The 141101-nt window shown below is 49.4% G+C and overlaps 4 protein-coding genes across 17 annotated transcripts in view; 3 read left to right on the forward strand and 1 right to left on the reverse strand.

The window, feature by feature from the left end:
- AHDC1 (AT-hook DNA binding motif containing 1) overlaps nucleotides 1–2402 on the forward strand; it is a 68664-nt gene extending 66262 nt beyond the window's left edge. For all 10 annotated transcript variants that reach the window (XM_084787901.1, XM_084787902.1, XM_084787899.1 and 7 more), the window contains one exon: nucleotides 1969–2402. The gene's annotated coding sequence lies outside the window, so the exon portion shown is untranslated. The remainder of the gene's footprint in view (nucleotides 1–1968) is intronic.
- A 50123-nt stretch (nucleotides 2403–52525) lies between these two features.
- Nucleotides 52526–112416, forward strand: WASF2 (WASP family member 2). Of its 3 annotated transcripts, none has more exons than XM_084787500.1 (9): nucleotides 52526–52729; nucleotides 89984–90156; nucleotides 99263–99397; nucleotides 99909–100062; nucleotides 102628–102745; nucleotides 103784–103914; nucleotides 105706–105864; nucleotides 106556–107064; nucleotides 108399–112416. In XM_084787500.1, exons 2-9 carry the CDS (start codon nucleotides 90027–90029, stop codon nucleotides 108554–108556), a joined length of 1494 nt encoding a protein of 497 aa, XP_084643626.1. In that variant the 5' UTR covers nucleotides 52526–52729; nucleotides 89984–90026; the 3' UTR covers nucleotides 108557–112416. The 3 variants fall into 3 exon arrangements, with proteins under 3 accessions (XP_084643626.1, XP_084643628.1, XP_084643627.1); XM_084787502.1 differs by having other exon boundaries at nucleotides 52527–52729; nucleotides 105709–105864; XM_084787501.1 differs by lacking the exon at nucleotides 52526–52729 and adding an exon at nucleotides 88078–88300.
- Nucleotides 112417–121861: 9445 nt separating this feature from the next.
- Nucleotides 121862–127018, reverse strand: GPR3 (G protein-coupled receptor 3). Of its 2 annotated transcripts, none has more exons than XM_084787537.1 (2): nucleotides 126971–127018; nucleotides 121862–123914 (listed from the first exon to the last, which is right to left on the reverse strand). In XM_084787537.1, exon 2 carries the CDS (start codon nucleotides 123904–123906, stop codon nucleotides 122917–122919), a length of 990 nt encoding a protein of 329 aa, XP_084643663.1. In that variant the 5' UTR covers nucleotides 123907–123914; nucleotides 126971–127018; the 3' UTR covers nucleotides 121862–122916. The 2 variants fall into 2 exon arrangements, with proteins under 2 accessions (XP_084643663.1, XP_084643662.1); XM_084787536.1 differs by lacking the exon at nucleotides 126971–127018 and adding an exon at nucleotides 125003–125124.
- On the forward strand, nucleotides 125660–137492 carry CD164L2 (CD164 molecule like 2; the record flags this gene model as incomplete). 2 transcript variants are annotated; one of them, XM_084787549.1, is made up of 7 exons in its annotated part: nucleotides 125660–125948; nucleotides 133370–133794; nucleotides 134149–134310; nucleotides 134413–134484; nucleotides 134890–134934; nucleotides 136548–136692; nucleotides 137162–137492. In XM_084787549.1, the coding sequence occupies exons 2-7, from the start codon at nucleotides 133707–133709 to the stop codon at nucleotides 137166–137168; spliced, it is 519 nt and encodes a 172-aa protein (XP_084643675.1). In that variant the 5' UTR covers nucleotides 125660–125948; nucleotides 133370–133706. The 2 variants fall into 2 exon arrangements, with proteins under 2 accessions (XP_084643675.1, XP_084643676.1); XM_084787550.1 differs by lacking the exon at nucleotides 137162–137492 and having other exon boundaries at nucleotides 136548–136696.
- Between the last annotated feature and the right edge of the window lie 3609 nt (nucleotides 137493–141101).

Raw genomic sequence — 141101 nt, forward strand, 5'->3', positions numbered from 1 at the left:
CAGGCAGTCTAATGGCCCGGGGTTCTTGGGATGACCTAAGCCCTGCCGTGGCTGTCTCATCCCTCACAGCAACAGAGCTGTAGGTCTTGGGGGTTGGGCCAGACTGGTGGTCTGGACAGAGAAGATAAGTGCCACACGTGAGGTCGGAGCTGTCTTTGGAAAGGAGTGCTTACCTTTGTGATTGTAGGGACTGGGGAGTTTTCCAAGCTTAAGAAAGGCAGTGTCGCCGGGCGTGGTGGCGCATGCCTTTAATCCCAGCACTCGAGAGGCAGAGGCAGGCGGATCGCTGTGAGTTCGAGGCCAGCCTGGTCTACAAAGTGAGTCCAGGATGGCCAAGGCTACACAGAGAAACCCTGTCTCGAAAAACCAAAAAAAAAGAAAGAAAAAAGAAAGAAAGAAAGGCAGTGTCTCCACCAACCCAGATGGCATTGTGTTGGATGGTTTCTTTATTCCTTTATTTCCCTCCTCCCTCCTGGGAGAGGAGTGGCTGAGAGGGCCCGGGAAGAGGGGTGGATTTGGTAGCGGGAACTTCCCCACCTGAGTGGTGCTGTGCCGAGGGAGGCTCTGGCCTCGGTACTCCTCTTTCCAACCATGGAGGTTATAAAAGCATTCCCAAACAAGCTCATTATTAACAACATTTGGAAACTGAGGTTTGCGGACCCCAATCTAGCCCCAGGAAAATAATAAAAGTGATAGTTAATTTTAATGTATTACATAATCTCTGTTCAGTCTTTCTCTGTTTTAAACCACTAGACCCAGCAGCAAAACCTTACTGCCCCCTCCTTTGACTTGATTTGATTTGTTTTTAAAACAGGATCTCCTGCCTCCTGCCTCTGCCGCATGAGTGGCAGGGTGGCAGGCTACAAGCACACCTGGCTTATTTCAGGCTGGAACTCAAACCCAGGCCTCCATACATGTTAGTCAAGCACTCTGCTAAATGAGAGACATCCCCAGCCCTGTTTGGTGCTTTGAGGTAGTCTGACTGCAGCCCAGGCTGTCCTCGAACTCCAGATCTTCCTGTTTTAGTCTCTTAAGCATTGGTATTACAGGCATGGGCTGCCACGCCTGGCTTTCCAGTAAAGTAAGCTCAGCAGTGGTGGTGGTCCCTCTATTTGGTTTTGGGTTTTTTGTTTGTTTGTTTTTGTTTTTCGAGACAGGGTCTCTCTGTGTTAGCCTTGGCTATCCTTGACTCCCTTTGTATAGATCAGGCTGGCCTCGAACTCACAGCGATCCACCTGCCTCTGCCTTCCCGCATGTTGGGATTAAAGGCATGCACTACCATACCTGGTTGGTGGTGTGGTCCCTTTAAATCAGTACCTGGGAGGCAAAAGCAAGTGGCTCTCCAAGCTCAAGGCCAGCCAGAGCTTTGTGGTGAGGCCCTGTCTCACAGAAACAACAAGCAACCTCCAGTGAGTAAACTAGCTTCAGCTCCCACCCCGTGTCACAGGACTTTTCAATGTTCATAGCAGCATGGCAGCCTGGCGACCTCTAACTCCAGAGTCTAGACTCTGGGTAAAACCTACCTTGGGACCCTAACACCTCACCCAGCCTGGCATTCTTTTTTTCTTTTAAGTGGCTTTTGGTTTCCAGACACGGTTTCTCTGTGTAGCTCAGGCTGGCCTGGAACCAGCTCTGTAGACCAGGCTAGCCTGGAACTCCAGAGATACACCTGCTTTTCCATAGAGTCTTTCACCTCCTGCTATGATCTTGGGCATTTACAGATGGAGAGACTGCACCTGTAATTGCAGTTCTCTGGAGACTGAGGAGCTCAAAACTTTGGTATACAGCAAGTTTAAGGCTAACCTGGGCTACCTGGAAACTGAGCTTAGGGTCATGCGGGCCTTTTTGGAGAAGGAATAGCGTTAGCTTCTCCAGAATTCTGGTAGGGGCGAGCCCCTCTTCCTGCCTCTTGGAGTCCAGTGTCCGCCGACTGCTGACCTCTGCCTCTTCTCTTGTGTTTCTTTGCAGCTTTCAGAAAACCATTGCCAAGACCCGTCCCAGCGTCCACATCGTCCTCCTCCGGCAGGAGCGCCTGCCCCTCCACCTCCCACCTGTCCCTTGTAACCCTGCAGGCCCATACCCCACCCCCCACCCCCGTCCACCTCCTCCACGCAGAAGCCGAAGGTGAGCCCTTTCTGCACAAAACCAGCAATTGTAAATACTTTTTAAAATGTACAAAACTTAAAAACAAAACACAGTTTTAGAAAAAGACAAAAAAAAGAGAGAGAGCGAGAGCGCGTGTGCAAGAGGTTGCGAGCGGGGGGGCTTCAAGGTGTCCAGAGCCCCTGCAAGTGTGCACTGAGAAATTTATCTACAGGTTGTTTGACAAAAATGAACAATATCCTATTTATTGTATATACTGTTTTATTATAAATTGTGGATTGTATATTGCATTCTGTAAACCTGCTGTGGTCCCGTGGTGTGCAAATTCGCATGGTGGGGGGGAGGGATAACCTCTTTTGGGAGTTTTTTTGTTTTTGTTTTTTTGTTTTTTTGTTTTTTCCTTTCCTTTTTCTTCTTTTTCACTCTTGGGTTTTTCTCTTCTGTTGTTGTTGTTGTTTTCTGTTGGCAGGACACACCCAAAGATCCAAGTTTGTATTAAAAAGAAATGAAAAAAAAGCAAAAAAAAAAAAAAAAAAAAAAAAAGAACACCTTGTGTCTTGTAAAAATAAAAGCAGGGTATGTGAGGGGGGATGGAAAGGGACAGCAGCTACTGGGCCTTTAATAAGGTTGAAATACCTAGTGTTCCTCTGTTCCCCACCTCTGAGTTCTCCCAACTGCCTGATGTCTGGGTGGCCTCCCTGCCCCCAGGCTATGCTCCTTCTACCTCTGAGTACCTCCATTCTGCTCCCAAGAGCTCTAAAGACCTGCTCGTTTTATTTATGTGTATGAGCATTTTGCCTGCATGTCCGTCTGTACACAGCATGTGTGCTTACTGCCCTTGCAGGTCAGAAAAGGGCATGGGACCACCTGCGACTGTAGTTAGGGAGAGCTATAAACTGCCATTTGGATGCTGGGATTCAGTCCATGTTTGTCCTCTGCGAGGACAGCCAGTGTCTCTTAACTGCTGAGACATTGCTTGGCATTCCCCCCAATCCTGTCCTAAATCCTGTGGCTTCCTCTCCCTGAAGAGCCCCAAGGTCAGCTCGGCTTCCACCCTTTCTTCTAGATTCCCTCATCCCGCCTCAGCTCCCAGAGCACCCCGTCTCCCAGAGCACCCCGTCAGCTCCCAGAGCACCCCGTCTCCCTGGCCATCAGGCCCCGGGGTCAAGCATGATTTCAAGATGCCAGTCTTTATTCTGCGTTCACTGAGGCAGAATGTCTCTATGTAGCCCCGGCTGTCCTAGGGCTTGCTAGACCAGGCTGGCCTTGAACTCAGAGATCTGCCTGCCTTCACCTTCTGAGAGCTGGGGTCACAAGTATGGGACACCATAGTAAGTCCACAAACCTTTCTGTGACTTCCCCGCACCACGGAGTAGCCCCTTCTGTGCCTCTTCTGTTCATCCCAGGTATAAGTCTCCCCTGTCTCCAGCCCCCCACCCCTTACCCTCATTTACTGTGACCAGACACTGCAGCATCCCTCGTGCTCCCCGGAATTCTAAAAGCTACTTCCTTTTTCTCCCATCTTTGGTTAACAGAAGAACTAACCCTATGCCTCCTGGCTGGAAAGGCTGGAAGCTTCTTCCTCGCCGCGGCAGGCCTGGCTCCATTTCCTTCACTCCAGTGTTGCTTGGGCCAGGTCTTTAAGGGTTTTCAAGGTAGATGTTTTCCCATGACCCACATGACGTCAAAACTCTGCTGAGTGTGCCTTCCCTATTCCTCTTCCTCAGTGACAATCAGAGTAACTGCCAGGCTATGTTCCAGGAGCTTAGCCTCCCTGCAGGAAAACCCGCTGAGAGGCAAACATGCCCCCACCTTCTGGATTACCCTGCCTGGAAGAGGCAGAGGGATTCAGAGGTCACAGGCCCTGAAAACTGCATCCTCTGCTGGATGTGAAAACCATCTGCTGCACAGCCCCCCTCCACACATCCTCAAGATGCAAACCTTGGCCTACCCTTCCTGCCTGCTGGGGGCGGGGGGGGGGGGGGGGGAAGACACCACTCTCAAGCTGACAGTCCCCTGCTGAGCTGGAAGGGGGGGGCAGGAAGCAGTGAGAGGTCAGGTCAGGGGAGGGGCTTTCCAGAGGAGAAAGGTTTTTTACAAGCCACACCTAGGGTGGAAACAGAAAAATGAGTGATTTCTGAAGCAGGAAGGACATGAGCACAGGCCAGAGATGGGAGAGGACGGCGAGAGAAGCCCCAGGTAGGGCCAGCCTCGGTAACCGCGACCTGTGCTGGGGACAGCGCAGTGCAAGTGTCTGGCAAGGTTACTCTGGAGTGAAGAGGGAAATGCACGGGGGCAGTAGGATAGGTAGGGGAGCTGGGGGTAAGTACTTCAGTGACAAAATTGCTGGCCTAGGTTCAGCTGCTCACACCAAAACAAAACCACCCCAGGACAGCTGGAGTAAACCAACCCAAAAGAAGCGCGCGCGCGGTAGTGGCACACTCTAATCCCAGCACTCGGGAGGCAGAGGCAGGAGAAACGATGCGAGTTCAAGGTCAGCCTGGTCTACGAAGCGAGTCTAGGACGGACAGCCAAGGCTACACAGGGAAACCCATGGGGGCGGGGAGCAGGGGAACGTTTGCAGCCTGAAGAGAAAAAAATGCACCTGCTCAGTGGCTGCTGAGGGACAAGAAAGGGAATCTGGCCAGGTGGAGCGGGCAGGTGATGGGGCTGGGCTGGCAGGCAGGGTTCAGTTAGAGGGTAAGCCGGGGGGGGGGGGGGGGTCTCTGAGGGCTCAGGGGAGGCAGAGTGCTGGGTTATGCAACAGAAGGTGGTCCAGCTCAGCACAAGATGGATCTTGAGGGGAGGGAGAATAGTAAAGGAGCTGGGGTGGAGAAACCCATAAAGGAAATGGGGTCTTTTTTTTTTTTTTTTTTTTTTTTTTTTTTTTTTGGTTTTGTGAGACAGGGTTTCTCTGTGGAGCCTTGGCTGTCCTGGACTCCCTTTGTAGACCAGGCTGGCCTCGAACTCACAGCGATCCCCCTGCCTCTGCCTTCCGAGTGCTGGGATTAAAGGCGTGTGCCACCACGCCCGGCAGGAAATGGGGTCTTTAGAGAGTTACCAGCAGAGAAGCTAGAAGGAAGGAGGAAGGCACTAGGGAGGGGCTTGCTGAGAACCTAGGCTAGCTGAGACATGAGGGGACGAGGGGGAAAGAGGTATTGGGTTGAGGGTGCAGCTCAGTGCATGAGCTCTTGCCTAGCTTGTGCAAGCCCTGATCCTCAGTGTGAAAAAGAGAAGTGTCTGAGTGGAAGGAGAAGGGGGGGGCGGTTCCAAGTCCTGTTTCTGAGACCAGGTTTTGTCCCATTGGGGATGGAATCCCTGAGGAAAGGACCAGAGACCCTGCCCAGGTAAGTGGTCACCCTGTTTTCCATTTTCAGAGGTTGGGGCTTCGCTACAGCCAGGGTTATCACACCTGACTGCAGAAGGCGTTAAACCGTGCGGTTCCTAGCTGGGCCTGCTGCGGTGAGAGTTTGATTGCAGCTACTTGGGAGGCTGAGGCAAGAGGGTCTCAGACTTCAGGCCTAGGCTGTAAAGTAAATCCAAAGCCTGCTGGGCAGTTTAGCAGTACTGTCTTTAAATATCAAAAAGGTAGACAGTGTTGGGGCGCCCCCTTTAATCCCAGCACTCAGGAGGCAGAGGCAGGCAGATCCAGGCCAGCCTGGTCTTCAGAGCGAGTTCCAGGGCTACACAGAAAAATTCTCAAAAAACAAAAACTGAACAAAAATGGAGATGGTCCCACAAACACTATGGGATGGATGGATGGATGGATGGACAGATTGATTGATAGGGGCTGGGGTAATAATTCTAAGATGAGGCAGCACATTGTAATTCTGCCACTGAGGAGATGGGGACACCGTGGGGCTTGCTGGCCAGCCAGTCAGTCCAACTCGGTGAGTTACAGGCCAGTGAGAGATGCTGGCTCAAAAAACAAGATTGAATAAGAGGCAGAGGTAGGCATATCGCTGTGAGTTTGAGGCCAGCCTGCTCTGTAAAGCGGGTCCAAGACAGCCACAGCTACACAGAGAAACCCTGTCTCTGGGTGGGATGAATAGATGGCATCTGAGAGGAGACAGTGGATGGTGCTGTCTGTCTGGCCTCTAGAAGCAGGAGCGCAGGTGGATGCCCACAGGAACATAAGTAAAAAGATGTGTTGGGGGTGTAATACAGCTCAGTGGCACTCTCGAGGCAGAGGCAGGGGAATTGATGTGAGTTTGAGGCCAGCCTGGTCTACAAAGCCAAGGCTACACAGAGAAACCCTGTGTCTCAAAAAAGCAGAAGAAAAAGGGGGAGGAGGGCTGGAGAGATGGCTCAGAGGTTAAGGGCACTCACTGGCTGCTCTTCCAGAGGTCCTGAGTTCAATTCCCAGCAACCGCATGGTGGCTCACAACCATCTGTAATAGGATCTGATGTCCTCTTCTGTCATGTAAGCATACATGCAGATAGAGTACTCATATGCATAATTGCATAAATAAATAAACCTTGAAAAGAAAAAGATGGCCTATGCTCATTCAAATAAAACAATAGAGATGCTGCCTGGATGATCTGGATCTGGCTGGCCATTGCAAACACTTCTCTGGGCTGTTCATTCTTCAAGGGAATCTGAACCATCCTCCCGTTCTCTATAGAGGACAGATAGGTTCTCAGTGACCTTGGAGTGACTTGTCCAAGGTCACATGGAAAATGGCAGAAGTAGACAAGCCTGAAGACTGACACCTAAACTGTTGCTATTTTGTACAGACTTAATGGGAAAACAAACCAAACCAAAAGATCTGGCCAGGCCTGGTGACACAAGCCTTTAACCCCAATACTAGGGAGGCAGAGGCAGGTGAATCTCTGAGTTGGAGGCCAGCCTGTTCTGTAGAGTGAGTTCCAGAACAGCCAAGGCTACACAGAGAAACCCTGTCTTGGGGGACGAAGCCAAATCTGTTTAGCACTAGGGGACTTAGAAGAGCACATCACTTTGCGGGGGGGGTGGGGGGGGGTGGTCAGCGTGCATGCAGTGGGGCCAGAGTCTTGATTCACAGCATGGGCAAGGGTACTGCTCACTAAAGCTACAAATTCTATCCTGTAAGAAAAGGATTTAGGGGCTGGAGAGATGGCTCAGTGGTTAAGAGCACTGTCTGCTCTTCCAAAGGTCCCGGGTTCAATTCCCAGCACCCACATGGCAGCTCACAACTGTCTGAAACTCCAAGATCTGACACCCTCACACCAATGCACATAAATTAAAACTAAATAAAAATATTTAAAAAAAAAAAAAAGAAAGAAAGAAAAGGATTTAGGCCAAGATACAGCTCAGTGATGAGAGAGCATGCCTGACAGGCTTGAGGCGCTGGGTTCCTTCTCCAGCACCACAACATGATGGTAAGATTTGAGTGTGTGTGTGTGTGTGTGTGTGTGAGCTTTGCTGAGCATATTACATACATGCACAGGGATTCCACAACAGTACCGTGAGGTGTCACTGAAAAGTAAAACAATGTCCCATTTTTCATACAGGAAACTCAAGTACAGGGTGAGGTATACCTCAGCAGTAGAGCGCTTGCCCCGTAGCATGCACAAGGCCCCAGATAAAATAAATACCATTTGAAAACCGGAGCATGCTGGCACACGCCTTTAATCCCAGCACTCGGGAGGCAGAGCTTAGCAGATCACTGTGAGTTCAAGCCCAGCCTGGTTTAGCTTGGCTACACAGAGAAACCCTGTCTTGAAAAACCAGTAATAATTTTTTTTTGGTTTTTTTTTTTTTGAGACAGGGTTTCTCTGTGTAGCCTTGGCTGTCCTGGACTCGCTCTGTAGACCAGGCTGGCCTCGAACTCACAGCGATCCGCCTGCCTCTGCCTCCCGAGTGCTGGAATTAAAGGCGTGCGCCACCACGCCCGGCCCAATAATAATTTTTGAAAAACAGTTTTGGGGTTGGAAATTTGCAGGTGTGGTGAGGCACACCTTTAGTCCCAGCACTTGGGGGGCAGGGGCAGGTGGACCTCTGTGAGTTCGAGGCCAGCCTGGTCTACAAAGCGAGTCCAGGCAGGATAGCAAAGGCTACACAGACAAACCCTGTCTCCAAAAGAAAAAAAAATTAATTCAGCACAGTGCTCGTATAGCATGCACGAAGCCATAGCTTCCCCGACGCCACCTAAACAAGATGCGGTGGTGCTTGCCTGAAATCTCAGTAGGCACTAGGATAGGAAGTGGATGGTGATCCTCGGCTCCAAAGGGAGTTCAAGGTCAGCCGGGGCAATGTGGTCCTGAGAAAGAAATCCCTGGAGAAGATTAGAGGAACTTGGGCCAGGGAGGTGACTCCGTGGGTAAAGGCTTGGGCCACCAAGCCTGCCAGCCTACACTTGATCGGCAGGATGCACAGCGTGGAAGGGAAACCAATTCCTGCAAGTTGTCCTCCACAGGGGTAGGTGAGCCATTTGTGAGGACGAGCCAGTACATGGTGATGCCAGAGTTGAGCAGCCTGGTCTGGTTCAGGAGTCTACAATTCACAAGTCGTGTCATGAGTGAAAAACCCAGAAGCCGGGGGCTTACTCATTATTAGAGTGCTTACCTGGCATAAGCGAGGCCCTGAGTTCAATCTCCAGCACAAAAGGGCCCCCAGGCTGCTGTAACTCTTCCTCTTAGACTATCTCAGGTCTCCAGTCTATTGGCTCAGATGAGTGGTTCTTGACCACCTCTGAGAGAAGCCACCCTGACGCCTGTGCTCCATGACGTAGGAGCTAGCCTGGCATACTAGTGCTCAGTGCTCAGGAGGTCAGAGGCAGGATAATAACAAGTTCTTTGTTGTTTGTTTGTTTGTTTGTTTGTTTCAGAGCGGAGGAGTGAACCCAGGGCCTTGCACTTGCTAGGCAAGCCCTCTACCGCTGAGCTAAATCAAGGCCAGCCTGGGCTGTGTGTATGAGACCCTGGTTTGGGGCAGGGGTTGTTTGCTTTGTGTTTTTTGTTTTGTCTGTCTTGTTGCTTTGAGTCTTTTGTTTTGTTGAGACGGGGTTTTCTCTGTGTAGCCTTGGCTGTCCTGGAACTCACTTTGTAGGCCAGGCTGGCCTAGAACTCAAAGAGATCCGCCTGCCTCTGCCTCCCTGAGTGCCTAGGCACTTGAGGACCTTTAAGTGCTCAAGAGCATCTTCATTCTTGGGTTTCCAGACACCAGCCCAAGCTGTAAGGACTGCTTGCCTGGCAGGGTTCTGCACAGGAGAGACTAGCTCTTGCAGCTGTCTTCTGACCCACTGGTACAGATGTGAAGAAAAGGATGTTACGGTGTAGAGACAGGTGGGTCTGTCTCTGAGTCTGAGGCCAGCCAACAATTGGAACAAAGAGAGGGACTCTCACAGTGTGTGCTTGGGTTTGAGTGATAGGCTATGGTGTGTGGGTGTATATTCTGGACCCTTTAAAATAGGAAAGGAGTGATACAAAAGGACTGTGTCCATGATAGAGACCAGCCCAGAACACCACAGATCTCCCCCCCCCTCTCTCTCTCTCTCTCACACACACACACACACACACACACACAGCCAGCTGTGAGGAGGCTGGGTTCCAGCAAGAGCCAGGATAGCTATGCTTTGGGTATATGTGGGGGAGGCACAGCTGGGGCTGGAAACTGGAGAGTGGGAGGGAGGGAGGCTGGGGAGCCACATCCTTGATCTCTGTTCTGTTTCAGTAGTTCCGGGACTTGGTGCTCTGGGTCTCTGTGTGGCTTTGGGTGTCCCTCTCTGTAATGTCAGGATCTTGGCATCTGTTTCTCTTCTGGGTTTTAGGCTGGGAGGCTGATCATGTGACTCTGGGTCTCCACCTCTCCAACCTACTTGGCTCTGTGTCCCCCCTACATCTCTGTCTCTGCCTCCATGTCTGCCTCTGTCCTTCCTTGTCCTTGCCAGGTGGGGGGAGGGGCCCAGCACTCGGAGAGCAGGTGTGGGCTCACTCAGGCAGCAGGGAGTGAAGCCGAGGAGGGCCAAGAGCCAGCAGCCCCTGGACATGAGCACACTCCAGGATACACGGTCCAAGTGCTCACAGGAACACACAACATCGGACTCTTGTACAAGGATGGATCCTGAGGACTTTCACAGGAACACACTCAGGTACAAAACTAAACGTACAGTCACTCCCAGAAGCACACAAGGATGCCAGACACAGTTGGTCACGTGGCAGATATCAACAGCTCACACAAGACAGACTTCATGAAAAACCCTCAGACAAATCCTCATCCAGACACAGAAAACCCCAGAGCCACAGATATGCACAGGGACACAAACGCACACAAAGATAGCAGCGAATCCAGGCACACTGGGCCACATGGCACACACTCAAAATCACAGGATTATGGAAGGAAAAGCACACCGAAGCATAAACCCTCAAAGGCAATCAGAGACAGAGGGACCCACGAGGGACCTAGACAGAACAGCCGCAGGTACGCACTCCTCCTCCCTCAGGGCTCTCTTGGAGCACTTAGGGACACGCCCATAGGTGGCAGCGGGTGACAGGGGCTCTAGCGCACCTGGAGCCCTGGGCGCGCCCCCAGGCACTAGGAGGCCAGAGCGTGCGTGCCCGCGCGTGCGTGCATACGTGCTCGCTCCTGCGCGCCACCACCTGTGGGAGGAGAGGTGCGCACTGCGCCCGGGGCTGCGGGCTGCGCGGGGGGGGGGGGGGGGGGGGGTGGAGGGGGAAGCGGTTGCCAAGGCGCGCCGAGCGCGGCCGCATACTAATGGGCACTGCCCCCACAGCTGCCCCCCACTGGCCGCTCTCTCCTCCCACTCCTTCCTCCGGCTTCCGCCGTCACTGGGGCGCGCGCCTGGGCCCACGCGCTCCACTCAGATTCTGAGTCCTTGGTCCCAGGACACTATTGCCTCATCTGTCCCTCGCTTAGGTCCAACCATGCCCAATGGCGACGGCCTGGCCCTGCGGGACTACAAACAGCAACAGGAAGCACAAATCAACCTTGGAAATAAAGCAACCACCCTTAGGGAAGGCAAGGACAGAGCAAAAGAAAGGGACACCCAACCCCTGCAGTCCTGTCTCCCCCATACAACTTGGTCAAAAGCCAACGTAGTGGCCCCTTTCTCCAGCTTCCAGTTGTGTGACTTTGGGGTTGGGGTATTTCGTTACCACCACAGCCCTAATAGGGTGAGGTGGGAACTGAAGAGTGCTGAGCCCTGGGTAAAGAGCACACTGGAAGGATTCACACCTCCCGCTGGATTCCAGTCCCAAAGCTGCTCTGACTCTCTACCCCACTGTATTAACTGCCGTGGGGGTGACCTGAGGCTCGGTGGGGTGGGGTGGGGGGTGCGAGCCGGTTTGCAGGTAAAGGCAGTGAGAGGGGACCTGATTGGGGGGGGGGTGAGTAGAAGGGGGAGCCAGGCGGTTGCTTAGCAACCCCACAGCTGTCTGTTGACCTAGAAGAAGCTGCGCTGTCTTGACACAGCTGGTGTTTACATGTAACCGAGGCTCTGGCTTAGCGCTCTTGGAGCAAAGCTGAGGCAGGGCCTTCGTGGCAGCCTGGCCCCAGTCTTGCCTATTGTGAGCTCCGTGCCTGCCTGGCCTCTTTGCTTCTCCCCCATCTCAAGTCTCAAGTGCAGCAGAGAAATAGCAGACGCCTCGGACCTGGAGGCTTGGGAAGGGCAAAGGTACGCGCCAGTGCACCGCTTCCCTCCCCGCCCACAGCCCCCCTTCCCCCCACAACCCTAAGGCCTTCAGTACAGAATTGGGAGAGACTACGAAAAGCAAACTGGGGCTTGAGGTATGGCTCAGCAGTGCAGAACCGACGACGCTGTGGGTTCTCTGTGGACACAGGAGGTATGGGTTCTCAGCACCCCAGAGCACCTCACAACTGCCTGTAACTTCATTTCCAGGATATCTGCCGCCCTCCTCTGGCCTTTGTGAGCATGCCTACATATGACAGAGCTAAGAAATGCATGTGTATACACACACACAGATGCACACAGACACACACGCGCACACACACAGACACACATGGTACAGATATGCACGTGGTGGACATACGCACAGGCAGGCAAAACGCATACAAATTTCAAAATATATATCGTTAGAAAAGAAAAACAGAAGGATACCACGTGCCACAGAGAACGACAACATACACAGGGACACCTGGCCACAAATCAAAATGATATAGGCCCATGTCAAGAGACAGAGCATGCCTGTAAGTCCTGGCATTTAGAAAGTGGAGGCTGTAAGATCAGGAAGAGTCCATGGTCAGCCTGTGCTTTATGGAAGATTTTCGGCCAGCCTGGCCTACATGAGACCCTGTCACAAAACAAAATGCAAAAAGGTGAAATAGGAATACAAGCCATCACAGCATTGCCTATAAGCATAATCACACACACACACACACACACACACACACACACACACACACACACACACACACACTCTACAGGAACATAGTCATCAAATGATTGAGACATAAATGCAGATATATTGACACCAAAAACAAACAGGCTCAGACCATCTAACAGACACATTCAAGCCCAGAGACACACAAACTGAGGCTACCCATGGCTAACACCAGCAACTCTCATGTGTACACTGCAGGTCTGTGTAATGAAAAGCAAAAGCTCACAGGGCATGGTGGTGCACACCTTCAATTCCAGTACTCGGGAGGCAGAGGCAGGCAGATCACTGTAAGTTTGAGGCCAACCTGGTCTACAAAGCGAGTCCAGGACAATCAAGACTACACAGAGAAACCCTGTCTTGAAAATGGGGGGAAAGGGCTGGAGAGATGGCTCAAAGGTTAAGAGCACTGACTGCTCTTCCAAAGGTCCTGAGTTCAATTCCCAGCAACCACATGGTGGCTCACAACCATCTATAATGTAATCTGATGCCCTACTCTGGCCTGAAGGTGTACATGCAGGCAGAGCACTGTATACTTAATAATAGATAAATAAATAAATAAATAAATAAGTGGGGGAAAAAAAAGAAAATGGGGGGGAAAAAGGCAAAAGCCCACATATATAGTCACTCTCTCTCACACACACACACACACACACACACACACACACACACACACTAGCACACAGGGAAACACTCCCCCTGCCAGACTTTTACTGACTGCCCACAATGCCCAAGTCAGACAGTAGCAGACAGACAGAACACCACTAGCACAGGAAGACACACCTGACACACCCAGGAGCCCAACATAGGAAAAGACGTGGTGCCCAAAGGACCACAGGCCGTGACATGTCCCACCTGCCCCCACACAAGTACTCAGGGCACAAACATGTACCAGCATAGGGTGTGGTGCAGACCGAGCGGAGGCTCCTCCCTGCCCACAAGCTCTCCGTAGCGGCACATCTGCCTTGAAGTCAGAAGGTCCTAGTCCTAGGAGCAGGGCTGGATGAAGTCATGGATCGCCTGCAGTACCTCCTAATCCTCAGCCCTAGGGAGCACCGTGTCATCAAGCCCCTTGAGGCCCCCCCTATCTAGATGAGGAGGTGCAGCCCTACCCTCTGAAGTCCCTGAACTGACAAAGGCAAGATCCTGCCCCAGAAACCAGGAAGTCTAATGGAGTCATATCCCCCTCCAGGATAGCTATGGATACCTCAGGCACATAATAAAGAGACACATATGCACGTGTGGCGGTACTGGGGGGGGGGTGCTGGAGGGCTTCCTGAAAGAGGTGAACCTGGGCTCTCTGGCTTTGGAGCCTAGAGAGAAGGGGGGAAGGGCAAGTACGGTATTGAAAAGGACCTCCTTTCCTTCCCTGCCCCAACCCCTCATCCAGCACTTCCTCCTCCCCCCCAGGGCCCAAGGGGCCGGCTGGGGCCCCACAGTCCCATCAGCCCCAGCCGTAAGCAGAAGGAGGAGAGGATATTTTTAGCTTCTCTGCCACTGACATTTCGCAGCAGGCGACCTGGGGTGAAGCTGAGTGAGTGCTGAAGGCTGGGAGAAGCCGACAGTGCCTTCCCGCCCCCACACACATGCACACAGAACTGTGCACACTCAGCCATGTCCCCAACACTAGCAGTGCTGACAGGATGGTGCGACTTCAGGTAAACAGTTCCACAGCGAGAACGCACCCAGGCACCGGAACACAGATTTGGGGTCACGTGTCGCGCGTGTGACAAGAAACCTCACATGTCAGGGCCCACGCAACAGGGTGTCCATTCACACACCCGGAACACACAATGCATATATATTTCTCACACTTAGCCAAGACACAACTCAGTCCTCATCCGTTCAGGTGAGGCTGAAAACAACAACAAAACAAACAAATAAATAAAATAAGGCTTTTGGTTTTGGTTTTTGGGGGGGGGGGTTCGAGACAGGGTGTAGCCTTGGCTGTCCTGGACTCGCTTTGTAGACCAGGCTGGCCTCGAACTCACAGAGATCCACCTGCGTCTGCCTCCGGAGTGCTGGGATTAAAAGTGTGTGCCACCACACCTGGCTAACTTTTTATTTCATATATATTGGTGCGATCCTCTGGAATTGGAGTTATAGACAGTTATAAGCTGCCATGTGGGTGCTGGGAATTGAACTCAGGTCCTCTGGGAGAACAGCCAGTGTTCTTGAACTACTGAGCCATCTCTCCAGCCCTAAAATACAGCTTTAAAAATCATACATTGCAGCCGGGCGTGGTGGCGCACACCTTTAGTCCCAGCACTCGGGAGGCAGAGGCAGGTGGATCACTGTGAGTACGAGGCCAGCCTGGTCTACAAAGTGAGTTCAGGACAGCCAAGGCTACACAGAGAGACCCTGTCTTGAAACCCCCCCCCCCCAAAAAAAATCATACATTGCTCAGAACTCAGGGGGCAGAGACAGAAGGATGTCTGTGAGTTCAAGGCCACCCAGTCTACAGGGTGAGTTCCAAGGCTACACAAAGAAGCCCTGTCTCTTTTGGGTGTTTTTGTTTTGTTAGTTTTGTTTTCTCCAGACAGGGTTTCTCTGTGTAGCCTTAGCTGTCCTGGACTCCCCCACTTTGCAGACCCACAGACCAGGCTAGCTTTGAATTCACAGAGATCCTCCTGCCTCTGCCTCCCTGAGTGCTGGGATTAAAGGTGTGCGTCTTGAAAAGCAAAACAAACATACATATGCTGGGATCTCTGTGAGTTCTAGGCCAGCCTGATTGAGTTCTAGAACAACCAAGGCTACACAGGGAAATCCTGTCTTGAAAACCAAAAACCAAACCAAACCAAACCAAACCAACCAACCAAACAACAACAAAGCATGCCCATGTCTGCCCTGGCACTGCAGACCTAGAAACCCAGCTCCTTGGGCAGCTGAGGCAGGAGAACTGCAAGAAGGTGAAGGCCTGACCGGGGTACAGAACTAGCCTAGGCAATTTAGGGCGACCTTGCCTCAAAATAAAAAGTTTAAAAGTGCTGGGGAGCTAATGAGATGACGCAGCAGGTAAAGGCATTTACCACCAGGTCGGAGGACTTGAGTTGGATCCCCAGAACCCACATAGTAAAGGAGAGAACTGACTCCCCAAAATTGTCCTCTGACCTCCCCTGATGCTGACATCTGAACTCACACATGCTAAACAAAATGTAATTGTCCTTGTTTTTGTTTGTTTGTTTGTTTGTTTTTCGAGACAAGGTTTTTCTGTGATGTCCTGGACTCACTTTGTAGACCAGGCTGGCCTCGAACACACAGAGATCCGCCTGCCTCTGCCTCCTGAGTGCTGGGATTAAAGGCATGGTGGCACACCCTTGTCTGTTTTTGAGACAGGATCTTTCTATGTAGTCCTGGTTGTCCCAGAACTTGCTATGTACACCAGGCTGGCCCACATTATGACGCCAACCTCCCAGATACACAGCCATGTGTGCGAACGACTCCTTGATATTCAGCACCCCACAAAAATATGCATGAACTACATTCAGAACCCATGGTCAGGAATTCTCAAGGGGCCGGTGAGATGGCTAATGGCTAAAAGTATGTCTGAGTGCTTGAGGGAAAGAGGAAAGAACCAACTCCCAAAGTGATCCCCTGACCTCCATATGGTATGCAGTGGCATGGGCACGCACCCAACACACACAGCAATAAATAGCATGCTTGGAAAAAAAATGTAGTGAGTCACACAGACAACACATGTGTACCTCCACCCGTGTACACCACTATACACATACGCAATTGCACACTTGACACGTACTCGCGCAGTTCAAGGGACACGCAGACCCAGCCGTGCATACATTTTTGTAGATGGCTTTCCAAACTATCTGTCTATATACACATTATACACCATGCAGATAGATGCATAACCCCCACCCGCCTCACACGCACAGACACGCAGCCGTTCCCTGCCTGTCACAAACACTCCCAAAGTCTTCTTTCCTCCTATACAGTCTCAGCCTGTTTGTCACATGCTCACATCGGTACACAGAGTCCTTGTAAACTCCCAACCTCATGTACACCTACCCACAACCAGGTTCCGAGAAGCCGCACACTCTAATTCCCACCTGGGCTGCCCACCACAGCTCACACACACACACACACACACACCCTTTCTCATAGCAAGCGTGGTGGTCAGCACACAGCACAGGTGTGTCTACCTGAACTGGTGCCCTGAGATTCCATCCCTTCTGGCCCTAGGACTTAGGAACTGGGCCCAGGGAGAAGACACACACACACACACACACACACACACACACACACACACACACACACACACACAAACAGGATGCTCTGGAAACACAGCGTGGCCTGGCTGATGGTAGACTGGGACAGCCTGCTGCTCAGGTCTCTCTCTCTCTCTCTCTCTCTCTCTCTCTCTCTCTCTCTCTCTCACACACACACACACACACACACACACACACACACGGTTCCTTCTCTTTCCCACCTCCTCTTCCCTCTTCTCTTGAGCTCTTCCATCTCCCCTAACGTAGCCTTTGGGACAGAACAAAGCTCTCGGTTAGAAAGTATCACAGCCCTCGGCTAGGCAGTGGTGGCGCACCACACACCTTGCCTTTAATCCCAGCACTTGGGAGGCAGAGGCAGGTGGATCTCCAGGAGTTCGAGGCCAGCCTGGACTACAGAGAGAGTTCCAGGACAGGCAGAGCTGTTACACAGAGAAATCCTGTCTCAAAAAACAAAAACAAAACCAGGAAAGTATTACAGCCCCTACAATCAGCAGATGGACTAGCAGCACACTTGCCACAACACTAACAACAAAGCCATTGTCCTAATCTGAAGACCAACCGGCCCATGGACCCTGCTCGCAGTTCGTTTGTAGAAGGAGCCCCAGGTTCCAGTCGTGGTCCTGTCCTATGACCCTGGCGACCCTTGCTGACCTTGCCAAGACCTCTTCTGCTTCAGCAATGCACAGTGCCAGATACTGAGTGATCCCTGAGGCGATGCTGTTCTCAGACACTGCAGCAGTTGTATAAGCAGGGAACAGGGCAAGGAGCCTGGCTTGAGCCATAAAAGCCCCCTTCCCAGAGGCTTTCCCTAGCAGTCCCCCCCCCTCCCGCTTACCACCCCCCCCTTCACCCCCCTCCCCAGGCCTGCTGGTTTAGGTAGAAGCACCAGAGGCCAACAGCAACCCCTGTTCCCCAGTGCGCATAAACACATTCCCTCTTCCAAGATTTATCCACTTCCTCTGCCCTCTCTGGACCTCCGTATCCAGCCTTGTGTATTTAGGGGCTCTCGGGTTTGGGCTCTGTGCCACGGAGCCAGTCTATGTGTGCACTGTCTGTCTGTCTGTCCGTCTGCCAACAGCCTTCAGGCGCCAGGAGGGGAGGCAGCAGCAAGGAGGTGGGGGCAGGGAAGGAGGTAGCGTTGACAAGTTCCAATGTCTGGCTTTCCCTCTGGAAACCCCACGCTGGGCTGCGCCCCCCCCCCTTCCCTTCCTGTCTCTCTCGCTCAAGCACGTCCCTTCTAAGCCCCTCTCTGCAGACACCCCCAGTGGAACCAAGCCCAGATTCGCTGCCAAGAAGGGCCGACATTTCTTAGACTTGCCACGTTAAAGGGGCCCACACAGGCGTGCACTCAAGTCCTTCCTTCTCCTGCGCACATTCAGGCAACCTGAAACACACAAAGACGTGGCTGGACACAGCGGCCACCTGTGCACTCAGGAGGCAGGAGCGCATCTGACCTCGTGGGCGCACAGACAAATACAAACCCAGGCATGGACTCTCCCCACCCCCCCACCCTTCCAAGCTCGGCTCACCACAGACCCACGTGGTTTCCATCACACCACACATACAGACTCTCACACACAGGCCCTGCCATACAGAGAAACAAGTGCAAACCCTGAGCAGTGTCACCTTGCACAGCACCGCCAACCACCACCCTTCCACTGCCATTCACTACAGTCCTGCCTCCTGGTCTTTCATCTGCACAGCCAAATAGATACAGACACACGCTGTTCCCCTGTGCCACCATCGGTAGCCACATAGATGCTGCGTGCCTGCCTCTGGACAGTTGGTCCAGCCCACACAGCTACAGTATTTTCCCAGACACAGATTATCAAACCACAGCCTCACACAGCATCTCCTAATGCAGACATCCCCGCTCTGCCTTGTTCACAATTACCTCATTATTCTCTTGTTGGCTCTAACAAGTTCATAGGTGCGCCTGACACACCCTGACACGGCATACACAAAGTCAGGCACATGTACTGACCCTTTGTATATACCTGGTTCCTTGTCAGTGATGTAGTACACACTGGTTTGAGGGCACACACACACAGAGCATTTCTATGTACATAGCCTGGATTCAAACTCAGGAAACACACAACTTTCTCTTGTGCTTATACAAACATACAGTGGCTCTCTGAGCAGCACAAAAATACACACAGCAGAACTTGCACAGTTAAGCCAGGCAGCAGTGGTGCACGCCTTTAATCACAGCACTCAAGAGGCTGGGTGGATCTCTGAGTTCAAGGCTAGCCTGGTCTACAGAGTGAGCTTCAAGGGCAGCCAGGGCTACACAGAGAAAAACTGTTTTGAAAAAACAAAGAGGAGGAGGAAGAGGAGGAAGAAGAAGAGGAAGAGGAAGAAGAAGAAGCAGCAGCAGCTGCTGTTGTTGACATGAAGCAAATAGGTTCACCTCCAACAAGCTTTTTCCTGGCTTGAGTGTGTGGTGTGTATGTGTGTGGTGTGTGTGTCTGTGTGTGTGTGGTCTCTGTGTCAGTGTGTGTGTGGTGTTTGTGTGTGTGTGTGTGTGTGTGGTGTTTGTGTGTCTGTGTGTGTGTGTGGTGTTTGTGGGTGTGTTTGTGTGTGTGTGGTGTTTGTGTGTCTGTGTGTCTGTGTGTGTGCTGTGTGTACATGCTCCAGAAGGGGACAGACCCAGATGTCTGAACCTCATGGTCAGATGCTGCAGCCTTCTACCTCCCTCCCTTGGCTAGCAAGACTAGAGGACTGAGCTCTTGTCTCTCCCCGCGCCGCCCCCCTACCCCCTCCCACCCCCCCACTGGCTGCCTCTCTCCCTCCCATCTGGCAGAATCAGCCAGCCCTGCCCCAGCTCAGGCTCAGGCAGCCCTGGCTGCTCTGGGCAAACTCGCGGCTGGTTGGTCTCGGCTGATGCCGCATCAGCAGCAGCGGCAGTAGCAGCAGCAGGGGCGAGAAGGCTTCAGGCGGCTGCCAACGTGGCAGACGGCGGGCAGGGCGGCAGGAAGGAAGCTGGGCCCATTCTGCGCCCACTCGCTGGGGGAGACAAAGCCAAAGGGGCCTGAAAGAGCAAGCAGGGCAGCTGGGCAGAGGACCTTGTATGCAGCTTGGGCCCTGGGCCCACACTGCTCCCACAATGGCTGTGTGACCTTGAGCAACTTGTTCCCCATCTCTGGTCTCGTTTCCTCCTTTAGCAAGTGAGCAGTCCGGACTGGAGGAACCTTTGTCTCCAGTTCAGCAAAGGCAACTGGAGGGAGATACAGGCTCCCCCTATGGACTCCAGCTCTTTCAGCCCCCAAATAAAAAGTCCTCATCTTTGTAGAGCTGCCTCCATTGGCAAATCCTTTTCATTCTGCACTGGTAATGTCATCTCATTAACAAGAAAACAGAGCCCAGGGTGGTGGCCGCATGGGGGAGGCAGCCCACACACCTGTTATCCCAGCACTCTGGGAGGGAGAGGCAGGCGAATCTCTGTGAGTTCGAGGCCAGCCTGGTTTACAAAGTGAGTCCAGGACAGCCAGGGCTACACAGAGAAACCCTTTCTCAAAAAACAAACAAACACAAAACAAAAAACCCAAACAAAAGAAGAAGAAAAGAGGTTCAAGCCATATGGTGACTCATGCTTGTAATCCCAGGATTTAGAAGGTTGAGGCAGGAGGATTCCCAGGAGTTTAAGAGCCATCTATGTTAAATAAGATGGAAAAGGGGGTGCTGGAGAGATGTCTCAGAGGTTAAGAGTACTTTCTGGCCGGGCATGATGGCGCATGCCTTTAATCCCAGCACTTGGGAGGCAGAGGCAGGTGGATCGCTGTGAGTTCGAGGCCAGCCTGGTTTACAAAGTGAGTCCAGGACAGCCAAGGCTACACAGAGAAACCCTGTCTCAAAAAACCAAAACAAAACAAAAAAAAAAAAAAAGAGTACTTTCTGTTCTCATAGAGGATTGGGATCAGTTCCTAGCACTCACAATTGTGGCTCACAATCATCTGTAACTCCAGTTCCCGGGCTCTCTCCTAACCAGACATGCATGTGGTGGACAGACATACCTGCAAGAAAGGACTCATATACATCTAAAAAAGGAAGTTTATTTTATTTTATCTATTTACTTTTGGGGGGGTTCTTTGTTTCTTAACTAAACTTCATTTTTTTAAAAAAATATTTATTTATTATTATATATACAGTGCTCTGCCTGCATTTACACCTGCAGGCCAGAAGAAGGCATCAGATCACATTATAGATGGTTGTGAGCCACCATGCGGGTTGCTGGGAATTGAACTCATGACCTCTGGAGGAGCATTCAGTGCCCTCCTTAACCTCTGAGCCATCTCTCCAGCCCTTTTGTTTTGTTTTGTTTTTCTTTTCTTTTTTTCTTTCATTCATTTTTTTGTTTTGTTTTGTTTTGTTTTTGAGACAGGGTTCCTCTGTGTAGCCTTGGCTGTCCTGGAATTCACTCTCTAGACCAGGCTGACCTCCAACTCACAGACTGCCTCCGTGGTGTCCCGAGCACTGGGATTAAGAAAAAAAAAAAAAAAGGAAGAAAAGCCAGGTTCACTCAGCCAGTGCATGGCAAAGCTGAGACAGGATCAGAGCTCCAGAGTCGAGTCAACCTTAGAATCAACACTGCCTCCCTTATCTTCTGGCTATCCCGTGCCCTCTTCAGCCTGCTTCAGCCTGCTTCTGCCCTGGGGAGTGAGGGCACAAAGGCCAGACAGGCCTCCCACGCACATTCCTGCTGCCACGGAGAACACAGCTGTCAGCAGGGTCCAGAGAGCCAAAAGCCATCTCCCAAGCAGCCCACATCGTCAGCTTCCAAACAGAGCTGCCGTGGGATCCTGGGCCACCCTGAGCCTCAGTTTTTGTCGTCCTGATAGCTGCTAGAGAACGGATGAGATGAGTTCCTGGGACCATTTGAGCCTGTGGCATTGCCCAGGGCGTGAGCGAGGCAAAACACACACAAGGGCATTGAGAGATGGCTGGACCCCAAGCCAAACGTGGGGTGCCTGATATCTGGGAACCTGGCTCCTGCCTTATCTGCAGGCTAAGGTGGTTTATCTGCACCTCCAAGGACTCCGTTCTTGTTTGTGGGAGCGATGGATAGGCAGACAGACAACAGTGTGAAGGGGAGAGGGAAAAGAGGCCTCATCTCCATGGAGTGCTGCTTAGCAGGGAAAAGGAAAGGGGTGGGGGGTGGGGGGGTGGGGATGGGGGGGGCACAAGGCAGAGAGAACCCTCCCCCTCCTCCCCCTTGTTTACTTCCTCAGCTTTGTCCTGATGCTCACTCCCCAGCCCAGTCTACGGGGACCACAAATGTGGGACAGTTACAGGGGGGTGGAGCCTCTGTGGGATCATCCTAGGAAGTGTGGAAGAGGACCCAGATGGCCTGTGGTGGCGAAGAAAGACCTGCAGTTGCCAGATGCAGCGGCACATGCCTACGGTCCCAGCATTTGGGAAGTGAAGGCGCCAAGAGGATAAAGAATTCAAGGTCACTCTTGGCTACAAACTAGTTCAAGATCAGCTCGGGTAACACAGCCCGGCTCAAAGACATTTTTTTTGTTTGTTCGTTTGTTTTTGTTTTTCCGAGACAAGGGTTTGTTTCACTGTGTAGCCCTGGTTGTGCTCTGTAGACCAAGCGGGGCCCTCTGCCTTCCTGAGTGCTGGGATTACAGGTGTGTGCCGCCACACCCAGCTTCATAAGCGTTTTGTTTTGTTTCTGTTTTTGAATTTGCATTGGTGTTTTGCATGCATGTATGTCTGTGTGAGAGGGTGTTAGATCCTCCAGAACGGGAGTTACAGACAGTTGTGAATTGCCATGTGGTTGCTGGGAATTGAACTCAGGACCTCTGGAAGAGCAGACAGGCCTCTTAACCGCTGAGCCATCTCTCCAGCCCCATAAACATTTTGTTTTGTTTTGTTATTTGAGACAGGGTTTCTTTGTGTAGCCCTGGCTGTCTTGGACTCGAACTCACAGCGATCTGCCTGACTCTGCAGCCAGAGTGCTGGGATTAAAGGCCTGCACCACCACGCCGGGCCTTTTTTTTTTTTTTTAAGAAAAAAAAAAAAAAGAAATGGCTTTTAGAGTTGAAGGCACAGTTACTAAGATTGAGCTTCAGGAAACATCAGTAGCAGTATTTCCTCCTGTGCGCATAAACACATGCGCAATGATCGTCCCCATCCTACAGATGGAGAAATCAACGCTCAATGGTAGGGACAGAGCCAGGCTTTTATGCTTAGGCTGGCCAGACTGCAAAGCCAGTGTTTTTGTGCTAAGCCATGCTGCCTCCTGATGGAACGAATTGCTAATGGTGGCATTTCCGATGCAGCGACAGTGCTCTGGGAAGAGGTTCTGGACAGATGGTTCCCAATTGGGCCCCTGCCTCAGGCTAGCAGAGCAGAGGGTTGTTGGTGCAGGAGAAACTCACCCCCACCCCCGCCGCCCCTCCGTTCGGCTGTGTGTGGGATGCAGGCAGGTCGCCTCCGGACTTCTCACCATCCCCCGCCAGCCCTTTGGCCTTGCCTGGGTGACCTGCATGAGCTCAGCTTCCCAGCAGCCCTGCGGAGGAGTCAGCCAGGGCAGAGACTGCCTCTGCCCTCGCTGCTTGGCAGTGCCAGGGGAGGCGGGGCTGCAGAGGGGTGCAGTCAGCCACCAGCCTTCCTTTCTGTGCCCCAACTCCGGCACCCCTGGGGTCTTCCGCAGAGTCCCAAGCTGGGATGAATGGTGCAGAGCTGGGCTCACCGGTCAGGCCCATCCCCATTGCAGCAGCCTTGTTGAGTTGCCATTAACAAGTGGCCGGAGGTTGCCGTGTCTCCATGGAGACCAGACAGTCAGTGCGGCTCTGGGGTGAGGGCCGCGATTAGTGAGTGTCAGTTTTGCCAGCCCTGTCCTTCCCACCGCTGCTCAAGACAACAGGCCTGGAGGGTGGAGGGGAGGATTGGGAGGGGGTTCAGAGCCTCACAGGCAGGGGGCATTCAGGCCCAGCTTCAGGTGCTGTGTCTTTGTCTCCCCCAGTGGCTCCTCTGTTCCCCCCCCCCTCTCCTCCTGTCGCCTGCCTTCCCACCCGCAATCCATAATCCATCTTACACACAGCCACCAGGGTGAGTTTTCTAAAACACTAGCTGAATCCTGACACTGGCTTCCTTAAGAGCATTCCATGGCTCCTGACACCCTGGAGGCTGGGTTCAGTGCCTTTCTTCCTTCCTTCCTTTTTTTTTTCCTTTCTTTCTTTCTTTTCAAAAACAAAACTCCAAAAAAAAAAAAAAAAAAAAAAAAACCCAGAGTCTCTTGTGTTCCAGAGTATCCCACACTGCCCTTGAACTGGATACCTACATAGCTGGGGATGATCTTGAACTGATCCTGTTGCCTCCCAACTCCCAAGTGCCCAGAGTCTAGGCACTTTAGACTAAAGACTTCCCCCCCCCTCCACTCCCCCCACCAAATGAAGGCGAACAGGAGTATGTGAAGAGTATACCCCGTTTACGTGGTGCCAGGGGACTGAACTGCTTATGGGCTTTGTATGCGGCAGGCGAGCTAGCACACTGAGCCACAAGTCTTCCGCAAACGGCTTTCCGAGCATCCTATTGGGGGAGGGGGTGGGGGTCAAGGAGCCTACCAAAGGTGTGTAAAATCGAGGCGGCAAGCAAGTTGTCTGCCTTTGGGGAGGAAGACAGCCTGCCAGCCTTACGGGGGCTACATTAAATAATTATAAGTGGAGAGCTTTTGGCAAGGTGGCTCAGGCCTATAATCTCCTCAGCACTTGGGAAGCTGGGGGCGGGAGGATTACGAATTCAAGACCAGTCTGAGTTATATAGCGAGATCGTCCCCGAAACAGAACAAAATAACAGGGAGACTGCCTATCTTGAGAGATCCATGCTAAGGGGGCAATTTTGTATGCAGGTGTATGTATACCTGTGTGCACATATACATCTACACGTATGGAGGCCAGAGGCCAATCTTCAACTGTCTTTCTCAATCACTCTCCATATATATATATATATATATTTTTTTTTTTTTCCTTCCTCCTTTTTGGAATGCTTCAAGAGAATTTGAGTGTCATCCCTGGCCAGGGGCCGTGCTAATCTCCTTATCATTCCAGCTTTAGCTCGCTTGCTGCTGAAGCTAGCGCCACCTTAGTTTTTGACACAGGCTTCTCGCTGAGCCTGGAGTTCACCAGTTCAGCCAACACGCCTCGGGGTGCCTCCTGTCTTCATCGCCCCCCCCCCCATTAGAGACTCATTCCGGTCCTCCTCGTGTGGCAAGCGTTTTATCAACCGAGCCATCTCTCCACGTCCCGCTTGTAAATTATTTATCTACATGTATGTGTGTGCCTGTGTGAGTGGGGTTTTTTTTTTTGTTGTTGGTTTTTGGTTTTTCAAGACAGGGTTTCTCTGTGTAGCCTTGGCTGTCCTGGACTCACTTTGTAGACCAGGCTGGCCTTGAACTCACAGCGGTCCACCTGCCTCTGCCTCCCGAGTGCTGGGATTAAAGGCGTGCGCCACCTACGTCCGGCTGCCTGTGTGAGTTTATGTGTACCACATACACAGAGATGCCCACAGAGGCCAGAGGAGGGCATCAGATCTCTTATTGGTGTTGCTAGAGGAAGTTGGGAGCAGCCCAGAATGTGTGCTGGGAACTGAACTGGGTCCTTTGCAAGATCGATAAGTGTTCCTAATGGCCAGGCTGCCTCTCCCGCTCCTATTTATTCAGATGTGTTCTCACTATGTAGCCCTGGCTGCCCGGGTACTGCCTATGTACACCAGGCTTGCCTACAAATTACTTTTTTTTTTTTTTTTTAAGATTTATTTATTTAAAGCCGGCTGGTGGTGGTGCACACCTTTAATCCCAGCACTCAGGAGGTAGACGCAGGTGGGTCGCTGTGAGTTCGAGGCCAGCCTGGTCTACAAAGCGAGTTCAGGACAGCCAAGGCTACACAGAGAAACCCTGTCTTGAAAAAGAAATTTTAAAAAAGATTTATTTATTATGTATACAGTGGTCTGTCTGCTTGTACCTCTGCAGGCCAGAAGAGGGCATCAGATCTCATTATAGATGGTTGTGAGCCACCATGTGGTTTCTGGGAATTGAACTCAGGACCTCTGGAAGACCAGTCAGTGCTCTTAACAGCTGAGCCATCTCTCCAGCCAAACTTATAAACATCTGCCTTGCCTCTCCCTCCCAGATACTGGAAATTAAGAGTATGTACTATGAAAAAATAATAATGAAAGAGTGTGTACTATGGATTTTTTGTTTTGTTTTGTTTTGTTGGTTTTTTGAGACAACGTCTCTCTGTGTTAGCCTTGGCTGTCCTGGAGTCATTTTGTAGACCAGGCTGGCCTCGAACTCACAATGATCCGCCTGCCTCTGCCTCCCGAGTGCTGGGATTACAGGCATGCACCACCATGCCTGGCTTTTTTTTTTTTTAAACTCAGAGATCCACCAGTCTCTGCTTCCTCAGTGCTGGGAATAAAGGCATGCACCACCATGTCTGCCTTGGCAAGTTTGTTGTTGTTGTTATTTTTAGATGCATGTTTATTTTATTTGTGTATGTGTGTCAGTGTATATCACATATATGTGTGGGTACCCAAGGAGACCAGAAAAGGGTGTCAGATCCCCTGGAGCTGAAGCTATATTCTGTTTCGAGATGCCTGATATGGGTGCTGGGAACGGAACTCAAGTCCTCTGGAAGAGCACAGGCTGGCCCTCAGCGCTGGTGCTATGCATCCCATGGTGACTTCTGCCTGTATATGTAGCTGAGACTGACCTTGAATTGCTGATCCTCCTGCCTCCGTATACTGAGTGCTGGCCCTATAGGTTGTACCCCACCACACTCAACTTGCCCGGATGCAGGGGAGCGAATCGAACCCAGGACTTCTTGAGTGCTAAGGAAGCATGCTACCAACTGACCACACCCACAATGACAAAGACATTTTGACAGACTCTGATACCGTTCCACCAGCAGGCAGACAGGGAGCATTCTAGAGCGAGCGTGCCAAGGCCCCAGCCTTCCGCCCTTCTGGCCTCCTCAGCTTCCTCTCCCTGTTGCCAACCCCTCCCTCAAGGTTCCTATCTTGGTTAAAGGCGGGGCTTATCCAAATGAGGGGGCGAACACAACCCCAACTTCTGAGTCATCGTCCACCCTTCCTTCTGTGCGCGCCTCTCCTCAGCCCCTGTTCCTGTCCACTCCATCCCCATCTCCTTCCACAGCCGCTGCTGACCTCCTCATGTGCGCTCCCACCGTCACACCTGTCCCCAACAGGTTCAACCACTCATTTCTTGAATCGTAGGTCGGGTACCCTGGGTGCCAGGCACTGAGCCACAGCCGGCCTTGTGGACACTACAAGGGCAGGTGCATAGTCCCTGCCCTAGGCCAGAGTCCAATCAGGAAGGCAACAGATCTGTAAGATCAGAGGAGGAGCGGGGCAGGGCATAAACTAGAGATGGGGGTGTCTAGTAGCATTCCAGAAGGACAAGCTGCTCAGTGGGGACCTGAAAGACAAGGAGTTAGTCAGGCAAAGGGAGGGGGAAGATGTTCCAGGCAGAGGAACAAGTACACACTTGGGAAGACAGGAAGTAGGAGAGGTCAGAGCTGAACCAGAGGGTTTGGTGGGGGAAGGGGGGGACCTCCCATCAGGAGGATGCACAGATCTCCTCCCCAGCATGACCTGTACTCTCTGCCTTCTGGTTTACTCTCTACACCACAGTCAGCATTAGGACTCTAAAACAGGCCAAGTGCTGCTTTGCACCCACAGTCCTTCAAAGCCCAAGCTCTTAAAGCACTCCAAAGGCCCTTCCAGCCAGCCGCCTCGCTTGCTATTTGCTCCTCCCAGCCAAGCTCCCTTCAGCCACACCCAAACAGGTCATTTCCTTTGTCTCTAGGCCTTAGTGTAGATTGTACATTCCTCCTGGATTCCCTGCCCCCCCCCCCCACTTACCCTTAAAGGCCCAACATGAATGCGCCCTTCCCCAGGAAACCTTCCTGACCCTAGTTCTCCAAATCCAGGAAGTTTCCCCTCTCTGCCCTCAGACAACAAATAGCAATTAAGGGCACTGAATAGTAGACAGCTGACGAACGGCCGCCGCGTTGTGGGAGACTTTATACATGTATCTCCGCAGCCATGCTTTTTTGTTTGTTTGTTTGTTTTTTGAGTCAGGGTTTCTCTGTGTAGCCCTGGCTGACCTAGACTCCCTTTGTAGACCAGGCTGGTCTCGAACTCATAGAGATCTGCCTGCCTCCGCCTCCCAAGTGCCACCACGCCCAGCTCATGATCTTTTTTTTTTTTTTTAAGTATTCTTTGGGGCTGGAGAGATGGCTCAGAGGTTAAGAGCACTGTCTGTTCTTCCAAAGGTCCTGAGTTCAATTCCCAGCAACCCCATGGTGGCTCACAACCATCTGTAATAAGATCTGGTGCCCTCTTCTGGCCTGCAGGCACACATGGGGCCAGAATGCTGTATAAATAATAAATAAGTAAAATATTTTTTAAAAAAGTATTCTTTCATTTGTTTTAGTTTGTGTTTATTGGTTTGTTGTTGTTGTTGTTGTTGTTTGCGTGTGTGTCTGTATAAAAGCCTTGGGTTCCCTGGAACTGGAGTTACACACAGATGAGAGCCACCATGTGGGTGCTGGGAATTGAATCCGAGTCCTCTGAAGAAGCAGCCAGTGCTCATAACCACTGAGCCATCTCTCCGCTTTACTCCCCACCGCAACTCCAGGGTCATGGTCTTTTTGTTTTGTTTTGTTTGTTTTTTTATAGATAGAGTTTCTCTATGTAGCCTTGGCTGTCCTGGACTTACTTTGTAGACCAGCCTGGCCTCGAACTCACAGCGATATGCTTGCCTCTGCCTCCCAAGTGGTGGGATTAAAGGCGTGCGTGCACCGCCACCACCGCCAGGCTGGTCATGACCTTATTGAACTCTTCCAGTTTGTAAGGCTGGAGAGATGGCTCAGCAGTTAAGAACACTGACTGCTCTTCCAGAGGACACAGGTTCAATTCCCAGCACCCACGTGGTAGTCATCAATGGTCTCAGACTTCAGTTCCAGGGGATCTGACATCCTCTTCTGTCCTCTGTGGGCATACATGCAGAAGAAATACCCATACACATAAAGTAATAAAGCTCTCCCAGCTCGTGAGCATCTTAGCATCACCCTACTTCACTCGGGTGAGACCAAGACTCAGAAAGGTGACGGTGACTGGGCTGGCTCCTGAGGGTAATAAGTGGCAGAGCTGGGACTTGAATCCAGGTCATCGGCTGTTGCCACTGAGACCTATGGCAACGTTTTCTCTCATCTTCCACCAAACCAGCAGCACAGTCCAAGTCGCACGTATTCCGACTCTGAGAGCCTAAGACACGGCTACACCCGCAGGTTGGGGTGCCCATGTACGCAGAATGAATAAACAACTTCAAGTGGCATGCTGCCAGAGGGTTTGGAGAGAGGTTCATGGGAAGGCTCCTGAGGGTAAGCGAACACCCTCTCCAGCTGAGTGGATCCAGTCGTCATACTGGGTCTGGCTCCTCAGTCAGCCCTCCCGACAAAAGACCTTCTAGTCTAATGGCTCCTTTGGGATCAGACAGGCTCATTTTGAACTTTAGCTCTGCCCTTAGGTAGAGCTGTGTGACTCTGAGTAACTGGCTTCATCTCTCTGAGTATCTGCTGCTGTAGAGATAAAGAGGTAAATAATGTAGCTGCTCTTTTTTGTTGTTGTTGTTGTTTTCTGTGTAATAGCCCTGGCTGTCCTGGACTCACTTTGTAGATGAGGCTGGCCTCGAACTCACAGCAATCATGAGTATACACTGCTGTGTGCCTGGTACCACAAGTTCAGAAGAGGGAATCTGATCCATCCAGATGCTTGTGAGCCAAAGTGGGTGCTGGGAATTGAACCCCGGTCCTCTGAGAAAAGAGTCAGGGCTCTTAACCACTGAGCCATCTCTCCAGCCCTAATTTAATCTTAATGAATGCCACCCTTAAACCCAGGCAGCCAGGGAGGGACATGGGACCCCAATATTTAGAAAACTCACTCCAGCGTTCCTCCACCGATCCTCCCCCCCCCCACACACACACACACAGAATATGGAATCAGAGAGCCTAGGAGGACACACCCAGCAAGAGTCCTCCTCCCTGACTCCCTCCTCAGACAGCTCTGGGCACCAAGGACCCTAGAATCCCTGAGCCGCCTGACAGGGCATGGGCGCGCCCTTCCACAGTTGAAACCACACTGCCAGCGTAGATTCCTGGGCCTGATAGGGTAGCCAAAGGCAGCTGTTCACCAGGAGGAGAAGCGGAGGGCAGCACCGCACGGGGGCAGGGCGAGGCGGGTGTAGGAGAAGAAGAGCCTCAGTGTGCTCTTGTAAGGAACAGTTTGTCCTTCTGAGTAACAAGTGCCTCAGAAGGCAGGAACTGCCGGCTCCGTTTTAGAGATAAAGGAACCTATGCTCAGAGTTGACAGTGCGGTTCAAGTCTGTTTCCAGACAGGCGTGGTGGCGCACGCCTTTAATCCAAGCACTCTGGAGGCAGAGGCAGATGGATCGCTGTGAGTTCGAGGCCAGCCTGGTCTACAAAGTGAGTCCAGGACAGTCAAGGCTACACACAGAGAAACTGTGTCTCAGAAAAAAAAAAAAAAGTCTGTGTCCTAGGCTGCCTCTGAGCTGTTATAAACCTAGTTCCTAATTTTGTTTGTTTGTTTTTGAGACAGGGTTTCTCTGTGTAGCCTAGACTGTCCTGGACTGGCTTTGTCGACCAGGCTGGCCTGGAACTCACAGTGATCCACCTGCCTCTGCCTCCTGAGTGCTGGGATTAAAGGCGTGCGCCCACCAGGCCTAGTTTCTAATTTAACTCTCACCACAACCCCCTGAAAGTCATATTATTCTCCCACTTCTCAGCTGAGGAAACATAGGCACAGCAAGGTTCAGATACTTGCCTGAAGTTGCACAGCTTATAAATAACAAAGCCAAAGCCTGGCAGTCAAGCTTTGAACCCTAGCTCTGGTGTCCAGTTTAACCATTTTATCTTAGTTAAACTTTCCCCTAATCTGGCTAGCGGCCACTGGCCTCGGTGAGAAATGAGACGAGACGCAGACATGCTCTCTGTGGCCTCTGTTTGGAATACCAGAAAGAGTCTGTCATCCAAACTGACGGTATCTTGAGTTAAGACGAGGCTCGGGGCTGGAGCTTAACCTGGCTCCTCACCTCTGTCCTGCAGTCTTAGGACAGCAAGGCAGGGTCCTGGGGCTGTGCAGAGAGAGGCCCCTCCAGTTTGTAACTGTATCTGTGGCCTGAGAAGATGGCGCTTCTGCAGAGCTGAGGAGGCCAGGCCCGCCTCCTTTCCCTCTGTGGCTCAGCTGCGGGCTGCTGTCCAAGCTCCCACAGCCTAGCTAGCCCCACCTCTCCTACACCAGGCCAAGCTGCTGCTCTGTGGTCACCTGGACCCAATTTCCTTCTTCCTGCCTCCTCCCATCTCTGGGAAGCACCACTGGACTCACTGCCCTGCCAATTTTCAAAAATCTGCTCTCCCCTAGGCAGCCATTTCTGTGTCGTCCCCCCCCCCCACCTATAACCTCCCCTGGGGTCTCCTACACCCCCACTCAGAGTTCCCCGGTGCATCTCCCTTCACCGCCCCCCTCCCCCATTGAGAATCACTTGGACCATCAGTCCATTTTCCATTTGGTTCCTGGCTGAACACTAGGTCCCTGGCCAGACTTCGAGTTCCCTTCCCCTGGGCGGTATCACACCATGTGTTACTCTCCCTCCCCACCTCCTGGTGCCTGGCAGAGTTGAACCCAGAGCCAGAAAGCTGCCCTCCTCCCTCCCCTCCCCAAACCAAACCTTAGATCTTAGAGGCTTGGAGCCAGCTCAGCCCACTCTCCCACAAACCCTTTCTGTGCCAGGTGAAGTCTCCCCTCCTTCCCCACCCACCCCGGGGGGCGGGGGGCGGGGAAGAGGCCCAGGAAAGGAAGAGACTGAGCCAAGATCACCCAGATGTTGACCCAGGGCTCTCAGGCCCAGGTTCTAACCCTGTACAGAGATCAAGTTTCCAAACCCCTCAGGGCCTCATTTTCGAGCAGGAAACCAGAATAACTCCCCGTAGTGTAGCGCCCCGAAACCCCAGGGGTTAATCTCGTTCCAGACAGCCACATCTGGAAAAGCCCGAAGGAGATCATTAGTCCCATTTCCCTTCTTCTACCCAGAAGCAGAAGAGATCTCCTTGGGGGGGGCGGGGCGGTGTCACAGGAAGCCGGGACTACAACTGACGAACCCTGGATTCCATGTGGCCTTCGTTGATGAACTAAGCTTTGAGGGACCGGGAGGTAGATGGAGAGTCTGATAGCAGACAGACCGGGAGTGGAGAATTTCCAAGATGGCTGCCTTCACCGTCTTGAGGAAGAAGCTTTTTCTCTGCCCAGTAGGGCTCCTCTGGCTGGCAGTCTGACAAGTTCAGGGCCTGTCAGGCCTATTATCCTCCCTTTTTGAAACTGGCCAACTCTAAATTGGGAGAAGTAAGGCTGCTAGGAGTCGGCTTCAGTCTGTCTGTCGGTCTACCTGTGATGCCATTGCCTACCTGCCACGGGGAGTGTGGGGTGTGGCCCTGCCACGGCTATATAAAAGGACCCTACTTCGCCACTCTCTCTTCCTCTTCCTCCCTCTCCCCTCTCTTCCTCTGTCTCTGTCTCTCTCTGGGGTACCCCTCTCCCCTTTCCTTCTCTCCCCATGCTCATTTAATAAACCTCATATAGTCTAATATCTGGTATCTTATTATCTTATTGCCTTGTATCTTATATTAAACATAAAAGAGGCCCCCCCCCTTAAAGCCCCCAGCCCTCGACAGGTGTGGTGGAGCACGCTTTTTAATCCCAGCACCCCAGAGGCAGAGGCAGGCCGACTCTGAGTTGCAGGCCAGCCTGGTCTACAGAGCAAGTTCCAGGACAGTCAGGACTACACAGAGAAACCCTGTCTCAGCAAAAACAAAACAACAACAACAACAACAAAGGAGAGACCAGGCTTTGGTCTCCGCAGGCTTCTGTAGTACCAACCTTCATTTGGCAGATTTTCCTGCCTTTTAATTCTTTAAATGGTGGAGAAAAATAACTGATCAAGACCCACAAACAGTAACAGTATCACCAACCCCTTCATTCATTCATTCATTCATTCATTCATTCATTAATAAACCCTTGGAAGCCTACTAATTCTTGGCTCCTTGCTGGTACTGAGAACACAAAAGCCTGGGCTATGGGCTGGGAATGCAGCTCTCTGATAGGGAGCTTATCCAGTACAAACGAATGCCCGGGGTTCAATTGGGGAGCATTGCATAAAGACAGTCAAAGCTGAAGGGACAGGAAGGAGCTTCTGGATACAGGAAATGAGGAAAGGTATCTTAGTCTGGCTTCTGCTACGTGGGTGACAACTCATCAAGATGTGTGTTTCATGTGTGCGTTCTTCTGTGCATATCTTTCCCTAAAAAGTGTTTCTGAGGCCTGGAGACTTGGCTTGGTGGTTAAGAGCACTTCCTGCTCTTCCAGAAGACCCAAATTTGGCCCCCAAGCACCAAATTGGGTGGCACACAAATGCCTGTAGCTCCATCTGACACCCTCTTCTGGCTTCCACAGGCACCTACACACCTAGCATACACTTACACAAATGCACATACATAAATAAAAATTAAAAATAAAACCAGCCCGGGGCTGGAGAGATGGCTCAGAGGTTAAGAGCACTGGCTGCTTTTCCAGAGGTCCTGAGTTCAATTCCCAGCAACCGCATGGTGGCTCACAACCATCTGTAATGAGATCTGGTGCCCTCTTCTGGCCTGCAGGCATACATGTACACTGTATACATAATAAATAAATTCATCTTTAAAAAAAATAAAATAAAATAAAACCAGCCAGCCGGGCAGTAGTGGCGCAGGCCTTTAATCCCAGCACTTGGGAGGCAGAGGCAGGTGGATCGCTGTGAGTTCAAGGCCAGCCTAGTCTACAAAGCAAGTCTAGGACAGCGAAGACTACACAGAGAAACCCTGTCTCGAAAAACCAAAAATAAATAAATAAATAAATAAATAAAACCAGTGTGTGTGCTGGTATACAACTTGAATTCCAGCACTACGGGAATTGGAGCCAGGCAGAACTCTGTGAGTTCAAGGCCAGCCTGGTCTACAGAGCTAGTTCCGGGAGAGCCAGGACTACACAGAGAAAACTTGTCTTGAAAAAAAAAAAATATCATTTAAAAAAAGTATTTTTGCAAAACAGTTATAGAAGCTGGGCAGTGGTGGCACACATCTTTAATGCCAGCACTTGAGAGACAGAGGCAGGCGGATCGCTGTGGGTTCAAGGACAGCCTGGTCTACAGAACGAGGAGGTCCGGGATAGCCAGGTTTACACAAAGAAACCTGTCTCAATAAATAAATAAATAAATAAAAAATAACAATAAAGAAAAAGCAAAACAGTTACAGGGTGCAGGGTATCCAACTCTGCTGTAAAGAGGGATGGCTAGTTCACACAAGGCCCTGGGTTCCACCTTCAGCAAGGGGGAGGGAGGCTAGAGCAGGGAAGACAACCGTAGAAATTGACCAATTGAGCCCCCAGAGGTTTAGTGGGGTTTAGATGAGACACTGAAAAACTGTCCAGTTCCAACAGTGAGAAGGACAACTCTAAGATAAAGGTGTGTGGATGGTGGGGGACAGAGGAGCTGGTCTAGCATGGGAGTGGGGAGGGAGAATGGGAGGGTCGTTCTAGGAGGTGAGGTCTAGTCAGAACCGGCCTGAAATGAACACAGGTGAGAAGAGCAGGCGTGATTTTCAGCCCCTGCCTCACACTGCACCAATGGCAAAGTCACGCATGACTCACGGCGTAAACGTGATGCAGCTGCTGCAGGGTAGCATATGGACTCAGGCAAGGTGGTACAGGCCTGCAATCCCCGCTCTTAGGAGGGGAAGCCAGGAGGATGACAACTTTGAGGCCAGCCCGGGTTAGATAATAAGATTCTCTCGCAAAAGGCTTGGTGATAGGGTCTGTGCCTAGCATGCGCAAAGGCTTAGATTTGACGCCCAGCACCAGAAAAGTAAAGGGGGGGGGGAGAGGAGGAAGGGAGAGAGGAGAAGCTGGAGGGAGGAGAGCAGGAGGGAAAGAAAGAAAAAGGTGGTGCACCCTTTTAATCCCAGCACTCGGGAGGCAGAGGCAGGTGGATCGCTCTGAGTTCGAAGCCAGCCTGGTCTACGAAGTGAGTTCAGGACAGCCAAGGCTACACAGAGAAACCCGGTCTTGAAAAAAAAAAAATATATATATATATATATATATAATAAAATATATTTAAAAATATATAAAGAATAAAAGAAATAAACTGGGTGGTGATGGCAGCATCAGACACTTTTGATCCCAGCACTCAGGAGGCAGAGGCAGGAGGATCTCTGTGAGTTACAGACCAGCCTGGTCTACATACAGATCGAGTTCCAGGACAATCAGGGTTACACATAGAAACCCTATCTTGAAGGAGGAGGAGGAGGAAGGAGAAGAGGAGGAGAAAGAGAAAGGAGAAAGAGAAGGAGAAAGGCTGGAGAGATGGCTCAGAGGTTAAAAGCACTGGCTGTTCTTCCAAAGGCCCTGAGTTCAACTCCCAGCAACTACTTGGTGGCTCACAACCATCTATAATGAAATCTGTTGCCCTCTTCTGGCCTGTAGGCACACATGCAGGCAGAGCACAGTATACATAATAAATAAATAAATAAATAAATATTAAAAAAAAAAAAAGCTGGGCACAGTTGCCCACACCTGTAATCCCAGCACGCAGGGAGGAAGAGGTAGATGGATCTCTGTGAGTTCGAGGCCAGCCTGGACTACAAAGAGAGTCCAGGACAGGCAGAGCTGTTACACAGAGAAATCCTATCTTGAAAAACAAAAACAAAAACAAAAAGATCAAATATCTGGATGAAGTGGTGCACACTTTTAATCACAGTCCTTGAGCGCAAGTTCCAAGCCAGGCCGGCCAGCCAGGACCATATAGTAAAACCCTGTTCTCCTATTTATTTATTTAACTTATTTATTTATTTATTTTCTGAGACAGGGTTTCTCTCTGTAGCAGCCCTGGCTGTCCTGGACTCCCTTTGTAGACCAGGCTGGCCTCAAACTCACAGAGATCCGCCTGCCTCTGCCTCCCAAGTGCTGGGATTACAGGGATGCACCACCTCGCCTGACATTTTTTTTTTTTAAGATGTATTGGCTGGGGAGATGGCTCAGCCGTTATGAATGTTGCTTGTTCTAGCAGAGAACCAGAGAGCCCGAGTTCGACTCCCAGTGCCCGCATGGCTCCTCACAAGGATCTATAACCCTGGTTTCAGTGCATGCAGTCTCTCAGAAATCCAGACTAAAAAAATACCAATGTAAGCCGGGCATGGTGGCGCACGCCTTTAATCCCAGCACTCGGGAGGCAGAGGCAGGCGGATTGCTGTGAGTTCGAGGCCAACCTGGTCTACAAAGTGAGTCCAGGACAGCCAAGGCTACACAGAGAGACCCTGTCTTGAAAAACCAAAAAAAAACAAAAAACAAAAAAACAAAAAACAAAAAAAACCAATGTACAGAAAAGGAACAAAAACAAACAAACAAACAAAAAAGATTTATTTATTTTTTTATTTATACAGTATCCTGCCTGCATGTGTGTCTGCATGGCAGAAGAGGGCATCAGGTCTCATTATAAGATGGTTGTGAGCCTCCGGAGTGCTGAGATTAAAGGCGTGTGCCACCATGGCCTGACTAAATAACTTATTTATTTTATTTGCATTAGTGTTTTGCCTGCATGTATGCATGTCTGTAAAGAGGTGTTGGATCCTTTGGAACTGGAGTTACAGACAGCTGTGAGCTGCCATGTGGGTGCTGGGAATTGAACTCGGGTCCTCTGGAAGAGCAGCCAGTGCTCCTAACTGTTGAGCCATCTCTCCAGCCCCTAAAACCCTGTTCTCAAAACAAACAAAAACCAACCAACCAAACAAACAAACGAACAAACAAACTCAAACAGATGAAGCAAGGAGCAGACCACCCTGGGCTCTGTGGGCTGTATATGAGTTGATACTTCATCCTGAGGATCCTGGGTCATCAGAAAAGGGTTTAAGATGGGAGGGGGGGGGGCGGGGAGGGGGAGTGACAGGAATTGCAACTGAAGCAAAGGTTGGGGGGATAATGTGACCTCACACAGGTTTTATGAGCTCTAGTTACTTTCTCAGCTGTGCATGCCACAGCGCGGTGTTGCCTAACAGGAGACACCTAACACAACACAAAAGGAATACAAGGAAATCTCCTTCCCCCCCCCCATCCCCCCCAATGTCCTTCCTCAGCAGAGACAGGGCCAGGCTTGGATTCTACCCGCTTTGCAATCAAGATGCAGTTTTACAACTTGAAAAGTCACTTAATCCAGGTGCCAGGATGAGGCGGGGCCCTGCAGGTGGGGACTAGCTGTGAGGCCCGGTCCTGCAGGGCCCAGCCCTGGTTTTAGAGGAGCTTCAGCCTGGCAGCTCCTACCCACGCCCCACTCCAGTTCCAACCCCACTTGCTGCTGTGCTCAGCACCAGGACGGTCCCCCACCCCACCCCCCTGCCACACACACACACACACACACACACACACACACACACACACACACACACACCCTCCTTCCCAATCGTTCTCTTAGGGGAAGAGAGGACTTGGCAGTGATAGAGCCAGGAGTTTGCTCCACCCACTCCCACACAGCAGAACCTGCCTCAGATCCAGAGGCAGCAGGCAACAGGCTCCTGCAGACTCCAGTCCCCTGCCAGGCACTTAGGAAAGGCACCGGCAGAATTGGGTTAAGTGGTGCACCCTTGTGACCCCACCACTCAGGAGGCAGAAGCAGGTAGACCTCCGTGAGTTCAAGGCCAGCCTGATCTACAGAGTTCCAGGACAGCCAGAGCTTTACAGAGAAACCCTGTTTTAAACAAACAAACAAACACAGGACAAAAAGAACGACAGTGACTGCTCAGGACCAAAATGGCCACTGACTTCTCACTCCGACTCCGTGAGATGCTATGATTCTGTCCACACTCCAGAAAAGTGGAGAAGCTGAAAGAGAGGAATGAACCCATTTCAAACTCCCACAGCTTGGCAGGTGCTGGGACTGGAATTCGGCTTTGTCCACTTCCTTGTTTGTTCCTTAGAGGAGTTTGGGCCAAGGACATGTGGAGGCAGGAGGAGAGGGCAGAAGATAAGGCTGGGTCATGGGCACTAGGGTTATGAATGTGGCATCTTTGGCAAGAAGTTGTGGGTTTTACCCCAAGAGCACTGGAGAAGCACTCAAGAGGAGGGGGCAAAGAGGTAACGTAATTAGCTGTATATTTTCAGAGGTGCACGGCACTTCGTATTTTATTTTGGGGGCATGGGTCTCAAGATAGGGTTTCACGGTGTATCCCTGGCTGTCCTGGAACTCATTCACTATGTAGACCATGCAGGTCTCAAACTCACAGCTATCCTCCTGCCTCTGCCTCCCGAGTGAGTGCTGGGATAAAAGGTGTGCGCCCCTCTGCCCATTTTAGAGGTGCATTTTAGAGAAAGAGACAATCTGTGAGGAACTTGGTACAAAAAAATCCAACAGAAAAAGCTGTGCCTGGGGCCGACGAGGTGTTTTATCAGGTAAATGTGCTCACGCCTAAGTGGTTCGATGCCTGGAACCTGCAGTGAAAAGACTGAACTGAGCCCACTGTGGCACACACACCTTTAATCCCCCAGCACTAGGGAGGCAAAGGCAGGTAGATCGCTGTGAGTTTGAGGCCAGCCTGGTCTACAAAGTGAGTTCAACTAGGGCTGTTACACAGAGAAACCCTGTCTCGGAGGAAAAAAAAAAAAAAGACAGAACCGAAAGATATCCTATGACCCCCACCACACACACACTTGTGCTGTGGCATGTATGTATGGACCCCTATGGACCCAAAATACCATGCCCCTCCCCCTAAAAAAAAAATAGAAAATGCCTGTAGGGAGAAGAAAAAAAAAAGAGCTGGGCCTGATGAAATGTAATTGCAGTACTTTGGAGGTGGAGGTAAGAGGAAGAGAAGTTCAAGGTCACCCTCTCTCTGCTACATGAGCCCCGCCTGAGCTTGGTTAAGAGGTGGGAAGGAAAGGCTCCCCTGGGGAGACAGACACCAAGCAGACATTGGGGTTCAAGTGGGGGGACTGGTTGGCTCTGGCAGATACAATAGCGGGGAGGGGGGGGTCAAAGGTGATGTCCCAGGTGGCTTCCGACTGCAGAAAGAATCTAGCCACTGTTCTTTCCAATATTCCGGAGTGAGTGGGGACCCTCCTCACTCGCCGCCACCTGCCTGGCTCACCCAGGAAGGATGCTTTATTCTCCAGACATCCCCGCACATTCCTCAGCCATTTGTGTATTGCGTTCAGCCAACTTAATGGATCACTGAGTGGCTGCTGGCTGCTGGGCTGGGAGCTGGGAAGGCATCATTAGTGGTCCACAGCTCCAGCCTCGGGGATGGATTGGAAGTCTGGGTTAGCAGCTGACTTGAGGTGTGGGTCCTGGCTTGACCTTCAGTTTACTATGACTTGAGGCGATAGTGACGGGGCCTTTTATGTTTTTTTTTTTTTTCGTCATCTGTAAGATGGGAACATTAATGGCACTCCCTATGCCTGGAATGGAGTACGGACTAGGTGCTGGCTTTCACTGTTTTCCTCTTTGTGAGGAGACAGATGCAATGACACACTTTAACTGTGTCATTGCAGCCGTGCTCAATATCCTGATAAAGCCAGTAGGGACTGGAGGTAAGGGCCGGCTTCCTAGAGTGATCGCCAGCTGACCTGGGCTGGGCAACCAGGGAAAACAGCAGGCTAAAGGGACAGAGAGGAGGCAGGGGGTGGTGTGGAGGGACTGCAAGGTCAGGGTTTCTGTTGCTTTGCCTCTTTGAATCTCAAAGCCGGCAGGGCTGAGAAGTGGGTCAGGGGGACACGCTGCCCCATGTGATAGAAAGGACACTAAGGCCCAGAGAGGACAGTGGCTTAGCAGCTCTGCTGATGAGAAGGTGACTTAGGGGGCTGGGGGTGGGGGTGGGGGTGGGGGTGGGGGATAGGCCTGAGAAGAGGCCTTTGTCCCTGTGCCTGCTGGGAGGAGAACAGCAAGAGCTGAGGCTGCAGATGGTCACCAGCAGCTGTAGTGGCCAGAACATTCCTTCTTCTGCCAGTGGGACAAGTCCAGGCTGAAGCAGGGGCCTGGAATTTTCTTCTGGTCTTTTTAAAAAACAAAAAAACCAAAACAACAAAAAAAAACAAACCCAAACCTACTTTAGTCAACATTAAGTTGTGCTGTGACTTCAAACAGATAGGGCTCTGAACTGCCCTTCCTGGCCCTAGATTTATTTCCACCCAACCCCCCCCAGCCCCCCCCCCAAGTCCCCAGGATAAGCCTACAGAGAAGCTAGTTTCTGGGAAAGACAAGGAAGTCTGGGGTTGGAGTCCAGACTTTGTGGCGAGTCTTGGCTCAGCTCCTCTAACTTGCTGTGTGACCTCACCCAGGTCACCAGGCCTCTCTGGGTCCACCAACCGGAAGGGAGGGTGGGATGACATAAGGGGACGGCCTCCAGCCAGTGGCAGCTGCTTTGTCGCTCTCCAAGTTAGAGGCACTTGGACCTGTTGGGGGTTGTGTGTGTGTGTGGGAACCTGGGGGTGGGGGGGGGGAGGGAGAGGTTGTTGATGGTGGTAGTGTCTGGAAGCTGGAGACAGGCAGCTTTTCATCCTTGCTGGCCCAGGGTCCAGGCAGGTTGGCAGGCTACATAGCCCGAGATCACGTTTCAGGCTAGTAGGGGCCTTCCTGTGACCTCAGCCTGCAGCCTCTGTCTCTGCCTTCCTTCTCCATCCACACCAGAGGGAAACAAGCAACATCCCACCCAAGGTCACTGGCCAGCAAGTGGCTGTCCTTCGGCCTGCCCTTCCCTCCCCTCCTACTGGAGCCAGCCCCCACCCCCGCAGCAGCAGCAGCTCTCCCTGCAAAGCCTTGGTCTCCTGGGCCATTAGGAATCTGCCAGGCGAGGCGTGGTCTTTTTCCTCCCTCTTGCTTCTTGGCTTGTTTTCCCAGCTCTCCAAAAGCTGCCTCCTGCAAAAGCCTCCGGGTGCGTGTACAGGAACATTTTTCTTTAAAAAAAAAAAAAAAAGAAGAAGAAGGGGGGCAGGCTGGGGGAGACCAGAGAGAGAGAGAGAGAGGGAGAGAGAGAGAGAGAGGGAGAGAGAGAGAGAGAGCGTGCTAGCTGTGGTTTGGGTAGAAAATTAACCAGCTCCTTAATCCTAGCCTGCAACCTCTGCCTCCCCAGGCAGCCTGTTGGCTCTAGGCCCTGGAAAGAAAGCTCTGCTCCAGCAAGAGGCCTAGACCTGTCTCCGCCCACCCCCCCCTCCTCCCCAATCCTGCTTCCATGTGTGTCACCTCCTTTTCTTTCTGGGTTTGGTGTGTCTTTTGGAACCTGGAGACAAGCTGCAGAGCGCTCAGCGGGGCTGAGAAAACGCAGGAGCTGCAGAGGGGGCTGGTAGGAGACCTCACTGCCCTGCCCACTTGGCCATTTCTCTAGACCAGAGGTTACAGGATCTGGATTGTTCAACCCTAGCCCATCCCTCCTCTTCCTGCTGTCACTCCTTTCCTATGAATCACTAGTCTCTGCAGTGCAAGTTCCCCCCCAAGGGCCATCGCCACCCGGTAGCTTGCAATCTTCTTCTTCTTCTTCTTCTTCTTCTTCTTCTTCTTCTTCTTCTTCTTCTTCTTCTTTGCCATTTACTTTCACATTCTAATTCTGTGCTCATTGGAACCCTCTACAGCAGTGGCAGCCAATGTCCCCACCCTTTGCTCTTGCTGAAGAATCTTTATTTATTTTTATTTATTTATTTATTTTTGGTTTTTCGAGACAGGGTTTCTCTGTGTTGCCTTGGCTGTCCTGGACTCGTTTTGTAGACCAGGCTGGCCTCGAACTCACAGCGATCCGCCTGCCTCTGCCTCCTGAGTGCTGGGATTAAAGGCGTGCACCACCACGCCCGGCCTAGAATCTTTATTTAAATGTGGTTCCCATGGCTGTTTCAGTGCCTGATGTGTGTCTTGAATGAATGAATGAATGAATGAGTGAACGAAAGCCATAAACAGAACCCCCTAAATCATGTGAAGGGCCATTTGGCAATGGCACATCCCTGTTAAAAGGCCAGTGAGTGAGCCAGGCATAGTGGCACCTGCCTGTAATCCTATCACTCAGGAGGCAGAGGCAGGTAGATCACTGTGAGCTCGAGGCCAGCCTGGTCTACAAAGTGAGGCCAGGGCTACACAGAGAAACCCTGTCTCAAAACAACAAACAAACAAACAAGGCCAGTGAGTGAGGCCGTGCAGCAGCTAATCTCAGCATTCAGGAAGCCGCCCAAGTGGGATTGTGCGGAGTTCAAGGTCAGCCTGCACTCCATAGCAAGTACCAGGTCAGCCAGGGCTACACAGTAGTAATACTCATTTCTCAAAAAAAAACAAATCAGGCCAGTGATCTGGCACAGTGGGTAAGGCTGCTTGCTGCCAGGCCTGATGACCTGAGTTCAATTCCCACATGGCTGAAGGCTACAGTCAGTCCACTCCCATTTATGATAAATACATGTAAAACAAAACAAAAACAAAAACAAAGCCGGGGGTGGCGCATGCCTTTAATCCCAGCACTCAGCACCCGGGAGGCAGAGGCAGGTGTGAGTTCAAGGCCTGCCTGGTCTACAAAGCGAGTCCAGGACAGCCAAGGCTACACAGAGAAACCCTGTCTCAAAAAACAAAACACAAAAACAACAAAACAAAACCACCAACAACAAAAGAAACCTTTTACACATGCCCAGTATCCTTATCGATGATGCAAACCTCTGTCTCTATCAGCCCCTACAGAGGCTTTTTTTCCTTCAGTAAATTATTTTCCCACTTGCATCTAGACCTTTGCCGATGAAATTCCCTTTGCCTGCCATGCTTTTTTCTTTTTTCTTTTTTCCAGACTGGGTTTCTCTGTGTTAGCCTTGGTTGTCCTGGAACTTGCTCTGTAGACCAGGCTGGCCTCGAACTTAACAGAGATCCACCTGCCTCTGCCTCCCAAGGAGTGCCTGCTGTGCTCGCTCTTTAACTTGCTTTTGGCTCACCCATTACCCAATGAGTGCATACAGAGCACCATCAAGACAAGGGTGCTAGTGGTGGCGCACGCCGGTAGTCCCAGTACTCAGGGGGCAGAGGCTGGCGGTCCATAGAGGGAGTGCCAGGACAGCCAGGGCTACACAGAGAAACCCTGCCCCGTCCCCATGTGTGAGGGGACTCATGTATGCTAGCAAACTCTATCACAAAGTGACAGCCCTTTTTACATTTTATTTTGAGATAGTTTATTTGTTTGTTTGTTTTTTTAAAGACTTATTTATGTAGACAGTGCTCTACCTGCATGTAACACCTGCAGGCCAGAAGAGGGCATCAGATCACATTATAGATGGTTGTGAGCCACCATGTGGTTGCTGGGAATTGAACTCAGGACTTCTCGAAGAGCAGCCAGTGCTCTTAACCTCTGAGCCATCTCTCCAGCCCCTTGAGATAAAGTTTTATTAAATTGTCTAGGTTAGTGTGAACTCACTCTGAAGCATGGCCTTGAATTTGAAATCCTCCTGCCTCAGCCTTATCTGCTGCTTAGTGTGTGTGTGTGTGTGTGTGTGTGTGTGTGTGTGTGTGTGTGTGCGCGCGCATGGTTGGAGGTTAGAAGATAGCTGCAGGAATTGTCGGTTCTTTCTTTCCACCATGCAGACCCTAGGGATCGAACTCAGGTCCTCAGACTTGCCGGCAGGCACCTTTAACCACTGAGCCATCTATCTCATTCTGCTTTTGGTAAGGCAGCTTGGGATGGTCTCAAACTTACTATGCAATCAAGGAGGATGACCTTGAACTCTTGATCTTCCTGCCTCCGCCTCCCAAGTGTAGGGATTACAGTGTGAGCTACTGTGCCCACTCTGCTTCACGTGAATTTTTCTGTATGGCTTCTTTCTCATTAAGAGGCACTTTCAGACACAGGCTGGGTGGATTGATCCTAGGTCACCGGTGCCCCGCTTTAGCCTGACAGGAACAGACAGCAATCTATGCTTATTAAATGAACAGACTGGTAAAGGAGGTCAAGTTCAGGCAGGATTTGGGCTTTTTGTGTGTGTGTGTGTGTTGGGGGGGGGGATGGGTGCCGGGGAGTGAACTCAGGTCTTGCTGGGAGTAAGTGCTTTGTCTATGCTATAGCACTAGGCTACACCTCAGCTGCATGCAGGATTTTGAAGAGGAAAAAAACATAACGTGTTTTTGCTAAGGGAATGGACTCAGGACAGACAGACAGACAAGACACAAACCCTCTTCCTCAAGGCACTGAGTGGTGCCAGGCACACGTGGGCACCGTGTTAACTGGTGTTATTATTATCTCTGTCCTGAGCCTTTGGATCATGGTCATGTCAGGCATCCCCCTGCCCTGTCCCCCCCCCCCCTGCTTTTTTTATCTGCTCTCTCATCTAGTCCTTACTATAGCCCAAAGAGCCAGGGGTTGGATGTTGTCCCTTTTTATAAAGAAATGAGTGAGTGGAAGCAGGTGGAACAGTTTGCTTATTATAAGCGCTTGCTGGGTAAGTGGCAGGAATGGGATTTGAACCCAGGTCTCTCCAACCCTGCCGCCCACCCATGCTCCCTGGCTGCAGCACCTGCCTGCAGGGCGAGGCAGAGAAGAAGGTGGCACAGAGGCAATGGTGGGAAGGCAGGGAGGCTCCACTGAGCTGGGGGCCTCAAAAGCAGAGCAGCAGGCAGTTTCTTTCCAGAGCTTTCATTCCAAGCAGGTGAAAAACCCCACAGAGGGCCCTTCTCTCATCCACAACCCCCCCCCTTCCCACCTCCTCCCAGCTGCCTCTTCCCCCACGCTGGGAGGGGGAGGTCAGGTATGCCGCTGGGGATGCAGTGGGGGAGCGGAAAGAGGAGGTGGGGGAACATCATTCCAGATCCTTCCCCTCTAGCACCCCCCTTCTCCATCAAAGGCTCTTGGGGAGGAGAGCGCATTCCAGGTGGAAGGGACTGCAAACACAAAGGCGGCGGATTAAGGATGTGGAGGCGGGGAGAGCCTGTGAGCCAGGCTGGAACCGAGGTCTGGGGCCCCCTGGGACTGTTCAGTGAAGAAGAACTTGTTGAGAGAGAGAGAGAGAGAGAGAGAGAGAGAGAGAGAGAGAGAGGCACTGTGTACTCAGCAAGAGCTGAGGATGGCAGGGGAAGGGGAGTGGCAGGGACCAGGGACTTTCTGGGCTCTGAGCACAGTGCTCTCCACCCACTCCCCTGCAGACAGGGGTGGGGGGATGCAGGATGCAGGGAAGAGATTCTCTTTGATGCCTCGGTTTTGTACCTGGCTCTGCTAGTTCTATACCAAGACGCTGGCTTGAAGCTCTTTAGGCATTTTTCTCACATTGCACGTTCTCGCCCTCTCTACAAGATCCATATAATCCGCTCCATTTTATGAACAAGAAAACTGAGGTTCTGCCGGGTTATGTACCGTGACCGAAATCAGGCAGCATGTTTGGATTATCTGGCTGGTTAGTTTTGTGGTTTTGTTTTATTATTGTTGTTGTTGTTGTTACTAGTTTTGAGACAGGGTTTCTCTGTGTAATAAGCCCTGGCTGTCCTGGACAGGCTTTGTAGACCAGGCTGGCCTTGAACTTGCAGAGATCCACCTGGCTCAGCCTCCCAAGTGCTGGGATTAAAGGTGTGTACCACCACTGCCCCCGGCCTGTGGTTTTATTTTTTGAGACAATTTAACTAAGTAGCCCTGGCCCCAAACATGCTATCCTCTTACCTTGGCCTCGGGGTGCTGGGGTTATAGTGTTCCCCACACCCAGCTCCAGACTGTGTTAGAGACAGAGCTAGGAACTGATGGTCTGTCTCTCCGGGTCCGTTTCTACAGGTGGCGATTTTGCCTGACAGACCAATGGGCTGTTCTCGCAAAGGGTTCCTGTCCCCATAGCAACGACGACAGGAACTCCCCGGTGGACTGCACTTTAGAGTTTGTGCAGGCCTTATTGCTGGGATGCCTGGAAGCTTTATCAGCCCTATTTCAGAGATAAGGAAACTGAGGCTCGGACAGTGGGTGTGGCCCAGCTGAGGTCGCAGAGCCATTAAGTTAAGCCGCAAAGCTGTTCTGCAAATGGATCACAGCGACTAGAGTTTTCTGACTCCCCTGTGGAGGAAGAAGGTCTATTTCAGGCTCTTCTCAGGGGGGGACAGTTCGATTTCGATGTAGTTTTTTGAGACAGGGTCTATTCAGGTATCTGAGGCTGTGCCACCACTCCCAGTCAGCTTGACCTTTCAGAGCTCAGGGAGAGACACAAGATGTGGGCTTTAGGACCTGGGGGTGCTGCTTCCGGGACTGGGTACAGTGGGTTCAGTTCTTTTTTATTTATTTATTTATTTATTTTGTTTTTTGAGACAGGGTTTCTCTGTGTAGCCTTGGCTGTCCTGGACTTGCTTTGTAGACCAGGCTAGCCTCGAACTCACAGTGATCTGCCTGCCTCTGCCTCTCCAGTGCTCGGCTTAAAGGCCTGCATCACCATACCTGGCTAGTGGATTCAATTCTAGCTAGTGCTTCCTGACTGGGTGTCCTGGAGCCAGGCACTTAGCTCCTCTCTTCTTCCTTGACCTCATGGGGGAACAAAGAACCCATAGGCTCACTGTAAGAATTGCATTAATAGAGCCGGGTTTGGTGGTGCATGCCTTTAATCCCAGTACTTGGGAGGCAGAAGCAGGTGGATCTTTGTGAGTTTGAGGCCAGCCTGGTCTACAAGTGAGTCCAGGACAGCCAAGGCTACACAGAGAAACCCTGTCTCAAAAAACAAAAAACAAACAAACAAAAAAAGAATTGCATTAATAAACACATGTACAGCATTAGCACAAACCCAGCATACAGTAAATGCTGATTAATGTTGATGATTATTAATATTTTTACCATATGTAACATTACCTTCTTAGAAAGCAAATTGTGTAGCTACATCATCTATACAGGAAATACCAAGGTTCTTATTGGATAACTTGCAAGCAAAGCCCCCAAACCTTAATCTCTATCGCAGGCATCACTGCTGACACCAACACGTTAAGGATTTTTACTGATGTTTGAGGCAGCGTCTCACTATGTAGCTCCAACTGTCCTGGAACTCTCTAGGTAGACCAGGCGGACCTTGAACTCACAGACATCAGGCTAACAACCTGCCTCTGAGTTCTGGGATCGAAGGTGTGCCATACTAGGCTTGATTTGTAGTTTTGAAACAAAGTTTTGCCCAGGTTGTCCCGGAATGCAGCCCAGGTGATGCTCCTGCCTCAGCTCCCTGAGCACAAGCACCGCAATCATGAACCACCACCCTGGGCTTCATAACCACAATCACTGTCGGATCTGTTACGCCACCCGATAGCTGCTGATACATGCCAACCGCTCAGTCACTGCCCTAGGTGCTTCGTGTCTACTGTCTCCTTAAAAAGATTTTGAGACAGGGTCCCGTGTAGTCCAGGTGGTGTCAAATTTGCTATGCAGCTTGAGGATGACTTTAACTTAAATTTCTCTTTTTTCCTTCCTTCCTTCCTTTTGTTGTTTTTGTTTTTGTTTTTCAAGACAGAGTTTCTCTGTGTAACAGCTCTGGCTGTCCTGGAACTTGCTCTGTAGTCCAGTTTTGTTTTTTTGTTTTGTTTTTTTCCGAGACAGGATTTCTCTGTGTAGCCTTGGCTGTCCTGGACCCGCTTTGTAGACCAGGCTGGCCTCGAACTCACAGCGATCCACCTGCCTCTGCCTCCCAAGTGTTGGGATTATAGTTGTGTGGCACCATGCCCGGCTTTGTTTTTGTTTTTGGAGACAGGGTTTCTCTGTGTAGCCTTGGCTGTCCTGGATTCACTTTGTGGACCAGGCTGGCCTCGAACTCACAGAGATCCATCTGCCTCTGCCTCCTGAGTGCCTGATTTTGTTTTTTTGAGACAATGTTTCTCTGTGTAACAGTCCTGGATGTACCGGACTCACTTTGTAGACCAGGCTGGCCTCGAACTCACAGTGATCCGCCTGTCTCTGCCTCCCAAATGCTGGGATTAAAGGTGTGTGCCACCGTGCCAGGCTCTTCCTTCCTTCCTTCCTTCCTTCCTTCCTTCCTTCCTTCCTTCCTTCCTTCCTTCGTTCCTTTTCTTTTGGGGTGGGCAGGTGGGATAGAGTTCCTGGGTAGCCTTGGTTGTCCTGGAAGTCACGCTGTAGACCAGGCTGGCCTCAGAGAGTGCTGGAGTTAAAGGAATGTGTCACCACTACCATCACCAGGCCAACCTTCAGTTCCGAATCATCTTCCCTTCACCTCCTGAACGAGAGGATAACAGAGGAGCCACCATGTCTGCTTGTTTTAGACAAGGTCTCATACATAGTGTTGCCCAGACTAACCTGGAACGGCTGATCTTCCAGCTTCAGCCTCCTGAGTACTGGGATTTCAAACCTAGCTCAATTTCATTTCCTCTTTACAGCTCCGGGAATGTAGGCTGGCTGGGAGCTCACTCTGTAGACCAGGCTGGACTCAAACTCAGAGAGATCGGCCTGCCACTCCCTCCACAGGAGGAGGCCAGAAACAGCTTTAACTATTCCGTTCTATTCATTTTGAAACAAGGTCCTTCCTGTGCAGGCCGAACTAGAGTCAAACGTGCTATGTCGTCCAGGCTGGCCTTGAACTCCTGCCTCAGTTCTCGGATTGGAAGTGTGCACCACCAAACCGCTACAGTGCATATACCTGTACTGTCAGCACTCAGGAGGCTGGGGCTGGACGATTACTAGGGGCTTGAAGGTAGTGTGGGCTACAGAGCAGGGCTACCAGGCTGGAGCGATGAGTTAGCAGGGCTTGCTGCTCTTCCAGAGGACCTGAGTTCCAGGACAAACATTTGTGGTAGGGAAGGAAGGCAAGTGATATCTGGCCTTAACTCCAGTTTCAGGGGACAGGGACGCCAGACATCTGTCCTCTGTAGGTACCTACCTACCAACCTACCTACACACACAGACACACAGACACACAGACACACAGACACACACACACACACAAATGTGGGCCAGGCATGGTGGGCCTCTTAATCCAAGCACTCAGGAGGCAGAGGCAGGTGGATCGCTGTGAGTTCAAGGCCAGCCTTGTCTACAAAGCCAGTCCAGGACAGCCAAGGCTATACAGAGAAACCCTGTCTTGATAAAACCAAAAAAAATATTTATTTTTTAAAAATAGTGTGTGTGTGTGTGTGTGTGTGTGTGTGTGTGTGTGTGTGTGTACATGAAAGTTGAAGGACAACTTGGTTCTCTCGTTCCACCAAGTGGGTTCTGGGGAGTGAACTCAGGTCATCCGGCTTTGCAGCAAGCACGCTTGCCTGTCGAGCTATCTCAGTAGTTTCCATTGAATGGGTGAATCCAGTAATGAATAAACAACTCCTGGGAGCTTTGTGCACTCATATGCTAACTCCCCCATTAACTCACTGAACCCTCACAACTGCTCACAAACATGTCTTCCTTTAGGTTTAAGTGTTCTATGTGCATGTTTACTTCAGTGTATGCATGTGCATATACAGTGCGTTCAGAGGTCAGAAAAGGGTGCCGGATCCCCTGGAAGTACGGTTACAGGGGGTTGTGAGCCACTTTGTGGGTGCTGGAAATCAAACTTGGATCCTCTGTGCTCCCTTTTTGTTTTCGTTTTTTTTCCAAGACAGGGTTTCTCTGTGTAGCCTTGGCTGTCCTGGTCTCACTTTGTAGACCAAGCTGGCCTCGAACTCACAGAGATCCACCTGCCTCTGCCTCTCTAGTGCTGGGATTAGAGGCGTGTGGCATCACCGCTTGGCTGAATGTGTATCCCAGGCTGGCCTCGAACTTGTGGATCCTCCTTCCTCTGCCTCCTTCAGGAAATCCTATTGGCATGGGCCATCACAATCAGCGCAGCAAGTGCTCCTAACCACTGAGCCATCTCTTTACCTTGTTTGGTTGCGTTTTTTTTTTTTTTGTTGTTGTTTTTTGAGACATGGTTTCTTTCTGTAGATTTAGCTCTCCTGGAACTCACTCTGTAGACCAGGCTGGCCTTAAACTCAGAGATCTGCCTGCTTCTGACTCCTTGAGAGCTGGGATTAAAGGTCTGCGGCGCCACCATCGCCCGGCTTTCTCTAGCTCCTGTTGTCCACATTTTAGAGAACAGGTCCGTGAGGTACAGAGAGACTGAAACTGCTCAAGTTATGTTTTGATCTTAGGTCAGTCTGATCCCAAAGCCACTGTCATTGACACAGTTGTCTTCCTAAACAGTCAAACCAGGGTTTAAACAGCCACTTGTCAGACTGAGAGACCCAATTCAAGCCTGGAAGACCCTAACCCAGTGGTCACCTGAGGGGGCGGGGGCTGTGGGGGGCGCTGTTGGGACTGCTTGCTTGGCTATCTGCCTTTCTGAAATCTTTTTTTTTGTTTTTTTGGGTTTTTTTTTTTTTGGTTTTTTTCGAGACAGGGTTTCTCTGTGTAGCCTTGGCTGTCCTGGACTCACTTTGTAGACCAGGCTGGCCTCGAACTCACAGCGATCCGCCTGCCTCTGCCTCCCGAGTGCTGGGATTAAAGGCGTGCGCCACCACCGCCCAGCAACCTTTCTGAAATCTTAAGCTGTTGTTTTTGTTTTTAATAATATTTTTATTTACTTTTAAAAATTTATGTGCATTGGTGTGAGGGTGTCAGATCTTGGGGTTACAGACAGTTGTGAGCTGCCATGTGGGTGCTGGGAATTGAACCCGGGACCTTTGGAAGAGCAGACAGTGCTCTTAACCACTGAGCCAACTCTCCTGCCCGAAATCTTAAGTTTAAGGGCAGGGTGGGGGTGGGGGGCGTAAAGACTTGGAAATACACACCACAGTTGTCCTTGATGGCCAGAGCTCTGTTCCAAGAGTGGACAGATCTAATCAAAGCCCTAGAAATGCCAAGTGTGATGGCGCAGGCCTTTAATACCAGCACTGGGGATGCAGAGGCAGGCGGAGCTCTAAGTTTTGGGCCAGCTTGGCCTACATAATGTTTCAGGACAGCCAACGGCTACATAATAGAGACCCTGTTTATAAATAAACAAGCACATAAATAAAACTCAGCATCTGGCTGCCTCATGAGGGCCCCCCAGGGAGATCTTCATTTGGTTTCTGTGTAGGTTAGTCACCTACTTGTCATCTCTTTCCTCGACCTCCAGAATGCTAGGCACATGTTGATGTCCCTGGGGGTTACTTTTTCCACAAGAATATTGGTATAGCTGGTTCGTAGCTGAGGGCCCAAGACTATAGCAACCAGAGTGAAAGGAACCCTGACCCGGCATCGTTAGGGCCATCCTGGCCAGCTGAGGGGATGGGAGAAGAAAGCCTTTGTCAGCTGACTAGGTGTCTAGGAGTAAGAAATACAGATAGAGATGATAAATAATGTCGTTTTGAGTTCTGTGGTCACTTCCAGTCACCTGGTGACTATGGGGAAAATTTGTCACGGATTGAGGGTGTTGTAAGTGAGGGTGTCCATGTGTCAGAGAATCACCTCAGGTGCTGGCCTTCAGGCAACTACTTTGGGTTTTATAACCCGCTCTCTCTTTAACGAGCCAGCTGGGCTGGCTGGGCCTGACAGTTCTAATACAGATCTACCTGTTTCTGTCTCCCCAGCGCTGCTGGATTACAGATGTGCATCATCGGGCCTGGCAGGCTTCATTTTGAATCTGAGATCTAGAACTCAGGTCCTCACGTTTTCAAGGGGACACTGACTGAGCTATGTCATTCCCCTACCCCTAGGCACACCCTTTTCGTTTGTTTGTTTTTCGAGACAGGGTTTTTCTCTCTCTTCTGTGCCACCACACCCGGCCCCAACACTCTTTTTAAAAGTAAGCTCAGTTCAGTGGGGGCAGTGGTGGTGCACGCCTCTGGGGTTGGCAGAGGCAGGTGGATCGCTGTGAGTTCGAGAGGCCAGCCTGGTCCAGGACAGCCAAGGCTACACAGAGAAACCCTTCCTTAAAAAACCAAAAAGAAAAAGAGAAAAAGAAAAAGAAAAGAAAAAGTAAGCTCAGTTTACCGCAAAGCGCACAGCAGACATGGCTGTAACTGAGCCTACCTGCCTCAGATCCATTCCTCCATAAGAGGCCAACTACATGTTATACAGAGTTGCTCTAGAACTAGACTAGTCACCTCGTCACCTAGCTGCAGCATTTAGAACTCAACAGGCCACCTGGGCGTGCGTCCTCCTGTCTCCCACCTTCCCGGACTGGAAGGTGTGCCTAGCCCTGCTTGCACCTCTTTTGCAGAACAAAGTGAGAGCTAGCTAGGTAGGACTTGTCTGAAGTTGCGGAGCGAAGTGACAGGTGTCTAGCTCACCTGACAGTGGCCTCCCAGAACTAGCGCCCAACCTCAGGACCCAAGCTTCTCTTGGTTACCTACCCATCCTTTGGAGTGAGCTGAAACCTATGACTCACTCTCCCCACCCGACTTTCGGTCCCGCCTGGGACAAGGCGTGAAGGGACAGACCTATCTGCAACTTGGGGGGGGGTACAGAGAAAGTTCATAGGCTCGGCCCGTTCCTTACGCAAAAGATACTGGCTCTCTGCACTCTAATAAAAAACAATTAGCCTTTAAAACACGTTAGACACGGTCTTTTATTTTCTTAGCTGATATTATTCTACCCGAAATTGGGCGTCGATTTACCTTTATTCCCATCACCGATTCACTTGGTTTGCCCTCGCCTCTGTTTACTCCGATTGCGGAAGTCGCTCGGGTGGAGTTCCCGGGACACTACCTTTGAATACGTCTTTTGCGTACTTATTTAATTGGCATTGGATTTAGACCAATGGGATAGCTGGGAGCCCGGGGCGGGTGGAGTAGGTAGCCAATCAGAAGGGTTGGCGGGGTGTGGCTGCGTCCCTGGGCGGGGAATCACGTAATGGCGGATTCAAGCCGGTGGAGTGCAGTTGGGGGCGTAGCGCGCTAAAGGGGGGCGTCCGGCTGTGTACCAGCCCGCGAAGCGGTGGCCTGGGGCGCGCTCCGTGGGGGACACGAGCCGGCTGGGCAGCCCTTCATGTCGCAGAGGGCGACTGCGTGTGGTCAGGTGAGCAACAAGTCCCCCTGGGCGCGCCCGGCTGTGAGGCGCGAGCGCCGGCCTGGACGTCCCTGCAGGGTCCTGGCGATGGGGTGGGGAGGGGAGGGGATGACATCGGTGTCCGCCCTGGCTGTCGTGGCTCGCATGCTGTCAGCCCTGTGGCGACACTTCAGGAGTGGTGGTGACTCAGAGTGCCCTCCGGAGACTTGGGAGGGTCGGCGAAAGTGTGACGACCGGTGGCCCTGCCACCAACTCACTTGTGTGTGCTCTTGAGCAGGTCACTTCCGTCTTTGCACCTCAGTTTACCGTTTGTTAAAAAAGACTTCGCAGAAGTGTGTGAATTAGGTCTCAGCAGTTTCCCGAGCTCTTGGATAAGTTCTTCTCCGGCTGAGCCTCAGTTTCCATATTTGGACCATGAAGTAATATTGAGGTGCTCTTGGAGGTCCGGGGCCTTCCAAACTGGGGAGTGGGTAGGACACTAAGTGTGTTCGTGCACGTGTGCACAGAATGAGCTAGAGAGAAAGGAGCGCTGGCTTATGGGGCCACTTGGACCAAAGCATGGGTGCTACCCAGATCTTGACGGGGTAGGGCCAGGTCCCTTTGGTCCTTTGAGATGAGGAAGTTTTATACCGTCGTTCATAGATTCAGAGATGATGAGGAAATCATTTGGAGCCATTGGGGCTACTGTTGGCATCTAAGCCCAGCACTGAAGAGGAAGAAAGCCAAGAAAATGTTAATGGTTGTCCTACTGTGTACCAAACCTTAAGCATGTGTTCTTGTTTCGTTTTTTTCCAGTTGTTCTCACAGGTTTACGGATGCGGAAGCCCAAGTTTTAGAGAAGTTAAGTAACTTGCTCAGGGCTACACGGTGGTGTGTGGCTTACCAGTGTGCGGGTGTTTCCTCTGGGAAGAACCAGGGTAGAGGTGCTCTCTTAAAAAGTTTGCTCTGAGCAGGGCGTGGTGGCGCACACCTTTAATCCCAGCACTCGAGAGGCAGAGACAGGCGGGTCTCTGAGTTCGAGGCCAGTCTGGTCTACAAAGCGAGTCTAGGATAGCCAAGGCTACACAGAGAGACCCTGTCTCCCGGAGGAAAAAACAAACAAACAAACCCCAAAAGTTTGCTCTGTCAGAATTGGAGGGAGGGGTCTAGCCTAGAGATTCGATTTCACTTCTAGTGTGGAGACAAGGCTAGGTCTTGAGCTCAGGATTATTAATTATAAGTCCATCCCCTTTTTCTCACGCTGTGACTTTGAAAGGGCCATTCCTATGTATTACCTCAAAGTGTGTCAGAACAGCAGAGAATTCAGTTCGAGTCCCATGCAGGTGTCCTGCAGAAGAAAGTTCACTCGCTTTTGGAGTATAGACTTGAGTTTTGTTTCAGAGTGGTGCCATCTCTGTCTTTTCTCTCCTCTGCTAGAAGGCTATGTTTTATTGGGAGGGAGAAATTACCCATCTGTTAGTTTAAATTTCTTTAAGTTCCTTGGGGGTGAAAGTTCAGATAGCCTGCTGTGCTCTCTGAGCTTAGTGTTCCTTTCTTTGTATTTTCCTTATCTTATAACTGAGTGAAGACTTTGGGTAGGAGGTAGTTGGGTGCCTTAGCCCTTAAGTTTTCTAAATCTCAAGAGCTTTGGGCTAATCAAAAATAGGTCCAGCTGTGGTATTGTTCTCATATGTGGTGGGGAGGAAAGTTGGAGGAGGAAGTTGCTGGGAAAGAGGGCGTTTCTTAGCTGTGGAGCCAATATTATTTTCTTTGTTTGAAATTCTAAAACCAGAAAAGCAGCAACTAAAGGAGGAAGGAAGGAAAGAACTTCCAAACCCTGCTTCCTGTCAGAGAGCTGGAAGGACCGTCCTGGGCCAAGTGGGAGGCAGTGCTTGCCCTGAGAAAGGCCATTAAAATGGCTGGACTTTGAGAACGGTCTTCTTAGAGCCTAGAATCCAGAATGGAAAAGTTTTCAGTCTTAAATCCGCTAAGATACAGTTTTTGTTTTTGTTGTTGTTTTGAGATAGGTTTTCTCTGTGTAGCCTTGGCTGTCCTGGAACCTACTCTGTAGACCAGGCTGGCCTTGAACTCAACAGCGATCTGCCTGCCTCTGCCTCCCTGAGTGCTGAGACTGAAGACGTTCACCTTCACCCAGTTTAAGATAAATGTTTAAGAAACATTTTATGGCGTTATCACTGCTGGTTCATTGTTCCTACCATTCTTTCTAGTCTTTGTTGTTGTTTTTGTTTTTTGAGACAGAGTTTCTCTGTGTTGGTGTCCTGGACTCATTTTGTAGACCAGACAGGCAGTCTTGACATAAAACTTTCACATTAATTAAAATGTAGTTGATGAGCCGGGCGGTGGTGGCGCACGCCTTTAATCCCAGTGTCGGGAGGCAGAGGCAGGTGGATCACTGTGAGTTCGAGGCCAGCCTGGTCTGCAAAGCGAGTCCAGGACAGCCAAGGCTACACAGAGAAACCCTGTCTCAAAAAACCAAAAAAAAAAAAAAAAAAAAAAAAAAAAAGAGAAGCAGTTGATGGGCATCTTCTCTTAGGTACCAAAATATTCTTTTTTTTTTTTTTTTTTTTTTTTTTTTTTTGACACAGGGTTTCTCTGTGTAACAGCCAAGGCTGTCATTGATTGTCTTTGTAGACAAGCCTAGCCTGGAACTCACAGTGACCTACCTGCCTCTGCCTCCCAAGTGCTGGGATTAAAGGTGTGCTCTGGCCCAAAATACATCTTTTAGTACTTTCACTGTACTTGATTTGATAAGGTAAAATGACCCACTCCACTTTTTTTTTAATTGTGTCTGCTAAGCAGATGCACTTTACATCTGAGTTATAGTACCTTCCCTCTCTGTCCTCCTCTTTTTTGGGGTGGGGTTGGAGACAGAGTTTCTCTGTTACACAGAGCCCTGGCTGTTCTGGATTTTCTTTTTAGCCCAGGCTGGCCTCGAACTCATAGTGATTCTCCTGCCTCTGCCTCCTGAGTGCTGGGATTAAAGGTGTGGACCACCACTACTTGGTGCTGTTCTCCCCTTTTATAAATAATAATTGATAAGTTCTTTGCTTCTTTATTTCCTTTTTTTTCCCTCTTTATTTCCTATAGCAATTGAGAGAAATAGTAGCTTTTCTGTACACTCAGAGAAAGATTTGTGCTTGCAGAATTTTAGAGCTGATTTTTTTTTCCTTTAGGAAAGTGCTTAGTGTAATGTGGGATAATCACTAGTAAATGGAATTTGGGGTTCTTTCCACTCCCCATCTCCCCCCCCCCACGTCCAGTGTATTGAGACAAGTTCTCCTGTAGCACAGGCGTGCCCGGAATTAGCTATGTTGCTGAGGACGACTTTGAACTCTTTTTTACTTATTTATTTTTTAAGGTTTATTTTATGTGCATGGGTATTTTTCCCGCATGGATGCATATGTGTACCATGTACATGCCTGGTGCCACGGATTCCCTGGAACTGGCACTACAGCAGTCGTGAGCTGCCGTGGAGGTGCTAGGAACTGAACCCAGGTCTTCTAGAGGAACATCCAGTGCTCCTAACCACTGAGCTATTTCTCCAGCCCCTGACCTTGAACTCCGCCCCCTTTATATATATATATATAATTTATCTTATGCACATTGACGTTTTGTCAGCATGTATGTCTGTGTGGAACTGGAGTCACAGACATTTGTTAGCTACCATGTGGGTGCTGGGATGTGAACACCGGTCCTCTGGAAGAGCAGTCCTTGCTTTTAATCTCTGAACCACCTCTCCTGCCCCATGAACTCTTTTTTTTTTTTAAAGATTTATTTATTATTTATATAGTACTGTGCCTGCAAGAGGGCACCAGATCTCATTATAGATGGCGGTGAGCCACCATGTGGTTGCTGGGAATTGAACTCAGGACCTTTGGAAGAGCAGGCAGTGCTCTTAACCTCTGAGCCACCTCTCCAGCTCCGCCCCATGAGCTCTTGACCCTTGTACCTCCACCTCCTGTGTTAATGGTCTAGAGGCTTGTTCCAGCACCGCGATGCATGCTAGGTAAGCCCTCTGCCAATTAGACTACATCCCCCGTCACACTCTGTGCACTCTTATTTTTTCTGAGCTACTTCTACTACAGAGTGAAGCTCATTGTTTGACGTTGAAAGGTTTCTCCTTCTCTTTCTAAGAAACCCCAGGGCAACAGATTTTAAGACTTTTGTTCTTCAGAAGACTATGGAGCCACTGTATTTGAAGGCTTCAGTTCATCCTCCTATTTGAATGACTCCATCCTGCCTGATAATCGGACTTTGGCTGGGATGCAGAGAGGGCGTGGAATGGTGCATGGGAAGCTGCAAGGGGAGTCGTTGTGGGATTGGACTACCTGGTTTCTTCCCATTTCATAAGTGCTGATAATGTTGAAAATAACTGTAAAATAGTGAACTAGCATGGTACATTCTAAGATATGCTTGTGATTCTGAGCCAATTCTACAAGTCAGCCAGAGTCGTGGCTCACACTTTTAATCCCAGCATTTGGGAGGCAGAGGCAGGTAGATCATTGTGAGTTCGAGTCTAGCCTGGTCTGCATAGTTCCAGGACAGCTAGAACTACATACTGAGACCTTGTCTTGAAAAAAGAAACAAACAAACAAAATAAATCAGATAAACGTCTTATATTGATTTTGTGTTTGTAATTCCTAAAGACCAGAGCTTCAAACTAGTCATATCAGGATTTACCATGAAGAATATGGTTAATTAAGTGGCATAAGAGCGCCGATGTCAATACATTTAGTGTGTGTGTGTGTGTGTGTGTGTGTGTGTTATGCATGTGTATATATATGTGCCACAGAAGGTGTATGGAAAGTTTGGAGGGAGGAAAGGAAGGAGGAAATGATGTAATTATATTATTATTTTTAAAAAAAATTATAAAAGCTTTCTACAAAATCAAACAAGTCATAAAATTGCTTTCCTCGACACTGTACTGCTGCTGCTCTTTCTTTCTTTCTTTTTTGTTTTTTTGAGACAGGGTCACTCTGTGTAGCCCTGTCTGTCTGTCTGGACTCTTTGTAGGCTAGGCTGGCCTCAAACTCACAGTGATCTGCCTGCCTCAGCCTCCTGAGTGCTGGGATTAAAGTCATGTGCTACTATGCCTGGCTGTTTTTGTTTTGTTTTTTAATATGGAGATTGAACCCAGGACTTCATATATGTTAGGCAAGTGCCATACCACTGAGTCACATCTGTAGCTTTTTTTTTTCCCTTGAGACAAGGTCTCACTACGTAGGTCTGACTGTCCTGGAACTCACTATATAGACCAGGCTGGCCTCAAACTCACAGAGATCTTCCTGCCTCTTCTGTCTCTGTTGGGATTAAAGGCGTGTGCCACCATTGCCGAGCTGGGTTCATTTTTATATGATCACTGGATAGCATTTTAGGCTTAGTAACTGCTAACAATACCTCTGCTTTATTCTTTTTTCTTTATTAATTAATGTATCTGTTTATTTCACATCTCTGCTTTATTTATTTTTATTTTATTTTATTTTATTGTGGTTCTGTTGAAGTCCTGCCCGCCGTGTCTGCTTCTCTAGCTTCGTCTGTGTGGGTTTCTCTTAATTCCATGTCATGGTCAGATTAGAAATGTAAACAGCCTCCTGTTTGCACCCCACTAGGTGCCAATAGCGGTGTGACATCCCCTCCCACTAATGTGGCACCCAGAAATATCTCTAGACATCGTTAAGAGGACACTGGAGAGCCAGTTTGCTCAGTTGAAAAGCACTGAGTTAGCAGAGTAGCTCGGTGGCCTGCGGAAGGCCGTGAGTGCAGATGCCTGAGATGGACGCCTGGCTGCTTCTGCTCCTTCTTTCTGGGTAGAGGTCTTCTGTCTTGGCAGGAGAAAAGAAATTGAGGGAAATCAGGAAATGATAACTTTAAAATGGCCACATTATTTTTATTCTGTTCAGATTTTATTTTATCAAGTTAAACTATATTGGAGCAGTACAGATAGCTGAATTATTTATGCAGATCTATGTAAATTCAATTTCTTACCACTGATTAGGATTAGATGGAGTAAAGAGCTAGTAGACTATTACTTCCATGAATGAAAGACTCAGAAAAGCTTTAGGCCTAAAGATCAACCAGAACTGCCTTTTAATTTTTAACTAATTAATTTATTTATTTTGTTTTTTCGAGACACGGTTTCTCTGTATAGCTCTAGCTGTCCTGGAACTTGCTCTATAGACAGGCTGGCCTCTCATTTATAGGGATCCCCCTGCCCTCGCCTCCCAAGTGCCACTACGCCGACAAAATTAAAACTATTTAAAAAAAAAAAAAGATATATTTATTATGTGTATAGTGCTCTGCCTGCACGTATACCTGCAGGCCAGAAGAGGGCATCAGATCACATTATAGATGGTTGTGAACCACCATGTGGTTGCTGTGAATTGAACTCAGGACCTCTCGAAGAACAGCCAGTGCTCTTAACTTCTGAGCCATCTCTCCAGCCCCCAAAATTAAAAAACAAAACAAAACAAAAAAACCTACAACTCACAAAATTGAGTAACAACAAAATGTCACCCCCAAATATGATGTCTTAGGCAGAGTTATGACTTTGTGTTGGGCCGCTTCCACAGCTATCTTGCGGCTGTAGATTGGACTTCTTGCTGTACGGTTGTGTAACATTAGCATCACTCACATCTTAGTCACCATTAAGGTAGAGTTGAATGAATTTTTTTTTCCTATTTCATTTGAAGTTATGAATGGTACTCTAGAGAATTCAAATGTATAGTCATGAATAGTATCTCAGAATAGTTACCATTTATGCAAATGAAACACACTTCTTAACTTAGAAACCAAACAGAATTGAATTAGAAAAGAGAAGAATAGAAGCAAGGACCGTACAGAGGGAATGCTGTTCAGACACAGGCGTCGCTTAGAACAAATTTGCTTCTCATGATTTCTAGATATCTAAAAATAAACAGGTTGAGATTGACGGGCAAGATTATTAAGCTTTGTTTATGATATTTACTTTTGAGCTCTGGTTTTCCTTTTCTCGTAAAACATAGGAAAATCTAAAGTGTACTTTCTTGATTGTAAGATTAATTTCAGTTGAATAAAATTAAGTTTTTTTTTTTTTTTTAAGGCTATGGATGCCTTTTTTTTTTTTTTTTTTTTTTTGGTTTTTTGAGACAGAATCTCTCTGTGTAGCCTTGGCTGTCCTGGACTCACTTTGTAGACCAGGCTGGCCTCGAACTCACAGCGATCCGCCTGCCTCTGCCTCCCAAGTGCTGGGATTAAAGGCGTGCGCCACCACGCCCGGCTATGGATGCCTTTTTATTCAGAGAGTTATGGTTCATTTAAGTTTCTGTTTGAGTGTATGCATATCTGTTTATTACACACATATATGTCATGTAACTTACACTAATTTAAACTTTGTAGTTGACACATTGAAGAAGAACATTTCTTTTGCATTGATTGATTGCTTGATTGGTTTTTTGAGACAGGGTTTCTCTGTGTAGCCTTGGCTGTCCTGGACTCGCTTTGTAGGCCAGGCTGGCCTCGAACTCATAAAGATCCGCCTGCCTCTACCTCCTGAGGGCTGAGATTAAAGGCGTGCACCACCACTGCCTGGCTTCTTTTGCTTTCAAATATTGAAAATTACCCCCTTTTCCCATGATGCCATTGTTCTAGCAAATATCAAAGACCTTTTCTAGAAACAGTTTCTTCTATTCTCCTCCTCCTCCTTCTTCCCCTTCTTCTTCTTCTCTCCTCCTCCCCCTTCTCATTTTGTGGCACTGGCACTCACCTAAAGCCTCATTCGTGCTAGGCAAGAGCTTCCCGCCTGACCTACATTCCCAGCTCTCTTTCTGCTTTTTCATTTTGAGACAGGGTCTTACTAAGTATCCTAGGCTGGCCTTGAACTCACTCCGTAGCCCAGATGGACCTTGAACTTGCTGTTCTGCCTCAGCTTTCCAGAGGTTGGCATTAAGGCCTGTACCATCAGGCCTGGCTTCAGGACAGACCTTTAAAAATTGTTTACCTGTGTAGAAGATCTTGGGTCATACTTGTTGGTATTCCCTTCCATTCACACTGGGAACCAGAAGAGGATTTTGATAAGCAGAAGGCCAACTTTGTCCCTCCCTGCCTTGAAAGCTCCCTCGGGCCCGTGGGTGATGATTTACAATGCCCTGAGCCCCTGTTATATTCTGTTATGGTCAGTCCCCAGTATTTGAGATAAGCTATGTTAGTAGCTACCTTTCATATTTTGTGAAAACATAGGTTCAGAGATAAACTTTTAAAAAGTCACTGTACTCACGAATAGCAAACTTTAGGCTGAAATGTGCCTGACCTGAATTTTTGATCCTCCTACTTCTATCTTTTAATACTGGAAGGAGCTCAGTCTGTATGGTTTTTGTTTTGTTTTCTTTGAGACAGGGTCAGCCTAAGTTGCCTTGTCCTGTCCTGGAACTCATTTTGTAGATCAAAAAAAAAACCAAAACAAAACCTGAAGCCAGCCATAGTCAGAGCACATTTTTTTTTCTTGTTTGTTTGTTTTTTTTTTTTTTCAAGACAGGGTTTCTCTGTGTAGCCTTGGCTATCCTGGACTTGCTTTGTAGACCAGGCTGGCCTCGAACTCATAGTGATCTGCCTGCCTCTGCCTCCCAAGTACTGGGATTAAAGGTGTGCGCCACCATGCCCGGGCTAGAGAGATGGCTCAGCAATTAAGAGCACTGACTGCTCTTTCAGAGGACCTTGGTTCAATTCCCAGCACCAACATGACAGCTCACAACTGTAATTCCAGGATCTGACGCCCTCACACAGACATACTTTCAGGCAAAACATCAATGTAGATTAAAAAAACATCAATGTAGATTAAAAAAACAACAATAGCATAAAGGATATAGATACTGTCATGCCTATAGTCATAACACTTGGGACACATGGGTAGGAAGATTGCTGTGAGTTCAAGGCCAGCCTAGATTATAGAATGAGATCTCTTCCTCAGCACCCACCTCAAAATAAGTCCACTTAGGTTTGATTGTAATTTCTTGCAGCCTCTTTTAGCCTGTTTGTTCATCTGTAAAATGCAGAGTATATTTCTGAGAAACATTTGGAGGATTAGATGATATTACTCTTGCCTGGTGCTGTGGCATACACCTATAATCCCAGCATTCAGCGGGGCAGAGGCAGGTGGATCGCAGTGAGTTCGAGGCCAGCCTGGTCTGCAAAGCAAGTCCAGGGCAGCCAGGGAACCCTGTCTCAAACCCCCCCCCCCAAAAAAAATCTGCTATTCCTTAGTCCTGTGCTCAGTAACTGTTAACAGTGTTTACCTTATGTTAAGGAATGCCTATTTGGTTAGGCACATATTACAGAATGATGGGTTTTTGTTTTGTTTTGTTTTCCCCTCAGGACAGGGTTTCTCTGTGTAACAGCCCTGGATGTTCTTGATCTCGCTCTGCTTTATAGAGCAGATCTGAAGGTCAGCTGGCCTTGAACTCACAGACATCTGCCTGCCTCTGCTTCCCAAGGGCTGGGACTAAAAGCATACACCATCACCGCCTGGTCTCACTTTTTGTTTTTGTTTTTGTTTTTTTTAATGATACAAAATGTATAGTTAGTTTTACACGATCCTAGTTTGTTGGCAACTTCCAAAAAAGCACTGTAGTCAGGACCTCACTGATGTACCTTTGTTCCCAGCAGGCCTGCTCAGGGTGTTGATCTTGGCTGCTTGAGTGACATTCAGTTTCTTCACAGTCTACTCGGTCTGGCACTTGTTGACCTTGACATCCAGGAACATAAGTGTGTCATTCTCTTCTGTCTGCTTCTGGCCAGCTCTGTGGTCAGGGTGAACTTGGTGATGGTGAGCGGTCAAGCTTGTTTTCCTGAGTGTGTTCTTAGGAAGATATTTGGAGCCTTATTGTCCTGGGCTACCAGAAGTGGGCGATGTCCAGCTCTGCAGTGTGGGTGTGGCATTCCATGCCTTTCAGTAATATCTTCTTTGCATTTACTGTCTTTGCTTTGGCTCCGACTTTGGGGTGACAGTGGGGGTAGCAGAAGCTTCCTATTTCTCTTTGGCCCCATTTTGATGAAAAGGAAGATTTCTATTTAAAGCTTACACTAGGGCAGTGGATCTCAACCGTCCAAATGGTGCAACCCTTTAGTACAGTTTCTCATGTTATGGTGGCCCCCGACCATAAAATTATTTTCAGTGCTAGTCATAACTAATATTTTCCTGCCGTTATGAGTCATGATGTAATATCTGTGTTTTCTGGTGGTCTTAGGCAGCCCCTGAGATGGAGACTTGCGACTACAGCGCGAGAACCATTGCTCCAGGGCTTTGTGGAGGAGAAGGCATGAAAATGCCAGTTCCAAAAATTAAGGCTCTGTTGCCTAAAATTCATAATTTGTCATAGGAATTTCTTTGGAAATGTTACCTATGAATGTCTGCTACCTTTGAATTTGATTTTTCTTACATTCTACATTCCCCACTTCACCAGTGAGTTTATTTTAAATTCTGGATTGGGACGTAAGCTATTACTTTTTATTGGGTCTAGTAAAAGCAATAGCTACTAAATACAAAAACCTTATATTAAAGTTTTTCTCTTCTCATAGCAGCCCTTCAGATCATCACAGATAAATGTCACCCGCCAGCCACTTAGCTGGGTGTAGTGGCTCAAACCTTTAATCCCAGCACTTGAGGCCAGCCTGGTCTACATAGTGAGGTCTAGGCCAGCCTGTTCTGCATAGTGAGGTCTAGGCCAGCCTGGTCTACATAGTGAGGTCTAGGCCAGCCTGGTCTACATAGTGAGGTCTAGGCCAGCCTGGTCTACGTAGTGAGGTCTAGGCCAGCCTGGTCTGCGTAGTGAGGTCTAGGCCAACCTGGTCTGCGTAGTGAGGTCTAGGCCAACCTGGTCTGCGTAATGAGGTCTAGGCCAGCCTGGTCTACATAGTGAGGTCTAGGCCAGCCTGGTCTGCATAGTGAGGTCTAGGCCAGCCTGGTCTGCATAGTGAGGTCTAGGCCAGCCTGGTCTACATAGTGAGGTCTAGGCCAGCCTGGTCTACATAGTGAGGTCTAGGCCAGCCTGGTCTACATAGTGAGGTCTAGGCCAGCCTGGTCTACATAGTGAGGTCTAGGCCAGCCTGGTCTGCGTAGTGAGGTCTAGGCCAGCCTGGTTTGCGTAGTGAGGTCTAGGCCAGTCAGGCTGTGTAAAGAGACCCTGACTCAGGGGGAAAAAAAAGCCCAGATTCTTGGGAGGGGGAGGCAGAACCAGGAGTTCCAGGCTATCCTTGGCTACATAGTGATTTCAAGGCTAACTTAGGCTGCATGGATTACATCCCGCTTCAGACACACAGAAAGAAAGAGAGGGAGAAAGGGGGGGAGGAAAAGGAAAAGTTTTTTAAAAAATGGATGCCCTGTGATTATACGCCTAAGCCTACTAAGAACAGAATTTGAAAGTTCTGCCCTACCAAGCATGGTGGTACGTGTTTGTATCCTGATGATTCCAGCACTCAGAGGCCGGAAGCCAGAGGATTATGGAGTCAAGGCTGGTCTGGGATGCATAGCAAGACCTTACTACCTCAAACACTTGGTGGGCTAAACAGCCGTGATGACAAAGTAAAAACGTTGTTTTGTAACTTGTAAGAACTGATGCAGAAATAACTTACATTTTACCACTTTGTTTGATATTAAAGTCGCTTATAGATGTGTCTGTATTTTTTAAAAATTCTGCCTTTCTACAGAAGTGTCTCTGTCTTTTGTTCTTTTCAGTTATCTTTCTAGACAGTTTCTATTTTACCTTTTCTGTATGGCGACCACAACTACACATTCTATTCTAGGGACAGACACACTGTGGCTTGTACCAGGAAGAAGAATGTGTCCTGTGTTCCCTAGACTTCCGTAATCACACGCAGCATTTTCCTGGCTCTTTGGAGCTGTATTCAGGGTAGAGATGAGAGACTTTAAGCCCCTTCCTGTGTTCAACAGCTACCTCTAGAGCTCATCTTCTGATAATTATAGTTTAGACTATTTTTCCATGACTACATTACCTTATTTATCTACATGGAGGCTATTTTTCTACAATTTTGGACCCATCCAACCTTGGACCTTCATATTTCTTACTAGTACTGTAGATTCCAAACTATATTCAATAGATCTTTTTTATTTTTATTTTTTTGGTTTTTCGAGACAGGGTTTCTCTGTGTATCCTTGGCTGTCCTGGACTCACTTTGTAGACCAGGCTGGCCTGGAACTCACAGCGATCCGCCTGCCTCTGCCTCCCGAGTGCTGGGATTAAAGGCGTGCGCCACCACGCCGGGCTTGGCACGATGATTTTTAATTATAATTGAATTGTGTTTGCTGTAGATTCTTGGTAATACAGTACAGATGCTTTTTTCTTCTCCTGTCAATAGAAGTCAAGTCTTCACATGATACATTTCATATTTTCTTTTCTCGATTTTGTTAATTCGTTTGCTGCCTACCAGACCACTTGGGAAATGCTTTGTCAAACTCTATTTCCTCTAACTCTAAAAAATACCAGCAGGAATTTTGTTAACACTTGTCCTGTTTTTTAAAATATTGGCATTTAAAACCATAAATCCCAAAACATCTTTATTAACAGATTTGTACAAGGAACGGAGCTGGGAAAGTCACCTGTATTTCTAGATTGGCAGAGAATTAGTACCGTTGTCAACTTTACCTAAGTATTTGGAAATGACCTTATTGTATGGTCCTGGGGCTGTGTTAATGTTTGCTGGAGAGGAGTCTACCAGCCCGACTCAGGGTGTGTGTGCTGGCTCACTGATCACCAGCCTCGTAGTGCCCGTCACCATCTTTTAATCACAGTTATTTGCAATAGCACGCAGCTGAAGTTGAATCCTATTAGATGTTGGCCTTCACTAAAGAGGTGTAGTATTTTCTGGTCAGTAACTAAACAAGCTCTACAAATTACTGTAGTACAAGAATATATGAATTAAAAAAATATTCTTAAAGGAGTATGTTTTCCTGCATGCATGTGCACCTGGTACCTGAGGAGGCCTGAGGAGGATATCCAGTTTCCTCAGCTCAGTTACAGATGGTTGTGAGCTGCCATGTGTGAGCTGGGTCCTCTGCAAGGGAAATGCCTGCTCCTAGTGGCTGAGCCGTCTCTCTCCAGCTACAGGGTTTGTCTTTGTTTTTTAAAGAAAGGGTCTTATTACACAGTGACCTGTCAGGCCTGGACCGCTGTATGTAGAAGAGGCTGGCCTCGAACTCACAGAAATCAGCCTGGCATTGCCTCCTGAATTGGGAGTCACCAGTGATGGGCTGGTTTTTTTTTTTTTTTTTGAGACAGGGTTTGGGATAGTTATAGTGCAGGCTGGCACTATGCTGTGCTACACTGTTCCTGTACTGTTCTTAGAATAGTTCTAAGTCTGTGGGAAGTTGACATTGACAGTGTCCTTGAGCTCCTGCTTTTCCTTCCTCCTTTACACAGTGCATGCCACATATATGCCTAATAATTGTCTCTATTTATTTATTTATTTGTTGGTTTTTCAAGATGGGGTTTCTGTGTGTAACAGCTCTAGCTGTCTTGGAACTCTCTCTGTAGACCAGACTGGCCTCGAACTCACAGAGATCCTCCTGCCCCTGCCTGTGCCTCCCATGTGCTGGGCCTGTCTCAATTCTTTAATATCCTTGCTCACTACAGAGAAACATTTCCAGTCTGCTTTTTTGTTGAGTTTCAGTAGGGCTTAGATTTGGTCATATAGTTTTACCTACTGTTGAAAGACCAGCGTGGTGGTGCACGCCTTTAATCCCAGCACTCGGGAGACAGAGGTGGGTGGATCGCTGTGAGTTCCAGGCCAGCCTGGTCTACATAGCAAGTCCAGGACAGCCAAGGCTAACACAGAGAGATTCTGTCTCAAAAAACAAAAACAACAACAGCAAAAAGAAAGATGAGTTTTCTGGTTAATCTGCCACATTGTTACTTTTCTTTTGTGTTTTGTTTTTTGAGACAGGGTTTCTCTATGTAGCCTTGGCTGTCCTGGACTTGCTTTGTAAACCAGGCTAGCCTGGAACTCACAGTGATCACCTGCCTCTAAACAGTTTTTTCTTTCTTTCTTTTTTTGTTTCATGTATACCTGCATTCCAGAAGAGGGCACCAAGCATCAGATCATATTATAAATGGTTGGGAGCCACCATGTGGTTGCTGGGAATTGAACTCAGGACCTCTGGAAGAGCAGACAGTGCTCTTAACCTCTGAACCATCTCTTCAGCCCCCACATTGTTGTTTTTCATAACGTACTTTTCATATTTTCAGAGGTGCTTGGTTGATCTCAATGTTTTAGAAAAATTAAAAAGTAAATCATTTATTGAAAAAATTGGGGATATCAAACTCCATTAATTACTAAAAGGTGCAGGTTAAAACTATGGTAATGTTGGCTCATATCAACAAAAATTAAAAAACAGCCAGATAGTGGTGGTACATGCCTTTACTCTCAGCACTCAGGAGGCAGAGGTAGGTGGATCGCAGTGAGTTTGAGCCCAGTCTGGTCTACAAAGCGAGTCCAGGACAGCCAGGGCTACACAGGGAAACCCTGTCTCGAAAAATCAAAAACAAAACCCCAAAGTTGTTACCAAAAACAAAACAAAACTGGGTATAGTGGTCCATGCCTGTGATCGCAGCACTTGGGGAAGCAGAGGCAGGTGGATCTCTGTGAGTTTGAGGCCAGCCTGGTCTACAGAGCAAGTCCAGGACAGCCAAGGCTACACAGAGAGATCCTGTCTTGAAAAACAAAACAAAGCTGGCAAAGTGTTCACAAACAGGAGTGCGATAGCTGGAGACAGAGCTCAGTGTAGAATACCTGCCTAGCATGGGCAACACAGGCATCTGCACCTTGGCATTGCATTCCTAGGCATCTACCTTAAGAATTTTTATTTTAACATATCTTGTGTGTTTGTATGAATGTGGGTCCTGGAGACTGAATGCAGCTCCTCAAGTGGTATCTTGGCAGCTGGTACCTTTATTTGCTGAGCCATCTTGCCAGCTCTACCTTAAAGAATTCTTACGTTATACAAGTATACCAGGTCATATTTACAGAAATGTTCATAGCAACAACTATATAGACAGTAAACTAACAAAAAAAAACATGGCAAAAAAGCTGTATATTATTCTCAGATTTGATAAATAAAACATGGTATATTCATATAATAGGATATTATATATTAGTAGAAGCAAATAAATTACAGTTATAGCAGCATTATCTCAAGGAAAATTATAAAATGAAAAAGTTACTAACGAATGTGTTCATTAGCTAGGCATGCTGCTACATGCCTTTAGTCCCAGCACTTGAGGCCAGCCTGGTCTACAAAGGAAGTCCAGTCCAGGACTGCCAGGGCCGTAACACAGAGAAGTCCTGTCTTGAAAAACCAAACATACATACATACATACATACACACACGCACATACATATAACATAGTAATAAAAAGTAATTTTAATAAAAAATTACAGTTTATAAATAACTGCAAATCAGCTGGGCGTGGGTGGTTCATGTCTTTAATCCCAGCACTCAGGAGGCAGAGGTAGGAGGATCACTGAGTTTGAGGTCAGACTGGTCTACAAAGTGAGTCCAGGATAGCCAAGGCTACACAGAGAAACCCTGTCTTGAAAAACCAAAATAAATAAATAAATAAAATAAAATAAAATAAAATCAATAAGAGCGGTAACACTTGACAATAGTTTATATCCTTCTTAGTTTTGTTTTTATACATAAGCAAAGTTTTCAGAATATAAAAACTGATTTCAGTGGGTAGCGTAGAGTGCTTGCCTAGCACACACAAAAACCTGGGTTTCCAAGAAGAGACTTGATACCCTATGAGCATATACAGGGGGAGGAAGTCCCCCTCAGTCACAGTCATAGGGGAGGGGAGTAAAGGGAAAATGGGAGGGAGGGAGGAATGGGAGGATACAAGGGAGGGGATAACTGTTGAGATGTAATTATGAATAAATTAATAAAATAAAATTTAAAAAACAAAACAAAAAAACCTGGGTTTCATTCCCAGTACTGCATAAAAGCTGGGCATAGTGGCACTGACCTATAATTTCAGAACTTTGGGAAGTGAAGACAGAAGGATAAGGAATTCAGATCATCCTCTGAAACACTGAGAGTTTGAGGTCTGCCTCGCTTAGTCTGAGACCGTATCTTAAGGAATAAAGAAACAAAAACATAAAAAGCAAAAAGCATCTAAAAATGACTCCTCAGGGAAGTGTGATTTAGATGTTAAAGGCAGACGCTTATCGGACAGAAGCTGCTTTCCTACTATGTGTGGAGCATTCTGTCATCTTGTGTTGCAGTTTCTCCGTCATGTTGTGTAGATTTTATCATCAGTCAGTTAGAAGTGCTTCTGCCTCAGTCTTTCACCTTTTCATGTAGTACACTCTCCACATTGCTGCCAATGAGAGCTTTCTACATGCAGATCTGATCAAGTCACTCTCTGCCCTCAATTTTAAATAGCTCCCAGTAGCCTTCAGCATACGCTAAATGCCGTAGCCTCCCCTGCAAGCCCTGTGTCTCCCAGTAGCCTTCAGCATACTCTCAGTGCTATAGGCTCCCCTGCAAGCCCTGTGTCTCCCAGTAGCCTTCAGCATACTCTCAGTGCTATAGGCTCCCCTGCAAGCCCTGTGTCTCCCAGTAGCCTCCCCTGCAAGCCCTGTGTCTCCGGTTCTGTCTGCCTTATTAGGCTCATCACTCGCTGCTTGTGCTTCAGCCCACCTGCTCTATGCTGTCCTGGAACATGGCTTCTGTACTTGCTGCTCTGTCTACCTGAAACTCTCATAGCTATACTTTTTTTTTTTTTGTCATTAAAGATACCTTTTCTCGGGGCTGGAGAGATGGCTCAGCGGTTAAGGGCACTGACTGCTCCTCCAGAGGTCATGAGTTCAATTCCCAGCAACCACATGGTGGCTCACAACCATCCACAATAAGATCTGGTACTCTCTTCTGGCATGCAGGCATAATACTCTATACATAATAAATAAATAAATATTTAAAAAAGATACCTTTTCTTCCCTTCCCACTCTCTTAATTTCAGAATTCTAGAGGCTGAGATGGAAGGATCAAGAATTTAAGGTTTATGCTGGGTGTGGTGGTGCACACCCTTAATCCCAGCACTGGAAGAGGCAGGTAAATCTACGTGGATTTGGAGGCCAACCTGGCCTACATATTGAGTTCCAGGACAGCCAGAGGTACCTAATAGTTCCTGTCTCAAAAAAACCCAAAGAAAAGTGGGATGGAGGTGCAGAGGGAGAGAGGGAGGGAGGGGGGGGGGACATGAATATGAATTTGAGCCTGGGGTCAGGCACATGTCTGTAATCCTAGCACTTGGAAGGCAGGTCTACAAAGTAAGTCAATGCTGTTGAATACAAAGTTAGCCTTTGCCGGGCATGGCAGTGCACGCCTTTAATCCCAGCATTTGGAAGGCAGAGGCAGGTGGATCTCTGAGTTCTAAGCAGCCTGGTCTACAAAGAGAGTCCAGGACAGCCATTGCTAAGGCTGAGAGACCCTGTCTCAAAAAACAAAACAAAAACAAAGTTAGACTTTGTATCCAAAAAAAAAAAAAAAAAAAAAAAAGACTAATTTGGGATGCACAGCAAGACCCTATCTCAGAATCAAAACAGTTACTACTTCCTTTTTTTTTTTTTTTTTTTGGAAACAGTTTTCTCTGTGTAACCCTGGCTGTCCTGAAACTCACTCTGTAGACCAGGCACTCATAGAGATCTGTCTGCCTCTTTCTTCAAAGTGCTGGGATTAAAGGTATTCACCACCACCACAGACTCAGTACTTTTGTTTTTACTAACTCCATTCCAATCCCAAGTCCGACAGATGCCTCCATAACACCTTGAATTTAACATTTGTAGTCACACTGATTGCAGAGCATCAGTGTCCCTTTACCTAGGTTGGTGTCAGTAGCCTGCAGGCCAGGGACTCATTCCTCAGCGCATGGTGCACTGCTGGCGCTCACCCTGCGTGTGGCTCATCAGATGATCAAATGGCAAATGAAATGATAGAAAAGAATTTCTCCTCCTCCTCTTCCTCCTCTTCTTCTTCTTCCTTTTTTCCCCTGAGACAGGGTTTCTCTGGGTAGTCTTGGCTGTCTTGTACTCTTTTTTTTTTTAGACCAGGCTGGCCTGGAACTCACTGGGATCAACTTGCCCCTGCCTCCGTGAGCAGGGATTACAGGTGTGCGTCACCACACCCAGCTAGGATATCATTTTTCATAAATTTGTTATATTTCATTGTTGTCATTTATGTATTTTTCTATCTGTTTGTGTGCCAGACAGCTTTGTCTCTGTATAACAGAAGGAATGAGGGGAGAAAGGAGAAAGGAGAGTGAAGGAAGGTGGAATAAAAAGAAGAAGGCAGGCAGGTGGGTGGGTATGCAGAAGGTTGAGAGAAGAGAAGCGCTTATTTGAAAGAAAAAGGAAGGGTTTGGTGTTTATTAATATTTAGACCAAGTACCTAGAAAGTTTAAAACACTCTGGATTTTCTTGAGGCTTAGACACGGGCTAAGTCTCATGACCTACCACCGTATTCTGACAGCCTCGGCCTTTTGGAAGGAAGGTTTTGGCTCTTGCTCCCCTGATGATATGATGCTAGTGCTGTCATGCTTCTCCCTGCTAGAAAGGCCTTAGAGGAACATGCATAAAATGGAAGCATGGACATGCGTGCGTGTAAGACAGGGTTTCCCTGTGTAGCCCTGGCTGTCTTGGAGCTCATTGTGTAGACCAAGCTGGCCTTGAACTCACAGAGATCCATAGCTTTTGCTGCTTGAGTGCTGTGATTAAAGTGTGTGCATTACTTTCAGAAGCCTCTAGCTGGTTTCTAGCTTTTAACTAATTTCTAATTTTTCTACTGTGTCCCAGATGGGGTGCTTCGTCACTTCCCTGAGTGTGGGGAGTGTGGGTGAATCCTGTCTATCTCATGAGCTGGTAAGCTGCTGGAATTTTGTTTTGGTTGCGACGGGGTCTTTCTACATAGTCCTGGCTGTCCTGGAACTCACTATGTAGACCAGGCTATCCTTGAACTCCCAGAGATCCACTTGTCTCTGCCTCAGAAGTGCTGGGATTGAAGGTGTGCAGCACCACAATTCCTGGCTGCCACTGTGAACAGAAGTTAGGGTTGGTTGTAGCTCACTTAGTGGAGTGCTTGCCCAGTGTGCTGGAGGCTACTGGGTTTGATCCCAGCACCATGTAAATGGGACCCGAAATCCTGGATGCAGAGGCAAAATGAGTAAGGGTTCAAGGCCGTCCTTGGCTACATAGCAAACTCAAAATCAGCCCTGGGTTACAGGAGATCCTTTCCTAATAACAGCAGAAAAAACCCACAAAAGGGGCGGGGTGGAGGTGGGGGTGGAGAGGTGGCTTAGAGGTTAAGGGCAGTGACTGCTCCAACAGAGGTCCTGAGTTCAATTCCCAGCAACACATGGTGGCTCACAGCCATCTACAATGTGACTGATGCCCTCTTCTGGTCTGCAGGAGTACACACAGGCAGAGCTGTACACATAATAATAAATAAATAAATCTTTTAAAAACCCCACAAAAAACGAAACAGATGCTGGGTGTGCTGGCTCATGCCTTTAATCTCAGCTCTCAGGAGGCAGAGGCAGGAGGCTCTCTGAGTTGGAGGCCAGCCTGGTGTGCTAGGATGGCTAAGGCTGTCTGTGTAGAGAGACCTTGTCTTGGAAAACAAAACATAAAACAGGCTGTGCTTTGGGTTATGAAGAGTGTCGTAGGAACAGACATTCATTAGGCTCACGCTTATCCTTGTGGGAGTTAAGGCCCAAGAGCCTCATTCATTTGCTCTTCAATTTCTTCACATTCTCTTGTTTCCTAATATGGTCACAGATGAATACTATCACCAGCCTCAAAGAACCTCTCAGGTTATAGGATAGCAATTAAGAAAGTCAGCAGTTGTCACCCAGGGCGATGGTCTGAGTAGGCCAGGTATAGAGAAGCGTAGAGAGCCGGCTGGGCCACGCCTGGCAGCACAGGCCTGTATGTAATCAGTTACTCAGAAGGCTCAGGCTGGGATAGTGACGTTCAAGGCCTGCACGGGCTAAACACAGAGTTCAGAGTAGCCTAGGCAACCCTGTCTTTTGTTTGTTTGTTTGTTAGTTTTATTTGGTTTTTGTTTTTTCAAGAGAGAGTTTCTCTGTGTAGCCTTGGCTGTCCTGGACTTGCTTTGTAGACCAGGCTGGCCTTGAAAGGAGAGATCCGCCTGCCTCTGCCTCCTGAGTGCTGGGCTTAGTAGATGGTAGTATTAATAAGCTCATGTTCCCTGTGTTAGATGACAGCGGGGTCTCACTGTATAGCCCAAGCTGCCTAGAGCTTGTCCTAGGGTAAAAGGCACGAGCCACCTCAACTAGCCTACTATTGTCTCCTTAGCAACTGAGTTTTGTTGTGTTTTATTTCTTTGATTGGTTCATTTTATGATTCCTATCCGAAGCCCTCCTATTTAGGTTATTTGCTCTGAGGACTGTGTCAAATCCTACGTTTAGGCGTTGTAGAATGGATGATGCATAGATTTTAGGGCTGCCTCAAAAGACTTAAATGACCTTCACAGGCTAATGTCAGGCCCCCATGTCAGTGCCACAGCAACTCATGCGTGCAGGGAGCGTGAGAAAGGGAACTTAATTATGGAGGAGGGTTGTAACCCTGCTTGAATGGCGAGTTGAAAGTCCTGGGTCCGCCCCTTAGCCTCAGAAAAGGACTTCTTAACATTTTCTGCCAGGAGGTCATAGGGAGAGCCCACATAAACACCATCCTCCCTTAGGCATGTGCCAGCCAGCCTTATTTTACTTGTACAGGTGCAGAATAGGTTCACCACATAGTATTCTGATCTCCATTGAGCAGAAGCTGGCATCTTATTGTCCTGCACAAAATCAATCCCTTTAAGTATGGAACATGGCAATTTTAGGTCAGCAGGCATCTAAAGCCACCCTTTTAACTTTCAAGAGCTGCCTAATAAGATATATTTTGGACAGAAATACCAGTGTTATCAAGATGAACCTTGAGTCATTGAAATTTTGAATGGGGCTTAGTTTTAGCTGCTGATGCACCCTCTATCTGTGAGATTTCTTTTGTAGTCTTTTAATGATGCTGTCCACTGGAGCACTGTGATCTTTATCAGACTTCAAGACCCCACCCCACTCCACCTCCTAACTTTTGGTAACTGTTAAGAATTTACACCAGGCATGGTGGTGCACACCTTTAATCCCAGCACTCAGGAGGCAGAGGCTGGTGGATCACTGTGAGTTCGAGGCCAGCCTGGTCTACAAAGTGAGTCTAGGACAGCCAGGGCTACACAGAGAAACCTTGAAAAAAATTTTTTGTTTGTTTTTGTTTGTTTTTTCCAGACAGGGTTTCTCTGTGTAGCCTTGGCTTTTTATTACAGTAGTTGAACTGAGTCTATGTGTGGAGGTCAGAGAACAGTTTGCAAGAGTCACTGTTGAGGGCTGGAGAGGTGGCTCATTGGTTCATAGTACTTGCTGCTCCTTTGGAGGGCCTGGGCTTGATTCCTAGCACCCACATGGTGGCTCACAACTGTCCTTAATTACTGTTCCATCGGATCTGATCCCTCTTCTCGCCCCTGCAAGCACCTGGTACACACATGGTGCACACACTTACATGAAGGCAGTACACTCACACATAGGGGGAAAAAAAGAGTTGGTTATCTTCTTCCCCCTTGTGGGGCTCAGGTTATGAGGTTTGGTGGCAAGCCATCTTTACCTACTGAGCCTCTCTCCAGTCCTCAGACTCCTGACCATCCCACCTCAGCTTTCTGAGTGCATGGATTATAGGTGTGAGCCACAGCGTTTGACCCAAGATCAAACCTGGTAATCTCTTTTCCGTGTGTATGATCCTATTTCCTCTACTCTTAATTGGTGTTCTCTGAAAGTGCCAGAGCCCACTTTCAAAGCAGTTCATAGAGACTTAGCTATACAGTTTATTTACTGTTGCTTAATAGAAAAGAGTGAAAACCAACGAAGCAGATGGCTGCCCAGGGAACATGCGATGATGGCAAACTGGAAGGGCTAGAGCCCAGGGAACTAGAGGATGCTGGGACAGTCCCAGGAAGCGGCTTGGTGAGGACAGAGTGGACATTAGGAATAGAAACTGTAGAGCACCGCACCAGCACATTCTGGTACCAGACTTGGTACTGGATGGTGTTTCCAAGGGAAGTTTCGGTGGATTGGAATGCCACGGAATTTATCTTTTGCCGTTTTGTCCCACTTGTGCATTGGAATTTTACACAGACCTTTTAACATAATATAAGGCAGAGAGGGAACGCCAGTTTAAGTTTGGGCAGGTAGGATATGATTCGGCCTGTCTGAAGGGATGAACTACTCCTGCCAAAACTGTAGGTAAAACTGCAACAAAACCCAGTAAAGTACAGCTTTATACACATACACATATGTTTTAAAAGAGAAATCAGTTTTCTTAAGTTTTTCCAAAGTCAAAGGTTAATTTAAAATAATAATGCTGGAAAGATTAATTTAAGATATTAAATCTGCTGGGGAGAATACATGTACATAGTGTGATTTACTCCCTTTTTACAATTAAAGTAATTGTATTATATTTAATGAGCTATTTACATTTAGCAATTTAAAAAGACATCTTTTTAGTGTACCCTATAAGAGATTAGGGAAAACTCATTTCTGATATTACTATCTTGACTTGGGTGAAAACAACTATGATTTTAAGTTAAAGAATATTAAAATATACATGTAGTTTAGCAATTACTCTTTTTGTTTATGTTTTTTATTTTTCTCAAGACAGAGTTTCTCTGTAGCCTTGGCTATCTTGGACTTGCTTTTATAGATCAGGCTGGCCTTGAACTCACAGAGATTCACCTGCCTCTGCCTCCTGAGTGCTGGGATTAAAGGGCTGTACCACCCCACCTGGCAGGAATTACTTGTAGGAATATGGTTTTGATTCTTTTTTTTTTTTTTTTTTTTTTTTTTAAGATGTGCGATCAGACTTTTGTTTGTTTGTTTCAAGACAGGGTTTCTCTGTGTAGCCTTGGCTTCCTGGACTCACTTTGTAGACCAGGCTGGCCTCGAACTCACAGAGATCCTCCTGCTTCGGCCTCCCAAATGCTGGGATTAAAGGTGTGTGCCACCACCACCCGGCTAGGTGTTTTTTAAAAGAAGCCCCAGGTGAAAAGAGTTGACAGATGGAACAGTGAGCAGAGACAGAAACTTAAAGTGATTCTCTGGGACCCTGTAGCTAAAAGTAATCAGCCAGAAGTGGTGGAACCAAACACCAGGATTTTTTTTTTTTTTTTTAAGCAATAGCATCTGAACGTGTCGTCAGAGGCTGCCACTTTAAATGAACCAGTGTTTATGTTGTTTAAAGTGAAAGATGTGAAGCCCCCAGCAGCTGGCTAAAGTTGGGTGCAGAGAGGGAGAGAGCAGTGTGTCATCCTCATTAGCACCACTTCTGTTCTAGGATAAATATGTCAGGAAACTTTACAGTGCTAGCATGCAGTCTGGTCTCCAGGGGAGAAGATCCTACTCAGGGGCTTGGGGCACTTACCCTGCGATGAGAAAGCTGAGCGTATTTGTCTGTTGTGTAGAGTCTGTGGGGAGTTAGCAGCGTCTTAGGAGAAGAGTGTGAACTTTGAACACGGGTGGACCTGGGCTCCTTTTTAATTTTTTGTTTGTTTTTCTTTTTTCTTTCTTTTTTGTTTATTTGTTTGTTTTTCAAGACAGGGTTTCTCTGTGTAGTCTTGGCTGTCCTGGACTCACTTTGTAGACAAGACAGGCCTCGAACTCAAAGTGATCCACCTGCCTCTGCCTTCTGAGTGCTGTTTGTTTGTTTCTCGAGACAGGGTTTTTCTCTGTAGCCTGGTCTCTGCCTCCTGAGTGCTGGGATCAAAAGAGTGTGCTGCAGTCGCCCAGTGGACCTGGGTTCTCTTTATTCTTTTGTTTTTGTGTTTAGCCTGGGCTGGCTGAAAGCTCCAGCCTCTCCTGCCTGCGCTTCTCCATGCTGGGCCTGAGGTTAAAAGCCGTCTGGGCGGGGTATGATGGTACACACCTTCAGTCTCAGCATCCAGAGCTGTCTATGTGGGCTGGTGTGGCGCTTAGTCCTTCAGTCGTAGCACTGGGGCGGAGGGGAGAGCCGGGAAAACCTGTGAATTCCAGGCCAGCCAGTGCTGTATATTAAGACCTTGTCCAAACCCAAATCAATCCAAAAGCCAAAGCCCCGCCTCCTGGGAGGCATGAGGGCAAATGTGAGCAAGGCACAGTGATACATACATATGACATGCCTTAATGAAGCCTCTTGGCTTCTATACTAACTAAAAGTATTCATTAAAGAGCTTAGCTGGATGTGGTGGCACACGCCTTTAATCTCAGCATTTGGGAGGCAGAGGCATGCAGATCTCTGAATTTGAGGCCAGACTACTACTTTTTAAAATTATATAAGGTTCAAGAAGATGCCATCTATAACTAGGATGTAGTAGAAGAAAAATCAGCTAGTAGAAACAGGCTCGGGGCCGGGTGCCTGTAATCCAACAGTCAAGGAGGAGGGCCAGGTGGATCTCTGTGAGTTCCAGGACAGCCTGGTCTACAAAGAGAGTTCCAGGACAGCCAAGGCTACACAGAGAAACCCTGTCTTAAAAAAAAAGAAAAAAAAAAAAAGAATGCTGGCCTTCTGCTTTGAGACATGATCTCTCTTTGCTTGGAGTTCACCATTAGGCTAGACTGGCTGGCCAGTTAGCCCCAGGGATTCTCCTGTCTGCCCTTCCTATCAGTGGGAGGTAGGCTGTGCTGTCGCACCTGGATTCCATGTTGAGTGCTGGGGACTGAGCTGTCTCCTCAGCCTGGAATCATATATTGTATATCTGTTTTCTTTTCTTCACAGTAATCTTACAGAATAGGAGTCATACTAATTTATCAGGTTAGGAGACAGACTAAGAGGTTAGACCAGCCTGCCAGAGCATCCAAGCTAGAATGTGTTGGTGGTTGGCGTGAACCCCACATCTGTCGCTTAGGGCTCGTCGCTTAGGATTCGCCGTCTTGCTGCCTCGCCCCAGTGCTACTAGGTTTGGTTACTCCCGAGTAAACTCGGGGCAGAAAGGTATTTTTTCCCCACTGCTCGAGGTATTTTCCTTATAGTTCCCATGTTTTGGGTGGTGACTAGACCTTGTGAGGGGAAGTAGAAGTGCAGCTGCCCTTTGCTGACTCTTAGTCAGTTGCTGGCGGCTTGGCTGTTTGTGACAGATGCGTATGTGACACTCTTTCAGGAATGCGTTCTTGCTGCAGCTGGCAGAATCGAATCACTGATGTGGCCTTGCGTGGCAGCTCGCTCCATAATTCTGCTCCCCGCTGCTGAGTTGTAGCTGTGAGTGCTAGGTGTCTCCCCTCTCTCCTGGTGTACAGTCACCTCCTGAGACCGCTGCGTCGGCTTGCTCCATGACCACACGGTGTGTTTGTGTATTGCCCAGAGTTGTCAGCGAAACATTTTGCTGAATTTCCTGTTTTGTTGTTGCCCTGCAACCTTCTTTTCTGTGGCCTTTCTCAGTTGTGTAAAGTCAGTTACTTTTTGGCTGTTCATTTCCAGAGAGGGAGCAGTTGCTGCATAGAGAAGCTTCAAACACGAAGTGAGACATCATAGAGGTTGAGATGAGTGGCTAGAGAGTCGGCGAGATGAATGAGGCTGGAGGCTGATGTGCAGCTCACCTCTGACGGGCTCCTTCCCGCTTCCTTTACACGCCCCTGTATCTAACCCGCCAGCCGCACTCGAGTGCCTTGAGCGGGCTGAGGTTGACCCCAGCCATACTCACTGCTACTTGCGCGTGCCAAGGAGGAAAGGGTATAGCTTAGTGCCATCCTCTCTACCCCAGAGTCGGGAAGCACAATGGGATAAGCCTTGCATGAGAACCAGCTGTGGCCTGCAGGTGTGAGGAAGCTGGTAGAGGCCATGGGTGAGAGTGAGGGTGCATGTGCGCGCGCACGCGCGTGCACACACACACACACACACACACACACACACACACGTGCTAAAAGTCTCCAGGACCACAGAAACCAGACATGGTGGCACATGCTTGTAATCCTGGAATTTGGGAGGCGGAGGCAAGAAGATTAGAAGTTCAGGGTCACCTGCAGTTCCGTCTCCCCAGTGCTGAGGTTGCAAGAGCTCTCTGCCCACCGAGCTTTTGATGTGGCTGCTGGAGAACTCAGGTCCCCGTGCTTGCACTTTAGAGCTAAGCTGCCCTAACTATGACGTTTTCTTACGTGCTGTAATGTGTTTTGATCGTATTCACTTCTGTTTACCCGTTCTTACCCCTCTCCCTCTTGAGTTTATTGCCTTCCTGTTTCTAGTTAGTCCTCCTCCTACTTTAATGTCTTCACATTTTATTTTACATGATGTTGCTTCCCTTTAATCCCAGCACTCGGATGGCAGAGGCAGGAGGAGCTCTGTGACTTTGAGGCTAGCCTGGTCTACATAGAGAGCTCCAGGCTAGCCAGGACTATGTAGAGAGAGACCCTGTCTCCAAAAATTGTTTTGTGAGGATCAGGAACTGGGGGGAAGGGGAGCGAATGGCGATGGAGCCTACAGAACCCCGGGAATCAGACTCTGGGGACCAGACTCAAAGATGGAGATATAACTTTATTGTAGCTATGAGGAACTGTGGGGGATGGGGGGCAAGGTCACCTTAGGAGACTTCCGGAAAGAAGAGGGAGAGAGTCACTGCCCTAGCCTCAGAGTCATTTTGAGACTTCACTAGTGTGCTAGAGTCCTAGTGGATGGATGCTGTGTGCAGTGGATCAGGACTGTTGAGGAGCCTTAGGGGCCACGGACACTTCACGCGCCATTGTCTGTGGGCCTCCAAAAGGCTTCTCTTGACACTGCCCACAATTTTTTTAAACATTTATTTATTTTGTGTGGGTTGGGGCTTGTGTGTGCCATTGCATACATGTAGAAGTGTATGAGGGTTCAGCCTCCAGCGCAGGAGGTAGTTGTATGGGTCCAGTCCCTGTTGCTATGCATTGAAGAGTGCGCTGACAGGTCACTCTGAAGTCAGCGTCACTTCCTGCTGCTGCTGGCTCATGCATTCTTTCTTAAACAGTGCTCCTGTTCATTGATGGGGGTCTTATGTAATTTAATGTTTAATTGATGACAACAACTGAAAGAAATCTGGTCTCTACAAGACTTCTGTTGATGAGGGAAATTGTTCATAATATATATTTATTTAATTAAAGCTAATTTAGGACTTGGGAGGCAGAGGCAGGCGGATCTCTGTGAGTTCGAGGCCAGCCCGGTCTACAAAGCGAGTCCAGGATAGCCAAGGCTACACAGAGAAACCCTGTCTCTCGAAAAGCCGGGGGGGGGGGGGGAAAGAACTAGGGTCCAGGTTTCTAACTCACAATTTAAATGCATTCTCTTTTGGGAAACCAAGCGAATCCAGTTCTCCTGAAAATAAAGCCAGTTTTGGTCACGTATGAGGAAAATTTCTAGAAGAAATTAATTTTGAAGAAGGTGACTCCCAGTTTTAGTTTTAAAATCAAAGTTGTGACTAAAGCTTGAAGAATAATAAACATAAAGGTGAAAGGTGGAATTGCCCCAAAGATTAATAGAAAGTTGTAGAATTCAGTCAGGTGAGGTGGTGCACGCCTTTAATCCCACTCAGGGAGGCAGAGGCAGGCGGATCTCTGAGTTTGAGACCAGCCTGGTCTACAAGTGAGTTCTAGGACAGCCAGGGCCACACAGAGAAACCCTGTCTAGAAACGCCACTGCCACATACTTCTCAGAGAGAGAGAGAGAGACAGACAGACAGACAGACAGACAGACAGACACAGACAGAAAGTTAAAAAGTTGTGACTTAGCAATTGTGAATGGCCCCTTGGGTCTACAGTGTGCTCAAGGAATATGATATTAAAATTTAGAAGTCCTGTTTCCAGCTGGCCTGTAATTCCAGCGCTCCAGGAGACAGAGGCAGAGGATCTCTGTGACTTTGAGGCCAGCCTGGTCTACAAAGCAAGTCCAGGAAAGCCAGGGCTACACAGAGAAACCCTACCTCAAAAAACCGAAAGAAAAGAAAAGAAAAAAGAGAAAGAAAGAAAGAAATCCTGTTTCCCAGATGGCATCTAAGCCAAATCAGCCCAGGACACTGCGTGACCGCATGTAGATCAGAGGTGACTCCTTTTTCACATTGGGAATTTCTGTTAGTTTTAGGTCACAAGCTCTCTTGCTTGGCTCTCATAGTCATGTTTTCTCTGTCCTGCCTTCTCTGTTGGACATTGTTTCAGTGACCTAACCTGATTTGTCAGTAATATTTTGTGTTTGGAAAGAGTGGTTATATTTGTCAGGTCAGCCCCACCCAGTGTTTCAGCAGGAAGTGGGTGTGTGCCGTAAGCCTTAGTCTTTGAGAAAGCTTTCTTCCCTGAACTTGCTGCATGGTAGCAAGATCTGATGTTTTCAACAGTTGTCGTTGAAACAGTTGTTTTTTGTTTTTTTGTTTTGTTTTATTTTTTGAGAGGGAGAGGGACAGAGAGAGAGAGGGAGGGAGGGAGGGAGGGAGGGAGGGAGGGAGAGAGAGAGAGAGAGAGAAGGGCGGGAGTGGGGGGGAGATGTGAATCACCGTATGTGGTTGCTGGGTATCAAACTCAGGTCCTTTGGAAGTACAGCAAATGCTCTTAGCCACAAAGCCATCTCCAGCCCAGCATCGTACTTTAAGTGTTTTATTGTACCAGCTCAAACTATGGGAAGACTGTGTTTTGTCTCTCACCTTAAAGTCAGATGGTTATTTGGGAAGGAAAAGTGGATATTGAGACAGGTACTGGGTAGCCAAAGGATGGCCTTCCATCTGCCTCCTGAGTGCTGAGATTACAGGCCTGTGCCATGCTCAGCTGTTAGAACATACTAGATCTGATGGAATGCACAATTTGTTGTTTAGTTTTTGAGACAAGTTCCTCTGTGTAGACCAGGCTGTCCTGGAACTCACAGATCACCTGCCTCTGCCTCCCCTCCTGAGTGCTGGGATTAAAAGCGGCACCACCTCAATGCACAATATTAACATGGAAATTTGCCTTTTGTAAGAGGAAACCTCAAAGTGAACTTGTTTGCCCCCTTTCAGAGCACTGTTAACTGGGCAGTGAGAAAAGCTGAAGTGAAAGCAGAAGTTGTGATCACCACCACCACCCAGCATCCGCACATGTCCCTGCCTCCTGCTGCTGAGCACTAGGAAGGGCTGTTTCAAAGAGGAACTGCCTTGAGAAGCATTTTCCTTTTGATTAGCATGACTGAGACTCATGTGCACTTGCCTTCTGGATGAGAGCATAGAAACCTGCAGGTCTTCATCAGTGACTTTGGCTCTCAATGCAGCATTGTTTGTTTATCATTAACAACTCAAGATGACATCTTTGCCGTTATGGGTAATGAACAGGAGGTCAGAGTATGGGGTACAGACTGGCTTCCTCTTCCTCTCATATGCAGCATCTCCCACCCCTAGCCTCTGCATCACCCCACAGATACCCAGAAGAACTGTGGAAGGTCAGAAATCAGAGCTGAGCTTGGTGAGGTGGCACACACTTTTAATCCCAGCACTTGGGAGGCAGAGAGGCAGGTGGATATCTGAGCTCAAAGCTACACAGAGGAACCTTGTCTCAAAAACAAGCAAACAAACAAACAAATCAACCAATCAAACAAATAATAAACCCAGAAAGTGGAGCTGGCCTTTTTCCAGACTTAGTATGATATGTATATATTACCTTGGTAAACTCACTCTGGTGCACACTTGAAGCATCTCATCGTTTGAGGGAGATCTGAAAGGCCCTTTCATGGAGCTTCATTTTCAGAACAGAAATCCCATCATGACATCAACATGCAGAGGGATTGGTACACTGCCAATCCAGAGCCAGGGAGGGATGTGTGGGATTTTATTTGTGTTTGGATTTATTCCCCTGGCTGCAGCCTGCTAGGAGGGAGTGTGAGGTTGCTTTTGGGTCTGGCCTGTGTATCTGGCACTAGTCCAGACCTACCTTTTCCTTTGGACTTGGTCAGGTATTATTCTCTCAGATTGGTCTGAGACTCTCCTACAGAATAAGTAACTTAACCCCAGTACTCTCTCTAGACTATTCTTTCGGCCAATTCTATCTCCTAGGTCCTGGTAAGTGACACAATCTAGACTCGACGTACCTTGTGTTTAGAACACAAGTGGATGTTGGCCAAGTTGAGGAGGTTATAACAGCTTAGAAGCAAATCCAGATTTTTTTGGGGGGGCGTGCTGGGGATAAAACCTAGGGTCTTAGATACATGCTAGGCAAGTGCTTTAACACTTTACCACTAAGCTGTATCCCCAGCCCACATCTTTGAGAGCTTTTTTGGAGCTTCTAGCAGGGGAGTGCAGCAAGAACAGTCTTGGTGCTTATCTATGGGCCTGGAGGGAGCATACAGCTTTCGGAGGGGCAGGCACGAAGCTGAAGGAGTAAGGACGCGGCTTAGCCAGCCCCATCAACCAGACCACCCTGGCAGTGGTGAGGAGACAGATGTCTCAGCCAGACGCCCTCACACCCTGCACCCCTGAGTTAGAGGGCTGTAGAGCTTGTCTGCTCTGACCTTTCACTTCTCTTTCCTCCTCCTCTTTTGTAAACCTGGGCATGAACTCAAGGCCTTATACATTTTTTTAATTAAAAAAAATTTTATGTGGATGGCAGTTTCGCTTTCATGTATGTCAATGCACCTACATGTATGTCCGCCTGGCACCTTGGAGGACAGAAGAGAGCATCAGGTCCCCAGGAAGTAGAGTTACAGGGGATTAGGAGTCCCCATGTGGGTATGGGAAATTCAACTCAAGTCCTCTGGAAGAGCAGACAGTTCACTCTTAACTGCTGAACCGTCTCTCCAGCCCCTAAATTTTTACTTTTAATTGTATATGGGGTGTAGGTGGGTGTGTGCATATGCATGTGTGCATACAAATGCTCATGAAGTCTAGAAAAAGGTATTGAATCTCCTGGATCTGGAGTGCAGGTGGCTGTGAGTTACCATATGTGGATGCTGGGAGCAGAATTCCCGTCCCCATACAAGATGAGTACGTGCTCGTCACCTCTGCCATCCTTGTGCATAGTGACGTCACCCCCTTCCAGCACCTTCTCATACTCTAGCAATTCCTCCCATGCCTGGCAGCTGGTCATTCGCAGGCTGGGAAGACTCATGATTTTATCTAACGATAACCTGTTCTGCTATGGGGCAGCTCTAGTTATAAGGAACTAGATAAAGTGAATTTACTTCTCTATAACTTTTATATTTGCTGTGTAACAATTCTCAAGACCTTCTCAAACCCTCAGATTAGCAAACACTGCTATATCATGTAATTTTCCTGGTCAGAAGTAATATATGACTGAAGGGCTGGAGAGGGCTCAGTGGGTAAGAGCTCTTGCTGTACGGGCCGAAGGACCCGAATGCAGATCTCCAGCACCCTCGTAAAAAAGCCAGGGCTTGGTCGTGCTGGTGTGTGACCCCAGCATTGTGGAGTGGGGACAGGGTCCTGGGCACTCGCTCACTAGCCAGCCAGGCAGCCACAATAGCAAGCTTCAGGTTCAGTGAGAGACCGTCTCAATGGAGTAAGGTGAAAATAATAAAGGAAGAAGCCTGATGCCTTCCCCTAGCTTCTGTGTGTATACCACACAGTCGCTCACACGGCCACAAACACCTCCCCAATTAAAAAGAAGTAACACATGACTGGGAAAGACATTTAGTGACCCCATAAAAACAAGGCATTCCACTCCTTTTCTGTATTTAGAACTTAAAATTTTTTTCTTTTAAATGATATTGGGGATCAAACCCAGGACCTAGTACCCACTAGTGCTTCACCTCTGAGCTGTATTCCCAGCCCTCATAACTTCTTTTTCTTGACTAAGAACTTTTTTTTGGTTGTTCTCCTTCCTTTGCTTATATTTCTCTCCAGCGCTAGCATTTAGTGTTTAGTGACACCTTTTACTAAAGGAGCGTATACCTTATCACTGTGATGACTGTACAGGACACTATGGAAAGAACAGGTGGGCCTGGTGGGCTGCACTCACTCCTGCAACCTCTCTGCCCTCTCAGTAAGTGCCAGCAAGCTGGGATATGGTGGTCTTGGAACCTACCCTCTCCTGAACCTGTTTCTCAGTTCCCCTTCTGCCTCAGTGTAACCTTTGTCCTTCCAGGAGAATGATCTGCCTAAAATGCCAATTAGAACCTTTGCTTCAGTGGCTCTTCACCCAGTGTTCTCCCAACTTCCCAGTAAACACACACACACACAAACACTCTCTCTCTCTCTCTCTCTCTCTCTCTCTCTCTCTCTCTCTCTCTCTCTCTCCTCTCTCTCTCCCTCTCTCTCTCCCTCTCTCCCTCTCCCCCCCCCCCACAGGGTTTCTCTGTGTAGTCTTGGCTGTCCTAGATTCACTTTGTAGACCAGGCTGGCCTCGAACTCACAGCGATCCCCCTGCCTCTCTCTCCCAAGTGCTGGGATTACAGGCGTGCGCCACCACGCCTGGCTTGGCTGGAGGAACCTTCTTAACTAGAGTTCCATGAGAGAATGAAGCCTAGTGTCGCTGGGCACCTGTTGCGTGTGAGATGCTAACTTCCCTGGGGCATCCATTCACAGTGGCAGTCCTTACTTACAGACTTGAGGAACACTGAGGGACCAGTTGCCCTGATCATTTCCTTTGTTCTGTGGTTCAGATGAGGAGCACAGTTGTGAAAGACTGGAGGAGAGAGTGTTGCATTTCAGGAGCTCTGAGAGTATAGCTAAGGGCAGCTTCAGGGGAAAACCCATCAAATTCATTCAAGTCTAGGGTTTCATCTTTAAATTTTTTATGTGAATGTTGCATTCAACTATGTAATATGTCCATGGTTTAAAGTGTTTTTAAATATTTATCAATGAATAGAATTCATTCAACAGGAAGATTTGCCTACAATCTGTGGAACTACAAATAACTATCCCCTTCCTTTAAGCTCAGTATAGGGAATTTTAGATATATTTTTCAATGTCTATAAAAAAATTGTTGGAGATCACAATTAATGAGATATCAGAGTCAAGAGACCAACTAGGCTGTGCCCTAACTCTAAAACCCATGTTATTTTCTATAGTTAGAAATGAAACAGAGAGTCTAAAGTCTATTTCCCATTTATTTCTAAGTTTATCATCATTCAGATGAAGTTTTTTTTCTTTTGTCAAATTACTAGTGTGTTTTAGCTTATGCATAATTTCATGCTTCTTGTACAGAAGACAATAAATCCTTGATTATCTAAAAGAAAACCGAGCAGTTGGTACAGGTACTTCAAATAGCAGGGAATCTTGTTTCTTTTTGGTGTCTTTGAAAAATGCCGACGGGCCAGTCACCATGGTGCACGTCTGTAATCCCAGCATTTGGGAGGCCAGGGCAGGCTAATCTCTGTGTTGGAGGCCAGCCTGGTCTTCAAAGTGAGTCCAAGACATCCAAGACTACACAGAGAAACCCTCTCTTGTAAAAAAAAATAAAAAATAAAAAAATAAAAATTAAAAATTAAAAAAAAATTAAAAAAAGAAGAAGGAAAGAAAGAACAGAAAGAAAGATCCCCTAGGTTATTACATTTTTATGTGTGTGGGTGTTTTGCCTGCATGCGTGTTTGTGTACTACGTGAGTACAGTGTCCTCAAAGGCCAGAAGAGGGTGTCAGATTCCCCTGAACTAGAGTTACAGACCATTGGAACCACTATGAGGGTGCTGTGATTCGAACCTGTGTCCTCTGGAAGACAGTGGTCTTAACTGCTGAGCCTTCTCTTCAGCCCCAGAAATGTTTTTTGTTTGTGTTGAAACAGGGTTTCCCTATGTAACCTTGGCTGTCCTGCAATTCATTATGTAGACCAGGCTGGTCCCTAACACACAGACTACCTGCCTTGCCTCCCAAGTGCTGAGATTAAAGGCATGGCTCACCACACCCAGCCAAAAAACCCCACCTTCCCTGCCCCCCAGTTTCTTTGTGTAGTCCTGGCTGTCCTGGAACTCACAGAGATCCACCTGCTTCTGCCTCCTGAGTGCTGGGATTAAAGGTATGAGTCCCATCTTTTTTTGATTGTTTTTTGTTTTTCAAAATAGGGTTTCTCTGTCCTAGATTCACCTTGTAGACCAGGCTAGCCTCTAATTCACAGAGGTCCGCCTGCTTCTGCCTCCCTAGTGCTGGAATTAAAGGCGTGGGCACCACGCCCAGCAAGCCCCATCTTTTTTTTTTTTTTTTAAGATTTATTTATTATGTATACAGTGCTCTATCTGCGTGTACACCTACATGCCAGAAGAGGGCATCAGATCACATTCTAGATGGCTGTGAGCCACCATGTGGTTGCTGGGAATTGAACTCAGGACCTTTGGAAGAGCAGTCAGTGCTCTTAACTGCTGAGCTATCTCTCCAGCCCCATCTTTTTAGAAGAAATAACAGATCTCTGTCTTTTATTTTTTATACATATTTTATTAATTTATTCATATTACATCTCAGTTGTTATTCCATCCCTTATATCCTCCCATTCCTCCCTCCCTCCCACTTTCCCCCTACTCCCCTCCCCTATGACTGTGACTGAAGAGGACGCCCTCCCCTTGTATATGCTCATAGGGTATCAAGTCTCTTCTTGGTTCTGTCTTTTATTTTTAAAGATTTATTTTACATGCATGACTATTTTGCCTGTATAAACATATGTTGTACATATATGCCACAGTGCGCATATGAAGGTGTCAGAGGACAACTTGCTCATGTGTGCGTTTCGCCTGCATACGTGTGGGTATTTCCTGCATGCCTGGCACCCACGGAGGTCAGTAGAAGGCATCAGATCCCCTGACACTGAATTTACAGATGTGAGCCACCATGTAGGTGCTGAGAACCAAACCCAGGTTCTCTGCAAGAGCAGTAAATTCCCTTAAGCACAGAGCCACGGTCTCTCCAGCCTCACAAGTGGGTCCTGTGCAGCATGTGGATTGAACGTAGGCTGTCAGGCTTGGCGGCAGCACATTCGCCGGTAAGCCATTCGCTGGCCCAGCATTCCGCTTTTCACCTCCCGCCTCTTCTTCTCTGGGTTCTCTTTACTGTGCTCTAGATTCACTCATCATCGTGTGTTATTATTAACTGTGTCTGTGCATCTTAGTACCTTGTACCATTGGCTTGAAGTAAAAGAGTTAAACTGGAAAGTCTGGAGTTGCTGTTAAAACCCTGTTGGGTCAAAGGAGGATCATAGCAGAGAAGTGGAACGGAAGTCATTTCCTAAGACAGTGAGCAAGTATTCAGGAGACACCTCTGCACCCCAAAGATAGGCACAGCTGCCACAAAGTGACCATCAGGAGATTCAAAGTTAGAAGCAAACAGCTGGTTCTTTTAGTTCCTAGGCTGTTGCTGTTGGTGACAGGAAATCTTGCTCCCCAGGCTGCTGGCTTCCTGTTTTATTTTTACTCGGAGCAGATCAGAATGTCCATAACAAGAGGCAGCCTGTTCCAAGGCCCGTCTGCCTCTCTGTGTATTTGTTAGTTTGGGGTTTTTGTTTTGTTTTGGTGAAACAGTATGTTGGTTTGCTTTTAATCTCTGCAGCGATTAGCTTGTGGTAAGCATTTTGTATTTGCAAGCAGCTGTCTGGTGATGAGCCGGAGTTTTAGGATTTCATGTGAGTAAACATGATGATGGTGGTGATGATGATGATGATGTCTTTTTTCCTCTCCTCCTCCTCTTCCTCTTCCTCTTCTTCTCCCGAATTTATAGTTGACTTTCCGTAGTTGGTTTTCTGCCTTTTCATTTGATGTAAATATGCCATTTTCCCTAGCACAAAGCTGTTAAGACATTTTCAATTTGTTTATGGTTTCCTAAGATCGAAAATAAGATGTGTCCACTGTGATTTGATTGCTCCAGTCATAATCACATTGCTGAGAAGAAAACTTTCTCCTCAACTAGTACCATAGGAATTGGTAATCTAAGTCTCTGTGTGAGCCTGAGGTGCTGGTGTGGCGAGTGGGCTTCCTGGAGAAGGGCTCAGTCCCCAGGGTAAGAAACAGCAATTGAGCAAGTACAGTAGAAAAGCCTGTAATCCCAGCACTTGGGAGGCAGAGGCAGGAGGATCTCTCTGAGTTCAAGACCCCCCCCCCCGGACTACGAAGCAAATCTAGAACAGCCAGGTCTACACAAAGAAACCCTGTCTCTAAAAAAGAGAAAAGAAGGAAGGAAGGAAGGGCAGTGGGAGGGTGTCTCCATCATCTGAGACACTTCCTGGTGCTGCTGCTGGATAGACTCCTGTCGAGGACTGGGTAGGAGACAGGACCAGGGGATTTTTTGTTTGTTTGTTTGTTTGTCTGTTTTTCAACACAGGGTTTCTCTGTGTAGCCTTGGCTATCCTGGACTGGCTTTGTAGACCAGGCTGGCCTCGAACTCACAGAGATCCACCTGCCTCTGCCTCCCGGAATACCACTGTGCTTGGCTGGACAGGGAATCTTAACACAGTTGGCTCAGCATCCTGTTTGACATAATGAACATGTAAATTTTTCCTTGATTTTTTTTTCCCCTCATTCTGTCAATTTGCAGACTAAACTTTGGTAGTGTTAATAGATCCTGGCAGCTAGTATTCGGTTGTACATTAACAGTCATCCATCCAGGAAGACCTAGAGAAGCTGTAGCCAGAGAGAGACTTGTCAGTGGGATCACTGTTGGCAACTGACTTCATTGTGGACATTATCAGACAAAGGCAAATCTATTCCTGTAGTCCTGACTGAGCATGCCCATGACCATCTCATCCTGTCTCCTCTGTCCTCCAAATGCTGGGATTACAGGTGTGCACCGCTATGTCCAGTTTGTGCTGTGCTTGGGGGGAGAGGTCAGACCTCAATCTCATGTATGTTAGGCAGAGCTGTACCTGCTGGGATGCACCCCAGCCACAGAGGTCTTTTTTTGTGTGTTTTTGAACCTTGTAACCGATGGCCTAGAATCTGATCTGTATTGGTTGTGGCTACCCCGAGGATAGGATCTGTACATCATCCTGTGTTTGCTATTTTCTAACCACGCCCCCTTACCTGGAGGACTCTTGCTAGTTAGAGCAGTAATTTCTGCTTTAAGGTTTTTTTGTGCTGCCTTCATGATGTCACCAGTTTAGAGTTTCTAAACTTATAGCAAGACTTATTAGTACGCCTTGAAAAGAAAGTGAGGTGATTGAACCAGAAGGTAGGAAAGGGAATAAAGGTTTAAAAAAAAAAAACTGTTGCAGATCAGATAAATACCAAGAAAGAAAAGGAAAAGACACACACAGCCCCACTGTGCCTGGAATCTGTAGTTGAGTACTACTTTCCTATTATTTCTCTTTTAGGTTGTTTTTCATCATTGAGAACATTGCCTGAAGCAGGTCCACCATGCCGTTAGTAACCAGGAACATCGAGCCAAGGCACCTGTGCCGTCAGACGTTGCCTAGCGATACAAGCGAGCTGGAGTGCAGGACCAACATCACCCTGGCAAATGTCATCCGACAGCTGGGCAGCCTGAGTGAGTGCCTCCGCGAGCCCGTGCTTTGCCCTCAGGGGTCGGTGGTGCTCTTTATTTAGTTTTCCTCTCCTCCATGTTTCTGTTTCTCCCCCATCTGCTTTCCCTAGGTAACGCAAAAATACATCCCCTGTTCCCTCCCCAGAGCAAGGCTCCTGTTTTGGTCCTCTCCTTCCCCCCTGCTCTCTCTTCACCTACCACCACCCTATAGGTTCCACCTTTCCCTCCACCTGCTTCAAAAGGAATCTGTGGGAAGGGTGGCAGGAAGGGCTGCAGCACAAACTGCAGACGCAGTGACAGAGCAGAATTCTCTGTGTGTGAAGCGGGAGGCTCACAAAACAGTGTCTTGGGCCGAGGAATGCTCCTGTAATTAGATGCTCTGTTCCGTGGAGCCTGACTCTGGTGAAGCTTCACGTGTGCCAATAGTCTTATCTCCCCACCACCCCACCGTGATCTTCCCAAAGGGAAGGAAAGCTAGCCTGCACTCGGAGAGATTCTGGCTGACGTGTCTACCCTGGTACACATTTAATTGTGCTGCAAGCCCCCAGGTCCAAGATCAGGGTACAAATTACTTCTGCAGTCTCGGGAGTATTAGGAGTTTTGCAAGCTGTGTGAACACACAGTGACACAAATGGTAGCTGGAACAGTCCTTCTCTAGGAGGAAGATGGGAGTTAGGCCAGTCTGTTTTGGAGCTGAGGCAAATCCAGCTATATATATGTTTCTTTAATTGGCTAAATTAATGAGACTGCCTTGGGAGGGGTATTTGCATGTGGTTTGGATTCCGTTCTGAATCAGGCTGATGTTGTTTCCCTGACACTGAGGTATAGGAAAGGCAGAGGCTAGGACCAGCCCTGTGCTTGTCTGGTGCTACCCCAGCTCCCATAAGCCCCTCTGTCATATGCCACTCTAGTGACTTTCTTAACATAGGCAGTTTTCCTGTCACAGCACTGCTCTTAAGAGAAGCCAGAGGAGTATCAGAAAGCTGGCATTCCCTGGTTAGTGATGGGCCCTGCCTTTAAAGTAGGAGCCCGAGGAGACAGCTCTGGGACCAGATGATGTATGGAGTCTGAGCCTCCTAAGCCTTCACCTAGCACGGACCTGTCTCAGTTGATCCCGGGCTTAGTGAACCCTGGATGGGGCCTTGCAGAGGATGCTGCCGCCAGTGCCTTTCTTACACAAAGACACTGACAGCAGTGCAGCTGACAGTGAAGCACGTGAGCGCTGCAGAGCCTCACTGCTGTCACCCTGGGAAGGCCAAATGCATAGAAGTCAGTCAGCCGCTGGTGCCTTCTCCACAGGCAAAGAACAGCCAGCTGCTTCTGCTACTGCTGCGGCTGCTGCTCACCCGGCAGGAGGCCTGCCCCTCTCAGGTAGTTTGCAAACATTGAGGGAGGCCACTGTGGACTTTGTGCTTGTGATCAAGCCACGCCTATCTTGAAGCTGCTCTGAGGGCCAGGGTCCGCTCTTACCTAAGGAAACATGAGTTCCTCACATTGGGGCACTGGGCTTTCTTCTTCTTCTTCTTCTTCTTCTTCTTCTTCTTCTTCTTCTTATTATTATTATTATTATTATTATTATTATTATTATTATTATTACTACTACTACTACTACTACTACTACTACTACTACTACTACCACCACCCAGTGAACATGGATTGCATGTGTTTTGTTTGCTCGGTGCTGTGAAGAGAAAGAAATGAGAGGAAATGGCCCCTGACTTCCAGGAGCTCATAGTCTACCCAAAAAGACAGAAGACGTAATTTTTTTTTTTTTTTTGGCTTTGCAAGAGAGGGTTTCTCTGTGTAGCCTTAGCTGTCCTGGACTCACTCTGTAGACCAGGCTGGCCTCGAACTCACAGCAATCCGCCTGCCTCTGCCTCCCGAGTGCTGGGATTAAAGGCGTGCACCACCACGCCCGGCAGAAGACGTAATTTTTGAGGGGATGGTGGATAGAGGATGAGAGGGGAGCTCACATTTGTTGATGACCTGTTTTATGCTAGTTTTCAATGAGATGTTGATATAATTTCATGTAATCTCCTCAATTACTTTTACAAGTCTAGGAAGTTGTGCTTCCATTTTTCAGGTGAACAAATGGAAGCTCAGAGACATAAAATAAGTTTAATAAAGAGACATGGCCAGTAAGACTCAGGTGCTCAGCTGTTATTTATCTTTGTATTTACTTATCTTATCCTATAGCTCAGACCCAGAGCCTTGTGCATGCTAAGCACATGCGCTGTCACAGAGCTACATGCCCAGCCTCAAGTGTGAGTATTTTTAACTTAGCTGAGTCACTGTCACCAATTCTGTCCCTACCAGTAGTGTCCTGGTTTAGGTATTTGTTGACTTAACTAAAATATTTTTATTAAATTTAATTAATTAATTAATTAACTTTTAAAATTGTATTTAACTTTTTATTTATTATTATGTATACAGTGTTCTGCCTACATATACAGTGTTCTGCCTACATATATACACCTGTAGGCCAGAAGAGGGTGTCAGATCATGTTACAGATGGTTGTGAACCACCGTGTGGTTGCTGGGAATTGAACTCAGGACCTTTGGAAGAGCAGACGGCGCTCTTAACCACTAAGCCATCTCTCCAGCCCCAATTAACTAATTTTTTGAGACAGGGTTCTACTACATAGCTCAGACTGGCTTCAAATTTGTGGCCTGGATGAACTGTTGCCCTCGTCTCCCTCTGGCAGCTTTCCTTTCTTTCAGTGTCTTCCTAGATCTGTTCTGTATACCAACAGTGACGTGTTTAAAACGCACAACTCCCTTTTTCTGTTTTAATTCTAAGCTTTGAAAATTTTTGTTTTGAGACAGATGTCATTCTGTAGCTCATGCTTGCTTGGAGCTCATTGTGTACCTCAGGCTGGCCTTGAGCCTCCTAAATGCCGCAGCAGCACTCCTGGTTCTAATGTGGAGTTTGTTTATTGAGACAAGGTTTCCTGTACCTCGGGTTGCTAAGGAGAAGCTACACTTCTGATCTTTCCGCCTTCCCTTCCTGAGGATGCCACACATACCACCCTGTCCAACCTAGCCTTGGAATTTAAAAAAATGTTGTCCATTAATTTATAAACAACTTTTTCCTCCTCATCTTCCTCCTCCTCTTCCTTTTCCACTACCACTGAACCGTCTACACAAGCTCTTTTATTTTCACCTTTGTCATTTTGAGGCAGGGTCTTGCTAAGTTGCCTAGCCTAACCTTGGTCTTGGCCTCCCATATAGCTAGGATCATACCAATATGCCCCTGGCCGGGCTTAATAAATGTTTGACATAATGTTTGAAAAGTACTTTCCCCCCCCTTACTCCTCCTTTGCTCCTCACTGTGGAATAATGTGAGTTCCTTTGCCTAGCATGAAGTCTCATCTTCCTTCCCACTCATACCTTTTGTAATCCATCTTCTCCCATTTTACACCACTCAAAATTATCTTGAAATAGAGACGGGAGGCCCAGGGTAGGAGGAGACAACCAACTCACAAAGCTTACCCTGTGGCCTCCACGGGCAAGAATTCCCTGCCTTTGCCTCCAGTGCGGGGCTTCGCCTGTCTTCTGGACCCTGTTCTTTGATACTTCTATCCCACTGTCCTCAGTGTGCTGCGGTCCCCCACTGCCTGCTGGGTGCTCTTGTTCCTGTGTCCTGGGTCTCCTCAGCTAATAGTCTCAGCTCTGGGACGCTACCCCTGAACATGTTTGTTACATACCCTTATTATTGCAGACCCCACAATACAAATTATGTTTCTTTTACTAAATTACACTTTATTAATAGATTTTCTTTTTTCTTTGACAATTTCATACATGTAAACAGTGTATCCTGAACACATTAGCCATGGCCCAAATTCCACCCCCAGCTTTCTCCAGGCACCCCAACACATCCACAGACTAAGCTGGCCTCAGACTCACAGACATTCCCCTGCCTCTGCCTCCCAAGGGCTGGGACTAAAGGAGTATGCCACCATACCTAGCGCAAGGTAGCACTCTGACCAGTATTGTGCCCATCCAGGAGGGTAGAACCCCACTTGCATCACTAGGAAATCATGTGTGTTGGAGTTTCTAGCATTGGGTAGAAGGTGTCACTGCTACTTTGCAGAGCTCTGGAAATCTCACTCAGATTTCAACAAAAGCAGATGCACCTTTTGAAAAATGAATTTCACCAATTTCTGCTTCCACATAACATTTCACTTAGCTGGGCAGTGGTGCCCCATGCCTTTAATCCTAGCACTTGGGAGGCAGAGGCAGGCGGATGGATCACTGTGAGTTTGAGGCCAGCCTGGTCTATAGAGTGAGTTCAAGATGGCCAGGGCTACACAGAGAAACACTGTCTCAAAAAACCAAAAAACAAACAAACAAACAAACAAACAAAAACATTTCACTTGAAGAATTTTGCTAAAAGTCAGCTGGGGGAACCTCTTGAAGACTGTTTTGAAGTCTTTGGCAAAATGTGGTATCTGTTAATAACTATCCTGGTGGGTGTTGGTCTGTCTTGGCAATGTCTGGATGGGTGAAATTCACCTTTAGGCCAAGCACTTTTCTTTCGGTTATTTAAAAGTATTTATTTTTAACTTTATTTGTCTGTGTGTTTGTCTGTGCACCATGGGTATGCAGTACCCATAGAGGCCAGCAGAGGGTGTCAGATCCCCTGGAACTGAAATTATAGATGGTTGTTATCTGCCATGTAGGTGATAGGCATTAAACCTGGGTCTTCTAGACCCAGCCAGGGCTTTTAAACAACTGGGCATCTCGGCAGCCCTTATTTATTAATTTACATAGAGAGAGTCTCATGTTGCCCCGGCTGACATCAAATGCCCCATATAGCCCAAGGATGATTGTGAATTTCTGACCCTCCTGCCGTCATCTCCCAGTTGTAGGAATACCACCGTGTACTACTGCGATGCAGCATTGGAGATCACACCCAGGGCTTTGTGTGCGCTGGACAAGCACGCTACCCGTGGAGCTCTGTGGCTCTGACTTTGTATTTTTGAAGTATCATATTTCTATTTCCAGAAATTGTAATGATAGTTGTGTACATTTGAAGAACAGAAACTATCAAATCCTAATTGGAATTATAGTTAAAAGCCCCTCTAAGGATGTGGCTACAACAGGTTAGGTTTAAGTCTTCCTCTGCCGTTCACTGCTGCTGATGTCGTGCTGAGGTGAGAAAGCTGTTCTTTGAGATTAAACTGAGCATCATCATTCTGAATGGGGGTGGGGAAGTTCTCCTAAGCCGAGAATTTAGGGTGTTTAATAGTCACACTTGGTTTTGGTTTTGTGACAAGGTCTTGCTGTTTTTCCTGAGCTTCAGCAGGACACATGGGCTCAAGAGATCCGCCACCGCAGCTGTGCAGCCTCCCAGCAGCTCCGGGAGAACTCCACACTAGCTTAGATAGTTGAACTCTGAAAACGTGTCTCCATGACTGAGCAATATGAGAAGCAAGCTCATTGTGACAATTTAAGATTCCTAGCTTATTTAATCTTCCTAATAACGTGGTGAGGAGGATGCAATCAAAGTCTCTAGTGTATAGGTGAGACTAAACCTGAGAGATGGTGACTTCCCAAGAAATACACAGGGGTGGGAGAGATGGTTTGGCTGTTGAGAGTACTTGCTGCAGCCGTGGGGTGGTGGCGCTCGCCTTTAATCCTAGCACTCGGGAGGCAGAGGCAGGTGGATCACTGTGAGTTCAAGGCCAGCCTGGTCTACAAAATGAGTTCAGGACAGTCAAGGCTACACAGAGAAACCCTGTCCCAAAAAAACAAAAGGAAAAAAAAAAAGAGTGCTTGCTGCACCCATATCTGGTGGTGATTTCCTTAATCCCTGAACCACCAAAGCATAGGCAGATGGGTCTTTGAGCTTGAGGCCAGTCAAGGCTACATAGTGATACGATGTTTCAAAAAGCAAACAAAGAGGAAGAAGAAAAAAACAACAACAACAGGTCACTTGCAGCTCTCCACCTTCCCCCTTTCTTTCTTTTTTGTTGTTGTTGTTGTTGTTGTTGTTGCTTGTTTGCTTGTTTGTTTGTTTTTTCGAAAAAGAGTTTCTCTGTGTAGCCTTGGCTGTCCTGGACTAACTTTGTAGACCAGGCTGGCTTCAAACTTAACAGCATCTGCCTGCCTCCGCTGGGATTAAAGGCATGTGCCACCATGCCTGGCTTTCCTTTTTTTTTTTTTTTCCCTCTTTCTTTCTTTTTTTCTTTTCTTTTTTTTTCTTTTCTTTTCTTTCCCCCTCCAGACTGAGTTTCTCTGTGTAGTCCTGGCTGTCCTGGAACTCACTCTTTAGGCCAGGCTGGCCTTGAACTCAGATCTACCTGCATCTGCCTCCCAAACACTGGGATTAAAGGCATGCGCCACCACTGCCCAGTAAACATACTGGTTTAGACTTCCTATAACTCCAATTCAAAGGGATCTGGCCTCTGTAGGCAACCACATGCACTTGTGCATACTATCGTACAGAAACACACATAATAGATAAATATACATAATAGACATAAATTTAAAAAAAAAAAGAAGTACCCTGGCATAATAGAAATAGCAGAGGCATAGGCTAGGTATAGTGATATTCACCAGTACTGAGGTGGAAGAAATCTCAGCCCTGAGGAGGAAGAAAAAGACGCGACCATGGCAAGTCTGAGGTTGACCTGGTCTACTAAATGAATTTTAAACCAGCCAGGGGAATGTAGCAAAACAGTGTCTAAAAACAAAAACTTGAAACTTAACAATCTAGGTCTTCTGATTTAAGACCCATTGCTCTTTCCATTTCCCGGAGTGTGATTCTGAGTCTGCCGAGGGCCTGACCTGGTGTTGCAGTGGGAAAGCCTTCACCCTACCTTCCTCACTCACTCTTAAACATGGGAAGAAGCCAGGCGAGGTGGACACAGGCCTGTAATCCCAGCACTCGGGTGGCAGAGGCAGGCGGAGCTCTGTGAGTTTGAGGCCAACCTGGTCTACAAAGTGAGTCCAGGACAGCCAGGACTACAAGAAAATCCTGTCTCAAAAAACAAAACAAAAAAACAAAAAACAAAAAAATAGGAGAGAAGAGGCCAGCAGTGGTGGCATAAGCCTTTTCTGCAAGCAGAGGCAGGCAGATCGTTGTAAGTTCAAGGCCAGCCTCGTCTACAGAGCACAGCCAGGTCTACAGTGAGAAACCCTGTCTCAAACAACAAGGAAGGAAGGAAGAAAAAGAAAAAGGCTGGGCACACACCTTTAATCCTAGCACTTGGAAGGCAGAGGCAGGCAGATCTCTGAGTTAACGATACCTTGTACAATGGCTCTGGAGAGCAGCCTGGGAGTTAATAGGAACAACCAGGTGTCCATGATTAATATACTAGATACGATATGAAATTACTTCCTCAGTAGAATTTGAAACCAAGATGAGGGCATCTCTGAGGGGCCTGAAGTTCCGTCCACACCCCACACAGGTGCAGAACTTCTTCTAAGGGTGAGAAGGTCACCGTATGTTCTCTAACTCAGTTTCAAAGTTCTTGTCTACACTGCAAGCTCCCAGCCAGAAGGTCTACATAATGAGACCATGTCTCAAGAAAGAAAAAAGAAGTTACCAGTTTTGTATCTTGAGGTCCTTTGCGAAATTTTATCTGACACCACACAGTCACCCTCCCCTTTACTAAGGAACAGAAAATCTGAGTCCTCTCTGGGAGACAGAAAGATAAGTTGACGTGTGTGTGTGTGTGTGTGTGTGTGTGTGTGTGTGTGTGTGTGTGTATTCTTTTTTGCCAGAACAGTTGAATTTTTGCTCATTTTGTTTGAAACAGGGTTTCACTGTGTAGCCCAGGCTGGCCTTGAATTAACAGCAATCCTCCCTGGCCTCCCACAGTTGGGCATTTTTAAGACTGTCTATTTTAATGCCTAATTCTGCCTGTTTCTTTGTTTCCAAACACAATTTCTCATGACTTGGTGGAACAGGGACACTGCCATATTATCAACAGAGATAAAATGGGACCCTTCACCTACAGAGCAGAGATGCAGTTTTGTTGTTGTTGTTTGTTTGTTTGTTTGTTTGTTGTTTTTTGTCCTCTTTTGAGTCCTTTGAGTTCAGGAATTCCCCGTCACTGTTGCTGCGTGGTACAGTGCAGTATTCAGGATTAGGAACTCCTCACCAACCTCCTTATTCACCTCTGGGTCCCGCTGGAAAGGTTAGCTACAGTTCACCCTGAGGGCGTGGTTTCAGCCTTTCAGTCTAGGCTAGCCTAATTCCCTCTCAAATATGTACTAAGCTTAGAAGCGAAGGTGAAAAAAAAAGCGAACTTACTTTAAATAAGTCTCAAAATATCTTTAGGTTGGGCAGTCATTGATGTGAGTAAAGACTGAGATGGTAATTTACCATTCATGCCCTTTCTATTCCTAGTCAGAAAGTACCTTGTGGCTTGGAATAACAATATGGAGGGAGGGCCAAAGTCTGTTTCTTTGCCTGCAAATCCTCCTTGCATTCAGGGTTGAAAGTACAGAACTCTTTTCTTGTTCTAAAAAGTGAGACTAACCGTTGTGGAAAAAGACCAGTGGTATGTTGTTTTTCAGGGAGGGCTTGAGCGGTTCGCTTTTCACTGGCTCCCTGGGGTGTAGATTTGAAGGTGTAACCTGGAGCAAAGACTTTGAAAGCTGTGGGTTAGAGAACACAAGGTGACCTTCCGCATCTCCGGGTGGGGTGTGGAGGTTCAGGCCCCTTAGAGATGCCCTCAGCTTACTTTTCAGTGGACTTTGAAATTCTACTGAGGAGGTAATTTCTTATCTAGTGTATTAATCACGGGCACCTGGTAGCCTCTCTTAAGGCTCAGGCTGCTGTCCAGAGTCATTGTACAAGGTGCTTCACAGACCCGGGGTAGGGTGGGGGGACACTGTCTGCCTCCCAGGGCTAATTGTTGACATTACACCTTTTGATTTTGTTCAAACTGCTTTGAATTTCATGTCTGTCCAGAATTTACCAAAAAGGTTCTATTATTTACAGACTGTGTACACAGAGTGGCCAGGCTGTGGTGAGTAGCTCTTTCTCCAAAAACAAGTATATGCATGTGTGTTTGGTGGACGATACACTCTCAGTCACTGGATTTGTGGTTTTGTCACTCCTATGCACTAGTGACTTGGGCTCTGCTCTCTCTAGGTAAGTACGCAGAGGACATGTTCGGAGAGATTTGCACTCAGGCAAGTGCCTTTGCCTCCCGAGTGAACTCCCTTGCTGAGCGGGTTGACCGAGTGCAAGTTAAAGTCACCCAGCTGGATCCCAAGGAAGAAGAAGGTAAGGAGCCGGAGCCAGAGCCAGAGCCCCGGGCTGCAGAGCAGTGTCTGAGAATTGTGCCGCTGGCTTGTTAGAAAGCAAGGGGAGAAATCAGAGAGACTGTGCAGTTCTGCTCTAAAGCACAGAAGCCTGGATGGTGTAAAGAACCCTTTTAGCTCTGCCACACACCCACACTCCCTTTCTCCCCGGCCCAGTTCCCTTGGTCTCACATTTCCTTCCCCTCGACGGCGTTTTGCTACCATAAAAGTACTTGGAAGATTCGTTTCACCTAAGGAGAGGCCTGCAAGATCTGGTCACATAGGAAACCTTTGTGTGGCTTCATGCTGTTCAGTCATGAAATAGCTGGGCTGCTGACAGCCTTGTGGGGCTTCCCCAGAGGGGGAGGGAAAAAAAAAACCTGGCTGCAGACGTGCAGCCAAGAAACCAAGAAACGCAGCAGCTGAGGCGCCTCTGACGGCGTTGGCTCAAATAGCCTGTCGTCCATTTTCTGACGCCTTCCATCTTCTCTCAGTGTCACTACAAGGAATCAACACTCGGAAGGCCTTCAGAAGCTCTACCACCCAAGACCAGAAGCTTTTTGACAGGAATTCTCTCCCAGTGCCTGTCTTGGAAACCTACACCAGCTGTGATGCTCCTCCCCCCCTCAACAATCTGAGTCCTTACAGGTAACCGGTCTCCGCTGCCTGAAATATCAAAAGATAATGTTGATATCAGAGCACAGTCTTGAGCTTCCTGCCCACCCCAGAGGTACTTACAGCAACAAAGACAACGTCCACTCTAATATCGCCTAGATACTGAAAGTTGGCTGCACCACTGCATGCTGCAGAGTGTAATTTGGTAAAAGCAACTCCATCTGGATTCTATCCAAGGAGTTGACTTACTGCAGAAGCAAAAGGACTTGTTCACAGGCAGTCCTGCAGCACGGAGTCCCGAGGGCTTCCGCTTGCTCGGAAAACTCTAGATTGCCAGATGTTTGGGCCAGTCAGTGGGACCAGCCTCAGACTGACTGCACTGGGCTCAGGGGAGCCTTCATTCTAAGTGAGTGTTACTTCATTGTGAACACCCTTTGGATATTTTCTTCTGCAAGGACCTGCCCTGCTGTAGATAGACATGGGAGAGGAAGAAGGTAGCCGTAAAGACGGCTTAGAGTCCTCTGGTGAGTTGGTAATGTTGTCATCCTGCACAGGCCGACTGAGCAGAAGTAGGAAGTGAATATTTCTCTTCCTTGGATCCATAAATACCTCTGGAGTGGGTAAAGTAATTACTGGTAGCCAGAGGTGGGTGTTAACTCTCAGATATGGGCACACTGAAAAGCAGTGTGTGTACCCGTAAGAATTCAAGGCTGGGCGTGGTGGTGCATGCCTTTAATCCCAGCACACCGGAGGCAGAGGCAGGCGATCTCTGTGAGTTCGAGGCCAGCCTGATCTACAAAGTAAGTCCAGGACAGCCAGGACTACACAGAGAAACCCTGTCTCAAAAAACTAAAAATAAATAAATAAATAAATAAATAAATAAATAAATAAGGCACTATTAGTGCTTGATTTAGAAGTATACTCTTTGGGCTGGAGAGATGGCTCAGCAGTTGGGAGCACTGACTGTTCTTCCAGAGGACCCAGATTCAACTCCTAGTACCCACATGGCAGTTCACAACTGTCTGCAACTCCAAAATCTGACACTCACAGACATACATGCAGGCAAAGCACCAATTTCTTTTTTTGTTTTGTTTTTGTTTTTTGTTTTGTTTTTCAAGATAGGGTTTCTTTGTGTAGCCTTGGCTGTCTTAGACTCACTTTGTAGACCAGGCTGTCCTTGAACTCACAGTGATCCTCCTGCCTCTGCCTCCTGAGTGCTGGCATTAAAGGCGTGCACCACCATGCCTGGCCCACACTCTTGTTTTTTTGAGATGGGGGCTTCTCTATGTCACAGAGCCTTCATGCTGTCCTTGGACTAGCCTTTTAGGTGTTTGGCATGTGTGGTTCTCTTTGTGACAGGTTCTCTCTACATAGTCTAGGATGGCTTTGAACTTCTGATGTTTCTCTTTCTGCCTCCTAAGTGCCAGGATTATAGCCATGCACCTCCCCTCCTGGCTTCTAGAATAATGATAGTCCTGCATCCTGGAGCATGTGCTTTCTGAACAGCGGAGGCTTGGCCATGTCAAAGTGGGAGGTTCTAGTCAGGATAACTGAGTATGGCAAATTACTCTTACATCCACCCTTAGTAGCTCACTTTGTACTACTTACAGCAATGCCCACTAATACCTTGTGGTCTTATTTTTGTTTGTTTGTTTGTTTGTTTTGTCTTTTTTTTTAGACAGGGTTTCTCTGTGTAGTCTTGGCCATCCTAGACTCACTTTGTAGATCAGGCTGGCCTCGAACTCACAGCGATCCACCTGCCTCTGCTTCCCAGGTGCTGGGATTAAAAGCGTGTGCCACCACACCCAACCTCTTGTGGTCTTTTTGTTGTTGTTTGAGAAAGGGCTTTCCTGTGTAGCCCTGGCTGTCCTGGAACATATATAGACACACGTGTTCTCTATGCGCGCGCGCACACACACACACACACACACACACACACACACACACACACACACACACACACACACACCGCCCCCTCGATCAGGCTGGCCTTAAACTCAAAGACCTGCCTGGCTCTGCCTCCAGATTGATCTTGGGGTTTTAAAACAGCTGGCTGTTTGTGCTCAGTGGCTCCCCTTGGAGTAATGTTGGGCACTGAACTACTCTAGAAGGGAGCAATACGTAGCAGTGTGCTCGGGTCCTCATCTGTGTCTAGAAGAGCAACTGCACATGGAGACACATGAGTGCACAGGGCTCAGCTGGATGGAAAGACCTCAGTGCTTCCTGCAGAGTCCTGGGGAGCCAGTGGCAGAGATCTCCTTAGAGGCACACAGTGCCCAGATATCTTTAGGGAGCGTCTGTAACTGTGCAGGGGATTAGGAGCAGTCGAATGCCTGCTGCTCTCACTTGCTCTTGTCCTGACCATGCAGACTCCTGCGTGGGAAGGGAAGGTAAGGCTAAGAAAGGTTTGTGAGGAGTAGACGGGCACTGGTTCGCAGCCATCGAGCACCTGGCATGGGAGAGGAAGTATGCAATCGATGTGAATGGCTTCCTGGTTCCTTAGTGTAAAAACTGCTAACTGGTTGGTGTTTGGGATATTGGATTTGGTTGGGTGCTCATCTGTCTACTGACAGCCACTTGTCTTCATTTCTGTCCCAGGGATGATGGAAAAGAGGCACTCAAATTCTACACCAACCCTTCGTACTTCTTTGATCTTTGGAAGGAGAAGATGCTGCAGGACACCAAGGATATCATGAAAGAGAAGAGAAAGCATAGGGTGAGGGGAAAGGGGCCTCTGTTCCACACATCAGTAGGCACGGTTGTAAGGGGGGATAAAAAGGAAGCCAGGCTTATGTGACGTAATTCCATGTGGCTGCTTGCTTGGATGCCAGGTAAAACTCTTTTAGAAAAGAAAGAAAGAAAGAAAGAAAGAAAGAAAGAAAGAATCGTGTCCACACCCCAAATACCACCAAGATGAAAGTATAAGTCACACCAAAAATATGCTTGTTCCCCTGCACTATTTAACAATAGAGTATATTTGAGCCGAGCTTTAGGAATTGACTTTTCTGTTCAACATTTATTTTTCTTGCAATTTGCACCTGACCCTGCTGGACACTCTGCTAGCCTGGTCCCTCCCCTAACAGTCTGTGGCTCATTTCTCAGAGACAAGCAGGTTCTGCAATATTTGGTTTACAACAGGAGGTGGTTAACCCCTTCACTCCTGGTGGGCGGGGCCAGGGCTGCCTGTTTGTGGAGATGCTTCATTCTCTTTAGGCTCTTGGTGCTGCAGGACCCACCAGCTCTGACCTCGCAATCCCATTAGCATGGCTGTCAGCAGGCCCAAGAGAGTGCCAGAGGCTATTGCAGCTGCAGGAGCTGGAAAATCCTGCAGTGGTTTTTGTTTTGTTTTGTTTTGTTTTTAACTATTTCCTAGTATCTATCCCAGATCTCTGGAGCTGTCAGTCCTCATCTCTTGAGTGATCTTTGTGACATAGCAAATAACAAATAACTGTTTACTAACTTCCTTACAATTAGAGCCGCCTAAAGATGTGAGACAGTTGCCCAGGGAGGCAGCTGTGGCTTCCTTTGGCAGAGGTGCTTGTGTATGAGGCTGAGCAAATGCTTTGCCCTGGAGGTGGTTTGAATTGTGAGGCCTCTAGGTCACTGCAAACCTGGTAGTCCTGTATAGCTGGCTGCTATCAGGCATTGTCTAGGCAAATCATCTCCTGAGTGTGTGTCCATGAAGAGGGTAGAATTTTAATGAAGCATTTTGGAAAATGTTTTACAAAGGTTTTTCTGTTCCTTTTCATTATAGAAAGAAAAGAAAGATAATCCGAATAGAGGGAACGTAAACCCACGTAAAATCAAGACACGTAAGGAAGAGTGGGAGAAGATGAAGATGGGACAAGAATTTGTAGAGTCCAAAGAAAAGCTGGGGTCTTCTGGGTAGGTGATGTTTTGTAGGTTCTCTGACGGGGACGTCAGGACAATAGGCTCTGGCATGACGCTTTCCCACCCTCAGAAAGCAGCTGTAGGGTTTAGGCCAGCACAGCTGGTAATGAACTGCTTTTAGGAGTATCCATCTGGTGATTCAGGTTCTAACTAAGTCAGGAGACTCAGCAGTTTAAAGAGGAGACTGGAGTGGTCTGAAAGGGAAGGCCCGTGGCTTCTAACGCCATTACTCTGCCAGAAACCAGTATCCCTAGGGGTGTTGGGGAAAGATTGGAAAAGCAGGAAAGGTGCTCTTGGGAGCCCTTTGCCTCCAGAGCACACATGAAAGTTGTGCTGAGGAGCTGGGCTAGGCATGGGAGGGGCAGAGCAGACAAGCTGTGTAGGCTACCAAAACAAATTTTCAGTCACTCTTGGGAGAGAGGCTAGCCAGAAGACTGCAGTGCAGACCTCAGAGCCAGTGTGAGAAGGGTTGCCGGGCCTCTGTGGGGAAGTAGGAGATGGAATCCATTTCCCAATATCAAATCACTCTGGTGGTTTAAAGGGGCAGAATAGTTTTAAGGCTTGGTTTGATGCTTATCCTGATGTCTGACCCCTGTGACATTCAAAGGCAAGTCACCGTGGCTGCTTGGTGTGTCACCCTGGCTTTAAAAGTCATTGCATTCTGGCTGTCAAAGGACCATGCCAGCCCATACTGGGTGCTGGGGAGTGATAAAAGGAAAGAGTTGAGTTGTTCTTGCTTTTAGGAATAACTCTACCATGAAAATCTTGACGTTTAAAAACCCTGACACTTGTGACACCTGTCTTCCTGGATTCAGAGATTTGTGTTGTAAGCATGATGAAGGCGGTGAGAGGGGAGGGAACCTGTACAGGGAAGCCAGTGCTAAGGGCCTTCGCGGGCCTTACGCCCCAGTAAGGGGTTCTCCGTTTTGCTTCACAGTCCCAGTTTGTTCTGGTAGGCACGCAGCATAGGATTAGTGACTCTTTTCTAAGACAAGGTTTCTCTGTGAAGCCTTGGCTGCCCTGGACTCACTTTGTAGACCAGGCTGTCCTTGAACTCACATCGATCTACCCGCCTCTGCCTCCCAAGTGCTGGGATTAAAGGCATGTGCCACCACGCCTGGCCTGGATTAGTGACTCTTAAGGCCACAATGCCAACTGTAAAAAATGTATATCTCATTTTGAGTCTTCGGTAGTGAAGATGAGGAGCTGGCCTCCCTCTGCTCCCCCCTCCCCCACCCCCCCATTTTCCTGGTGGTTTGGAATCGGCTCTGAGGCTAGTCTATAAGAGCATGCTTGTGGGTGAAGCTATCAGGGAGCTGTGCCCAGGTTTGGGGTTTTTTCACACTAGAGCATCATCTGATCTAGTCACGTCCTCACAACTCTGTTCCTCAGACCTGTTGATGAGCTCTGAAGAGCCCAGCAATGGAGGAGAGGCGAGGAAGAGGAGGCACAAGAGGCCAGCTTTGCCAGCTGGTGCCCAGTGTGCTTGTCCTAGTATGGAGGCTTTCTGCTTGATGTGTTCGTGTTTGTATGTAGTTGTGACGTTTATCCAGAGCCAGTTCACTCAGGGCCCAGCATCCTAGGGAATGTGTTTCATGCAGATAGCTCTAGCACACTGCCCCACCCCCCAGCGGTCTCTCTGTGTCGTTCTGGTTGGCCTAGAACTTGGCCTGTAGGCCAGGCTGGCCTGGAATTCATAGCAATCCGCCTGCCCTTGCCTCCCGAGTGCTGCGGTTACAGGCGTGCTAGAGTCTTACAAGACAGCGCTGACATCGAGTGTGTTAGCAGGTACTCATCTGCCTTGGTGTACCAGAATGGCAGCATTGGCTCTGTTGAAAATGTGGATGCGGCCAGCTACCCACCACCGCCACAGTCAGACTCCACCTCTTCACCTTCTCCTTCCTTCTCTGAAGACAACTTGCCTCCCCCACCAGCAGAATTCAGGTAAATGGTAAAACCTCTTCCACCCATCCTGGGTAGTAAAACACTCAGGAACAAAAGAGTTGGGAAGCTAAGTCAGGACCACTAAATGACTTGGGGCAAGAGCATGCAGGTAGTAGGTGGCGTTATGAAGTTCGGCCGTGGTGTTGCTGCCCCGTGTTACAGGTGAACTTCCCTAAGATGCGCACCGGCTTTCATAATAGGCAGCCGTCTTCCCCTGCTGCTTCAGCTCACTCTTCTGTCCAGTTTACCTCAAAGCATGAGCTAGATGTAGTGGCCAACACAAGTAATGCTGCGCAGTGGGGCAGGAGGGTAAGAAACGTCAGGCCAGCCTGGGCTACGTAGTGAGTGCTAGGCCATCAGGACTACATAGTGGCAAGGGTTGGGGGCACAACCCATCAAGGGAAACCCTGTTTTGAAAAACCTTTAAAAGAGAGAGAGGGACACCTAAGAGATGTCTGACCGGCCATCCTCTTAAGAGATGTCTGCCTGACGGGCCATCCTCTGATAGTTGCACCTAGTTCTGCTTGTGCTCCTCTCCTGCTAGAAGGTTCTTTCCCCACAATGCTGCCCATTTCCTTGCTGATCTGTTTTGACTGGTTCCATCTGTCTGAGCCAAAGTGAAATGAGAACGGACTAAGAAAGGGCCCACGCTTAGCATGGTGTTTATGACGGTGAGTCTTGTCTCTTTTAGCTACCCTGCAGAAAACCAAAGAGGATCTGTCTTAGCTGGACCCAAAAGAACCAGCGTGGTCAGCCCAAGCCATCCACCCCCAGCTCCTCCTCTGGGCTCTCCACCAGGCCCCAAACCTGGTTTTGCGCCTCCACCTGCCCCTCCACCTCCACCTCCAGTGGGCGTGCCTCCTCCACTGCCACCGATGGGGTTCGCATCTCCTGGGACCCCTCCACCACCGTCACCTCCATCTTTCCCACCTCACCCTGATTTTGCTGCCCCTCCACCCCCTCCCCCTCCGCCGGCAACTGACTACCCAATGCCACCACCTCCCTTGTCCCAACCATCTGGAGGGTCTCCTCCCCCTCCCCCTCCTCCTCCACCTCCAGGGCCCCCGCCTCTCCCCTTCAGTGGTGCTGATGGCCAGCCTGCCGCACCACCACCACCTCTCTCTGATGCCACCAAGCCCAAGTCCTCATTGCCTGCTGTGAGTGATGCGCGCAGTGACCTGCTTTCTGCCATCCGTCAAGGTAAACCCCACTGGTGGGTCTGGGCACACACACCCTTTCTGGAGCTGAGGTGGGAGGTCAGGATCCTGACTAGGGAACACCTTTCCTGGACAGCTGAGAGATTAGACCTCGTGTCGGGGTGGAGCTTCCCTAAAGATACTGAGATTGAGAGTTCTTTCTTTCTTTTTTTTTTTTTAATTAATTTATTCAGATTACATTTCAATTGTTATCCCCTTGCTTGTTTCCTCCATTCCTCCCTCCCTCCCTCTTACACCCTATTCCCCTCACCTAGGTCTGTGACAGAAGGGGACCTCCTCCCCTACCATATGGTCACAGCCTATCAAGTCTCATCTTGGTAGTCTGCCTATTCTTTCTCTGAGTGCCATCAGGCCTCCCCACCACAGGGAAGTAGTCAAATATGGGGGCACCAGAGTTCTTTCTTAATCTGTTGAATGTGGATTATTTTAACGCTCGGATCCTGGGATTCTTTGAAATGAGCACATTGTGTGTTTACATCCATACTTTTTCTTGGGAAAAAATCTCCAGAAGAAAATGAATCACTGTCCCATCAGGCAACTTCTCAGCCAGCCTCAGTTTCAGCTGTCCTCTCTGCTCTCTCGTCCCTCCACTGCCATCTCTTCCTGTCCTTTGTTTTCTTTTCTCCCCTTCCCCTCTCCTCTCCCTGCCACCAACTTCCTTCCCTCCTCCACCAACCCTCTCCCCCTCTCTCCCTCTCTCCTTCCCTCTCCTTCCCTCTCCCTCTCCCTCTCTCTCTCCCTCTCTCTCCCCCTCTCTCCCTCTCCCTCTCCCTCTCTCCCTCTCTCTCCCTCTCTCCCTCTCTCCCTCTCTCTCCCTCTCTCTCTCCCTCTCTCTCCCCCTCTCTCCCTCTCCCTCTCCCTCTCTCCCTCTCTCTCCCCCTCTCTCCCTCTCCCTCTCCCTCTCTCCCTCCCTCTCCCTCTCTCCCTCTCTCTCCCTCTCCTTCTCCATCCCTCATCAGGGCCAGGTTTGGTCTCAAGGGTTTGGTGTGTCTGTTCTGTTGGTGACCCTTGTGCCCTGCTGTACCTAGGGACTGAGCAGGCTGAGCGCTTGCCTGGTGGGGTGTGGTGGCACTCCAGCTTCAGAAGCCTGCTAAGAAAAGGACCATTTGCACAGCCAGGAAGAACAGCAGGCGTCCTTTTGGAGATGCCCACACCCCAGGGATGCAGCAGTCTTTCCTTTTTATCTTGCTTCTGCAGGGGTCCTTCTTTCTCGGTCCTTTACAATTCTGTCCTGATCAGCAGCCAGTGCTCAGACCCGGTTCTAGAGGATTCTGAGGCTAGGGCCGTGCTTCTTAACCCTGCTCTCTCTCCCATCAGGCTTTCAGCTACGAAAGGTTGAAGAGCAGCGGGAGCAGGAAAAGCGTGATGTGGTGGGCAATGACGTGGCCACCATCCTGTCACGTCGCATTGCTGTTGAGTACAGCGACTCCGAAGATGATTCCTCTGAATTTGATGAAGACGACTGGTCGGATTAACATTCTGCCTGTTGCCCACATTCCTTCTTCTGTCCTTCCTACCTGCCTTCTTTATACCAGCTGTAACAGTCTCGTGAGGGAAGATGGGGGACAAAGAATTGCAAGGGGCCAGAGCCTTTTCTGGAGCAACCAAAGATCTATCTGAGTGCTTCCTCCAAATTACCATGGACTTCCTTCCTCCCTCCCTGTCTGTGAGCTCCTGAGGGTCCATGGCTGAGCTGATCCCTCTTCCCCTGAGTAACTGTTAAATATTGAAAGGAAGGAAAAGCCCTACAGCAAATCCCTTTGGTTGGGTTTCAACTGGAGATAGTGCCTTCCCCTAGTAACCATTTTAACCCATGGCCTTCCTCAAAACCCTCGTAGTTAGCTACTTCTAATAATGCTGTTCACCTCCTGGTCTTAAAGCAGTGGGCAGAGCCTGTGTGGACACAACTGGTCCCTCTTCTGTGCCGAGAGCATGGAGCCGGCCAAGTGCCCTGGCAACTAGGCTGCCACGCCCCTCTCTGCCCCACACTCAGTCCTCTGCAGGGTAGGGCTGCTTCTGTTCAGCTCTGTCGGGATGCCTTTGTTCCAGAAGGCATCAGGCCCCTAAAGAATGGCTCCCTCCTCTGCCTGGTGGTGATGCCATTCTGAAGGCTGAGGCTGTTGCTTTCTCTATGCTCCCTCTTGGTGAGGGTGGTGTTCAGGTGTCCTTTGCATGCCCCCCCCCCACCCTAGGTGCCTTTACACTGCCCAGCCCAGTTTTAACCTCTGATATTATCATGACCAAACTAGCCCTGACACACAGGGACTTGGGCCTCTCTGCTGACTGTCAGGGTCAAAACTTGAAGGTGTGGCACCACAGGACTGGAAGAGAAGGGAACACCTTGGGTCCTGCCCTCTCAGGATGCCGAGGCTAAGGTGAGAAGTGACTCTCAAGGTCACCCAGATAGTGATAGAGCAAGAGCCCAGGCTTCCTGATTCCAAGTCACCTGTGTTTTCTGGGACCAAATAATGAGCACCTGCTGGAGTCTGGGCAGAGTGGCCCTGGCTCCATTCTCCTCCAGGCTGCCCGAATCCAGGCCGCCCGAATGCAGGGGTCTCGTTTGGAGGGCTCACAGTCTGTGCCAGCCCCGCTAGTACAGCTTTGACACTCAAGCCCTCTCTTGTAGCCGTTTATTTCCCCTTTCTATCTCCAGCCAGTCATGTGGCATGGGAGCTGTGCTGGGCGACCAGAGTAGAGAGGAGGAGTGGGGCAGCAGCCTTGGCAGGTGCAGCTTTCAGTTCACTGCAGCTCCCTCCCCCTTTTGTTTCCTCAATTTAAGCATAGGTTCTGCCAGCTGTAGAAACTTCAGTCCCTCAGGCTGGCAGCCGCAGCAGGTACCTGCCTGGGGGGACCTGGCAGCCATGAAGAAGGCTGAAAGGCAGAAGGACCCAGGATCTTCCTCCTGGCTCCCCACCTCACTGTGCATGGTGATGCTGACCCCCCTCCCCTCTAAGGCCCTTCCCAGAACCAATACACAGGTGCTATTATTCCGGGGGAAACTGAGCAGCCCTGGCCACCAGCAAGGTTTCATCTCTTCTGCCCCAACTATTGTGTGGCCTCTTGTGCTGAAATCGGCTTCTCTGGCTTCAGCGCCTGAAACAAAGAGAAACAGGATCTGTCTCTACCCAGCCCAGCAAATGGTTGTAGTAATTGCCAAAGCCCTCATAAACCCCCCTGGCTTGAGGAGAGAGCAGTCGCGGGCACTGCTGCCCGCACTTGCCGAGGACCTCCCCTCTGCCTCCTTTCTTCAACTCAGAGGTAGGGACGAAGCACAGCGCGCAGGTGCCAGCAGGACTTCCTGCTGTGGCTACTCCAGAGTGCTCTATGTGTCCACGGCATCCGGTCCCCTCCTGATGCAGTGTCTGGCACAGGGCTTGGCCCTCCATGCTGCGCATGTTTCCTGTCCTGTGCCTTAGAAACTGAAGGTGCTTTCATCAGAACCTTAAAATGGCTGTTGACGGTACCTGGTACCTCGGCTGCAGCTGGAGAGGCAGGGGAGGGCAGTGGTCCTTCCAAATAGAAGCCCTGGGGCCTGGCCAGGCCAGGATTTGAGCCTAATGGTTTTGACTAAATTACTCCCCTCCTCCTGCTCTCCGGGAAAGAGGAGCCAGAGCCGCTCACTGTGGTTCTCTTCCGACCTTGAAGGGGCGGTATTGGCCTGGCTTCTGCAATGGACAGAGTCCACCAGGAAAGACCAGGGGCGGGAGGAGGTGGGGAGGGGCCCTGTCTGCCGAAGGTAGGATTAGATCATTAGCTCAGTGACCTCCTAGGGTTTCGATGTGCTGTGTTCTCATCCTACAGCTGGTTTGGTAATGATCTGCAAGTCCCGGAGAGCAACAGCACAGCTCTGCCTGACGCTCTCATTAAAATCCATGCAGCCAGGCTCTGGGCTTTGTAGCAGCCGGCCTTGTGGAGCCTCCTCAGCTTGGGGGGCTGGGGACCCAGTCAGCTAAGAGGTCCTCTACACTCTACTTAGGCATATGCATACCCCCCCTGAAAAAAATTAAAACATGCTTCTTTAAGCCCAGAGCCCTTTAAAATAATAAAGGACCCAGTGCAGGTAGGTATGTTTATGGAACCTGTAAGTAGAACACAAAGTTTAGTGATTATCTGGACTGGGCTGAGGCTGCTGAGAGCGTTGTAAAGCCCATGAGGACTCTAAAGTGCTGAAGCCATGGAGCCTGCCCCCATTCCAGTGTCAGAAGTGACCTGTGGCTTTGCCTTGGTCATGAGATGATTTCATTCCAGGAGAGGGGGTGGGGGATCCCTTGGCGGCTCTGAGCAGCTGGCCCAAGCTCCAGCGCCCTCAGAAACGACCCTGGCCAATGTCACAGCAGAGCTGAGGCGTGTTGTCAGGGCTAATGTGAAATCTCTTCCCGTGGCGCCGATCCTCTGACTCTCCAGCGCCAGCTTGGACAGATTGAGGTCTCTGTGGCTTTGGTGACCCTGCTTAAGCATTCCCACGGTGTCCCTGCTCCGCACTAGAATAGCTTCCCTCTGCAGCCCCTGACTTGACCTCGGGGCCTGGGGAGGGAGGCGCTGTGCCAGGGCCAGGCACTCCAGCTCAGGAGATACGTCAGCCTTGTGGGGGCATTAAGCCTTGAGCTTGCCTGGTGCGCATCCCACCACCCGGGACCAGGTGTTGCACAGAGAAGTACCTTTTCCTGTGTTCCCGCCACATTCACTTTAATGGGGCCTCAGTGAAGGCTGAGAACAATTCTGTTACTGTATTAACTTTATCCAGCTAATTCACTTGAGAAACTAACCAATTTTTACTTTCTGCCTAGAATGATGTACACGTGGGAGAGAACGCTATCATGCTCCCTAAGTGCCTTGTTTTCTCTGATATAAATATATTTATAAGGACATATTCCAATGGTTCTTGGGTGTGTTTCCCACATCAAGATTTTGTGAGCTAATACATAGTGGGAACACCGCCCTTCCTCCTGATGGTTGGGAGGGGGGATCTGAGCAGTGAGATAAAGCCACCCCCGCGGTGGCTGTCCTCTGCCCTTTTTATACAGGTAAAAACACTTTTTTTTTTCTTTTTTTGAGATAGGGTTTCAGGTAGAGGGGGCTGGCATTGAACTTACTATACTATGTAGCTGAAGATGGCCTTGAACTTCTGATCCCCTTCCTCAGCCATACCTGGCTAGGACAGCCAATTTTTTTGTTTCAAGTCTGGTTTCATCTGCTTCACTGCCAGGCTTATTTTGTGTTCCATGTTTGTACTCCAGTGACTCGAAGGTTCCATGTAACTATTATGTATACACAGGAATACTTTAAATGCCAACATTTCCAATAATTTGATAAAGTCTTCGTAGCCATTCAGTCACCTCTGGTGTCTCTGTGTGTGTTTCATGGGAGTAGGGACCTGGAAGAGGTAACCCTTCTGTGAGGGGTCCAGCACAAGCGGGCTTCAAGGGCAGGAGGCTTCTGGCTAGTTTGTAGGCACGGGTCCCCTTCTGTGAGGACAGCCCTAGAGCTGGCTGCCCAGAGCTCCTTGCACCAGGCAGGAGAGGCACACACGCTGAATGCTGATGCTGCCTTCCAACATCTGGCCGGCATCTTGTCTGTCTCTCAGACCCGAGCAACTTACCTTAAATAGAACGGTTTACAATGGAATCGGATGAAAAGGTTTAGCCTGCTCCCCTTCCCTCTCTTGCCTGACTGAGGGGGCTGGGTTTGTATTCTGACCCCCCCCCTCCAAAATGACCTACCCAAGAAGCAACGGTTTTTCCTAGCACAGCTGCTGTGGGTTGCTGTCCCTGGGGGTAATTTATGAGCAGACACCCAGAACTGGGCTCAGCAGACACAGTGGGGTGGCCCAGGGAGACAGAGGGAGCAGGGTCAGAGGCACCGTGGGTCACCACGCCTGCTGTTCGCAGAGTCACCCACGGGCACCCCGGGAGAGGGGGCAGAAGTTTTGAACTGTCAGCAAGTGCTGCGCCAGCCGCTCTGAGCTCATCGCTGGAGGTGGGGTGCCGGGGAGGGGGTGCGGAGCCCCTCGCTCCCCTCCCGCGCGCAGGCCTGTGTTTAGTCAGCACTTGGCTGCCAGAGCTGGTGACTGACAGGCAGCCAGACGCCCGCCCTGACAGAAGACAAAATGGTGCCGGAGCCGCCCTTGGAGGGATGGGAAGCAAGAAGTGTGGTTCTGGGAAGCTGGAGGCCTGTGCCCGGATGCCGGCTGCACGGCTGCCATTCAGCAGCCCTGACCGCGTACAAGTCATTTTACCTCCTGGAACTGGCATCCTAGGGAAAATGGGCATTTACTGAGCGCCCACTACCTGCTATAGGCAGCATATGCTTGCTTTTGATCTTTAAAGGCACGGGCACCCCGTTTGAGGAGAGGTGAAGTGAGTTGCCTAACCCTGCTTGCATGCCATTTGCACTGCTTAGCAATCCGTCCAGCCGCAGGTTGGGGAGTGTCTGTGTCTAAGGTTGCAGCTCTTATCTGCCTCAGCCGCTCCTCCCCACTCAGTTTTACAGGTGCAATACCAGGTGAGGGTTATTTTTGTTCTTTGAAGTCAAGCAAGCTTGACTGAGGCCCCAGCCGTCTTAGACCTTTGGAGGGGAAGTAGCCTGTGCACTTGGCTGCTTGAGAACAGCGTGGCTTCCCTCGGGAAGGGCTCCAGGCAGGCACACCCTGCCCTAGTCACACGTGCACAGGTTCATTTACACACATTTTCCAGGAGTGGACTACAGTCCAGGCCTATTGTGTACAGAGCTCTGCTCTTGTGCAAAACAAGGGCACAAGTCTGCACACGGCTACAGGAGCAGGCATAATTGCAGGCACAGCTAACAGTCCTCCTGAGCCTCGGAGCTGGCTGGCTGCCTCGGCCAGTTGCTCACTGCCCCCTCCTGGCCACCTTTCCACCAGGGCAACCTGGCACCATTTCCTCAAGTTCTGCTCAGGGAGATTGGCAACCAGTTCTCGCCGAGATCATGAGGTCAGGAGCAATTTCTGGGCCTCTCCCCTCCTCCCCCGAGGCCTAGGGGGTGGGGGTGGGGGCGGGGGCTAGAAGCTTAAGGACACAAACAGCCTGAACACCCCTGAGAAATCAGAGCAGAACTACAGTCTGGTGTGACAGGAGGGCAGACACACTCCCACTTCAGCGAGCAGCCACCACCCCTGCCCTACCCTAGTGAACTGCACACACACTCGGGCTCTCACATGAGTGCAGATGTGCGGATTTACTTGCTGACCAGGCAGGAGCTCCTCCAGCACGAAGCTCACCCGTTTTCTGTCTGGGCCTGCACTTCCTCTGTTCAGCAAGGCATTGAGCCTGATCCTGGGTGCAGCCGCTCCACTGTGGCGTTTCACCATCTTTACAGCCAGTGACACTCCAGATGTGCGCCTGAGGAGAGCGCCCCCATAAAGGGCTCAGTAGGCTCCTCGGCATGGACTCGAAAGGATTGCCCACCTAAAGCCTTTGATTCCTATTGTACAGATGTGGAAAGGCACAGAGGGGCTTAGCAGCTTTCCCAGCATCACACAGCAAACTGGCGTCAGATGTTGAAATAGAAACCTTGTTGATGTTCCAGAGAACACAGCAATTTATGAGCTTGGGCCCAGAAATTGGAACTGAGAAGTAAAGTTGGAAGCCCTGCTTTTTTTTTTTCCCCCTTTTCTTTTGGTTTTTTGAGACAGGGTTTCTCTGTGTAGCCTCGGCTGTCACTTTGTAGACCAGGTTGGGCTCAAACTCAGAGTGATCTGCCTGCCCCACTACAAGTGCTGGGTGGGATTACAGGGGTGCATCACCACTCTAGGATGCTTTTTTTTTTTCCTTTCAGAAAACATTGACAAAGCCAGGTGTGGTGGCGCACGCCTTTAATCCCAACATTCGAGAAGCAGAGGCAGGTGGATTGCTGTGAGTTTGAGGCCAGCCTGGTCTGCAAAGTGAGGCTAGGACAGCCAAGGCTACACAATGAAACCCTGTCTCAAAAATAAATAAATAAATAAATAAAATAAAATAAAAAAGGAAGAAAAAAAACATTGACGGCATTTCTATGACTATCTGAAGACTTCGGGGAAGCCCAGAGGAGGTTCTAGATTTTGGTATTCAGCTTACAACAACAACAACAACAACAATAAATTATGATAATATAATGTTTCCATATATTCCAATATAATAATTCCGGCTGCAGGGAATCTGAGGACACCTACACTCAGGTCAAGTGTTTGCCTAGAATGCACCGATCCTTGTGTTCAGTCCTTCGTACCATATAAAGCCAAATTTGGTAGTACATGCCTGTGATTCCAGCTCGTGGGAGACGGAGGCAAGAGGATCAGAAGTGTAATGTCATCCTTGGCTGGGTAGCTAGTTCAAAGCCAGCCGGGACTACCTGAGACCCTGCCTAAAATAAAATGAATCCTTGAGAAGTGATTTCTGCATGTCTGACCAGCCAACTGAACAAGCAGGTAAGGGTTTGCTTCTTGAGTGTGTGCTTAGTAGGTGCACCCAGTACGCCTGGAAATATGCAAGTGGCTCCTGCCCTGGTGTGTAGATCTGTGTGTAACATGCCTATATATGCCTGCCTGGAGAGAGAGAGAGAGAGAGAGAGAGAGAGAGAGAGAGAGAGAGAGAGAGAGAGAGAGAGAGTGTGTGTGTGTGTGTGTGTGCGCGCGCGTGCAGGAGTAGCTTTGTGTGGAAGTCCATGTAAAATAGGAATGCCCTTGTGAGAAAGTGTGATGTCAGTACTCCCCCTGCCCTGGGGTGTGTGGTACCTTGATGGGCTCCAGCCAGATCGCTGGCTCTTAGCGCCCCCCCCCCCCCAGCATGCACACAATTCCCTGGACCCATCCCACTCAGCCAATTTGCAGCCTTGCTCTCAGCTCCCAAGAAGGCCTGCAGCAAAGTCAAGGGGCTGGTGGCCAATTAGTGAGGGGGTTAATCAGGGAGCTGGGGACCCCTAGGGGGTGGGAAGCTGAAGGCAGCCATGGGGTTGACAGGAGTGGGAGCTGCCTGTCATGCAGCAGGGGGAGGGGAAGGCAGGGAAGGGGAGGGCTATCTGTCTGTCGGTGCTGCAGAACCAGAGGTGGGCCCACAGATTCATGATTGCTGAGCTGAGCGCTAACACAGGAAGCGTGTGTGAGTGTGTGTATGCTGTGTGTGAAGTGGCACGTAGATACACTTGAGTCCTTGGATGTGGCCTTGCATGCAATTGTGTTTACATGACTACAAATGCCACCTATTTACACTAAGTAGGTTTGTGTTTATGAGTGTGCAGTGGTGTGCTAATGGGTTTGCTTATACAAACATATCTAGACCTGTGTGCATATATGTACTTGCAAGGGTAAGACTGTATACACAGGTGTGCAAGAATATGTGTATTTAGGTGGGTGTTCCAGCAGGCACATAAATCATAGAGGTATAGTGAGTGGTGTATCTACTGTGCAATAAATTGTGCCTGCACACAAGCATGTGTGCAAAGGCATGCTTGCGCGTGTCTCTGAGCAGTCAGGTGCCTGGATCCCACATGTGTGCTTCTGTGTGCCCATGTCTATGTGCCTGCATGCAGAGATCTTGGCATGGAAAGAACTGGTGCCTGGTGGGCTCCAGGCTGCAGAAGGGAAATCTGACAGACGAGCCTCGCTGCAGCCCCTGGCCCCGGGAGCCTGTTTTCCAGGCTGTGGAAGCTGTGAGCCCGTGAACTCATCTTATATTAATAGGTGCTGTCTCCTCACTTATTGCCGGGAGAGGCGGTCATGGCCCCTGCGGGGCACAGCACTCAGTGCTGCCCCACCTCCCGCAAGGATCAGGGCTCAGCCCAGCTAGAAGAGGGTCTCTTCAGTTCAGGGAGCCCACTGCCCAGCACCCTCTGCTGGCCTTATGAGGGTAGATTTAAGCATGGGGGTAAAAAAAAAAGCTGACAGAGACAGGGCGGCTGGGAGGCTTAGTAACCTGCCACAGACACACAGGCGTGTGAACACACACACACACACACACACACACACACACACACACACACACACACACACACACACACACACACCAGGCTGAGCAGCCCAGGGCTGAGCTCCAGAGGACGCTGTGGGAGACAGGAGGCTCAGTATGAAGGGGCGATTCAGCCTTGCTCTCAAGGGCTCTTAGAGGCCCTCTGTGTAAGAGGAAGCTCAGCTTTCCAAGTTCCCGGTTTACGGAGAGTCGTGACCTTGTCTTTGGGGGCCTCTAGTTTGAAGGAGGAGACAAAGAAATCTGCTCTGACGAGCTTGAAAGGACATGTCCCTTTTGGGGATCCTTAGTTGGAGACAAGATACTGCGCTGCCTTCAGGTGGCCCGGGTCTCACTCTGCCTTTCCACACACTGTGGCTGGGGGGGTGGGGGTGGGGGAGGAGAAGGAGGGTTTGTTGTATAAATTACTTCTTAAACGTCACAGGAATCAACAAGGGGTTCTCTGAGGAAGAATTGCTGGGCTGTAGGGCAACTGACCTGTCTGGATTTTAAAAAGGAAAAAAATCCGAAGTAAGGAAGGCTCAGCCTTCTGCCCACTGCACAAAGGCTCTCCCAAATGCCTCGGGCGCTGTGCACTGCCCTCAGATCGAGCAAGAATCTCGGCTGAGGTCCAGCACAGACTCCTGGACACAGGATGGCAGTTGGTAGGCTGCTGTGTGAGCCCCAGACCAGGAAGCTGGAAGGAGGACGCAAAGGGTCCAGCTGCACCCAGCTAGGATAGGAACCTTCCTGGGTAGGGGCTCCGTAGGGGTGCAGGCGGGGGAGGCGGGGGTGTCAGCGTGAAGGTACTTTTCCCTATGGTGCTTCTTCAGAGGGTGAGGTAGGGTGAAGCTGGTTTCTCCAGGCATGGGTGCGGGCCTTCCTGCCCCACATTCCTGGCCAGATTTTTTGACTTGTTCCCAAAACTCACTCCCTAAACAAGTAAAGAACCAGATTCGAAGCTGGGCACGGAGGTGCACGCCTGTAATCCTAACAGATCGCTGTGAGTTCGAGGCCAGCCTAGTCTACAAAGTGAGTCCAGGATAGCCAAGGCTACACAGAGAAACCCTGTTGGGGAGGGGAGGGGAGATGTGCCCTAGGTTCAAATCCCAGGCCAACTGACAATAAATGTGACCTTTTTGGAAGGCCTTTCTTTCCTTGTCTTTTTATTATTTTTTTTATTTTTATTTTTTGGTTTGTTGTTTTGTTCTTCGAGACGGGGTTTCTCTGTGTAGTTTTGGCTGTCCTAGACTTACTTTGTAGACTAGGCTGTCCTCGAACTCACAGTGATCTGCCTGCCTCTGCTTCCCAAGTTCTGAAATTAAAGGTATGCACCACCATACCTGGCCTTTTTATTTTTCTTTTTTTCTTTTTTTCTTTTTTTCTTTTCTTTTTCTTTTTTTTCTTTTCTTTCTTTCTTTCTTTCTTTCTTTCTTTTTTTTTTTTTGAGACAGGGTTTCTCTGTGTAACAGCCCTGGCTGTCCTGGACTCATTTTGTAGACCAGACTAGCCTTGAACTCACAGAGATCCACCTGCCTCTGCCTCCCAAGTGCTGGGATTAAAGGCGTGCAACACCACTGCCCCTCCCAGGTCCTAAGATTACAAGTATGTGACCCATACCATTTAATGTGGTGGTAGAATTAAGCATGGGGTAAGAAAATAGTCAGAAACAGAACAGGTAGGAGGTTTACCACCCCTCCCCAGACTCACACAGACATAAGCACACACCCTGGGGATTAAACCTAGGGCGGCGGCTTCTTCCTCTTCTTCTTCTTCTTCTTCTTCTTCTTCTTCTCCTCCTCCTCCTCCTCCTCCTCCTCCTCCTTCTTTTCCTCTTTCTCCTCCTCTTCCTCCTCCTCCTCCTTTTTTTTCTCCCAAGACAGGGTTTCTCTGTGCAACTTTGGCTGTCCTGGACTCACTTTGTAGACCAGGCTGGCCTTGAACTCACAGTGATCCTCCTGCCTCTGCCTCCCAAGTGCTGGGATTAAAGGCATGCGCCACCTCGCCCAGCTCTTAGAGCTTCTTTGTTCAAGCTAGGCAAGCACTCTATCCGCTGAACTGTATCCCGGCCTCCAGGGAGGCCCTGCCCACTTTTCATCTTAAATTTCTCATATATTCTCTCTCTTTTCCTAATTTATTTTGATTTGAGGGTGCAGTCACTCACACTGCAGGGTTTGGTTTTTTTAATAACTGTTATTTTATATTTTTAATTCTTTGTATGCGTGTGTATCTGTGTATGGGTGTGTGTATATGTGGGTGCAGATGCCTATGGAGGCCCAGGAGATGGCGTCAGATCTCACGGATCTGGAGTTACAGGCAGTTGAGTGCTGCCCAGCGTGGGTCCTGAGGAGCGAACTCAGTGCCTTTCTAAGAGCAGCGTGTGCTCTTAACTGCTTAAGCCATCTCTTCAGCCCTAACTGCAACTGTTGAAAGCCTTTTCTGATATTGTTATTTCCTCTACTGGACAGTGTACAAGATCACCAGTGAGTAGGTGATGGCCCAGAACCCTCAGAGTTTCTGTAGCCCAGGGAAACCTTGAACTTGCAATCCTCCTGCCTCAGTAACTGGGATGACATAGTACTTTGGGGCTTACAGGTATGTGTCATCATGTCAACTCACTCTTGAAGCCTCCTCTTACCTCTCTTGTGTTTTTATTTGTTTGCTTTTCATATGGGGGCTGATGCTGCCCAGGATAGCCTTGAGCTCACAATGAAGCTGAGGCTGGCCTTGAACTCCCGCCTTTCTGCTTTCACATCTCAGTGCTGGGAACAGAGGCACCACTCCGTCCAGCATCCATTGTCTTCAGGCTGAGCATTTGCCCTGGAGCTGATGCCATGGTGCTTGCATGTGAAATGTTTGCCTTGGAGCAGGAGCTTGTGCAGGGCAGCCTTCCAGAAAGGTGAGGAGAGAAGACAGTGGAGGCTCTGCCTGAGCTAGCGGCTGTCCCTCGCTGTGTGCCTGGGGCTGGACTCCTGTGGCTAATGTTAGGGAAAAGTCTTGAGCTCTAAGAAAAAGAACGGTAGCCCTAGAAATGGAGAGGGAGCGGGTGGTGGTGGTGGTAGTGGCGGCACACGTCTGTAATCCCAGCATTCGGGAGGCAGAGGCAAGTGGATCTCTGTGAGTTCGAGACCAGCCTGGTCTACAAAGCAAGACCAGGACAGCCAAGGCTAACACAGAGAAACCCTGTCTCGGAAAACAGAAAACAAAACAAAACAAAAATGGAGCGGGGAGAGGGAACTGTGCCCCAGTAGGCCTGACACAACTGAGTTTGAGCAAGCTGCTTGTCTTAGGCTTCAGTTTCTGTAGATGTGTGACAGTAGAAACGTTGAGCGGGCCAGAAATGTTCCGATGGCTTTGGCCAACTGGAGGAGGGCCTGCCAGGTTGACCTAACCAGAGCTTCCTTGTTTGTTGAAACAGGGCTTATGTAGCTGGCCTCAAGCTTGCAAATGAGCCGAGGCTAGCCTTTAACCCTTGATCTTCCTTCCTTCCCTCTCTCAGTGGGATTACAGACATGTACCGCCACACTTGGCTGGGGGTTTTTTGGTTGGTTTTTCCATTTTATGTCAATGGGTGTATTGCCTGCCTGTGTAACTGTGCCTGGCACCTGTGGAGGCCAGTAGAGGGCGTTCGATCCCCTGGAACTGGACTTCGCAGGCAGTTACGAACCACCCTGAGGGTGCTGGGAATTGAACCCAGGTTCTCTGTAGAAGCAGCCCCAGTGCTCTTAACCACGAAGCTGTTTCTCTGGCCCTCACTTTATGTGTATGTGTGTGTGTTACTATGGATTCAATCCAGAGCCTTGGCAGCACTCTACCCCTGAGCTACAGCTACAGCCCTTAGGTGATTTGAGACAGAGTCTCCCTGTGTAACTCAGGTTGGTATTGAAGTCCGTGTGTGGCTGAGGCTGGCCGGGTACTCATGACCCTCTCTCTGCCTTCTGCCTCTCCAATACACTCCAGCCCAGGGTGTGCCCTGACGCTATGTCTGCCCTTACAACGAGCACAGGCATTTTCCCTCCCTAAGCCCCAGGGTTCAAGTCTCCAGCTGCACACACTGTTATGTGGAGAAGCAGCTTTACTGGCTCCACAATGACCAGACCCCATGTAAGCCACTGGCCCCAAGGATACAAGGCAAGGTCCAGAAGGTTCTAAACCCCAGGGTAGGTTTTTATTTTATTTTATTTTTCCAGGGTAGGTTTTTTTTTAAAAAAATGGAAATGAAAGTCACTGTCCAGGGGACTGAACACAGATTTTTTGGGGGTGGGGGTTTGAGACAGGGTTTCTCTGTGTCACCCTGGCTGTCCTAGACTCACTTTGTAGACCAGGCTGGCCTCGAACTCACAGCGACAGCCTGCCTCTGCCTCCCCAATGCTGGGATTAAAGGCTTGCGCCACCACGCCCGGCACCTGAACCCAGATTTTGAAAACACGTTCCAGGTTTGAATATTATATTTCTAGTGGTATGACCTCAGCCACAGTTTTCTCGTCGATGTAAAGTGGTGACGATATCACCTGTGCTGGGTGCACAACGCAGGGGAAACACTGTTGGAAGGTAGCTATTACTGTGCCCAGAACTTGCAATGGTAGAAACACCTTCCTCATAACTGAGGTCCAAACTGAACTGACGCTACTATGGGTACCCTCAACCTAAGAGGAGTCTAATATCCTGGTTCCTGTCTGGGCGGTGAGGCTCTTGTGAGCTGGGTGTCCAGGGTGTTGTCCAAGGGGCACAGACATCTTGCAGGGTCAGCCACACTCCATTCTGCGATTCCAGCTTCCCAGATTCTTTAGGGAGTCCCGCCCTCCTGGCTCAGCTCCACACCAGGCATATGCACAGACACAAATATTTATCAAAAATTCATTTTTATTTATTGAGTAGGGTTGGGGACTGAACAGGAATGCACTGGGGGCCATACCCCTATTGGCAGAAGGGTGGGGTACTGGCTCTTGCCCCGCCTCCTCTAGGGCACCTCAGGGTAAGGCCTGGCCCCCCGAGGCCATGGCTATGGCGCTGAAAGCCTGGCTGAAGTGGCGATGGGGGTGCGTTTTATAGTCCCGGCTGCCTTAGCCAGGTTGCAATTCCCCCAAATGGCCACCAGAGGGAAGCCGGGCCTCAGCGCAGAGGAATTCTCGGTTGCTCAGGTGATGGCTTCTTAAAAAAATAAAAAACCAGAGGCTGGTGTGTTCCCTCTGCAAACCCGAGCAGTGCGGGCCTGAGCGGGGAGGCTCTGGTTTCTATGATCTCTCTGATAAAAAATAAGCAAAAAATAACAAAATACGTGGTTTCTCTTTTTCCATCCGCCCCTCCAGGAACTGAGGTCAGAAACGGGGACGTGGAGGCTGGGGATAACCCTGGTGTGAACTAGATTTCAAGGTGTGGCTCTTTTTTTTTCCCTTACCACCCATAAGTAATTTATAAATAAATAAATAATAAATAGATAAATAAATATACCTTATTTGTATGTTCACATATATAGAGATAAATCTTTCTCTCATCTAGGCAACTAAGTGATTTAACTCTCTGTCTCTGGAGCTTCAAAATTCAAAAGTAAAGTGACAAGGTCAAGGTCAAGTTTCAGGGAAGGAAGATCAAGGACTTGGAATGGCGCTGTGCAATCCCAGCATTCTGGAACTGCAAACCACTTGGGTTGTGAGACATCTCTGAGTGGACCACTGACCTTCTGGAACATTCTAGACCCATGCAGCCAGCCGGGCTGGGCCCCTGCAGGAATCTTGAATAAGACCCTAAAAAACACCCAATGTCCTAGAACTCCAGAACCAGCTGGGTCTTCAGGGCGTGGAGCTGGGGTGGGGCGGGGTGGTTGGAACTAAAGCCCTGGTGGTCCTAACATTCTGGAGTTCTATAGTAGTAGTCAAAGCCACAGGTTCACCAGGATGCAACTAGACGTCACTAGGGGACCGGGACCGGAACGAAGTCTTGGAAGTAGAACAGCCGCAGCAGATGGCCCACAGCACCTTCTGCACGTCTTGGTTGCGGAAGGCGTAGATGACCGGGTTGATCATGGAGTTGTAGGTGGCAGGGAGCAGGGTGAGATAGGTGTAGAGAGATGGCGAGTTGGCATCTCCCAGTAGGCAGTAGACAGTGAAGGGCAACCAGCAGGCAGCGAAGGCGCCAAGCACCACGGCCAATGTGGCGATGCCCTTGCGGGTGGCCACGTAGTGAGAGGCAGGCAGCAGGTGTCGTTGGAGGGCAATCTGCTGGGCATGGCGGCAGACGATGCGGCAGATCTGGGCATAGAGCTGCAGCATGATGCCAAACACCATGAAAAAGGCGATGGCCAGAACCACCAGATGGTTCTTGGAGAGTGGATACACCACACCACACGTGGTCAGGCCATCCCGGCAGTTCCAGGCCAGCACGGGAGCCAGCCCGAGGCCCAGGGCACCCACCCACACCAAGGCCAGCATCACGTAGGTCCGAGTGACTGTTGTCTCTGAGTAATAGGTAAGAGCGTTGTACAGGGAAAGGTAGCGGTCAACAGTGATGGCCAGCAGGCTGCCGATGCTGGCAGTAAAGGCCATGGCGAGCACGCCAACCAGCACCAGGCTCATCTCCGGTGAGCCAATGCAGAAGACAGCAGCAAAATGCAGGACCAAGCCCAGGCCTGCCAGCAGGTCTGCAACGGCCAAGCTGCCCACCAGCAGGAACATGGGGGCACGGAAGGCGGGCGTGCCCACAATGATGGCCACTACCAAGGCGTTCTCGCAGGACACCAGGGTGCCTGAGATGCACAGCACCACATCCCAGGCCTTGGGCAAGGGCAGCAGCGTAGCTGGGCCTGTGGGCTCCTCTGCTGGGTCCACGCTGCTCACATTCACGCTGCCTGAGCCAGCTGAGAACCAGGCCAGGAAGCTCCCTGCACCCCACATCTTGGTACCTGTAAAAAGAAAGGCCCCCCGTGAGACAGTGACAGGCCTGTATATCCTGACATGAGGCCCCTGGAGGGAGGAGAGAAGCCTCTGAGGATGACTGGTAGGGTAGCGATGTCCTGGTCCCCAATTCAGGTCCTGATGCTCTGGCCCCAATACTTTGTCCTCTGACGCCTCCAGGCCTCTAACTAAATAAGAGTTCCTTTTCCTGGTCTCCTCACCCCCTCCTTTCCATTCCTCTAAGTCCTAAAGACCTCTTTGCCACGTGTGGTCAAAGAAGTGAATCAAAGCTTACTATAAGTGAATGAGGGAAACCATAGGATTCAAGGGGGTGCCCTGAAAAGGCTCATGATGAGGGAGTGGGAGTGCCCTGAGAAGAAGAGAGAGACATGTCAAGGAGGAGGGCAGTCAGCTCCCTCCCATCAGAGATGATGACTCTTTCCTGAAGCTCCCAAGACCCCTCACGATTCGCAGCACCGTCAGCCTCAGGCTCCGCCCCCAGGCAAAGCCGGTGCAGCTCCTTGCCAGCCCCCACTCGACATTCCTAGGGTAACACCTGGGAACTCATTTTCCCTACACTCTCTAACAGACTACTGTCTCCGGACAGACCTCTTTTCTTTTTTTTTTCCGCCCCCTGACCTCTGTGTCTCCGTAGCAGACACCCCCTGGTGGAAGCCTAAATTCCTGAGTCAGACACCCCCACCCCCACTTCTGTCCGGACACCTGGATCTTGGGCCTGACTCCGCCACCTGCCTTAGATAGCTGAAGCCCTAAATAAGACACCTCCCGCTGCTCGGACGCCAAAGTGCTTGCCCCAGACGCCTCCTGCCCTCTCAACCTCAGATGACCGCCAGTCCCTCCAGAGCCTCGGGTCCCGCAGGAATGCTCACCCTTTGCCGGGTCACCCCATCACACCTCTCGGGCAGCCGAACACTCAGGGAGCTGCCAGTTAACGCAGAATCTGCTAATCCAGAATCCCAGCTAGGATCCCTCCCGACCCCGAGCAGCCGCAAGCAGCCTTCCGCCCGCCCAGCGCCCCTGCACCCTGTGTCCTCCCAGACTCTGGGTACCCGCAGCAAGGCCCACTACTACTCACCAGTGGCTCAGGACCGGGCGCGGCCGGGCCGCGGGGAGCCTCCACTCAGGTCCTGGCAGTGCAAGGTGTGCGAGGACCCCAAGAAGCCCCCGCGGCCGCGGGAGACGCGGCGTGAGTCACCCCGCCCCACCCCGCCCCCCGGCCCCCGGTTTGGTGACGTCAGAAGCCCAGTCGGCCAATGGGCACGGCGCGCTGGAGCGCAGCGCGTGCTGCGCGGCATAGTAATGAGGCCTCGCACCGCCCGCTCCCCCATTCATAAAAAGTGACCGTGGCCGCGGCCCCGCCCCCTCCGGAGCCGGCTGGCGCTGTCCTTGACGCGGCGCCCTCTGCGGGTCGGGGGTTTTGGGGGCGCTAGTGGGAGAGACTCAGAAGAGACTCAGGGAGGCCACAGAGGATGTGGGAAGAGGCAAGGGAACCAGGATAGTCTGCGGGGGGTGATGAGCATCCTCGGGTAGCAGAAATGAGCTGACACCAGACAGGTGATGAGGAGAAATAGGCGGTGTCCCCGGTGAGGGTGACAGGCTTTGCTTCTGATAGGCCCCTGAGGTGACAGTGACAGGAGCACGAGGGAGCAGGGAAGTGGGTGGCTGTGACGCTATGAACGTGGTGACAGGATCTTGGAGGATGGTGACTGTGGGACGTTGACGTGGGGGCGGGGGACGGGCCGGTTAGGGCTCCTCAGGGCAGCCACAGCAGTGTCAGGGTGACTCTGCAGCATGATGGAACTCAGAGACTCAAGGGTGGCAGAGGTGGTGATAAGGCTTTGGAGATGAGTATTCAGATGAAGGAACTTCAGGTCACTGTGACCCTGTCAAATGCTAAAGGACTGAGGCGACAAAGCTAAAAGAGGGCTTTGGGGTCCTGGAATTGAAAGTCAAATGACTTGTGAGTGGGCGCCAGAGTGGGGGAACAGGGTAGGAAGTCTGTCTGGACGGTGACCCAGCAGGTAAGTTGCTGCCAGGACAGGTCCCGTGATGCTTGGATTGGAATAAGGAGCCGGGTGACGTCACTCCTATGGGCCCAATAGCGTTCTCGCAGCACGGGAGGGTGCGCCTGGCAAGATTTCAGAACCTGAATTATTTATTCAAGGATCTGGAAAGCCAGCGCGGTGGGGGAATCTGGGGGGTGGGGTGGGGGCAGGTCACTTCCCCGAAGCAGCAGGACACAGGGAGTCGGGAAGAACTTGGAAGCAGAAGAAGCCAGCAGCTGCGTGCTCAGAGCAGCCTCTCTCTCTGCCCACCCAGTTTAGTACCAGGGGGTGGGGCAGGAAGAAAACTTCCTTTTCGCTATCCCAGCCAGCTCTATCCCTAGGGGAAACCCCGCTCATCAGATCTGACCCCAGTGGCCAGTCCTGCCCCCCTCTCCCTTTGATCTTCTCTGGAATGTTCAAGACTGTAGGAGGGTGATGGGAGTCAGGGGTCAGGTAAGGAGGGTCTGAGGCTGAAGAAAAGAAGAAGGCCAAGAAGCAGGGCCCATCATACCCTCACGGAGATGGCAGAACCTGGGCAGGACGGCACACTTTGGGGTCGGATATGGGAAATGCAGCCGGTGGGAAAGGTCAGGAGTCCACTAGCTCCATTTATTTCCTAGCTGCGTGACTTTGAGACGTCTGCCAGACCTTCTGAGCCTGTGTGTTCACTTCTAACCTGCTGGGGACTGTTTGGAGGGGTTTGGCCCACTATCAGCACTGGCCGTCAGTGGTATAGCTGGCCACTGGAGGCCACCTGGGAGGCACAAGGGGACACTCAGAAAAGGAAGAGTGGTGCCAAGGAGCTGCAGGCTCTTTCATGGCCTGCCCCTGTGCTAGGGCCCTTTGCTCCCTCCAAAGAGCCGCTTGTAGCCACCTCTTCCCCCCCAAAGGGCTTCCTGACCTCTGTCACAGATGACCAGCTGACCCTGTCCCTGTCCATATCTACTCTGTGTGTCATGTTCTAGGGTGTTGCAGGACCCCTATAACACAATACTCACCTGAGCTTCCTTTTCTGCTTGCTTGGAGTCGCAGTCTGTCCCACTGCAGGATAAGCCACGTGACAGCAATGCCTGTATTTGGTTTGTGCCTGACATACGATGGTATTCAGTTACTATTATCTGTTGGGTGATGAAATGTAGCAGGGACAGTCACAAAGGCAATGGGAAATGGGGCAGTGACGCACGCCTTTAATCCCAGCACTCGGGAAGCAGAGGCAGGTAGATCGCTGTGAGTTCGAGGCCAGCCTGGTCTACAAAGTGAGTCCAGGACAACCAAGGCTACACAGAAAAACCCTGGCTTGAAAAACCAAAACCAACCAACCAACCAACCAAACAAACAAACAAACAAAAACCCAAACCAAACAAACAAACACTTGGGCTCTGTGGCACACACCTATAATCTCTGTGAGTTCCAGGCCAGCTTAGTCTACAGAGCGAGTCTAGGACAGCCAGGGCTACATGGAGAAACCCTGTCTCAAAAAAGCAAACAAACACCCCCAAACACTCAGCTGTAGATCAAATAATAAATATCTAAACACATTAAAAGTAAACACATTCCAAGAGAGAAAGACAAACACAGTGAAAGCGACAGTGGTCCTGATGGTGTGTCTAAGAGAGAAGACAAGTGCATCACAGGGCATCAGCTCCCCAGCACTTGGATATTAACCCCTCTCCTTATTTTTAGCCAAGTCCCCAACAGAGAAGGGAGCAGAAACAAGGTGCTAGGGCATTGGGATGAAAGTGGCAGATGAGCGATGTTTTGTTTTTGTTGTTTTTCGTTTTGTTTTTTATTTTTTAAAAAGAGTTATTTATTATTTATACAGTATTCTGCCTGTATGTGAGCCAACAGGCCAGAAAAGGGTACCAGATCTCATTATAGATGGTTATGACAACCCCCCCCCCCCCCCGTGTGGTTGCTGGGAATTGAACTCAGGAGCTTTGGAGGACCAGACAGAGTCTTTAACCTCTGAGCCATCTCTCCAGCCCTGTTTTTGTTTTTTTAATATATGTTCAAGCCGCTTTATTTGTCTTTTAAATTTAATTTATTGTGTATGAGTGCTCTATCTGCATGCACACCTGCGTGTCAGAAGAGGGCACTAGATCCCATTGTAGATGGTTCTGAGCCACCATGTGGTTGCTGGGAGTTGAACTCAGGAACCTCTGGAAGAGCAGAGAGAGCTCTTAACCTCTGAGGCATCTCTCCAGGCCCCGAGTGGCCATTTTGCAGTTCACTGATCTGCTGGTGAGAACTACCTACCAGGTATGGGGGGGGGGGGTACATGCCTGTAATCTCAGCTCTTGGGTGATAAAGTATCAAGAATTTGAGGTCACCCTGAGCTTCATAGGGAGTCTGAGGCCCGCCTGGACCACATGAGACCCTGTACCAAAAGAAAAGATGCCCCTGTGTGTCACTTCAAACTTGGCCTTTGCCTCCTCCACTCTGTCCCCCCTAGCTTTTTTTTTTTTTACTTGTGTGCATGTGTGTGTTACTATGTTGAGTGTATGCCATGAATGTGTAGGTACTCAGAGGCCAGAAGATGGTATCAAATGCCTTGGAGCTGGGTTTTATATGTAGTTGTGAGCTGCCTGAAGTGGGTGCTGGGTCCTTTAGCAGGGCAGCAAGTGCTGTTAACTGCTGAGCCATTTCTCTAACTCTCTCCTGCCTTCTCCCCCGACCCTGGCTGTTCTGAGATCTTTACTTCAATACCGTCCATATCCTGCAATCTGTGTTTAGATTAGTTTTTCTTTATATAATAATTATAAAATCCCACCCAAGCAAGTTGTGTCCCTCCGCAGTGCCCCCAACAACCCACCACCAAAGTGGGTGCTGAATCTTAAATATAAAGACGACGTCCTTTGCGGTCCTGGACATTTGGGCTAGTTTTCTTCAAATTTCTTCTTAGTGACAGTTGCCATCCCAGGGTGAAGACTTAACCGACCAGGTGTTTCTACTGAAGTAGGCAGATGGCCGTGGACTTCATTTGCATGTCGCTGTGTTCTTTATGGTGAAGGTTGCCTCTCTGGCTGCCAGGGAGGGAGAGAACGAGGGTGTGTATCTAACTTGTGAGCTGCGGGGAGACTCAGAGACTGAGTGAGGCAATAAATTCTCACATGTGTGCTCACTCAGGCACCAAAGTGTGTGTGTGTGTGTGTGTGTGTGTGTGTGTGTATGAGAGAGAGAGAGAGAGACAGAGACAGAGACAGAGAGACAGAGAGACAGAGACAGAGAGACAGAGACAGACGCAAAGAGACAGACAGAGACAGAGAGACAGACACAGAGAGAGACAAACACAGAGAGACAAAGAGAAAGACACAGAGAGACAGAGACAGAGACAGAAACAGACGATCTGTAGCCCAGGCTGGCCTCAGACTCCACTGTATCTGGCCGGGGTCAGCTCTTCTCACCTGCTCTCTCCTCCCTGAGATCCTGTCCAGGGGCAGCACAGTCCTTTCTCAGTCCCTCTTGCCCCCTTCCTCCCCGCTTCTTCCCCAGCACCAACACATGTGCCAGTCTTTCCCACCAACAACCTGTACAAAACGAAGGGGCAGAGGTCACATTTCATTGTCCAAATTTGGACTTACTGTCCAAAACCACACCGTGAGTGGTGGAACTGAACGGCGAAGCTGTAACCAAGCCCAGTGTCTTTCCCACTCTAGCATAGATGGCACCCTTGCCCTAAAAGGGACTGAGGAGAAGGTGGGGGGGTCTCACAGACAAACTTGCAGTTCCTCAGGTGGCCAGCAGATGGCTATGCACATTCCTGCCAAAAGAAACTTTAAAAAAAAAAATTGTTTATTTTTATTTTATGTGTGTTGGTGTTTTGCCTACATGTATCTGTGTGAGGGTGTCAGATCTTGGAGCTACAGACAGGTGTGAGCTGCCATGTGGGTGCTGGGAATTGAACCCAGGCCCTATGGAAAAAGAGTCGGTACTCTTCACCGCTGAGCCAGTCCAATTGAACCTTGTTAAAAAATTATTTTTATTTCATGTGCATTCATGTTTTATCTGCATGTATAGCTGTGTGAAGGTGTTGAATCCACATAAACTGGAGTTACAGGCAGCTGTGAGCTGCCTTGCGGGTGCTGGGTCTTCTGGAAGAGCAGCCAGTGCTCTTAACCTCTGAGTCCTCTCTCTAGGACCCCCCAAAATTTCTTTCATTTGGAGAAAGGGTCTCACATAGCCAAGGCTGACCTCAAACTTGAATGTCTGTTCTTCCTTCTCCACCTCCAGAGTGATGGTATTACAGGTATGCAGGGACCAGACCCCGGCTTCCAGCATGCTAAACAAGCATTCCACCACGTGCGCTTACACACGCATGCACCCCAGTAAAACTTTTATTATTTCAGGCTTCTCCACCTGCTTGGGGACCTGGGGCTTACATTCAAAGAGAGGGGCAGCTGGGTGTGGTGGCACATGCCTTTAATCCCAGTACTTGGGAGGCAGAGGCGGTGTGTCTGTGAGTTAGAAGCCAGCTTGGTCTACAAGAGTCCAGAACAGCCAGGGCTACTCAGAGAAACCCTGTCTCAGAAAAAAAAAAGGGGGGGGGTATGTGCCTCAGCCCGTGTGTGTGTGTGTGTGTGTGTGTGTGTGTGTGTGTGTGTGTGTGTGTTTTTCTCACAGGAGACAGAATAGTTTGTACATGTTTGTTTTGTTTGTTTTTTTACAGATCCATTCATTGAACCAGTGTTCTATTTTAAAGTTTGATTTATTTTTACATCGTGTGTATAGAATTTTTGTCTGCATATATGTCTGTGCACTGCTTGTGTGTCTGGTACTCTCTAGGGCCATAAGAGTGGGCATCAGAGCCTCTGGAACTGAAACTATTAAAGACTGAGCTCTAAGAGTTAGCGATTGAACCCAAGTCCTCTGAAAAAGCAACAGGTTGCCAGGCTTCATGGCCCATGGCTTAAATCCCAGCACTCGGGAGGCAGAGGCAGGCAGATCGCTGTGAGTTCAAGGCCAGCCTGGTCTACAAAGCGAGTCTAGGACAGCCAAGGCTACACAGAGAAACCCTGTCTCGAGAAAAGAAAGAAAGAAAGAAAGGAAGGAAGGAAGGAAGGAAGGAACAGGTTCACTTAACCACTGAGCAACCTCTCTGGCTCCTCATTCAACCAATTTCCAATAACAGTGTCCTCTTCAGAGCCCGGAGTTGGTGGCACATGCCTTTAATGCCAACACTTGAGAGGCAGAAGCAGGTGAATCTCTGAGTTCAAGGCCAGCCTGGTCTACAGAGTTCCAGGACAGCCAAGGCTACCCTGTCTTAAACCTCCTCCCCAAAACAAAACAACCAGTGCCCTGACATTGAGTTGGAATGGGTGCTAGGAGGAAAGCAACACTGAGTATCTCTTTGCCAGGCACAGAGAAGAAATACTGCAGTGAACAAAAATCATTGCTTTTGCACACACATGAACACACAAATAAAAATAAAGTTAACTTGAGAAAAAGATACCCCAGATGAAATCCTTTTTTTTGTTGTTTTGTTTTGTTTTTTGAGACAGGGTTTCTCTGTGTATTCTTGGCTGTCCTAGACTCGCTTTGTAGACTAGCCTGGCCTCGAACTCACAGTGATCCACCTGCCTCTGCTTCCCAAGTGCTGGGATTAACAGCGTCTGCCACCACTGCCTGGCAAAATCCCTTTCTTTCTTTTTTTTTTTTTTTAAAGATTTATTTATTATGTATACAGTGCGCATTAGATCACATTACAGATGGTTGTGAGCCTCCATGTGGGTGCTGGGAATTGAACTCAGGACCCCTGGAAGAGCAGACAGTGCTCTTATCCACTGAGCCATCTCTCCAGGCCCCAAAATCCCTTTCTTGTTGTGATGTTTTTTATTTTATTTAGGGTTTTTTTTTGGCGGGGGGCGGGGGTTGGTTTTTCAAGACAGGGTCTCTCTGTGTTAGCCTTGGCTGTCCTGGACTCACTTTGTAGACCAGGCTGGCCTCGAACTCACAGTGCCTGCTGCCTGTGGAGGCTAGAAGGCAGCACTGGATCCCCTGGGACTAGAGTTCCAGATGGTTGTGGGCCACCATGTGACCCTAGAATCAAACTGAGATTTGGAAGAACAGCCAATGCTCTTAATTACTAAGCCATGTATCTCTCCAGCCACCCCTACCACACCCCCTTCCTGGCTGTCCTAGAACTTTCTTTTTGTAGATCAGGCTGTCCCCAAACTCACATAGATCTGACTACCTCTGCCTCCCGAGTGCTGGGATTTAAAGGCGTGTGTGTATGTGTGTGTGTGTGCACGCGCATGTACCACTATGCTGGGCTAGCACCCCATGCCCTGTATGGCAGGTGGTCTTTGCTTAGTTTAGCCTTTAACTCCCTCTGTAGCAAAGAAGTTCAAGGATGATTTTTTTTTTTCGTTTTAAGACAGGGTTTCTCTGTGTAGCCTTGGCTGTCCTAGACTCACCTTGTAGACCAGGCTGGCCTTGAACTCACAAAGATACACCTGCCTCTGCCTCCCGAGTGCTGGGATTAAAGGCGTGAGCCACCACTGCCCAGCTCAAGGATGATCTTAAGCTTCTGATGATCCCAGGAGAGGACAGGCTAAGGACTAAGAGGGCCACAACTGACTAAGAAGGAGCTGCGGAGCTGGACGTGGTGGCGCACGCCTTTAATCCCAGCACTCGGGAGGCAGAGGCAGGCGGAGCGCTGTGAGTTCGAGACCAGCCTGGTCTACAAAGTGAGTCCAGGACAGCCAAGGCTACACAGAGAAACCCTGTCTCAAAAAAAATCTAAAACCAAAACCAAAAGAACAGGGACTAGAGTGGTCCCTAACCTTCCTAATGCTGCAACTCTTTAATACAGTTCCTTCTGTTGTGGTGACCTCAACCATAAAATTATTTTTGTTTCTACTTCATAGCTATAATTTAGCTTTTTTGTTTTTGTTTGTTTTTGACGACAGTGTTTCTCTGTGTAACTTTGGCTGTCCTGGAATTCACTCTATAAGACCAAACTGGCTTCAAACTCACAGAGATCCTCCCGTCTCTTAATTTTGCTATTGCTATTAATTGTTTTTTGTTTGTTTGTTTTTGTTTGTTTTGTGAGACAGGGTTTCTCTGTGTAGCTTTGGCTGTCCTAGACTCACTTTGTAGACCAGGCTGGCCTTGAACTCACAGCGATCCGCCTGCCTCTGCCTCCCTGAGTGATCATTGCTATGAATTTTAATGCAGATACTTTTTGAGATAGAGGTTTGCCAAAAGGGTTGCGAGCAATTGCTTGAGAACCACTAGAGTTTAGATGATAAATATATACCTTTAGTCCCAGCACTGGTCTACAATAGTGAGTTCCAGGACAGCCAGAGCTACACGTTGATTCCCTAAAAACTCACCAAAACACAATTGCTATGTCGACAAGCCAGATCTCAGAGAGATCTGCCTGCCTCTCCCTCCAGGTGCTGGGATTAAAACCTTGAGCCACCACTTTGAACTCCTTTCTTGAAGCGGCCAGCCTTCGGTGACCCAGCTGAACTTAATCCTGAGCCTTTTGTCCAGGCCCCGCCCCAAATCCCGGAACACAGCCACGCCTCTTGGCCGTGTGTCTTCTCGGGCTCTGCTACAGCCAAAGCTCTACCTGACCCTCCTACCGGTCGCGCCCACCAGCCACGCCCACCAGCCAGCCACGCCCCCGTTGCCCAGGTCTCCCTCGGGCAAGCTCGGCGAGTGGAGTCAGGAAAGGACGCGCCACACCAGCTGTCCGCCGACCCCCAATCCCGGCCCCACCCCGCGCCCATGGCCGCACCCGGACCCCGCGCCTTGCGAGCTGCTCTCTACGGCGGTTGTTGTTACCTCCTCCTGTGTACCCAGCTGGTTATAGCTGGTAACGCTGGGCAGGATTAGGGGTCCAGGCAGGGGCAGGTGGAAGGTGTAGCTTACTTTATTAGCTTTGGCTTGTGGAAGGGAACTTTTTTCGATGTCTGCAGAGCTCCAGGATGTGTTGAGATCTTAGCACAAATTTATAGGCTTCAGGTGTTGGGGGCTAGGAAACTTAGGCGGGTATGGAGAAGGTGACTCCAAATGCCCCTGGGAACTTACCCCCTGGGGGGACAGGGGGTGCTAGGTGGGTGTAACCAGGACATGTACAGAGGTGGGAGCCACTGTCGTGAGAGAGGTGCTGCAGCTTGGGGGCCTGGCACTTTGCTGCTTTCTTCCCATTTCTACCCCCAACTCCCAGGTAAAGGAGCTCGTGGCTTCGGGCGAGGAGCCCTGGTCCGCCTGAATATCTGGCCTACTGCCCAAGGGGGCTGCAAACACCTGGGACACTGTGACCTTTGTGTGGACAGAGCACACAACGTCTCCACTTGCGTTTGGCAGCAATGTGGTCCCGAGGAGCCAGGTACGCAGTCGGGTCCTCCTTGAGTCTATCCTCCGGGTCTAAACCCTTCCACACGCACCTTTGGTCCCACACCTCTGTCTCCCCTGGTGCTTCTCTCACCAGGACACTGTGTGGCCCAAGCAGAGGTGGTCAAGGAAGGCTGCTCTGTCTATAATCGCTCAGAGTCATGCCCAGGTAAGAGAGTTCACCCTAAGCCTACATAAGGAAGAGGAGGGCGGTGTCCCCAGCCACAGCCTGCCTCCAGGAGGTACTAACTAGCCTCTCACAGGGAGTGGGCTGCACCCACAAACAGCTGGGATCTTGCCCTGGCTGATGTCCTAGCCTATAAATTGATCCAGGTGTGCCCAGGGGCTGGGGGAGCCTGCGTTTCCTCTGAAATAAGGCACAGTGAGGTCTTCGGAAAGAGCCCTTTAGCTAGAGAAGGGGTCAGGGTGGATGGGGAGGTGGGAGGTGGGAGATGAGCAGGCTTGGGTGGGGCAGCGGTGGGATCTGAATAGAAGGTGGGTCCAGCTATGGGTCTAGGCTTCGGGTTCCTGATAGGGAGAGAGCTGTTTTATTGTGGATTTCCTGTCTCCTCAGCTCCCCACCACCATCCCACCCATGAACCGAAGACAAGTACAACAGGTAGGGTCCTCCCCAGGAAATGGAGGTAGGACGGTGGCAGAAGGGAAGGGCAGTGTGGGGCAGCAGCACTGACAGGCATGCTTCATGACCCCGGTCCTCCGAGGCCTCTCCCGGTGTGTTTCTCCACCTGCAAGACGGGGTTGGGCGGATACATGCCTCACAGCGCCGTGAGGACTTAGGAGGCTGTCTTAGGCCCACTTCAGCGTCTGACACATCCAAAGCCATCAGGAAGCGGCAGCCTCCGTCCCTATAGGTTCTGGGAATTCAGGGTGCTTGGAGCTGAAGAGGTGTGGCTCTCCGGTTGCTAGGAGATGCCCTCAGTGACCACCTGCTGCAAGCTGAGGTCCCCAAAGTAGGAAGGCACCCCATCTGCCTCTAGGTCCCCAACTCCCACTCTCAGGCCTAGAGGTCACTAAGCTGAGGCAGCATGGCCGAAGAGGCTCTTGGTTAATTAAAGCCGGAAACTGATCTTAAAGAATAAATTATTGATGGCTCGGCTCCCTCGGCTTGAGCCCCAGATCTGCCGTGCCCGGCTCACTTCTTCCCTTTCTGTCCTCTTGCCCCAGCATCCTCTGCAGCTCTGAGCCTCAGCCAGCAGGGCCATCCTCCTCATGTAGCGTTCTTAGATTCGGCACCGTCCATGTCCTCCGGAAAAGGAGACCCTGGTCCCAGTTGGGCCCCTGTCCGTTGTCTGAGAGTGCTCTTCCACTTATCGGTGTTTTCCTGCCCTGGGCACCTGGCCCAGGGCCTGAAACGAAATCCCTGATTAGTCTGGCCACCGAAGCCAGACTAGTGACTACAGCGCTGAGGCCTTCCCTATAAAGGGGGGCAGGGCAGAGGGGAGAGTCAGGGAGCCAGCCAGGTCGGGGCCCACTGTCCAGTCCTCACTTGCCCGCTCAATAGGGTGCTGACCTTGGGCCTCCACCTCTCCTCTGTTTCTTCCTCTCTCGGTTGAGGGCTCTGAGTTTAGAAGTCCTGAGGGCTGCACCGTTTCATCTGTGCCGCAAGCCCTGTGCCCGTTGCTGGAAGGGGGTCTGTTGGCTGAGCTCTAGGTCTGTCCCTTCCTCTACTGAGCTAGTGAGGGATGGGGGGGGGTGAGGGTGAGGCAGGGGGTAGCAGGGGGCAGGGGGCGGGGGGAGATGTTAGGAGCACTTGGTCACTGTTGGTCCCATGTCACCAGGAGACCCAGAGAGGAGGTGTGTCTGACATAAAGCTATGGACAGCCTCAACTGTCCCTTCCACCAGCGTGCAGGGCTTGAAGGGCCTAAATGAACTCTCTCTCTCTCTCTCTCTCTCTCTCTCTCTCTCTCTCTCTCTCTCTCTCTCTCTCTCTCTCTGTGTGTGTGTGTGTGTGTGTGTGTCTCTCTCTCTCCCCTCCCCCTCCCTCCATTTCTCTCCCCCATGTGGCGTGTGTGTGTGTGTGTGTGTGTGTGTTACTGTATAGGCCTCACTGGAAAACCTAGGCAAGGGTTCCACCCCTGAGCTGCAGCCCTCCACTAGACACTGGCACATGGTAGCCTAGGCCCCATCGTGGGGACTCAAGTCTCAAGGAGTCCGCTATGGGATGAGTCTGGGATCCTGGGTGGCTTCTTGCAACCTGCCTCACTCCGCAGGGAGCCCATCGGTCCCTGAAGCCCACAGCCCTGGTTTTGATGGCGCCAGCTTCATCGGGGGCATTGTGCTGGTACTGAGTCTGCAAGCAACAGCCTTCTTTGTGCTGCGCTTCTTCAAGGCCAAGGACAGCACTTACCAGACACTGTGAGTACACAAGCAGAGCCCAGCTGCCTTCCTGACTCCCTCCTGCCTGGCAACTGTCTCCCTGTGGGCTGGGCCCAAGGACAAGGACTCCCCCTGGGGGAGCCATACCCTTTCTTTCTAACCTCTAGCTGAGGTTATCCCTGCCAGATGATGGGTGGGACCTGGCCTCAGCTCTCGGAGTTCTGTGTCTGAGAGTCCAGCTGAGCCTGTCTCTTTGTCTCCTCATGCTGCCAGCAGGGAAGAAAACCAGTAGGTGACAGCCCCCAGGCCAGTCCCCAGCCCACTGCAGCCCTGGCTGCTGCGGGTGCACAGTGTGGTTTTCTCTGATGAAGGGGCTGGGCGAGGCTTCTGTGTGCCTGCTGTGTTTATTCTTATTAAAGTGTTTATTCTTCTATTTGTACCCCTGCTCTCTGGAAAGGGGGGGGGGGGAGCCTCGCCTCTGAGTGTTCTCTCTGTCTGGCCTCTACAGAATCTGACCCCAGTGGTCCTGGCTCCACATTTGAAGGGACAGAGGACTCAGAGGCTCTCTTGGTTGCCTTATGGGTACAGGGGGTGGGGCAAACCTTGGCCACCAGTTTCTGGTCCTGTAAGCACAGGGCACCAAGCAGGCTTAGCACTGATGGCTGACAACTCCTTCCTGTCCTGGGCCTGGCACACCTGCAGCTGAGAGCGTCTTTCAATCACCTCATGTCTCAGCCAGCCAGCTGGGCCCCCAGCCTGGCACTGGAGTTCTGCTGTGTCTTCCCACCAACCCAGTCTGGGGTCGTCTACCACCAAATAAAGGTCCTGTTTCCACCCCATGTATGTCTTGGGCTGTATTGTGGCTTGGATGGGGCGAGGAGCGGGGGGGGGGGGGGGGGGGATTTCTGTCTGATACTGTTGTGGTCCCTCCTTTAAGATATTTTCAAGCTTCCCGTGCAACCCTGACTACCTGAGTTCAATCCCCAGGACACCCCACATAGCGGAAGGAGAGAACTGAACCTGCAAGCAGTCCTCTGACCTGCACAGGTTCACTGTGCACATTGGCCCACCCCCCCTAAACAAATATAAAAACAATAATTTTTTTTTTTTGGTTTTTCGAGACAGGGTTTCTCTGTGTAGCCTTGGCTGTCCTAGACTCACTTTGTAGACCAGGCTGGCCTCGAACTCACAGCGATCCACCTGCCTCTGCCTCCCGAGTGCTGGGATTAAAGGCGTGCGCCACCACGCCCGGCTAATAATTAAATTTTTAAAAAGATATTTTACGATGCTCGCTTCAGCAGCACATATACTAAAATTGGAACGATACAGAGAAGATTAGCATGGCCCCTGCGCAAGGATGACGCGCAAATTCGTGAAGCGTTCTATATTTAAAAAATAAATAAAAGATATTTTAGGGATTGGGAAGATGACTCTGCAGTTAAGATCATGCACTGTGGGCTGGAGAAATGGCTCAGTGGTTAAGAGCACTGGCTGCTCTTCCAGACAACCCAGGTTCCCAGCACCTACATGACAACTCAACTATCTGTAACTCCAATTTCAGAGACTTTGACACTCTTACACCAATACAGATAAAGTAAAATAAAATAAAAATAATTTTTTCTTTTTGAGACAGGGTTTCTCTGTATAGGCTGTCCTGGCCTCACTTTGTAGACCAGGCTGGCCTCGAACTCACAGAGATCTACCTGCCTCTGCTTCCCGAGTGCTGGGATTAAAGGCATGTGCCACCACCGCCCGGCCCTAAAAATAATTGTTTAAAAAAGATTTATTTATTTATTAAATACACAGTGTTTTGCCGGCATGCACACCAGAAGAGGGCATCAGATCTCATTATAGATGGCTGTGAGCCACCATGTGGCTGTTGGGAATTGAACTCAGGACCTTTGAAAGAGCAGCCAGCGCTCTTAACCTCTAAGCCATCTCTCCAGCCCCTAAAAATAATTTTTTAAAAAAGATCATGCATTGCTCTGGAAGAGGACCCTTGTTGACCAGCTCACAACCACGTGTAACACTAGCTCCAGGGTGATCACACACTTCTGGTATATGTAGGCTCCTGCATTCATGTGTATCTGTCTGGACGCATACATACACATAATTAATATATATATATATATATATTTTTTTTTTTTTAAAAAGATATTTCCAAGGTAGGAACATAGTTAGTGTTGGTGTATGGTGGTGTATATCTAGCACTCAGGCCCAGGAGTTCAAGGCTAGCCACAGTTACACAGCGCGTTCTAGGATAGCCTTGGCTACATAAGGCTCCCCTCAAAAAATGTTATCTTCAGCTGGTCATGGTGGCACCCACCTGTAATCCCAGCACCTGGGAGGCAGAGGCAGGTGGATCGCTGTGAGTTCGAGGCCAGTCTGGTCTACAGAGCGAGTTCCTGGCAGCCAGGGCTACACAGAGAAACCCTGTCTCAAAAGAAAAAAGAAAAAGGGATTTCATCTGGGGTATCTTTTTCTCAGGCTAATTTTATTTTTAATCTGTGTGTGTGTTCATGTGTGTGTGAGTGTGTGTGTGTGGAGAGTTTCTTCCTGTGGTGTGTGTGTGTGTAGCCTATGTGTATTTGGTGTGTGTGTGTGGTGTCTCTGTGTGAGGGCCCTGTGAACCTGCAGGAGGTTGCACCCTTGTGTGAGCAGGCAGGACGCCCAACATCCGTCTCTGTTACTGTTTTCTGTCTTATTATTGAGAGGCAGGGTCTCTCACTGAAGCGGAAGCTTACATTTTGCCTAGTTGATTGGCCAGATGGCTCCTGGAAACTCTGTCTGCATGCCCTCACCCCAAGTGCTGGGGTGACCCCTCCATTCCTGGCTTTTTACTTAGGTGCAGGGGGTTCAAATTCAGGGCCTCATGTTTACCCACTGAGTCACCTCCCAAGCCCTCCGACCTATCTCTGACCTTCTCTTTCAGGAAGAGTTCAGTCACTCAGCCAGGTAAAAGCAGCCACTCACAATGGCGCCTTCCGGTGGAGAAGCCGGGCTGGGATTGGAGTTGAAGATTTCTGACTCAAGGTTCCTGTCTGGAAGCTTCTGCCACCCTTACAATTAAGTCCCTCTGCCCTAAGGCCGGAGGTGGCAGTGGGGGTGGGGTAGGAAGCTCTCTTGGGACTCCCTGGCAGGCAGGAGGCTCCTTTGACTGACAACCCTGGCGCTGTGCTTGGGTCTTATTTAGAACACTCCGTCCCAGCTGTGCTAGGAGATTGCCAGCTCAGCTAGTGCCAACTCAGGCAAGGAACCTCACAGGTCTGGGCCTTCATTTCCTTATCTGTAAGGTGGGGACAGCACCTGGGGTGGGCGTGGAAAGACTCAGAGTGGGCAGAGGCGCCCCATTCCTCCAGAGGCGCACCTCCAGGAATGCAGCCTGTGTGGCCCCTGCCTTCCAAATTTTTTAAAAAATCTTTTTAAAAAATTTATTTATTATGAACCAAGCATGGTGGCACACGCCTTTAATCCCAGCACTCAAGAGGCAGAGGCGGGTGGATCACTGTGAGTTCAAGGCCAGCCTGGTCTACAAAGCAAGTCCAGGACAGCCAAGGCTACACAGAGAAACCCTGTCTCAAAAAACAAAAACAAAAGCAAAACCAAAAAAATTTATTTATTATGTACAGTGTTCTATTGATGTACACATGCATACTAGAAGAGGGCATCAGATCACACTACAGATGGTTGTGAGCCACCATGTGGTTGCTGGGAATTGAACTCAGGACCTCTGGAAGAGCAGTCAGTGCCCTCAACCTCTGAGCCATCTCTCCAGCTCTTTTTTTTTTTTAATCTTAAAGAGGGAAAAAAAAAAGTTGGAGTCAGGCTCCTTCCCCTACTTCCAACCTACCATGATAGTATATAAGAAAGTCCCACTAAGCTGGAGGCAGAGGCAGGCGGATCGCTGTGAGTTCGAGGCCAGCCTGGTCTACAAAGCGAGTCCAGGACAGCCAACGCTACACAGAGAAACCCTGTCTCAAAAAAAAAAATTTTAAAAAAATTTAAAAAGGGCTCCATAGGTGCATAGCGTACATTTGAATACTTGATCTTCCATTGGAACTGTTTGGGAAGGATTAGGAGGCGTGGTCTTATTGGAGGAGGTATGTCACTGGGGGTGGGCTTTGAGGTTTCACAACCCAAAACCATTTCCAGTTAACTCCTGCTCTCTGTCTCTGTCTCTCTGTCTCTCTGTCTCTGTCTCTCTCTCTCTCTCTCTCTCTCTCTCTCTCTCTTTTTCTTCTTGAGACAGGCTTTCTCTGTGTTGCCTTAGCTGTGCTGGACTAACTTTGTAGACCAGGCTGGCCTCAAACTCCCAGCAATCCACCTGCCTCTGCCTCCCGACTGCTGGGATTAAAGGCGTGCGCCACCGTGCCGAGCTTGCTGTCTGTCTCTTATCACAGAATCAGTGGTGAGCTCCCAGCTGCGTCTCCAGCACCATGCCTGTGTGC

Source organism: Acomys minous (assembly GCF_964271855.1).
Source record: "Acomys minous genome assembly, chromosome: 6".
NCBI classification, from domain to species: domain Eukaryota; kingdom Metazoa; phylum Chordata; class Mammalia; order Rodentia; family Muridae; genus Acomys; species Acomys minous.

What these genes read in the sequence shown, in the direction of transcription:
- WASF2 (XM_084787500.1), top strand. Translation starts at nt 90,027, where the DNA reads ATGCCGTTAGTAACCAGGAACATCGAGCCAAGGCACCTGTGCCGTCAG. An exon ending in CCGACAGCTGGGCAGCCTGA is followed by an intron (nt 90,157 to 99,262) that starts GTGAGTGCCTCC and finishes TGCTCTCTCTAG; the next exon opens with GTAAGTACGCAGAGGACATG. An exon ending in AAGAGAAGAGAAAGCATAGG is followed by an intron (nt 102,746 to 103,783) that starts GTGAGGGGAAAG and finishes TTTTCATTATAG; the next exon opens with AAAGAAAAGAAAGATAATCC.
- GPR3 (XM_084787537.1), bottom strand. Translation starts at nt 123,906, where the DNA reads ATGTGGGGTGCAGGGAGCTTCCTGGCCTGGTTCTCAGCTGGCTCAGGC.